This window comes from Phragmites australis, chromosome 4 (genome assembly GCF_958298935.1).
Source record: "Phragmites australis chromosome 4, lpPhrAust1.1, whole genome shotgun sequence".
NCBI lineage: Eukaryota > Viridiplantae > Streptophyta > Magnoliopsida > Poales > Poaceae > Phragmites > Phragmites australis.
The window spans coordinates 5,002,449-5,143,158 of NC_084924.1; the positions used below are offsets into that span (position 1 = coordinate 5,002,449).

General features: G+C 44.9%; 12 protein-coding genes, 2 non-coding genes and 1 pseudogene across 17 annotated transcripts; 7 read left to right on the top strand and 8 right to left on the bottom strand.

Annotated features, from left to right (window-relative positions):
* Positions 1 to 13,489: 13,489 nt before the first annotated feature.
* On the bottom strand, positions 13,490 to 17,625 carry LOC133915359 (malate dehydrogenase, glyoxysomal-like). Its single transcript, XM_062358494.1, has 9 exons — positions 17,374 to 17,625; positions 17,062 to 17,280; positions 15,438 to 15,752; positions 15,223 to 15,312; positions 15,045 to 15,128; positions 14,229 to 14,264; positions 14,063 to 14,152; positions 13,864 to 13,958; positions 13,490 to 13,733 (listed from the first exon to the last, which is right to left on the bottom strand). Exons 1-9 carry the CDS (start codon positions 17,446 to 17,448, stop codon positions 13,661 to 13,663), a joined length of 1,077 nt encoding a protein of 358 aa, XP_062214478.1. The 5' UTR covers positions 17,449 to 17,625; the 3' UTR covers positions 13,490 to 13,660.
* Positions 17,626 to 23,916: 6,291 nt separating this feature from the next.
* LOC133915360 (tubulin alpha-3 chain-like) lies at positions 23,917 to 26,521 on the top strand. The gene is made up of 4 exons (XM_062358495.1): positions 23,917 to 24,127; positions 24,794 to 25,028; positions 25,128 to 25,498; positions 25,587 to 26,521. Exons 1-4 carry the CDS (start codon positions 24,035 to 24,037, stop codon positions 26,241 to 26,243), a joined length of 1,356 nt encoding a protein of 451 aa, XP_062214479.1. The 5' UTR covers positions 23,917 to 24,034; the 3' UTR covers positions 26,244 to 26,521.
* A 1,257-nt stretch (positions 26,522 to 27,778) lies between these two features.
* On the bottom strand, positions 27,779 to 27,852 carry TRNAT-AGU (transfer RNA threonine (anticodon AGU)). The gene has a single exon. It is a non-coding gene; the product is annotated as a tRNA-Thr (tRNA).
* Positions 27,853 to 28,682: 830 nt separating this feature from the next.
* On the bottom strand, positions 28,683 to 31,339 carry LOC133915361 (uncharacterized). The gene is made up of 8 exons (XM_062358496.1): positions 31,179 to 31,339; positions 30,974 to 31,055; positions 30,418 to 30,471; positions 30,238 to 30,329; positions 30,038 to 30,151; positions 29,215 to 29,282; positions 29,015 to 29,126; positions 28,683 to 28,936 (listed from the first exon to the last, which is right to left on the bottom strand). The coding sequence occupies exons 1-8, from the start codon at positions 31,230 to 31,232 to the stop codon at positions 28,841 to 28,843; spliced, it is 672 nt and encodes a 223-aa protein (XP_062214480.1). The 5' UTR covers positions 31,233 to 31,339; the 3' UTR covers positions 28,683 to 28,840.
* A 1,825-nt stretch (positions 31,340 to 33,164) lies between these two features.
* Positions 33,165 to 42,514, bottom strand: LOC133915362 (uncharacterized). Of its 3 annotated transcripts, XM_062358498.1 has the most exons (18): positions 42,119 to 42,514; positions 41,847 to 42,004; positions 40,965 to 41,227; positions 40,138 to 40,215; positions 39,256 to 39,476; positions 37,624 to 37,716; positions 37,299 to 37,382; positions 36,986 to 37,102; positions 36,791 to 36,881; positions 36,640 to 36,696; positions 36,508 to 36,561; positions 36,098 to 36,155; positions 35,639 to 35,715; positions 34,731 to 34,801; positions 34,252 to 34,306; positions 33,840 to 33,899; positions 33,681 to 33,743; positions 33,165 to 33,578 (listed from the first exon to the last, which is right to left on the bottom strand). In XM_062358498.1, exons 2-18 carry the CDS (start codon positions 41,977 to 41,979, stop codon positions 33,462 to 33,464), a joined length of 1,692 nt encoding a protein of 563 aa, XP_062214482.1. In that variant the 5' UTR covers positions 41,980 to 42,004; positions 42,119 to 42,514; the 3' UTR covers positions 33,165 to 33,461. The 3 variants fall into 3 exon arrangements, with proteins under 3 accessions (XP_062214482.1, XP_062214483.1, XP_062214481.1); XM_062358499.1 differs by lacking the exon at positions 41,847 to 42,004; XM_062358497.1 differs by having other exon boundaries at positions 41,847 to 42,513.
* Positions 42,515 to 55,968: 13,454 nt separating this feature from the next.
* LOC133914034 (uncharacterized) lies at positions 55,969 to 66,384 on the top strand (annotated as a pseudogene).
* Positions 64,929 to 65,067, bottom strand: LOC133917173 (small nucleolar RNA Z247). The gene has a single exon (XR_009909583.1). It is a non-coding gene; the product is annotated as a small nucleolar RNA Z247 (small nucleolar RNA).
* A 529-nt stretch (positions 66,385 to 66,913) lies between the features above and the next one.
* Positions 66,914 to 70,987, bottom strand: LOC133915364 (uncharacterized). The gene is made up of 2 exons (XM_062358500.1): positions 70,307 to 70,987; positions 66,914 to 67,710 (listed from the first exon to the last, which is right to left on the bottom strand). Exons 1-2 carry the CDS (start codon positions 70,752 to 70,754, stop codon positions 67,061 to 67,063), a joined length of 1,098 nt encoding a protein of 365 aa, XP_062214484.1. The 5' UTR covers positions 70,755 to 70,987; the 3' UTR covers positions 66,914 to 67,060.
* Positions 70,988 to 71,772: 785 nt separating this feature from the next.
* Positions 71,773 to 73,497, top strand: LOC133914109 (S-adenosyl-L-methionine-dependent tRNA 4-demethylwyosine synthase). Its single transcript, XM_062357262.1, has 6 exons — positions 71,773 to 71,897; positions 72,302 to 72,492; positions 72,594 to 72,680; positions 72,774 to 72,931; positions 73,025 to 73,235; positions 73,318 to 73,497. The coding sequence occupies exons 1-6, from the start codon at positions 71,819 to 71,821 to the stop codon at positions 73,465 to 73,467; spliced, it is 876 nt and encodes a 291-aa protein (XP_062213246.1). The 5' UTR covers positions 71,773 to 71,818; the 3' UTR covers positions 73,468 to 73,497.
* Positions 73,498 to 80,558: 7,061 nt separating this feature from the next.
* On the top strand, positions 80,559 to 88,219 carry LOC133915365 (dolichol-phosphate mannose synthase subunit 3-like). Of its 2 annotated transcripts, none has more exons than XM_062358503.1 (4): positions 80,559 to 80,837; positions 87,418 to 87,539; positions 87,632 to 87,739; positions 87,911 to 88,219. In XM_062358503.1, the coding sequence occupies exons 2-4, from the start codon at positions 87,438 to 87,440 to the stop codon at positions 87,968 to 87,970; spliced, it is 270 nt and encodes an 89-aa protein (XP_062214487.1). In that variant the 5' UTR covers positions 80,559 to 80,837; positions 87,418 to 87,437; the 3' UTR covers positions 87,971 to 88,219. The 2 variants fall into 2 exon arrangements, with proteins under 2 accessions (XP_062214487.1, XP_062214486.1); XM_062358502.1 differs by having other exon boundaries at positions 80,705 to 80,837; positions 87,423 to 87,539.
* A 299-nt stretch (positions 88,220 to 88,518) lies between these two features.
* LOC133915366 (pentatricopeptide repeat-containing protein At2g22070-like) lies at positions 88,519 to 91,300 on the bottom strand. Its single transcript, XM_062358504.1, has one exon. The coding sequence runs from the start codon at positions 91,237 to 91,239 to the stop codon at positions 88,831 to 88,833; it is 2,409 nt and encodes an 802-aa protein (XP_062214488.1). The 5' UTR covers positions 91,240 to 91,300; the 3' UTR covers positions 88,519 to 88,830.
* A 127-nt stretch (positions 91,301 to 91,427) lies between these two features.
* On the top strand, positions 91,428 to 95,996 carry LOC133915367 (protein AE7-like 1). The gene is made up of 5 exons (XM_062358505.1): positions 91,428 to 91,567; positions 91,680 to 91,785; positions 92,758 to 92,857; positions 94,945 to 94,990; positions 95,609 to 95,996. The coding sequence occupies exons 1-5, from the start codon at positions 91,465 to 91,467 to the stop codon at positions 95,707 to 95,709; spliced, it is 456 nt and encodes a 151-aa protein (XP_062214489.1). The 5' UTR covers positions 91,428 to 91,464; the 3' UTR covers positions 95,710 to 95,996.
* A 2,234-nt stretch (positions 95,997 to 98,230) lies between these two features.
* Positions 98,231 to 101,703, top strand: LOC133915369 (uncharacterized protein At1g01500-like). Its single transcript, XM_062358507.1, has 3 exons — positions 98,231 to 98,559; positions 99,096 to 99,834; positions 101,141 to 101,703. The coding sequence occupies exons 2-3, from the start codon at positions 99,160 to 99,162 to the stop codon at positions 101,375 to 101,377; spliced, it is 912 nt and encodes a 303-aa protein (XP_062214491.1). The 5' UTR covers positions 98,231 to 98,559; positions 99,096 to 99,159; the 3' UTR covers positions 101,378 to 101,703.
* A 571-nt stretch (positions 101,704 to 102,274) lies between these two features.
* On the top strand, positions 102,275 to 106,599 carry LOC133915368 (uncharacterized). The gene is made up of 5 exons (XM_062358506.1): positions 102,275 to 102,987; positions 103,349 to 103,443; positions 103,534 to 105,393; positions 105,487 to 105,616; positions 105,755 to 106,599. The coding sequence occupies exons 1-5, from the start codon at positions 102,858 to 102,860 to the stop codon at positions 106,384 to 106,386; spliced, it is 2,847 nt and encodes a 948-aa protein (XP_062214490.1). The 5' UTR covers positions 102,275 to 102,857; the 3' UTR covers positions 106,387 to 106,599.
* A 10,600-nt stretch (positions 106,600 to 117,199) lies between these two features.
* On the bottom strand, positions 117,200 to 118,735 carry LOC133914110 (uncharacterized). Its single transcript, XM_062357263.1, has one exon. The coding sequence runs from the start codon at positions 118,611 to 118,613 to the stop codon at positions 117,312 to 117,314; it is 1,302 nt and encodes a 433-aa protein (XP_062213247.1). The 5' UTR covers positions 118,614 to 118,735; the 3' UTR covers positions 117,200 to 117,311.
* Between the last annotated feature and the right edge of the window lie 21,975 nt (positions 118,736 to 140,710).

Consider the following 140,710-nt stretch of genomic DNA (forward strand, 5'->3'; position numbering starts at 1 on the left):
TTTTTAATAATAGAAATATAACTTCAGATGCTCTACACCAACAAGACGTCTAGCGTTTACAGTATTGCCAGGAAAACACAGAAGTCAATACACACAAAAGTGTTCATGTGAAAACTGAAAGCTGGCTGGCCTGAAGGTTTCAGAGTCTCAGGATTTTTCATTTAGAGGCAGAGTCTCAGGAATTACCCTTTTTTTTAATGAAAGCAGGAGATTATTCATCAAACTCAATGTTTGCTGGTACAAAACAAATATCAGGGGGCTTAAAAATCAAAACATGACGGCCACAAGGAAGTGACGTCGCTGCTATGGCCAGATTGTGAGCTTCCCATTTGAGTTCCTGCTTTCAGGAATTGCTCTAGATGTGTGCTTTACACTTGGACCGAGTTACGCAATATCCTCTGCCACGGCCCTCAGTGGCCTGGGTATGTTTAGGCCTGTCAATCGGCCCAGAACGCTTCCACGAACCGCTTGGATTGGTGGACAAATGCAATTTGTTTCTTCAATATTTACAAAAGTACTTGTCTATTTTAAAATATGGCATATCTAGTTCATTTGTTGGTTGACAGCAAGGTGTCATATTTCAACAGACGATAGCTAAAAAAATAAAAAATATATTATGTTTTATTGCTCTCAAAATTCAAAGTACTATCAAAATAGTTATAAAAAAATCTAAAAAATATATATTGTAGAGCATGATATAATCTATCTCTCTGTCAACTCAAACCAATACTTTTACAATGAGAAATAAAAAAGACAAATTTTATTGTATACAAAACACCCCGGCATAGTTATGAAAAATTCTGAAAAAATATGCTGTAGAGAATATTATTATCCGTTTCTAAAAAAATTAGACAAAAATATAATTTATACAATAATAAAAAAGACTAGACTATGTACAGTAATATTTTTGTCACCAACCAATGATCTAGTTCTATTGTCTGAAAAAAGTTATATTGCTCTCAAAATTTAAAACACCCTCCAAATAGTTATGAAAAATTTTAAAATAATATATATGTTATACAGGATACTACGATCTATTTCCTAAAAAAACATGGTATTTTTTATTTTTTATTTTTTTAAAGATGTCACCAACCAATGGGTGATGATAATTAGTACAATATTTTGAAATGAGTAGATACTTTTGAAAATGTTAAAAAAATAAAAAAAAAATTTGAACAAATGCTGCCAACCCTTCCGCGATGGCCGCTTTGATATCGGCCTCGGGATCAACGAAACAGCAAACCCCAGCCCCTGGAGGAGGGAGCTAAGACCATCCCAACAATATTCCCTTTATTTCATTCTTTTTCTGATTTTCCTCCCTATTTTTATTCTCTATATTTTCTCTCATGTCCAACAATTTTTCTTATAAGGGATTCGTGAAAGAAAATGAGGAAAAAATCTTGTCCTAAAAAGAATAGTCTTGAGAATCACTTCATAACAGGAACAGTAAATATCATGCATCTAAATAGAAGATAGAGTTCTAGTCCAATATATTCCCACAAACGTATATAAATATGGATTAACTCATGTACTTATACCTTAAGCTATTGTAAATCGTAATACAGATTTATCTCTATGGTTTTTGTTAGGGGCGTAGCAGTGGAGGAAGATAGGGAGAGAAAGATAAGAGGAGAAGTAGTGGGCAGGAATGGATGAACTCGTTGGAACAAGATGAATTCAGAGGTTCAAAGGTATAGGGTTCCAGTCAACTCGGCATGTTGAAATGTCACCTAGAGAGGGGTGAATAGGCGAAGTCTAAAAATTCTGCAAACTTAAACAGCGGATTAAAAAGTTCGGACCTTCCGCACTTTTGTCCGGAACCTCCGCACTTGTCCAGAGGTTCCGAAGAAAAGTGCAGATACTCCAGACTTTTGAGAAAGTTTGAACTGGAGCAAAATCTGAGATAATGAGTGACAAGATTATGAGTTACCAAGCATCAGTAGATGTATAACACCCTATAAGACCAAATACCTGCAGCTCAAACTTTGCAACGAGATAGATCGGGTTTAAACCCTAGAATTCTATTCAAACGAAAGATTATAAACAAATGCTAGAAATTGAACAAAGTTGACACAAGAATTTGTTTACCGGAGTTCGGCCACTAAAAAAGAAGTGCCTACGTCTCTGTTGAGGAGCTCACAAAGAGCCGAGTCTTTTCTAACCCTATCCTCACCAAAACGACCACAAAGATCGAGCTTCGGGTTTCCTACTCAACTTATCGGGGTGATACAAACGTCCCGAGGCTCACCACAAACTTGGGAGCTCAACGGGCAACGCCTTGCCATCTAGGTGGACGAGCCACCAAGAGTAAAGAACTTGAAATCACTGGCTTGACGAAGAAACGAGTGCTCAAAAGGTGGCTTTGTACTTCACTAGCACTCTTACTTAAATTCACTCAACCCTAGCAAAGATCTCAACAAGAATCACAAAAGGGGAGTGGAAAGGAGCTTTTAATGTGCTAGAAGCCTTTTTGTCTCAAAGCTGGTCGAAAATAAAGGGCTCATGTGCTGTTGCATTGAAGGGTGTGGGGTTTTTATACGCCACACTCAAAAACTAGCCGTTATGCTCTGAAAAGTGCGGACCCTCCGCACAAGTCCGGAATCTCCGCACTTATGCGGACGCTCCACAGAAAAGTGCGGACCTTCCGCAGTTAGCCGTGAACACACTAAAGTGCGGACCCTCCGCACAAAAGTACGGACCTTCCGCACAAGTGCGGATACTCCGCAGAAAAGTGTGGACCTTCCGCAGTTAGCCGTGAACACAGTAAAGTGCGGACCCTCCGCACTGAAGTACGGACCTTCCGCACAAGTGCGGATACTCCGCAGAAAAATGCTGACCTTCCGCATTTTTCTGAAACAAAGGTTTTAGGGCTAATTTTCTAAGACTCTCATGGGTTTGTTTGGACTTTTGAGCATTGTCTCTGTACAACCAAGAGATTTCATGCCCCCCTTTATAGTACGGCATCCTAAACTCAAATATAAAGCATAAAAGAATTTAAAAAGCATAGGAGCCAAGCCGCTTTCCTTTATCCATTTTTGGGGTTCACAACGCGTCACATTTTTCACTTGATGGAACTAATACCTGTCCATAACTCATAAAACTCATTAGTTCTTTAATTGTTTTGTCATTATCACCAAAACCCACTTAGGGGCCTAGATGCACTTTCACATGTTCATCCTCCCTCGGTAAATTCTGATTGCCTACTTATACTCACTTCCTCTCTTACAATGGGCCAAACTCAGACGTGTTGGTGCCCATATCCATTCCAGCCCAGCGACTCGACTATTCGAACGGTGCTAACGCGAATTGCTTTGCTTCTTCCCACTAGCGATGTCCGTGTTGGTATCAGCATCCGGAGGCGATGTCGGAGTGCTTACAGTCCCCTCTCCTTGGGAACTTGCTTGTCCCAAAGTAGGCGCAAAGGGAAACTTTTGCTTGAGTGGGTCGGTGTCTTCCCAAGTGGTGAGGCTGGCATCCAGCCCGAACCAGCGAACTTGGAGTTGAGAGACCGATGTGCCGCCGCATGTGATCATCCAACACTGTAGTACCTATAAGGGAATATGCAGGGTAGGATCATCAGATGGTAAAGACGAAGATACCTGGTGCTTGTAGTCAATTGCCTACTTCAATTGGGAGACATGAAACACTGGATGGATGGTATTGGAGGCCGGCAAATCATGACGTTATGCAACGGTCCCAATCTGAGCTCAAATTTTGAAAGGGCTGAAGAACTTGAATGAGAGCTTTTAGTTGGAGTGAGTGGCGATGAACGACTGAACGTAGGGCTGAAGTTTCACGCAAACCCAATCGCCCACTGAGAAAACCCACTCAGAGCTCTTCTTGTTAGCTTGCAATTTCATCTGCTATTGGGCACGGAGGATGTGTTGGTGAATCAATTTGTTCATAAGCTCTCTTTCCTTCAACCAGCTTCCCAAAGCACTGACAATGCAAGAGTGAGAGAGGTCGATACCCAAATGTCTCGATGGATGTCCATAGAGAACTTCGAAAGGGGAACAACCTAGTGAAGAGTGAGCACTTGTAATGTACCAGAATTCTGCATGGGCGAGCCATCTCCTCCATTGCTTGGGACAAGCATGAACAAAACATCGCAAAAATGTCTCAAGGCATTGATTAACACGTTCATTTTGCCCGTCTGTAGCGAAAATGGTCCTATTAATCCATGATTGTGATTTTAGTGATTAATGATAACATAGTCAACGAGACTAACATGTTTGTCAAGAATATATATTAGTAGGTCTTATGGATGAAATATATGAAGAAGTCACTACAACCAGGATAATGTTTGGTTGAATTAGAGAAGTCCCAGGAGATATGTTCTCATCGGATGGTCCGCTATACTAAAAGTTATAATCACCAGAGTATTCTCAGCATAAGAGAAAGAAGACACCGGATAGTCCGGTGTTAAGACCCGTGTACTCACCGAAGTGTTTCTGCTCAGAAGGAAAAATGTAACGACCCACTGGATGGTCCGGTGATTAGCGAATGATATACACCGAAGCAATTCTTGTAGAGAGAGTTGCAAGTACTGAAGAGCAATGATTAGTTGACCAGATGGTATGGTGTTTGGCTTGTGCATACCGGATGATATCACCGGAGCATTTCTTCCAGAGAGGATACATGTGTTGAAGAAGAAGGATGAAGTCATCGGATAGTCTGGTGATCACAGAGATAGTTGCACCAGAACATAATTAGGGAAAAGAAGAGAATGTTTAACTCACCGGATGATCCGGTGTGAATGCAATGAACATCGGATGAATATACCAGAGCATTTTACACCGGATGAATGTACCAGAGCATTTTACACTGGATGAATGTACCAGAGCATTTTACATCGGCTGCAAAGGCGCGGTTTGGCTCAAAATAACTCACTGGAAGGTCTGGTGATTGATTTAAAGGTACGCCGAAGTGTCTGGTGTTCATAAAGAGTTGAGTGGGGGTTCCAACGGCTAGTTTATGAGGATATACTCATCGAATGATCCAGTGTTAGTACCACTGTTCTCACCGGATCATCCGATGTTAATAACTTTTCAGAGCCGTTGGGGCAACGGCGAGTTGGCGGGTTTAAGACTATAAATACCCCTCCACCCGGTCATTTTAAGTGGTGGTATGCTGCTGGAGTTCAGGGAACCCTATATACATTTGAGAAGACATCAAAGTCACCAAAGTGCTTAAAGTGTTCATCCAAGGCAATTTAGCACGCCATTAGAGAGTTATTAGTGCTATTATGCCTAGAGAGAAGTGTTGATAGGTGCTGCAACCTAGAGACTGGATCAAGGAGTGATCCAACTGTGTATCGAGAGGTATGCCGGTGTTGGGGGGAAAAAATCTCTGACAATGATTCCGGGGTGTATCGGACGACGGGTGCGTAATCTTTGTTTGGGGAGTGCATACTGAATTTGTTTGTGTATGTGCAACTCAAGAACACCGAGAATTATCCAGGTTCAAACCCCCCTTAGGGTAATAGCCCTACATCCTGTGTATTCTTTTAATGTGGTCTCAGTTGGTTACAGATGATGTTCTTGCTCGGTCTTCTTTTTTTTTTTTGCCTCTCTCTTTACAAGCATGGTACTCCTCCCTTTATATATTAGAGGGAGAGAGGATTTACACGTGAGTCAAGACATAGACCTAGGCTTAGCTAGAGCTTCCCACCTAGGCCCATCATTACTAAGAGCAGACGTATCTCACTTGCTCTATGGCGCTACAGAGTCTGTCCTATCGCTCCACCGCCTGCGTCATCCTGGTCGCCTGGACTACCCTGTCCCGTCCCCACGCGCCGCTTGTGCACCTGCAAAAAACCTCTTGACATGACTGTCAAGTCATCCCGTAGCGTTTAATGCTATGGGACAGGACATGGCAGCTCTACACCGACCACGCCTTGGTCGACCAGAAAAGAGGACCTGGGAAGGGAAATACTCAAGTAAAAAAATATTTACTGTGATTAGACTGTTTAGACACATACCTACCTCGTGACCAGAAGAGACTGGTCGCAGGGTTTGCTCCTGCGACCTGGTGACTGGTCGCGGAGCTTGGTCGAAGAGCCTGGTTGCGTGGTCGCTGGCTAGTTATGCGGTCGCTGACTGGTCGCGTGGGGTGACCATGGTTCCGGACAAACGTGGTATACATCACATGTTGATATTTTACCGGTGTGGGTCCACCTGCGAGGGGACTTCACTATTCTTTACACCGACAGTAGCCCCTAAGCTCCTTCGCCGATGCAGTAGACTGAGCAGTTTGTTAAATAGTCATGGTTGGACTCAGTTGAACCACTTGGACCTCATGTGCACATGAGTTCACCCGGGGAGTGGTCAGCGATACGGTCCACTTTCGTGGTTAGCTCAGAAAACCGCATCCCGAGGGGAGGTTAATCATCCATAGAAAAAGGATAGTAGGAGAGAGAAAATAGGGAAGCGTGCACAGGGGAGAGGATCGTGAGAGAGAGAATCCTTAATGGACGTTGAATTTCGAGGGAATTTTGGTTCTCCAAATGGATCCTCGGGAACTGGGGCGGCAGAACCGAGCCGATCCTATAAATGGGAGGACAGACGGTCCCAGAAATCTCTCTGCCATCCGAGCCCTTGCGCTAGAGACCATCGCCTCCAGTTCCCACCAAAGTCTTTCAAAGAACCACCATTGCATCCCCATGGCGCCGCGCACCAGAAAGGAGGCCGACTTCCTTAAGTCCAAATGCACCGCCACTAAGCTGAAGCAGATGTACGAGAATCGACTACTTCCGCATCGTCTGTCCTCCGGATACCACCTTGGGGGAGAAGTTCCTGCTCCCTGCCAGGGGGAGATTGTAATCTTCGCTTCGTTTTTCTTGGCGGGTCTCGTCCCCTCCTTCTCTGAGTTCTTCTGCACCGTCATTTCCTTCTATAACATCTTCCATCTTCATCTGAACCCCAACTCCATCATCATGCTGAGCGTCTTCGCTCACATGTGCTAGAACTTCATTGGGGTTTCCATGTGGCCCGGCTGCAGCCAAGGCCAGCCACTGGGAGCTGCAGTTTTCGTCTCCGAGACGGTGTCGCCAGCTCCTACTTGGAGATGAATCTTAAATCGTCGTGGTTAGGCTGGAGGGAGGAGTGGTTCTACCTCATGACCGACGACTCCTTTGACAACCTTTGCTTACCCGAAGCGCCGGCGTGCCTTGCAGAGAGTTAGGAAAGCTCTCCCATGCTGACCGTCGAGCTACTATCCCTTACCGACCGGGTCAGGGCGCTTGCAAAAGCTGGTCTGTCGGGGTCGGATGTCGTTTGTGACTTCATCAAGCGCCGGCTGTGCCCCTTACAGCGAAGGACGCGCCCGGCATACCTGTATACCGGAAGTGATGATGATACCCGGGAGAGCTCCGCAGGTAATATTACAGTCGTCCCCTTGCCTCGAGAGGCTTGATCGAGTGGTGTTTTACTATCATTATTTTAAAATCTTCTCGACGAGGTCATCGACCTACGGGTCAGATCACTGATGGCAGCGACGCCAGGAAAGAAGGCCCTCCGTGTGTCCCTCTATGTGAGCTTCCTCCAGCGGAGAGGGCTCGGGTTAGGCTGGTATGTTTAGTATTTTCCTAGAATTTTCTATTCCAAGTTTTTTCCTTGGTCAGAGTTTTATTTTTTGAGCTGTCTTTAGCATCTTCCTGAGGTCGATGCCCTGAGGCCTATAATCAACGAGGTCGATGAGGCCCTTCGGGAGATCGATCAGGAAGTGTCTGCCCCCGCCCAGGACGTCCCCCGTCCTAGTTGCGCTTCGTACCCGACTGGGCCGGGAGGTAGCCAACCTTCACAGGGTCAGGTGGTTGTCGAGGGTGACGGCCTCGTGAGTGATGTCGGTCAGCATGAGGCCGACCAAGCGCCCTGTGACGGTCCAGGACCAACCTAGCATCTCGGGACCAGACCGGGATCGACTAGGCGTCCCGCGACCAGTCTGAGACTGACCCAGTGCCCCGTGACTGGATTGGAACTGACCCGGTGCCCCGCGACCAGACCCACCCTGGCCAAGCGCGGTCCGACCCCACCATCGCGGGCCTAGTGTCCACACAGCATGGGAAGAGGGCGGCGGAAGGATCGTCGGATGTGGAGGCGTCAAAATGTCCCCGCGAGACCCCGAGCACCGGTGGCCTACTCGCGGGGTTGTCCTCTCTGACTGGTTGATCTGGAGGTTTCGTGAGGGCCAAGCTAGTGCTCCGTCCTGCGTCGCTGAGGTACGCTTTTCTGAGCAGGTGTAGATACTTTGAATTGCTCTTTTCTTCTTGATTCTGCAACTTTTCTCATTTGTCGCAGGCCCTCGGCGACCACCGTGACAACCCCTCCGACGGTGCCCCGGGCAAATACCCCGGCCCCTCTGCCAGCTTTGTCCTTGACCCTCGGAGCACCAACGGCGGCTCCAGGACCCACGGTCTCGGTCAAGGAGTCTGTTTCGACTCCTGACTTGCTCTCATGGGTCGGTCGTTTCCCAGCTGCCGTCCGCCAGCAGGTCGAAGAGAAGGAGACGACGACCAGCAGATGCGCCGAACTGGAGAAGCAGCTGGCCGAGGTGCTGTGAGCTCTCCCAAGAGAAGGCCGCGCTGGTCGCTGAGCACTCTCAGCTCAAGGAGGATGAACGCACTACCCTCAGCATCCTCCGGGAAGCCTTCGAAGCACTGGCGGATCCCCTGGGTAGCCTCGAGCTAGGGGTGATCAAGCCGAAAGATGACCGCACCGCCCGAGCCTGGGCCTACGCCCTCCGGGTCCTTGTGGAGCACTTCTCTGAGCTCTCAGCCACCCTGGTGTTGAGGGGCGCAGAAGACGTCTCGCAGGCGGTGAGGGCGACCACAGAGTATATCTTCCGGTGCTACCGCAGCCGTGACCCCAACTTTAACCTGGACTTGGTCTGGGAAGGGGCCGTGGTTACCAGACCCAAAGCCAAGGAGAGACTTCAGCGGGAGTGCCAGGGGGTGGTGGACTACGTGACGTCCATCTTCCGGGTGGAGGCCGCCGAGGAGTAAAAAACTCGATTGTAACTTTTGTTCTGTAACATTTTTTGAATGGAGCCCCCACGCTTTTGTTTCCTGACAAGTTTGTGTCGTTATGGTTGTAGAGTTCCCAGAGTGTCTGATCCTTCCGCCCGAACTGATTCCCTGTCTACGCTGATTGGCCCTCCAGCCCTCGTCGAATCCCCGACCATATTCATCGACCACCCTTCCGACCGAGATTTCTTGGAGGCGACGGCTAGATGTGGGTGGGGGTCTGTGGCCAAGCAGACGAGTACGTCGAGCGACCTTCAAGGTGTGTTGCACCGACCACCCGCATCACGTGATGGTCCTAGGTTACACATGTAGGATTTGACCGGTTGGCACCGGTGTGGCTTAAGATCTGTTTTTTGACTAGCCTACCGGGAGGAGTTACTCGGGACGTAGAGGGATCTAGAGCAGGTGACCAGGGAAAGTGCTCAGCAGAGATAGGAGTTCTATGACTGCCTTCGCTGCTGCTGGGAAGATCTGCATGCGGTGCGAAAAGAACTCGAATGGCTGACCAAGGAGAGCGACGAGCGGCGAGTGGCATTCTACGACCAACTTAGCCAAGCTTTTACCCCTTTTGACTCGTTTGCTTCGGTCCACTGGTGTTCGGGTTCGTCCGACCGCTGGGAACACCGTGACCGGTCATATCGAGTGGTTTCTGGCGGCCTCCGAGGAGGCAGGTGGCCTCGAGCAGAGGATTCGCGAGACCATCGGAGACCATCTTTTTTAGGTCGGAGTCTTTGGCGCCTGCCTTGCCCTTGCCTACGTTCGCGACCACTTCCCGGTCCTGGACCTCTTGCTGGCAGTTGGTGCCGGTTTTGAGGGTGCTCGAATGACCACGAAGGAACTCGACGATTACAAATTTGGGACATGAAACACTAGCATATGTTTCTATACATAATTGTTTGCTGAAGTTGGAAAGTGCAAGGACAGATGCTGAGACTAATGCTACTTTTAGTGCTGAGAAAGCTTGATCATGGTTAGCAGTCCACACAAACAAGGTATTTTTGCGAAGAAGATCAATCAATGGTCTACTAATAACACCAAAATGCTTCATAAATATACGATAGCATCCAACAAGACCAAGAAATGCTCTTAATTATTTGATATTAGCTGGAGTAGGCCATGTCTCAGATGAAGCAAATGATCATCCAAGGTAGCACTGTAATTTGAGTTTGAACAAAAGCACACTTGGAAAGTTTGATATACCATTGGTCTTGAGATAACAATTGCAAAACTTGTCTCAGATGAAGCAAATGATCATCCAAGGTAGCACTGTAAACAAGAATGTCATTAGAAAAAACTAACACACATTTCCTTAAAAGTGGGGGTAAACCAGAGGGTGCAGAGAAAACTGAAGCAAAATCCTTAAGGATAGGTTGAACAATGTCAGGTATAGATGCATGTGTATCAGACTCCTCTACCACAACACAAACTTGTACAATGGTACATTCAGGAAGAGTGGGTAATATACCTTGAAGAAGTGTAGTATGGCCATGGTAGGGAATGGCCAACCATTTGTTAGTCCAATCAACTCTCATATGACTGGAAAATTCTAGCCAGTCCATACCCACTATCATATCATAGCAGTTCAATGGCAATATCTTCAAGTCAGAATGAAATGTATAATGATTGATGCTCCATTCTCCATTTCGCAGCTCTGTACAACAATGAATGGCATAGCCATTGGCAACCTGCACTCTGATTGGTTGTGGCAAAAGGGTAATACCTGACAGACGCTGAGACAATTGTTCACTCATGAATGTGTGTGAACTTCCATAATCAATGAGGATAAGAATGTCATGATTTTGGATCAGCCCTTGGAACTTCAGAGTTTTCGGAGCTTCTAAGTCAGTTACTGCTTCCTTGGAGGGAGCAAAAAAATCTGGTCTGAACCTGGGGACTGGGAAGTATCATCAGGTGGATCGATTGATTCACATTGCAAGAGATCCCAAGATTCTTGAACAGCACGTAATTGAACTTGCGAGGCACGTTTGTGATCACGACTCCATTTCTCAGTATAGTGGTGGCATAGACCCCGAACCTTTCTATAGGCGCGAAGGGCAGATAATTTGTCATCAGCAGCCGGGCCACGAGTAGCATCGATACCGCGATGGTCATCAGATTTGGGAAACCTAGTGATATATCCCACCTGGGTGGCGGAGGCAATGGTAGAGCACCTTTCAAAGCCGATCAGTTGAATGTTGGTGGATCTATGTGACTGAATTCACAGCGTCGAGCCGGTTCCGCTGCTTCTTTCTGCAAGATAGCCAAAGCACAAGCAGAATCCAAATCCGAAGGGTGTTGTATCATAACAATCCATTTGATGTCGTCACGTAGGCCATCTATGAATCGCATAGTGAAATATAATGGATATGTGTTGGATTCGTAAGCTGCTAGCCGATCGACCAGTTCTGAAAATTTCTCAACATATTTAGAAATTGTGCTCGGTTGCCGGATGTGAAATAGTTGTCTGATTAACAACTTGTGCTGATCGTGGCCAAATCGATCATGAACCAAACGACAAAACTCATCCCAGTGAGCATGTTTAATGTGATGCTCCGCGGATTGTAGCCAACGTGCAGCTACCCTGATGCACTCGTGACCTTGATCCAAAGGGAAGGATCTACTACATACATATCAAAGTAACTCTCACAACGGGATTTCCAGAGTTGTGGACTGTCCCCATCAAATTGTGTAAAGTGAATTTTAGGCAATTTGCTTGTGGATCTGTGAGTGGATTTAGTGGAGTGGCTACGCGAACGAACAACATGATAATGATCTGGGTAAGAACCAAGCAAGTGATGAGATGTATGATCAGGCGTACCCTTAATCGGGAGGTAAGGAAGGGCGAAAACTAACCCTAACCCATGCTCCGAGATAGATGTGTCGACACGATGCCCATCAGGGCCGATGGTCGGTTTGCCGGTGGAGAGGATCTTCGAGGCCATCTTCAGATTCTCGAGCACGCCTGGAAAGGCCGACGAGTGCTCAAGAACGGCACGCTCGAGGTGTTTGTTGATCTTCCCCACCTCAAGCTTCAATCCGTTGATCGTGGCTTCCAACTTGGGCTTCCAGGCTTGGATCTTCACGCTAGAGAACTCCATGACGGTGAAGCGAGCCTCGTGCTTTTGATCGGCTTCCTGGAGACGCTTGTCCATCACATGTAGGAGATCCTACTGCTGCTGCATCAATCACGCCTCCATCTTCTTCATCTCATCGAGCAACATCTGGAAATTTGGGTTCATTACTCCATGCTTGCGCTGGAATCTTGTGAAATGGTCGTGGTGATCCAGGTTCGGTGAATCTGATACCAAATGTTAGGGGCATAGCAGTGGAGGAAGATAGGGAGAGAAAGATCAAAGAAGAAGCAGTGGGCAGGAATGGATGAACTCGTTAGAGCAAGAGAAATTCAGAGGTTCAAAGGTACAGGGTTCAAGCCGACTTGGCGTGTTCATCCTCCCCCTCGGTAGATTCTGATTGCCTACTTATACTCACTTCCTCTCTTACAATGGGCCAAGCTCAGACGCGCTGGGCCTACATCCATTCCAGCCCAGCGACTCGACTATTCCGATGGCGCTAGCGCGAACTGCTTTGCTTCTTCCCGCCAGCGATGTCCGTGTTGGCGTCAACATCTAGAGGCGATGTCGGAGTGCTGAAAGTTTTTTTACCTCCGTATTGGAGAAATTTTCTACGTTAAATCCGTCTTTCTTGTCCAAAATTATCACCGGCACAAGAACAACGGCTGTCAGTCGGTGAGAAGTGTTTTGATAACTTTTAGGTTGCGACATGAAAGCTGTTCCACCATCACGCGGAAAACGATTTCTAGTCATAGCTCGTCAGGTTGTGCATGCGGTTTGTTATTCAAACTGGATTCACGACGCTGAACCCCGAAATGGATGGAAAATTAGGGATAATTTGGGATCAGATAGCTAGGGTTCTCAAGGAGAAAAACCTACAGCTACAGAACAGCTAGATATGGGTAATACTTGCGTACCCTTTTCGATTCACGAGCTCCAGTTATATTCTACAGCACAGCTACATAACTGAATTTACAACTTGTTTAACTAAAAGCAAAACGTAAATGACGGAAATAGAAGGCGGAAACGGTAGATCACGCCAACAGTGAGTACTGGTTTACTGGATTTGATTCAGACCGTTGGATCCTGAATACACGATCCCTCCTTCAGGAATCAGGATGCCGCTTCCATTGAAAGTCGATGAGTTATGTTCCCTGCCGACTTCGTTTTGAAGATCCCACCTTCAGTTAACTGAATTTTTCTGAACTTTGTTGTCCTGACACAGACGACGGTACCGCCGTTGCATATAGGTGAAGGCAGCAGACATACCATGGCTTGGGAAGAAAGTATTACTAGCAACGGGGCTCGTCTGATATAACGTCATAAGACAGTTGTCACCGACATATGGACTTATGTGTGAGGAGCCCACATGTCAGTAACCATTCCGTATTACTAGTGGGCAGCAAGATTAAAGATTTATTCCGTGCTGAGAAAAATGTTACAGTAGCTAAAGGATAATTAGCCTTTTTACTATTGCTTTACAAAAGTGATCTTACAAGTATAGCAGCACTATATCACGACACGCTTACATCTACGTATGGGTCGGGGATGATCCCTTCGTGTCATTTCACTTGTTCATGAAGGCGATGCCCTTCTGAATGCTCTCGCTCAGTTCCTTCTTGGCCATCTCCAGGCCAATTCTGTCGCACCAAAGATTGTGAAAGAAGCATTACATCAAGCAAATAATTGTACTGATTGAAGAGAGACCATTATCTAATGATTCGGATGCGACCCAGTTATGAAGCGGCTAATTAAGTAGAGCCAAGTTACCTCTCAAAATCGTTCAACGGTCCAAGAGGGAGGATCTCTTCGGCTCCACCTCGGCCCAACCTCACTTTTGTTGCAAAGAATGGCAGTTCTGTCACCTAATACCAAGAGAAACGGAAATAAGCACAGCTCTGTGAAGTAATGAAAGATCTGATGTTTGGACGATGCAAAGGAGAAATAAACAGATTTCATGTGAGGATACCTCAGAAGCAACGTATGAACATTCCACAATGCCAGCATCACCCCGCATAGCTTGCAAGCACGCATCACCGAATTTCGCAGCAGCAAAAGCCTGAGGTGTTTGTTCTGTTAGTACAAGTATTTAATTCAGGTACTAATCATCTAAAGTAAGGAGTCATACAACCTACCATTGACAGAGTTGCAGAGCCTGATCCAGCCTTTGCCTGAATAATCAATTAAAATAGCATTACTCATATATTTGTCAACTAATTAGAACTCAAGAAACAGTCAAACTGGACTTGTGGCAGTTACAGAGATCTATAATGTTTCACAAACAAAAGGATATGTGCAATTACAGCAATGCAATGTTGATTGATGAATGACATCAGGAACTCCATTCGTGATTCTTTAAGGGCATTCTATTCCATTTTTATTGCTCATAAAAACTGCTGAAATATTCTTTCCTAAAAGTTCACAGTAAATTGGCCTATTAACTCTAAAATTATTGTAAATTGTTATAACTAATGCATAGAGGGCATGCAAAGGGACATGCCTTTGGCTTAAGAGTTTAGCATATATCAAGGTTGGAACCGCAGCTAATCGTCATGGTCACAAACTTGGTATTGCTGTCTGGACTCCCGGCATAAATAAATCAAGTGTGTTCAATTGAAATCAGTGATTTTGTTGACCTATTGGAGGACTAGATCCTGACATACAGACACTTCTTCAGCATTTATGCATAATAGAAGTGAAAGATGGCTTTGCACTTCATATTTCCCCACCAATAGCACGCACTCGTACACACAGTACATTACATCTTTCAGACAGACAGAAATGTATGGTCACCAAGTGTTTGAAGGAAACATGAGTTTTTTTAGCATGTAAAATCCATCTCCGTTTAAAGCAGAGAACATCAAATGAAGAGCTTAGCCTATAGTGCAGGGCAAAATTCATCATATAGGTCAAGCCTAAAATTAGGCTAATGAATGTAAACAGCATTGTACCTCAACAACTTCTGTGCCACCATTCTGTATGCGGTTAGTCAAATATTTGATTTCGTCAGGAGTGAATGAGCATGGAGGGGTGACCTGCACATAAATAGGTTTCGAATTAAGCTAGATAATGTTTTTAATGGGGAATACTATAATTTCCCGTGTGATGACATAGGTGCATGAGCAATACCTGTGACAGGAGGGGTAATATAGTTACCCCAGCATGCCCGCCAACAACAGGAACACTGACATCTCTTGGATCAACTCCAAGCACCTCAGCCTACAAAACACAATGTGAAGCAGAAATGTGAATGGCCAATAAAATAGTACGCTGATGATGCTAGAATATGTAAATATGTCAAGGCTCTTTATGAGATTATATGCCACGTTTGTCAGGCTTCATACCACAAAAGTGTTAGCCCTCACAACATCAAGTGTTGTCACTCCAAGGAGACGCTTGGGATTGTAAGTTCCAGCTTTCTTGAAAACCTCTGCGGCAATGGGGACGGTTGAGTTCACTGGGTTGCTGATCAAATTCACAATTGCATCAGGACAGCATCTGGCGACGCCTTCACAAAGCGTGCGAACAATTCCAGCATTTTTGTTGAATAAATCATCCCTTGTCATTCCTGGTTTTCTTGGGAGGCCAGCAGGTATGATAACAAGATCCATTCCTGTAAGTGCTGCATCAAGCTGCTGTGCCCCAAGGAAGCCACGAACCTGAAATGATGTTTTTCTGTAGTTATTTGCCACCTTAATATCTTCAGCCAAGGAAAAAACAAGTTTATAATCAAGTAGTAAAGAATTCATGAAAGGGGTGAACCGGGGGGGGGGGGGGGCATATGTCTTCTAGGTGTGGAAACAGGGGGCTGAGGTGTCTGAGGCATGACCCCCTACATAATCGCTACGGTACTTCTGTAAGCCTCCACATTTCTTGTGCCTAGGGTCTCTAAAATATTTGGAACAGCCCTGGTATATATGCACGTTCTGAATATGTGAGATAATTGTGCAAGTTCAGGGGCCTATAGTGCAATTTCTTCATTGAATTGATTTGCATCGTCTTATTCTTTTATCTCCGCACGACCTGGATTTGGCACAATCTTTCAAAGTTTATAGGGATCATGTCAGACATGATCGTGCAGATTTCATCGTAGGTTCACACAGTACAATAATGTGTGAGGATGAGGTCCACTGCTCAACTGCTTAGAGAGTACAGAATAACAAGGGCCGTTGGCTCAAATTTCTTTTGGAATTTTTTTTTGACATCTCGTAAGAATGGGACGGAATGAGAAGCAGGTCTGCCAGAAAGAATGTGAGGTTGGGTTACCATGCACGAGTCCGGCGCTTGGATCTGTTTGAGATATGTGCTTAAAAAAGTAGCTAAACATTTCTACAATCAATTTGAGCTCTGAGCTATGTGAAAAATACCGAGGTGCAATATTAAGAAAAGAAATCAGAGATAAATAGAAAGTGCAGTTCTTGTTTGCATTTCAATTGGCACAGATAAATAGAAAAGGAACTACTAAAGGTGGTTTTCTTTTTAGCACTACACAAAATGTTGTGAAGGGTGTTTTGGAAACTTGAGTAGCCTAATCACAACGATTAGCAAACATAAGGAATGAGATACCAATGATGTCAAGTGATTAGGTGAACTATCAGGGAGAAGGTGGTAGATATATCAAGGCCAGAATCACAAGTGATTGACAATAATCCGGTTGGCCACAGCTTAGGTAGGAATCGTGCAAGATGGATAAGATTCCGCTATCGGGTGACACATCATAATTCACAGGTTGGATAAAGGACGTAATAAGCTGGTGGCACCACCAAGAAAACTAGACAAGCCATCAAATCGATCTATTCGGTGCTAACTACGCTATCCTGACATCATTAGCGCACAATAACCAATTAACCATTGCTGCCTCGTTGATTGTGTAACAGCATCACAACGTTTGCAGCCATCACTCTGCAGAGTCCCACGCTGCAGAATAAGAGGCACCGGAAAAAACAGAAAGAAAGAACGACAGGTTACCACAGCGCTGGTGTCCATGTGGCTGACATCGGCGGTGACCCCCGGCGTGTTGACGACATCGTAGAGGTGCAGCACGGACACGAGCGGGTTCATCTTCATGAGCAGCGACAGCGGCTGGCCGATCCCACCCGCAGCGCCCAGGATCGCGACCTTGAACCCCGGCGCGCCACCCTTGGCGCGGCACGCCGCGGGCCTCAGCGCGGAACCGCCCTCCTCCATCTGTAATTGACCACACGCACAGCACTTGTCACGTTACAGAGCCACCGCTGGGCGAGTAGGCGTAGACAGTGAGGATTGAGGAACCGGGCGCACCTGCGGGCGCGTGGGGTTGAGGTGCGCGGCGATGCGGGCGATGCGGTGGGAGGGGGAGCTGGCGTCGGGCTGCATGGCGAGGGCGGGGTGCCGGTTGCCAAGTTGCTAGGGCGATTGCTGATTGGCGCGGAGACCCGGGGGGATTTGGGCGGGTTTTTTATGGGAAACAAGGAGTTTCCGCGTGTTTTTGGAGGGTCGCGCCGTGCGTTATCCGGTGGTCTGTGGCTGCGGCGTTTCGCGGGAATCGGGAGGCGGTGAGCGGCGCTGGCTCCCCGGAAAGCTCATCTCTTTTCTCCGCCACTACTTGCCGCTGCGGCGCTGCCTCCCCGGCTTCGGCGCGGTGCGTGCCGGGTGGGAACTGGGAAGGGGCTCGGCGGGTGGGGTGGGGTTGGAGTGTGGAGTGCGACGTTGGGCCGGGACGAAGCGGCGCGCACGGTTGGTTCGGTGCAGGTGGGAAGGGGCTCGGCGGCGCGCACCGTAGCAGCGTGGCACCGTAGCACCGTTCTGAGCTAGTAATATACAGCTCCAAGAGTTCGTGGATCACTAGATCTGAAGCTCAGTCAAGCAGGTACTCGGTTTCTAAGGGCGGATCCAACACGCAGTGGCGGATCTAGGATTTTGGGCGAGGGTGGTCCAGACGACCTGACCGAATGGCGCTGCAGCCCAGCCCCCTGACCGGCGGCGCGCGCTGCAGTCAAGCCCAGGCCGCCAGCGCTACAGGCTGAGCCGCTAAGGGACGGCCGAACGGACGGGAGTCGAGCGAGTCGATGCGTGGCACCCGTGCCACCCATCCGCAGGGAAAAGGAAAACATAGATTAGTGGCAACATCTCAAGGTCAAGCATATACAAATCGGGGCTGAGAAAACTGAAAGACTCTCAAAACACGGCTCATGATGCTTGAGCTGACAGGCAGAATACGTGTTAGCGTGTAAGCTCCTACAAAATTTTCATTTGGCAAATCTCTCTGCTTTGTTCTGCAGCAGAAGTAGCCTATGGCCACACGACCGTCGCCACGGTCAAACGACGGTACGCGCCCAAGAAGCAACAGCGGGAGCGGGCGAGCGGCAGGCCCTGTCAAGCTCGCGCAGCTCTGACTCATCGTGCCAGACCACCAGTCGCTCATCCGCAGCGTCCGACAAGCCACTAAGCCAGTGACGGACGACACTCTAAATTATAGGTGGGGCGAACACACATGACAAACTTCACTATTATTAAACATAGATCGGATGCGCATACCACAATTATATTAAAAATCACACGAATCATAATACAAACATGAAATAAACAATATTTTTAAACATTTAAGATGGTACCTTTCATAAGAAAAGTAAAGTAGCAGAATAAATAACTTTTGCACCATATAGGCATATAATTCAACGTACATCAAAAGCTAAAAGGAGCAACCTGTCAATTTGGAATTATGTTAGGCATATTTCTAATTGGGCCTTCTGATCCCGTGATCCCCACGTTCAGTAAAACTCACTAGCCCAGACGGCTAGGCCCAACAGAGCATACCTGATACCCCTTCATCTTCGTGCCTTTCTTCGTCTCCAGAACGAGTGAATGACGGACATGAGGACAGCCATGGCGGGTGCCGCCGCCCGGGTGCTCGACTTGAACGCCCTGCACTGCTCCTCCTCATCTGCAGCAAATTCTTAGGGTGGTCCATGGACCACCCGTGCCACCCACTGGATCCGCCCCTGCCAACACGGGTAGCTACTGCCTGCGGCCGCACCAAGACATATCTCATACCGGCTTTTATTTGTAAGAGATTTGTTAGTATATTGTGTAGTATTGTTCATGAACTTTTCCTAAGGTTTGGTCTCGTATATGTCACCCACAATCTCAACAAAAGATAGTTGTATGACAACAAGACTAAATTCAGACTTCCAACAACACATAAGAGAGTGCACGAGTAAGATGGATGGAAGATGTTCACGTTTTGGAGCCCGCTTGATTGAAAACCTAATGTGTGACCAGAGATCACCGGCTGAGGTAATAAATGATAGATGGTAGGGGTAGCGGTGGATTGGTGCCAGGTTAGTGGATTGCAGATAGCAAAAAATTATAATAGTAGAATTTAATAATTATTTATAACTTTAATTATACATCACAGATGTTGGCATTCTATCATGATAAGATAGCAAAGACGACATAGATTATTGCCAGGTCTTTACAGGAAAATATCATTTTATTCTCCAAAGTACACCGGAGTAATCCTCTAGATTCCTTAAACCAGATTACCGCTCACCTTTGGTTGCTAACTAAATTTGGTTTTGCCTATATGTGCTCAAGGTTGGGTGGTTTTGTTGACCAGGATGGCCAATTGTGCCATCTAACGTGGCAGAGGCGCCCCTGGTCTACAAATCCCAGTTCATGTCAGGTTGCAATGCGCTAATAAGGAATCACATTTGAACCAATCAATTCATTGAATACAACTGCAGGATTTCATTCATGATAACCGTTGTCAAACGCTCGACATCGTAAGAGTCGGTGTCAGTGTTGGAGCAGGCGACCTTGGCAGCAATTGTTGTATTTATTTTAGAATTTTTAATGTGATTTTGCTTTTCTGGGCCGAATCTCAACTGCCTCTGGGCCTTCATCTAGTTTGGCCCAAGCCCGAAATGGTGTGCCCTAAAAAGGATTCCGGCTGACCAGATGTGGGAGAAAAAAAGGAAAAATCCCCTTCGGGGGAGGCGGCGGCGGCGGCTGCAACAGCCTCTCCGGGCTTCTCGCGATGGAGCTTCGCTGAGCTTCTCCTGGGTGTTTTGGCCGTCTGATGGGACCAGATAAGGAGGTGCGCGCGTAGGGTTCGGAGACGGGCTCCTCTGCGCTGCGAGTTTGTCGCCGTCATCTCCCCTTTTTCTAGAGAGGTTGGACTTTTGATTCAGCACATGAGAAAATCGGGGCATCTCACAGTTTTCGGTTTTTCTCCTCTTTCTCTCTGTGATTTGAGCTTTGGTGTTGAGAGCTTGGACTCCAACTGAGGTTTTGGCCGAAGCTCTTGTAGCACTGGGAGGCATCTTGTTGGTGCTCGGAGCTGCGCTGCCGAGGTTCGCCCGCATTGCAGAGGTTGTGCGATTGAGGTATTATATCTCCGTCATCCCTCCATCCGGCGGCAACGTCAGTTGATTGGATTTCTGGGACTACGGCATCTGTGCCGTGCCTTGCCTCACTCTCCAGCTTATTCCAGCATATTCACTGTGAGCTCTCTCTATTCCCCTGATCTGAACTGTTGGATGCATGGTATAATTGCTCTGTGATGATAAATTTTATTGAAATTGAATTAGGATGTTGAGTACAATAGATACAACCTTGATTCTCTGTTTGCAATTTGGCATGAGCAGTGATATGATCTTTCAGTTTTGATTATAAGGATTCTGATCTCCTGTTAGCTGAATTTTGATTTAGTCATCTGTCACTGCCTGTTAGATTACATTCCTGGACTTGAGTAGCATATATTTCTGAATTCAGCACATTGTGAAGATTGCTCTGCAATCTGTAGCTTGGAATAGTTTCTGTATTCCTTTCTGTCTCTTGTGCAGAGAGGTTTTAGTGTTTTGTTTGTTTGTCCTATGAAGGCAAGATGCTGGCTATGTGCTGAATTCTGATTTCCAGTAAAAGATATCTTTGTTATTCTGTCCAGGAATCTGTAGAATTCAGAGAATTATATATCAAGGTTGTCATCTAGGTATGATCTTATGTCCTAGTTTAATTTGTGATATGATTTATAGTTCAGCTTGGGAGCAGATCTTTATTGATCTGGAGCTAGCTGATAAGAATACTCTGAGAGCCATTTGAATATATCATCTAGTTCAATTCAGATTTTTATATATGGTTTACTTTCTCAGTGCTCATGGTATGACAGACATGTATCTCATATTCTTGTCTTTGTTATATTTCATCTACTGCTTTTATTATCTATTTAGAGGAATATGTATATATATGCTATTTATATCGCACATATTTCAACAGCAGCCTCCTCGTCAGAGTTAGCATCGGACCTCGCACACCGCCAGATCCCGCACTTGGACACCGATTTGCCCTACCTTCTCTTCCTCCCCTTCTGCTTGAAACTTGAAATCTTAGCACAAACCCATTGTCTACAACCAAATATGGTCTGATTATAGCGCGAATGACCTGATTTGCTTGCCTCCAGTGCTAGTGCTAATTCGGTGAAGACATGTCTGAATTTTGTAGGGGAGGATGGGGGACGAGGAAGGAGGCGGACGGCTTCGTGCGAGTGGTGGTTGAACAATGAGAGAAAAGGGGCAACAAAACTGGTTTTTTTAGTGTAAGTTTACGATGGTTTCAGAATAATTTAGAGATCATATGATCCAGATCAGTTAAAATATTCACCATTGTACAGATATAGTATAGGAAGTATACGGAAGTAGTATAAGAATATTTTTAGGAAAAAAGAAAAGGTATGCCATCCACTGAAGAGGCATTGGGCGGAGCCTCTGCCACGTCAAGCTCTTGTTGCTTCCCTCCACTGTACGGAGGAGAATGGCAAGCGTGCACACCAATGTTGTCAAAGTATGTGTGCCACCGGTATGCGTCTTCACCATTGTGCCACGATGAGCCGGTCACCGCCGTGCCGATATCTAGACTCCCATGCGCTTTCCTTTCTATTCCTTTTGGTGATCAGTTTTCGTTGCCAGTTGATCTATTCACCATTGAGACGCTCCGGATGGCCATCATGTCGTTGCCATCGAGGTATTCCGACTGTTATGTGTGTGCGTATGTCTGTTACTACGTGGACCCGTTGAGCTTGGCATGTGCGTTTATCTGGCTGTGCGTGTCTCTGTTGTTGCTATGCCATCGCAGTTGAGTTTTGCCGACCTTTATGTCGTGCACGTTGAGTCTAGTTTGCCCTCCGACCGTGCGTGACCTCATCGCCATGTGTGCGCATTAAGTGTGGCTTGGTCTCCATCATTGGTGCATGACCGTTTTGCTATGCCGGTGTTGAGCTATCGTATGCATGTCTCCGACCGTCATGTCGTCGAGTGGTTTGTCATCATTGTGCCTGTGTCGTCTTTCTGTGACAATTACTAAAATACTCAATCATATAGACGATAGGATTAAGTATATACTAACTCATGTTTACAAGTAGTATGAAGTACCGTAAATATTCTCTCTTTTTTATTCAGCTGTAGTGCCACTAAAACGAATGCAATGCCAATATTTGATTGCTAACGAAGTTGACCTTAGCGTACAAAGCTAACCATACCCCCTTCTATCTCCTCCCACTGATCAGCTTGGAGAACACTGGAAGGTGAACAAAGTTCTTAGCAACCAAAAGTTGAACAGTGTCTTGATTTAAGGATGCAATGAGTTAAGGAAACCAAATAAACGTTAAAGGGTTAAGTGGATCCTATCATTATTTTCGAGAGTAAAATGAACTTCTTTCAAACTTAAAAATACAAATAGACATCTAAAACGCCCTTAAAGAGTTAAGGTTTAGGCTCAAAACTTAAATTTCGGCCGCAACAAACGCTATTTGTTGGTGACCACTGGCCATCATCTAATTTGGGCGTACGTATTCGTAGGAAAAGAGGTGCACGTGCGATATTTTGCTGAGCAAAGTTGGCCATGCCTCCGATATTTTGCTATTTAGGGCCGGGCCACTCCTCCGCGCCAGCTCGAGGCCTTCCGACAGTTCGATGCGAGTAGATCAGAGCCAGAGACCGCAGGTCCAACCGCCTCATCGCCCCAAAAGGGTAACCCCGTACTTTCCCGTGCACACAGATCGAGAATTCAAAATTCAAAATTCAAATGGGCGACCAACACAGCCGCTCCCTTCCATCCCGCAAATACTTCACTCCAAATCAATGACACACGGGGACCACAGCATTTTGTCCATCTGTCGGTCCCACATGTCCGTGGACACCTTCAACAACTGCGGGTGAACCACCGCAGAGGCAGAGAACGCCGGATCCGCGGGGCCCGGCGCCAGCTCACGCCCACCGCTGCCGGCCGCCGATCACAGAGTCCGTGACTCCAGCAACCAAACCAAACGGCCATTAACTCCCGTTGCTTCTGCCCCGTCGAACCAAGCAGGAGGTGGCGGTGGGCTGCTGACGTGTGTTTAGTGGCTTAAATTTATATTAGTTTGATTAAATGGATATCTATGTTTTTTTAAAAAATATGTTTATTTTTTCTATATCTATTATTTTTATCTGGTTTGATCGGTGAATGCAAATTTACATCTTCAACTTGACTCTGTAGCCTGACTCGATAGATATAAATTTTTATATAAATATCATAAAATTATATTTTTACAAATAATTTATCATAATCTTCACTATTATATTTTTAAATTTAAACAATCAAATAAAAACTAAACTTAATCTATCTAAATAGCTAAAACTAATTAAATACACTTATTTTCAACTAATATAATTTTACCCCGTTACTTTAGATCAACCAGACTAAAGGATACTCCCTAACGTGCCATCTAACCGCAACGAAACGGCCGTTAGGTCAGCCGACACCCTCGCAGGCCGGCCGCGGCCGCCTGCGCTGCCTATAAAAGAGGCGCGGCGGCCGGGCGGGTCGATCCCTTCGCCCCCGGCGTCTTCACAAACGCCGATCCCTCGACGCTCGATTAGTCGCTCCCCCGCTCTCTCCTCACCCCTGGTCGCTTGCTCCAAGGAAGATGAGGGAGTGCATCTCCGTCCACATCGGGCAGGCCGGAATCCAGGTCGGCAACGCGTGCTGGGAACTTTACTGCCTCGAGCACGGCATCCAGGTCCGATCGCATCCTCCTCCCCTCCCCTCCCCTCCAGTGTCTCCACATCCTCTTCGTTTGATTTATGGTTGTGTCCGAGGAGGCCTGCGATTTTCAAGGCGTTAGAGTTCGAATTGGTTTTGAAATGATTGTGGTTTATTCAGATCTGTTCGAGATATTAACTGTAGGATACAAAACTTGATATTTTTTTCTAGATCGATTTGTAGCGACCAGTTTGGATCTGGTTTGTGTTTGAATGGACTGTGTTATTTCTGAAGTTTATGTTGTCGCGGACTAGGTGTTGGTTGGATTAGAAACATTAATGTGCCTTATATTAATTCGTGATTCAGGCTCAAATTCTGTAATTTTTAGCCATGTCGTTTCCATTTTCTGGAAAAGATTTGAAATTGGATCTGAATCTGAAGAGCAATAATGTTTTAGTTTGTGTTGGATGCATATACCACTATGCAGCTTCATGCAAGCTCTATGGCTGTATACTGAATTATCCTGTTGCCCTTATGATTGGGAAGTCATATGAATGTTTGCGTTACTAGCCAGCATGCCTTACAAATCAACCAAATTACTGCGTTGCATTTTGTTAAGTCACTGGCATGCGAACCTGCGCGACCATGCTCGTTTAATCCTTTATTATCTGCATCTCATTAAATATATTTCTGTTCCACGCAGCCTGATGGCCAAATGCCCGGTGACAAGACTGCTGGACACCATGATGACGCCTTCAGCACCTTCTTCAGCGAGACTGGCGGAGGGAAGCACTCTCCCCGTGCCATCTTCCTTGATCTTGAGCCCACTGTGATCGACGAGGTGCGGACTGGTACCTACCGTCAGCTCTTCCACCCTGAGCAGCTCATCAGCGGCAAGGAGGATGCCGCCAACAACTTTGCCCGGGGCCATTACACAGGTAATTTGCCATTCAGGGAAACCTTTCTGTTCTGCAGGATGGGCTCATGCCACTTTGTTTGATTACTGATGGGTGGACAATTTGCTCTTATTGCGGCAGTTGGCAAGGAGATTGTTGACCTGTGCCTTGACCGCATCCGCAAGCTAGCGGACAACTGCACTGGCCTTCAGGGCTTCCTGGTCTTCCATGCCGTTGGTGGGGGCACTGGTTCTGGCCTTGGATCACTCCTCCTAGAGCGCCTGTCCGTGGACTATGGGAAGAAGTCCAAGCTTGGGTTCACCGTGTACCCGTCTCCCCAGGTTTCCACCTCTGTTGTTGAGCCCTACAACAGCGTGCTGTCCACCCACGCCCTCCTGGAGCACACTGATGTCTCCATCCTGCTCGACAACGAGGCCATCTACGACATCTGCAGGCGCTCCCTGGACATTGAGAGGCCCAACTACAGCAACCTTAATCGTCTTGTGTCTCAGGTACTACATCGATTTTGTCAACTGCGGATGCCCTCCGGTGTTATCCAGCCTTGAAACTGTGATGCTAATGTGTTGTTTGGGTGTGCAGGTGATCTCATCGCTGACCACCTCCCTGAGGTTTGATGGTGCCCTCAATGTGGATGTGACTGAGTTCCAGACCAACCTTGTCCCTTACCCGAGGATCCACTTCATGCTGTCCTCCTACGCACCGGTCATCTCTGTCGCGAAGGCCTACCACGAGCAGCTCTCGGTGGCGGAGATCACCAACAGTGCCTTTGAGCCGGCGTCCATGATGGCCAAGTGCGACCCGAGGCACGGCAAGTACATGGCGTGCTGCCTCATGTACCGCGGCGACGTGGTGCCCAAGGACGTGAACGCTGCGGTGGCCACCATCAAGACGAAGCGCACGATCCAGTTCGTGGACTGGTGCCCGACGGGGTTCAAGTGCGGCATCAACTACCAGGCGCCAACGGTGGTGCCCGGCGGTGACCTCGCCAAGGTGCAGCGGGCCATGAGCATGATCTCCAACTCCACCAGTGTCGTCGAGGTGTTCTCGCGCATCGACCACAAGTTCGACCTCATGTATGCCAAGCGTGCCTTCGTGCACTGGTACGTCGGGGAGGGCATGGAGGAGGGAGAGTTTTCCGAGGCCCGCGAGGACCTGGCGGCCCTGGAGAAGGACTATGAGGAGGTTGGCGCTGAGGGCGCCGGTGACGACGAGGGTGATGACGACGAAGACTACTGATCTGCTTGCAGGAATCGATTTCTGTGTCTATGAATGTGTTGCGGCGTGGAAAAACATTGTGGTTGCGTCTCCGGGTATGTTTGTGTTTGCTTCTTGTCGAATTGCTCTGGTACTACTGTCTTACTATTGGTTCACTCTGGTTCTGTTGACCTCCTGTTGCTAGTTTACTGTCTTGATTTGACGTTAAGTTCCGGCTGATTTCTACAACAGTTGTTTCAATGTGTTATATACCATGTCTATGTCGTTTGGAGAATGAATTATCTTGATTCTCATGGGAATTGAAGTGTCCAAAGCATAAACTTCGATTGTATCAAGTGGGTTTGGTGCCCCAATGGAAGAGAAGTTCTCCTCCAGTTGTTTGAAGCGGTCGCCATTCTTCATGTCGGTCTCCTGGATCTTGTTCTCGAGAGCTTGCTTCATGGATTTCATCTCTTCAATCAGGAGCTTGGTGTTGGAATCCATAGCGCCCAGGCTCTTTTGGAACCTCGTGAAATGGTCGTGAGGCTCCAGATCGAACGCCACAGGAACGGTGTCTCTGATACCAGGTGTTAGCAACCTCGAGCGATCAACCAAACTAGCAAGACCCAGCAATTTGGGAGAAGGATCAAGATAGATTAATCTGTCAGGTTCTGAGAGTAGCAGAGTTGGAGGAGGGGGAAGGAGATAGAGGCAGGAAACAGAGTTGGAGTAGCTATTCTGTTACATCTTGCCTTCTTCTCCAGGCAAGCGCCAGCTATATTGTGTAAGGTTCACTCACTCACGCCTCCTCACGCTCTCTCAGGCTTGCAACTCAGCACTCGATACAAGCCATTCTGGCCCACTCACTCGACAGTTGGGTCGTCGAGCCCGTTTTCCTCGAAAGCCAGTCCGTTCTTGATCCTCTCCTATTTTCTTGTGATATTGGTCTTCAGATGTTGGACGATACACAGCATCGCTGACAACTGCCCGACCTGCCCTGGTAATCAAACTTGTTATTTGTTGAGGGTGTACACATCTCCCCGGATTGGAGCTTTGGCACTTAAGCCTCAAGCTGCTGCCCTCATTTCCTTGTATTCAAGCCATAAATCTCTCTCAATCTTGCAAGGAAGGTAAGAAAACTCACGGGCTGGTTACCAAAACGAAGAGAAGTTTTGCGACGTGCTCCTTGTTGCTCGGCTGCATCTTGTGACAACCAACGTGACAGCTGCTCGGTGACGGTCTGACGGACGTGTAAAATGCGCAGTACGAAGCGAGCTGGCCCTGCGCCACGCCAAGTTTCTGGAAAAGAGAACGGATGGACAGTTGGACACGGTACACCGCACAGAAGCAGAGCGCAACTGGACACGAGATGTTTCGCCATGGTGACTGCTTGTCTCGCCATGTAGTGGCTTGGCGCTGAGAGACTGCAATTCTGCAAAAACAAGTTAAAAAAGTATTACTGTTGCTGCCTCTTCGGAGACATCCGATAAAAAGTATTACTGTTGCTAGCAATGGGCTTGTCGACGGGGAAGCAGTTCGACGGCAAAAACAAAAGAGAAACAAAAACAGAACAGAGATGCTTTCGTTGAGAGTCGAACTCAAGACCTCCCGCTTACTAAACGGGTGCTCTAACCAACTGAGCTACGAAAGCTTTTGTATTGAATTTGAGAAACACTATCCAATCTACCGATCATTTGATCTTCACGCCTTTTTAAAAGAAATTGATCTTCGTCTCACTTGTCACCTCACCGCGCGGTTCTGGGATTCGGTAGCATGCACGACAGCTACAATGGCCCTTCACTCGCCCACAACCTCTCGCTGTGCCGCCTGCCTCTCTGTCCAAAGCTCAACCGGGGACGCCCGCGGTGAAGGAGCTCACATCCTCTGCCAATGCCAAGTACCAACACCGACTTGGCTTCTGCCGACCCACACCTGGGCCGCAGGGCGCCCGTTTTGCACGAAACAGCCACAGCTCGTCGCCTGCTTCCTGGCCAGCTGCCTCGCAAGGTCTTGCGACCTTGCCGGGCTCCTGCTCTGTTTCTTTCCCCCGAGCCACTGCCGCGTCAACTTCTAAAAACCTGTCACACAGTGTCCGTACCTGAGATTTTGGAGGCTCTGTGCTACAAATTCTAGTTAGCAACATTAAGTATTGTCGATCGATGTTATCAACAAAGCTAGCTACCTCCTTAGTATTAATTGTCGATATGGCTTTATAAATTTATTATCAAATCAAAATTTTAGGAAACATAGTTGGAAATAAGAACACCAACCAGATACACAAGAACAAGAAATAACCGCAGCAAGCATGGTTGACGATTTGACATAAACAGCGCAGGCAAGAGCACAAATGTTCAGGATCCCTTCATGGTCATGCGACGTCCATGTGTAAGAAATGTAGCAACAACGAAATGGAACCCCATTGCGGCATTGAGGCTGAGCAGTGTTTTGTTCACAACATTGCCTGGGTTGAGAACAGTTCAATGGTAACAAAGAACATGCAGTGCACCTTCAGCCTGGCACAGAATACAACAGATGGTACCGAGGGTCTTTAGGTTAAGATACATAGTTTGCTTATTTATCGGCTAGTTGGCCAAAATAAGGGAAATGATGGATCCAGTTCATCACAAGAGAGGAGAAAATCAACGGTAAAGGCTCTCAGATCTCAAGTTCTCAGCAATCTCAGTCTCCCAACGATCGCCGTTCTCTAGCAGTTTCTCCTTGTCGTACAACAGTTCCTGCATTGACGCATGTCATGACTTTCCAGCAACAAATTGAAACTGAAAGAAACCCTGCAGTGGAACCAAGTGGTTTACCTCATGAGTTTCAGTAGCAAACTCAAAGTTAGGACCCTCAACAATAGCATCAACCGGGCAAGCCTCTTGGCAGAACCCACAGTAAATGCATTTGGTCATGTCAATGTCATATCTGCAAGAAAAAAAATCACCAGAAGTTCAGAACAAAGTAAGCATAGTTTCATAGACAAAAAATCACACGAAACCATCCGTTTGATTACCTTGTGGTTCGGCGACTACCATCTTCACGTTCTTCAGCCTCAATTGTAATTGCTTGAGCTGGGCATATCTGGATATTTTTATGCCAGGTGAGCAAATGATATTTCTCAGAAAATCACACAGTTATGCATCAATAACTGCCACCTTAATTAGTATGGGAACAATGCAATCATCTTAGGCCAAACACTACTGTTTTACACCAGTAAATTTGAGAACTTGCAAAAGCGTTTTTGAATAAAAAAAGAAGAAGCAGAGTTTCCCTACACTTAATTAGTCTGGTATAGCAAGCTACTTCATGACTATATATTAGTTTTTACCAAAGTGTTTGGTAAACCTAGTATGGAACCATTGGACCTAAGGAGCTTAACAAGTCTGACCACAATATCTTGAACTATTGGTATTTCACACTTAAAGATATGATTCTCCCTTTTCTTTGGCCACATTATATGAGCTAGTTCCATACACCATACTTGATAATAAGGAGCCCCTAAACAATTGAGCTACGGATATTTTTAATGAACAAATAGGACAGAAAGGTGCAATGATTTTGCTGCCAACTGATTAACAGTTCAAAGTTCTTCTCAAAACAAAATTGTTCAAAATTCTTACATCACAGTACTAATTCTTATGAACTCAAAATGTTCCACAGACCACAATTAGGTTTTCAAATTCTGGCTTAGCCAAAATATCTCATGCGCTAGTGGACAAATCCCAGTCGATAACTGGTATTTTTGCAAGAAGATTTTATCTGTACAATACTATTCATCATGTGAAATCAAATCTTTAGATTTAACCTTAAAGAAAACTTAACAAAGTATAACTTACAGCCTCGCATAGTTTACAAGCAATGCAACGCTCTTCCCCAGATTCATAACGCCTGAGAGCATGCTCTCCTCGGAAGCGGGGACTCAGAGGACCCTTCTCAAATGGATAGTTAATCTGTGAGGAGGTAAAATTAAAACAGTCAATGCAAGCATGCAATCGCAATACAAATAACAGCATATGTCAAATAATTCACCACTTACCGTAACATTCTTCTCGAAGAAGTACTTGAGCGTGAGCATCAAACCACGGACCATTTCAGTCAAAAACAATGTATTGATGCTCCTTTCAAACACTGAACAAGAAATTTTAAAATTAGTAGGAAAAATAGTCAAAGATTGTCACTTGTCATATGCACAGAATAACATCTTATAAAAACTCACCAGCATTCCAATCTTTCGCCATCTCTTTCGCAAGCTGTTCTTTCTCTTCATCCTCTGTTCATTAAAGAGGACTAAATACTTTCAGACCACAGTGGCATAGAGCAAATTGAAATCAAGCAGGCAGCTAGGCACAAACAACGACAACATTTAACTCAACTCCCAAAAATTAAAGTTCGTGTAGAACTCTGTGCAACCGTGCAGCATCTGCTTGTGATTAGAAGTACATCAGACTATCCTAAAGGGAAAACAAAATTAACCGAGGCAAAGAGGTACAACTTCATCTTTGAGCATTTCATGTTGGTTCAAGGTCAAAACTAATCGATAATCCAGGACTTCTCCCAATTCCCAAACAGTTTCACATCTACCCTTAATTCACTGCTCTCACGCATTACTGAAGGTACCACGATCCATCAAGAGATCGAGAGCAGTAACTACTTGCAACATACAGGATACCTAGTACTGACGCTAGCTAGAACCATTGTAACACCAATCAAGTTTTTTTAGTGGTAATTCTAATACTGCCACACAGACCAATACAAAGGGGGAGAGTGGCGACCTTTGAACCTCTTGGGTGTCCCTGCGTCCATGTAGGTCCGGAGGTGCCCTTGCATCGCCGTCGCGGCCGGCCCGAACCGCGCCTGCAAAAACACCAGCACCACGGAATCACACAAACATCACAACACCAGCACCACGGAACGACGAGGCTCGATCTGAGAATCCGTCAGCAGATAGGGATCTGGCAAGGGGATAGGGTTCCGTACTGTCTGCCTCGCGCGGAGCGCCTGCGCTGCCTGCCGGGCTAGGAGCGCCGCCATGGTGGAGCGACGTCGACGGCGATGGGCTCGGATCGAAAGGGAGATCGGGCTGCCGGGCTGCGGGTTAGTGGCTGCGGAGATGGCCGGGTGGAGGAGGAGGAGGAAGACGCGCTGTCGCTTGCGAGTGGAATGGGCTGGTGTGGGCTGCGTTGGGAAGGGTAGCAGAGGCCCAGACGGATCGAGGCGGTTGTTGGTCGGTTGGGTCGTGGCTGGTTGGGCCTGGTATAGACCGCTCCTCACCAGTTTGGCAGACCTCAGCTCTAAAAAGCTGGTCATCTATGACATCCAAAAAGTTCTAAAAAGCTGATCAAAAATTTTTAGAGCTGAAGCAATAGATAGTTAGAGAGTCTTTATTTAAGATATTTTATTTTTAATTTAAACTAAAAATAGATATTTAAACTATTTTATTTTAGAAAAAAATTTATTTTACTCTTCCAAACTATCACGTTTATTCGGATAATCTCTTAACTTTAAAATTATCTATTTAACCCCTTGGATTCATAAATCTAGATCGCTAGGCACCCTTAGCTGTTTAGAAAGCCGATTTTGTTGACGTGGACGACAGTTTTGCTGGCTAGGTTGTCTCTTTCGCTGGTTTATGCAGACGGCTCACAGAGGGAGAGGAACCGGAGGGGTGATGAGCGTGCAAGAGGCCTGGCGACGGGAGGAGACGGTCGATCGCGCCTCTCACACATGGGTACGCGGCGACCCGATCTCGTCGATGACGGCTCGTCCAGCCGACTGCGCCAAAAGCTCCAGCTTGATGAGACGAACTCGGCTAGAGGGCCCTCGATCAACGGCCTCGGCCGGAGCACGACCGACGGCGAGGAGGGCGACACAACAGCGCTTGGGAGCATGATGAGAAGCGCACCGACGATGGGCTAAGGCCAAATGAGGGCGCATGCGAGGATCTACAGGTGAAGGGGAAGCTCACCGTGGTGCTCGTTGGCTTAGAGGGGAGGTCGTGTGGCGTGGTGTCGGTGAGGCGCGGAGGCGGCGGGAAAGACGATGGGGCAAGGTCGATTCCTGAGTGATGGGCTCGGCCAGGGAATCGATGAAGGAGGTAGAGGAGAAGCTCCTCTGCGCTTTCCTTGGCTCGACTGCGGTGAAGAGGGCACGGCACGGGCTAGCGGCGACGCGGCCTTGGGTTGTCAAGACGGCGGAAGGGAGAGCAAAGAGGGGAAGCAGTGCCGGAGAGGAAGGAGGTCAGCCGGATCGGCTCGGCCATGGCACGACGTGGAGACGAGACCGACTGGCTAGGCTAGTTGAGCGACGTGGCGCTTCAGAGATCTTGTTATCTTCAATCTATTTCCTCGTATGTGTATGGGACACACATGCATATAGATGTGTGTAATGAGTGTAGTGTGTGCTTCTTTAAAAATATGAATGATAGGTAAGATACAAAATTAATATCGATTATTTGTCCCTGTTTCACACGATTTTTTATTATGCTTGAGTTTGTGATCTCTGGCTTATCTCCGTGCGATTTTGGTCGGAAAGACAACCTTTTTGCAGCCAACACTAACGCATACGCGTCTTGTTATTTTTTTCGAGGGGCGAAGCATCTTCTACTTAGCGAGTGCAAAACAAGCACATGACTAATCTTTTCCATGGACAAGATTAACAACACATGGCAAGGGGCATGTGAGTGTGATTGTGTGAATCCAAATGATACGAGGAAGAAGCTTGGTAATCTCTCCCTCCTCTCTCTACCGTCAATGACAGAACATTCTTGCAAAGAGAGGAACTCATTCAATGCTCCGCCGGTAAGATAAGCCAGAGAAGAAGCAGGAAGATCACTCCCCTGCTACCGCACCCGCTGCCCAACCACTATGTACTATACAATTACCAAAACACACTACTACTGCGCCTAGTTCGACTGCACTTACCAAAACGCTGCAATCACAAAATGCACAAAATGTACTCAGGACATGATCGACATTGCTTTCCTTTGCTTCTTATTAAACCATGTTATGTACAAAAAGATACATGCAAAGTTACTCTTCTTCTATGCGAAACTGTAGTTACTATAGATAAACCTCCACCCTTTCTCCTTTCTGTTAACATGACTAATGGGTGAAGCACCCGATAAACTTCACCGTTGTTTAGAGGTATAATACGGCGACTACACTATGTTTATTCAATGTCGCAACTAAAATCACACCCCTATCCAGCTGCGGGTCAATTACAACGGGGAACTTTGAGATGCAGCAGAGACTGCTCTTACAGCTAAAGCACATCGAACTCATGGGGCATGTAATCTTCGCTCGGACGATAGTACTTGTTGGGGGAATATAACCCGAAGTTTGTAACTTGGCTGCTGTACAGGCATGCAAATCTCTCGACCTGCGAAAACAAGCGAAAAACAAAACCTTGTGTCAACCACACATTGATGCCCATAACATTTTTCAGTGCGAAATGGCAAATGTGGGTCAGACATTACAGCACCTGATGAGCAAATCGAGAATTTTGGTACCCAGTCTTCATAAGCTGTCCCCACACCTTATGAAACTAAATTCAAATAGGAAAATAATCAATCAGATCGACACATTGTTTAATTTAAGGCGGGACACATATTCAAAGGTCATGTATAGTTTAGCAAATTACCTTCTGATGATGTTGCCTCTGAGCATCTTGATGAAGGTGGCGGACATGCTCTCGCTTTTGCTGCAATTAAAAATGGAAGAAAATGGTACCATTTAAAATTGTTTCTACCAATAAAATGAGTGGTATAGGAGTCGACACTGTTTCATAAAAAGTACGCAATGATGTGCATAAGCCCTACATACATACTCTGAAAATCTGATGTTATCTTCGACCAGCAGTGTGTAATGAAGTTAGTCCTTCAAAATCCTAGGGCACATCTTATTATTTAAGCGCTACCTAGTCTACAAGTTGTGCCTTTTCTTTTCACTCGTGAGGGTGACATTCTTTTCGTCAGTAGATTAATTTCTCTCATAGGCAATACCACAATAATGCGTACCAATTGACAACTAAGTAGATCAGAACAAGGACTGACCAGCAGATTGTCATGTTCAGAGAACAACTTCTGATTTTCTGTAAGATCTTCGAATCTGGACAGAAGGGAGGGGTTAGACATAGCTAGTAATAATGTAACACGTAAGGCAAATAAGGAAACTACAGACTGTCAGAAACAACACTTGTTTTATGCGCTGCATGGCAAATAGTAGTGAATGGAACATGAAAATAAAGCTTACAAACTGTAATTGATCAGAACAACTTTCTTGTTAACATATTGTAGGTATTTTACAGGACCACTGGAAGTGGACACATGAAAATGTCGCTGAGCAAAATTATTAGAAAAAAGGGTTCCTGGAAATTGGTTCATAGAAAGACACAAGGCTAATAGTTGCAGAGGTACAATTGTGGTAGGAAGATTATTGAAAGCTAAAGCAATAACTAGGTAATAATTGCAAAGAGATTCAAAATACAGAAAAGTAAAAATAGAGTTTAACTTAACAAACTTTCTCGACTTACTTGAGGGACCATTCAAGATGATGGATTCTGTCTTCAATTGAATCACGCTCCATCCTAAGACGTCTAAGCTCCTGAGAAAAATAACACATTAGGAAGGGCCATGAGCAAGTTGCTGACACATACTGTTCACATTGCAACTGAGCACCATGCTAGGATGTCTAAGCTCCTGAGAAGGATATCATACCAAAAAAAAGGGCCATGGACAAGTTGCTGACCCAGAGACTGATAACATGGCAGCTCGGCATGCAAAAATGATACAAGAAAATATGGGAAAAGAAAAAAAAAACAATGTACATAATTGCACACATGAGATACTTCTATGTAGGGAAATTTTTGCATTCATATATTGTACAGATTTTAGAGCCTTGATAAAAAGAAAACGATACCACCTGATCCTAGTTTTTGTGACATGCAAGGCACTTTGAGACTAAGTACTCATGTGAAGGGAGACTTGCAAAGTTTTCAGGCCAGACAAAACATCTCAATGTGTGTGTTTTTTTTTTCATTATTGGAGCCCCTTTTGCCCTTTCGCTATATGAAATATGCACCAATTCCCTTATTATTAGACCATGCAAACAGTTAGTCTCAGAGTTGAGTTGGGAAAATTGAACTATATTGGCAAGCTGCTTCTGGCACAAAACTGGTATGAAATGCAAATGCTTCTGAGAGGGGCTACCTTCCATGTGATTGGTTTTGGTTGAACAACTCTCAATAGCAAGCAACCATTTTTTTTCATTAAAGAAAAAAACCAATGAATATGGAAATTATAGATAGAATGAATATGGAAATCCATTTTTTACATATGATATGATGTTTAACTCAAGACTGTTATAGCCTGAGCCCAGTTGATATAAGATCGCATTGTTAGGAATCATTTTCTGGATGAGCAACTGAGTGTTAATTCATACCTTCCGAGTAGACTTTGATTCTGAAAGAAGTTTCACCTCTTGCTCCAGCTCTGGTATTACCAGCATAGTCCGCCAACCTTTCCAGGAATCACAACACGTACAGAAACACTTAGGAAATAAATAAAGTATAGTGGAGAACTGCAATATTAATTAGAACTCGTATAAAGCATAATACATGTACTATATTCATAGAGCGTCAATCAAAAAGACGGATAATGTTTCACTAAAGATTATGTGTGTTTTCCATACTAAAAATGTCATTTTTGGGGCAGCTAGAATTGAGAAGCATGCAAAGAGAGAAATAACATATCTATGCCTTATGGAAATATACTTCTACACATAGTTAACAAGAGGACAGCATTAAAGTCATCTGCACAATCAAAACTACCAAATTTAATCAAGTTCACAGATATATCAAATTCCAGCACGCATAAAAAGTAGAGGATGAATAAAATGTACCCAGAACTTTCTTGCTGCGCAGAATATCTCCATATATGTGATCACCAACATAGAGGATCTATGAAATGGATATACTAAGATCACATTCACAGTGCTGGTCCAATAGGAATCTCCGGGCAACCAAAATATGTATTAGAAACTATTTGGGACATTTGTGTGATGCCATTGGGAGTTTGCTGTTTTGCTCATGTGCCATCCCAAAATCACTATTTGTGTTTATGCCACTGGATAGTGGCGCGCGCGCGCACACACACACACAATATCCAGTGGCAGACACACACACAAATATCCAGTGGCATACACACAAATAGCAAGTTTGGGATGACACTCTAGCAAAGCAGCGAATCCTCATTGCCATACACGCAAATTTCCATTTATTTTAAATAGCATAATAAGTGTAGAATCGATACCTGCGAACTAGAAGCAACAGAAAGTAATCTATGAAGATGCCCGACATTGCCTCCCTGGAAGAAAATAGCAACAAATAAATATTACTCATTTACTAGAGCTAAGATATACAACACTATAATTGAAATAAGTACCTGGTAAACTTTGTGAACTGGTTTTGAATGCTGGTGACTTGATCTTGGGCTTCCAATCTTCATGAAGAATCAGATATATTCGAAAATAAAGTAATAAATAATAGAGAGTAATAAACAATAGAGATATATTGGACTTAATAATTTTACTAGCCTGAATATCAGCATTTAGAAGTTTTCCAGAATCAGGCTCAACTTCAAACAGTCCTGCACGGTTATCATCGTGGAAGAAACTTGGCTTTGAACTGAAAAGCTCAGAGAGGATTGGCTGAGTTGGGGAAGCTAATATTTTCGCTAAATAAATACCAGTGACAAAAGAAAGGGAAAACAGGGAACATAAGACACGAACCTGCCTGTTATTACAACATCAAAATATTCAAGCCATTTGTGGTTGAGACCAGAGCCTACATCTGAGGTGTATGATCCACAAAGGTAGTTCATGACAACATCGGTGTAGTCCCACAAACTGCATGAACAAGTGAATGCACAGATAGTAAACAAATCGTAACTAGGTTTGAAATGTGGAATGCAGCAAGATGAAAAACTTAATTTTACTAAATGGGTTCATTTTAGGATAAAGGAAACCATAAAGGTGACACCACATATAGAAGTTTGTCGGCACAGAAGTCTTAAGAAGCCTGAAATCATAAAGGACTACATACCTATTTGTCACCAAGAATGTTGAACGTCCAGATTTTCTGATCATTTCAAGCATTGGTACAATTGCTAAGTCCTCATTAATGTACCTGCCAAATTCAAACAACACAAATAAGCAGTGTCAACTAGAACATAATTATAAGTGCATAACAGTTTAAAAATTGGAAAGAATGCACGGATGCCAAATTGCTAATTGGCATGTGGACCAAAATAAAAGTCAAGGCGGCCTTATAGCGAAAAGAATCCTGTCTTTATGGATAATATCTAGCACTATGGTTATCTAAGGTGACTAGTATCAAACAATTAACCATAAGAAGGAAACTGAGTTACCTGCCAGGATCCTTTGCAACCATCCGCTTTAGAGTTCCATCACGATGACACAAGTCAACTGCAGACCTCACATCTCTATACATAAGTGAATAGCTGTACCAACACAGTAACACAAGTCAACACAGTTTATATAAGCTTAGATAGAAGGGCTGCAGGGGGACTACAGTTACAAATGAAGATGCAAAAGGAAATATACTTAGTTTATGCAAGTAGCAAAGATCTTTTAGAGTTTTTTTGAAGTAACAGTATTTTGGAAATTGTAGGTGATTTCAACATAACAACAAAATATGATTTTTCTTGAAATAATAAGGCTCTATTGTCCTATTAAATTAAATGATGCATGCTAAAAAAAGATAGTCCGCTCATTCACATGATTATGCTGCTGTTGTGTAACGGTGGAAGACATCGGTTATGGAAAAGACAAACTGTGCCATACCAATGCTAGGGCACAAGCAAAAGGCAGCAGGTTAGTTAAGACTTTAAAATAGTAACCACTGGAAGTTACAAAAAGGTCCAGAATCTTAACTGAAATTTTGGTAGGGTATATATGCATGGGGCACTGGGGCCTGTGAATTTACGAGAACACCCAACACAACAACCAGAAATCATACAAATTTTACGCAGCTCCCAAGTGCACAAAAAACTAAAATTTAGCAACGAGTGCCCACAAGATCCCAACCCAAATTACCCTGATTGGTGTCAAAACACAAGGAATAGTATGGTAAGGTACAGTACAGAGAGGGTATCGACAAGGCATGGCATGGTAAATATGGTATGACTCAATCATCCTAACATCTTCACGCCCTCAAACCTCATGAACCCATATGTAGTAGTAAGTAATGAAGACTGCCAATAGATCATATTAGGTTCTCAATGGCTAACAAGGGAATGAGAGCAACCTGGAATCGCCAATGTAGGCAAGGCTAGTACAGACATAACCTGAGTTGGTGTACAATGCACTCATACAATGATACTTGCACACGGATGTCAGAAATTTGACTTGGATCCGGATGTCCAATTAGGCTATTTTTTTGGGACTCAGGAAATGTTACTCGAACATGGACACGGGTGTCAAAATCCGGCTCTGATTTGAGAGTCCAATGTGGCAAAAAAAATGACATTGGTCCAAGTATGAATTGATCAATACAAACATAGCCCAGCAATCAAGGATGGAGAAAGACAACCGACATGGATCAAAGTGCATGACCATAATAGGAGATGTAATATTCATGATGAAAAACAAGCCATCATGAAATGAACAAAGGAGTGGAAAAAGAGATCTGATGGCTTAGGGATATTAGCAAGTCTCACATAGGGAAGTGAGAGATCATAGATTTAACTTTATGGATGAAGGGAAAAGGAAGAGATTTGGAGTATCACAAAGGGAAAAGAGGTGAGGTAGTTGATGTTTACAAATATTGTGGTGTTGGCTACATATTGGTTAATTCTTTCAAAAAACATATCTCTTTTAATAATTGCAATAAAAAAAGAATTAAGAAACATTCAACAGTGAATATGCTTGTCAAAATGTAAATACTCACTCCTACCATTTGGCTCCATCAATTAAATCATGTACTAAAAATTTTAAGTCCTTTCAGAATGGTAAATATGTACAGAAGGGAATAATCATACTCAGTGCCTGCAGGTACTTTTCCAGGATTATTGTCCATGAAATCAACGAGCTGAGCAAATAGATAGGCTTCACCCAATGAAAAAAGTGTATCTATAAGGGCATAATCAGGTTCATCAAATGAATCTCTTATCAATGTACTCCCGTAAGCAGCAACTTTTTCTTCCTTTGACAGTTCCCTAAATCCATGGTATGCAACTTTTACGTACTTGTGCCTATCCATCTGATAATGCACCATCCAAATAGTTAAAAACATTTAATTTCATTCATAAACAAAAAAGAAAAGTATTGAAAGTCCAGCACACAAATGCAGCGAAACAATTTGAGATATGAAAAACAAATTAACAACAGCAGCACATATTCATGTTAATTTACAACATAAATCACATCAAATTTATGCTAGAGTTCTAGACCTTTTTTTTGCTGTTCCCTCTAAACAGTTGGACTTTTTACATCCAGAGCATTTGACATTTACAAAATGATGGCATGTGCTCGGTGAAAAATTATATTTAGAAACAGCAAATGCTAGCTCAATGGTGATTATGGTTCAACTATAACCTCTGATATAAGTGAAAATTAAGTAGAACATTCAACATAAAAGGCATAGATTAGTTTTACAAGACACTTTTAATTCAAAATCATGCAACCGGCAACAGCAGGTTTCAAATATTAATATATGTGGAGCTCTGATTATTGTAAAAAGATATGGTTGACCCTTCGTTCATAACAAGAGACGGAATATTTTATGTTATGCACAATACTACATGGTTTTCCAGCATCTTGTTGTCATTCTCCTCGATTTAGAAATGTTGGTTCCCAAACTAACTGGCAGTGGTCATATTGTTTCCAAATAAGAGTAGCAAATTTAAGCAACTATAGCTGACCTTTAAGATATTTCCTCTCTTCTTATCAAGAACTAGTCCTCTGACCATATATTTCCAATCAAACTGCCATGTTAACAGCTGCATGATGACAACATAGTAAATCAAATTTTGAACAAAAGAATACTCTTTCATAAATCTCAGTGAAAAGGTGAATTCTGAACACAAGGCAAATGTACTTTTCAAAAAATAGTTCTGCTTAATAAGTGGATATTAAGCGTCATGCTCCAATGCTTTTGCTACTCTTAATCAGCGCAGCAGTCAATGACCCTCTCTAAGATAAACAGCAATAACTCCAATAAGTAAATTTAACCGAGAACAGCACTAACTTTATGCAGTCATAACTCCAATGCGAAACAAATACAAGTATAGAATGTACAAATACTTCTTCACTTTTTTCATAATCAGATGCTGATGTGCTTTCTCGAGACAGGTTAAGAAATACGGTCACAAGTTATCAGAATAATTCAATAGTCAATTGCATGCTAACTTCAATGACAAATTGTCAGGCCTCTACATGCACTAGTACAGTCTGGCAACTAGAACTACAAAATGATGCATAAGAACCACGTTAACTTCTGTGACTTCCAAATGATATAATTTAAGACGCAACAGCAGACAGTAAAAGTATCCTTATGGAATCTGGAACACAACAGAAACAGGACAAGTACCTATGTGCCATGAACTATCTTATAGTGAACGCATCGAAAGGCCCAATACAATTGCTCGTAAATTCTAAATCAAAACCAACAAATCTAGTATAAAAGCAATCAATCTGGTTACTTTGTCTTGATGTATCAAACAAATTTACATTTATCAGTGTAACTAACCTCCTCAGGGTAGTGCAGATGCTTCACAAGCTTCTCTATTGTACCATAGTAAGCAAGGGCCTCAAAGGTCACAGGCTTGTACTGCGCAAGAGTGTAGTCCATATCAAATCCCACTGCAGTGATGTTCCTCATATTTAGTGACCTATTGCAGAATATCTCCTTCCCAACGGAAATGCTTCTCGGTTCTGCAGAAGGTGTTGACCATACTGCCCCAGTGGATGCTGACTCTACCGCACCGCTGTCCATGCTTACAGCACTGCAACCTGATATGAGATAAATACATCAGTACAGTAAGAGCATGCCAAGCTACATTGAAAATGGTAACTGCAGAGTTAGTGAAATATATTAGATGACCAATCGTTAAAAAATACGGAGTAAAATTGTAGCTCTACCACGAGTTCATCGAATTCCCACTATCTCACGAGAAAAATGCACATTTGAACTACTAAAACGTTGAATAGCAAAACAATGCTACGAGGTGCAGAATCCATCAAATTCCAACAAAATCCACTATCTCCGCATGTTATCACCGATTCAGCAAAAGGCTCCTATCAACCCATATGAAATCCATCAAAAGGGCAATAACTGTACTTAAGCCATGAAATTACGTCAAAACAACCACGAAACCTAAGGAAAATCGGAAATATACAGACTAATCATATCATTCGTCCATACGAAAAAAAAAACACACCCCAGAAAATCGAGGCTAGGACACGCCTCAGATCAAAGCCTCCATTTCGTAACGAAACACCCCACCAAAATCAGAGAGGAATCGCTCGCACATCCACACAAAGGACCACCAGACAACCGCAAAATTCGCATGATACCGAGAAAATCCACCCGAAACAACGTTTTGATTCGCGAATGGGCAGAAGAGCGCACCTCTCGGGCCGGAGGCCGACGCAACGGCGGACGAACACGACGAGGACGCGGACGCGAAGAAGAGGAGCAGGGGAGGCGAGAGGGGAGCTAGGTGGAGAGCGGCGGCGAGCGGCCTCCTGGAGAAGAAGAGCATTGTCGCTGGCTCTCAGCCGGCGCGCCTTAAATAGGCGAGCAGCCGGATGCGACGAGACGGGACGGGACGACGGAAGCGTCAGCGTTGCCGTGGGGGAGGGAATAAACGTTGGGTGGGGCTTTGGGAGGGGAGGAGGTACCCGGACGGACGCGAGTGCTGGTGCGCGCGAGGGATGCGAGGCCCAGCACCGCCGCGCGGAGGCGTCATCTCATCTCATCGCGCGCCGGGCACTGGCCGACGAGCGGAGGCGCGGACTGCGGGGTTGGGGTGACGGGACAAGTGGCGCGGGGATCGTGTGCTGATTCGGATGCGGATGCGGATGCGGATGCGGGGCTCGCGTGCGTCGGAAGCAGCGCGGCAGCGCGCGACGGAGCCACGGAGGGGGTAAGGGTGGGGAGGGCTGGTGGGAACTGGGATGACGTTGCTCTTGCTCGGGTGGTAACGGATGGCGTGGCTCGGCTCGGCTTCCGCCCCGGGGCTTGCTCCGGCCACACGCCCGCTCACGCACAGATAGGCGAGATGGAATTGTAGCGTGGGTTCGATAGTTTTAGGATAGAGGCGGGGAACTCGTTTAAGATATATTAGATATATAAAATCTAGATTTAGTGTTAGGATAAGTATGTAGTGATGATGATTTTAGAGAGAGTGAGGGGCAAGGATAGTGATAGGTCGGTAGATGCTGTATGTTAGAAGAATACAGTAGTGACTTATATTAACATTATCGGATTAAGAAGAATATGATGGAAGACTTAAGTATAGAGAAGACGTGGGAGGGCAGAGTGACAAGATAACAAGTGAGAATGATGTCAAGAATTAACGTAGGAGGAGATACGTCAAGTGAGGTAGGTTTGAGAGCACAAAAGAGGGGGTGATGGTGAGGAAGAAGGGTGAAAGGAGTTGTCGTGAGAAAAAGAAAGTGAGGCACGTTATAAACCTTATGAACGGTTTCACCAATCTAAGAATGTGAATTTGTGATATTATTAAAATTAAGCTGCCATGCTCAGCACGTAGAATCTGCTAAATTGCGACTAACCATTACCGTTATTGGTGGGTTCTAGATCCACGTGAACTAATAGATATAGAGAAAGAAGATATGAGGAAGTAATAATGTCGCGATACATGATTTGGCCTATGATCATCTCACATTTGTCACATCCATTAATGGGCATGTAAGATCAGTACTATTGTTATCTCTAGTTACTATTGCGCGTGAATATACCATTGAGATGGATTAGTTGACAATAGACAACCAAGGGTGAAAGGAGTATGAATGGATTTTCTAGTGAAATAAAAAAGATTAATATATTTCAAGAATATGAATTTTGGTTGGGTATAAGTTTGCAAGCTAGATGGTTGGTGATACAAAGTAGCTTAAAGAAAGGTCTAATAAAATTATCATTACCACGATTGCACTAGATTTCCACTAGATACAATGCAACAACGCTTTTTATATATCTTTTTCGCTCTTAAAAAGAGAATAATTCCAACCAAATTAAGATTACATTGAATTAAGCTAATAGAATATTTGTTGATTGTTATTTTTTGCCATCACAAAGATCAAAGTCACATTGACCAAGTCACCAACGATCATATGCTTATGACCTCAGTACATGCGACACACCGGCTAAAATTGCTCGAACCAACATGAATAGAAAAAGGAATGTATAGACACATTGATTGGTTGGTGGCCATCGTAGTAGCGCACTAGCGCTACTCAAGGAAGAAATGGATTTATTATTCGAGTGGGGGTGAAAGGTGGGTTAGGACGCTCACACTTCAAAATTTTGTGTAGACATTCGATGGGCGAGTAGCAAAACTAGCTATAGTATGGGGGATAACTTGCGATAGTCTGGAACACATCCTGACCTTGGATATATCATCCCATGCAATCTTGGGCCCTGGATTCCACGTTGGCAAGGCAAGCGCTTTGGATGAACAAATCCTGGAGCAGAACACTCGTCATGGCATCACTTTTGTCCTCCTCTCTCTCCTTTTGGCCCCCACCACACAGTACACGAGGGCGTTTACACCCGTCGAGCACCGCGCCACAACACTCCACTGGTGCTCGTGTCATATCACTAAGAAGCGAAGAGTGGTTCGTGATACACACTACCCTTAATGATCTGTAAAGCGACCACTTTTTGTATTCTTATATGATGTCAAGCTTGCTTATATGTGACAACATGGCCTTTTGTTAACGGTTCACATTCCTCTCACTTATTTGTGGCTCGTTTACTTGTTAGAGCGAGAATAACAAGACGAAGCGAATCGGGAAAGCAAAGCCTAATGCTCAAAGATCTGATCTAGAAACAGCTGCAGTTGAAGCCTTTTTTTTTCATTTATTTATGATGAGATCATGAAAGCAAGATTAGAGTAATCCTATGGAAAGTCCGAATCTGATTCATGGTAAAATAGCAAACACACGTGGAATCCAGCATTACGACATGGCATCTGATGAAGATGCCAGTTGGAGAAACGTAATTCCATAGCTGATGCTGATAAAATAAGTTAAAATATGTCTGATTTGTATATGATAAGTTATTAATAATGTTGAATTTAAAATAATTTTAGTCGTATGAGCTTATTTGTATTTAATCTTGCTTATAGCTAACCAAAGTTTAAATTGAAGCAGATTGTTTCAAAGTTGAGAAAATTATACATCACCGGAACATCTGGCGTGTGGGTTTTTGACCATACCGATAGTCCGGTGTTACGGTGAAGTAAGCATCGGAGCATTTTCAGTGTTGAAGCAGAAATATAATGAAACATTGGATGGTCTGGTGATGAATTTAGAGAGCGTCGGAGTATTTTTTTTTTTTTTTACAGAGAGGAGACTTTCGGCGGCAAGTTTGATTATGTACGTTGGATAATCTGGTGCTGAGTTTGTGAACACCAAAAAATACATCGGATCTTTTGTTGCGGACAGATTGCAGAAGGGTGATTCGGTAGATTGACACACACCGGATTATCCGGTGATGGACATGAGATCACTAGAAGTTTTCACCAGACCTTTCTTGCAGTGAGCAAAATTTTCCTAGAACAGATAGTGCTACACTTACCGGATGGTCCGGTGTTCAGAGCAGAATACACCGGAACATCTGGTGTTCACGTTTTCTGCAGGATGAGATCTGAGTTGAAGTTTTTTATTTTGTGCTAACACGGAAATGTTTTGAAGTGTGAAAAAATATATTTGCTTGTTTTATGGTGTGCAGGTGATGGATGCAACTTGACGATTGACGACGGATGATCGGGGCTAAGCGTGTGCTTGATGCTGGACGATCAAGGAGGGCCGGGCGGAATCAAGAGTGATTCTAGCTGTACACATGAAGGTCAAGTAAAGTATGAAACGGAGGATGAAGACGACGTGTTGACAAAGTCAAGTGAAGGGGATGCCAGTGTAATTGACAAAGCGACCTGAGGGATCAGAAGCGGGAGAGACTTACCGACGGTCAAGATCATAAGACGAAAGACACACGTCATCATCAGAGCGCTTGCTTCAGGTGGAAGCAAGTGGCGGCTAGTCACGTTTTGAGAAGCATGCTAGGATTTCGTGGTTTGGCCTCAAAATCGTGGGAGGACTAGAGGAATACATGGGCATCATCGTAAAACTTGCGTCGAGGCGAAGCCATGTCGTGAAAGCACTGAAGCCGTCCGATAAATAGAGAAAAAAATTGACCAAAATATCACCGGTGGTAGGTAGAAATGTACTACAAGATAGGGGTATTTTGGAAAAAAGTTTGAAAATTTAGAGATCAAGTTTTCTAAATCTATAAATAGAGGGGTGGAGATATGAGAGAAGATGAACTAACTTTTTGAGCCACTTTTCATCCGTATGAGAGCAACGTGCTAGGGTTTTAGATGAGAAGAGGATGAGTGCTTAGCCTATTTAATATGTGAGAGTTTTGAGAGAAAATCTTTGTAATCTGCTTAAAATAGGACTGATCTCTTTGAGTAATGAAGTTTATTTTGTTTCATATGCTTGAATTCTCCTCATTCTAATTTCTCTCTCTTGGTTACCTTGTCCTGTGTGCAAGTTTTTCCTCTTCGGTGTTGATTTTTATTTTTCTTTTTAGCTAAAATTTTAATACCTCGAGAGGTTATTATTCTTGATGCTAAAAACATAAAATTCACATACATATATATATATATATATATATATATATATATATATATGATGTGGTCTTTAATTTTCTTTTCTTTAGACCATCATTGTGGAGATCATTTTCACCAAGTGTTCATCTCTTGATTCTTGAGTTATCTTTTCTCAAAATTCAACCTTTATATTGGGATGAGTCATAGATTGATTTGCTATGGAACCTAATGTTCGATTCTAACCATGAGATCCACTTTTGTTGAATCTTCTAGTTTAGTTTTTATCTTTCTTAGGGGTTTTCGAAATTTCTGGGTATATGTAGTTTTTCTGCTGCATATTTATATTGTGTTCTGTAATAAATCTCTTATAGAGTTGCTTTAATGTTGGAATAAGAAAATACCATCAATTTTATAAAATATTTGTTGAAACGTTTATTTATCTTTTTTTTATTCGCCACTCTCGATAAAAAACAGGCGTGCAAGAATTTTGGGCCTAGTTGATGTGTCGTGTCCCAGAGATGCTGGACAAAAGAATCCAAATGATGCGGTGTCTTCTACGCGTTTGGGCTGGTTGGCGCTGTGCATTTCTGTAACGCAACTTAGACTGGAACGGACACGGGCGATTCCATTTCCAACCAGGTCGTCCGGCTGAGGTTGACAGCATGATATGTTCATCCAATGCCCTAGCGTTCGGTTTTGCTCGCATATGGAAATTATACAAGGTTGCATGTATCATTATTTATTTGCTTTATCTATTTATACTTCTGTAAAATAGACAAGTTATAATAGATCTAAACAACCCTAATATACATTTTACATGACTAAAATATTCATAATTAAAGGTGTCACCCGTCTCATCTATCTCAATTATTTGAAAACTTCCCATCAATTTAGAAACATGCAATTAATATGTGCTATCAATATTAAAAAATATCGATACACTATTATTTCCTTTCATCTATATTCAATAGCTAGAATTAATCTATATCTTCTATAATAATTAGGTATAAAATACAAGAGTTATATATGAGCTTTTAATATCTACCGTCTATAAATCTTAATCACACAACTCAAATTCATATTTAGAGTCATGCCTCATGCCTTGCATATATGGCCGCATCCAACTTTGAGCTCGCTTCACCATATTGCGCATCGGAGGTTAGTTCAACATTTTGCCCTTTCCTTTTTTATATTTCCTTTCCCTGTATAAATATGGTATGTTTTTGCTATCTTATGTTGAGAGCTTTAGGGATGCATACTCAGTTTTTTGGTTTTTAATTATTTTTCTGTGATTTTTTGTCTCGTTATAATATTATTAATTTTACATATGTAACACGTGTGTGGTTGCTAGTTTAACAAATAGAGCAGTGGTGAGGGGCCAGCTGCATCGTTGCATGGGGGCACTGCTAGATTCCATTCTCAGTGTGTGCGGCGCTTAGGCTCCCTTTTATAGCTTAGGCTTGTGCATAAGCCAGCTTAAATTTAACTGTCCACATGAGCTCATGTTTGAGGAAGCTCCGAGAAACTCTTTTTCTTGTTCTAAACGTTTCTGAAATTTAAACTTATTATCTGTAGAATGGTGAAAAGTTTGTATTACCCCTACACTTATGTTGCAACTTAACTCATGTTCTTATATGAGACGGTTCCATATTCTTAAAAAACAATTATGTTTTACACGCACCCTGTGCTCAAGCATACAGATTATGTTCTAGGGACATATATGAATCTATGTTCTACATAAAATAATTCATGTTCTCGCTGTTTTTTACATATCCATGTTTCACTAAAGCATTGCACAAGTTGATATTTATTTCTTTTTTACATTCATACAATACAAACATCAGTAAGAATGTGAATACCATATCGAAGAATTAGCCTGATGACCTTTTCCACAAACAGCAGGAATCATTGGCACATGAGATGGACATCAGTTAGACCATTAGAGGAAGATATATCTTGAAGACATTTGAAGAGCCAATATGTAAACATAAAAGTTGTAGGCTATCAAATTTGTAGCTGTACAGTGAATTACAACTCTAATACCAAATCGATAAAATAAAGAACAATCGGACAACTATATAACACAATGAACAATCTGCAACAACATCATAGTGTGCATATTTGTCCAAGGAATAATTCACAATGAACAATGAAGCATTCTTAGTGCTGATGGCCGATGCTGATGTGTTCAGTTTGTAACATCATGAGTTTTAGCATGTCAGTTAATTGCAAATTTCACTCTAAATTATTATTTTTGATTGATTAAACCAAATAAAATCAATGAAATATGTATATAAATATATATATATATATATATTTAATACAATGAATATATGTATATATATACACACACACCAGTTTGTATACATTCATATGTATTAAATTGGCTAAGTACTCCGAATGCACTAGAATTATTTTCAAAATAATCCCTGCATTGAATTGGTGCATATGCAATTGATTTATTGATGTTATGGTTCTTTGTGTGGAGATTAGAATTTGAATGTCTCTCAAATTTGAATCTACTCTTAGTTTCCATTCAGCTCAAATCAAATTGAATTCAAATACCTTGAATTCAAATCCTCTTTCAAAAATCAATATCCAAGTCCAAATCACAGTTCAAATATTCCAAATTGAATTGATCATAATCCAAATTCAAATCCCTCATTTGAATTTATTCCAAAAATATTTTTTCATTTCCTTTTCTCTTTTTCATGCCGGGCCTAATTTCTTTCTCTTCTCAGGCCGATTTCTCCTCTCCTTCTCTCTTGCGCGGCCCAGCCAGCCCGGCTCCCTTCCCCCTTTCTCATCTCGCGCTCGGCCTAGCAAGCGCGCTGCTCCGGCCTGCTCTCCCGTGCGCCGGCCTGCCTTCCGTGCACGTCCACACGCGAGCTTGGCCGTACATGTGCCGCTCATCCCATGATCGCCCGCACCTCCATCTCCCTCTCCTCTGGCACGATGCGGCACCGCACCGCTCGCCACCGCAACAACCGTCCCTTCCCTCCTCAGGAAATATCGTCGTGACATCCCCCCGTTCTCTCGCTCTCTCTCTTCTCTCTCTCTCTACCCTCACAGCATGCTGCCCATGTGCCTGCAGCCGTGCAACTTTCGCACCCACGCACGCACATGGATGGCGCAGTGTGCCCATGCCATGGGAAATGAGGTGGGTGCCACTTTGCCACCTCACCGTCGCTTTGCTCACCAATGATCGCATGACGTCACGAGTCCGGCACCACCTCAAGTCGAGCCGTGGGGCTATAAAAGGCGCAACCCCAGCCCCTCTCCTCCCTTTTTTCCCATTTCACCACCACCGCTCCATCCATCACCGTTATTCCTCCACAAGCTATCGAGAAGCCCTAGAAGGATGCCACCGTCCCTGTGTCGCTCTCCGTTGACTAGAAGCCTGATGGGAGGCCATCCGAGCCGGAGATCGACCACTGTCGACGCCTCTTCAACACATCGTCGGTGGCCGCCGTGCCCGTCGTCGTTCTTGATCTCGATGAGCATCCTAGCCCCCTCACGAACCCTCCTAGTTAGCATGTAGTCATCCCCGTCCTTCCTTCTCGCGTGTAGCCACATGCAGCCGTGTTTTGCTCCACCGCCATGCTGTTACTCGCCGCCAGTGCGCCTTATGCCTATGTGTGTGGTCCAACCATTGCGCCGTGTAGTCCAAGGAGCTCTAGGCCCCTTTTTCCGTGCAGGTTGACCACACCGGTGCAGGAGATGTGCTACCTAATTTTCTTGCATTGCTGCTATCTGTTCCGGCCACAGTCTGGTATTGCTCTAGTTTTAGCCCGCCATCGATGAGCCCCTAGCCAAGTCCCCCGTAACGCATAGGTGGCTGGCGATGGTAACTCATCGTAGAACCCTGGCGGAAACCCAACTCCGGCGAGCTCACCCGTGCGGCTCCACCACAATTGCCACCACAATTTCTCACCGCCGATCATTTCCCCATCCTATGTCGCTGCACTCCACGCTGCATGCGCGCTCGAGTGGTTGGGCCTGCTCGCACTCCACACAGCCCAGCCGAGCAAGCCGCGGCTCGGCTCACGCACCGTTGGCCTGGTAGGCCATCCTAGCCGCCATGAGCCTCGCCCTAGTGGGTTGGCCCAGCTCCACATCCCGCAAAATCAACTGGCCCAAATGTAAGAAACCATCCAAACAATATTCTAATCAATCATTAAGTTGATTATTTACTTAATCATGACTTTAATGATTAACCAAAATACTATTTTGGTAGTCCCGACACATATTTTGTACCTAAGATCGGAACACATGCTTTTCCAGCATTTAACATCACAACACAGCTTAATAAAGAGCAAGTAATTAACATTAAGTTATAAGTTCTTAAGCATTTACCAAGTTATTATAATTTACAGCAAATGAGAGCTAGGAGGAGATAAAAACCGACTCAACTTCTAACCAACAAAAGAAACTACGCAGCGAAAGACTAAAGACTGCAAAGATAGGTGAAGTCATATGCCCTTAGACTTCATCCCAAAAGTGCGACCTCTGAGTAGTTGGCTACTCATGCCCGCCACCACCCTCGACAGGCGTAAAATAGCCAAAGACCAACTCCTTCTCTACGGTAGCACATGAAAAAGCAGCGTGAGTACGAAGGTACTCGCAAGACTTAATCCATAATAAACACTTATAAATAGCTCAACTCTAAGGATTATGCATTTGAATGTTAGTAAGAAAATGCCACATGGTTAAGTAAACTTCATATGCGAAAGCAAATTTAACATAAACATGTGTGAGCATCCATACTTGATCAACATGACTGTCTAACCCATAAGCCTCAACTGAACATATATATAAATGGAACCATATGAATAATATATGTAAAGCACTACCTCAACCCATCAACCACATCAATCCACACTCGTAACTCTACGACTGATACAAATGGACAAAAGCATGCTCATGACCGAGAGTGCGATATTTTGAAATATTTTTAAATCCTGCAGGGGTACTCCTTTACTTACACGACTTGAGGATCATACGGCTTGCATGACCACATAGGTCCATACAAGGGGTACTCATGTCAACTTTTTCCAATAAATCCCGACCGTTTGATCATGCGTCGATAAGTGCGGGGGTCATTCAGAACTACTCTTGAAGCAAAATGGATAACCTAACCAGCCTCATGCCCAACACCATCGACCCGCACGCCAAAAAACCACAACTACAAAGGTAATTGGCTTATCATTCTCATATGCGACATGTAGTAAGTACGAAAAGTACTAAAGTTAACTGCAATAATGATCGGTGCTTAAACGATGTAAGCGGTCTATGGTGTCCGGATCCCTCTCCTAACCTACCCAGCGAAACTCCACATCCGAGCAGGAAAAACACCCCTAACTCATTTAACCAACACCATCAATCCATCATTACGATCATTGTGCAAGTAATTAAAGCCTATGCTCGTGAACGATGAAACATTTCACCGCTTGACTTCTACCGAGGATCTAAGCACTTGCTAAGCATCACGAATGGTATTTTACCATATTAAACCCAGGCTACAAGGATACAGATCAACAATTATTCAAGATAGGAGAATTAGTGCATCAACATAGGTTCTACCAATCATAAACCCGACATCGACTCGAACTCATGTATAACATACATAAAGCGTTAATTATCACATTAGACACATATGATATAAAGTACTGGGAGAAATATACTTATATGCTTGCCTTGTTGCTCTGGTGACCGCCTAATGCTATCCGCGCAACACTCGCAGAACTTGAGAAGATTGGCGTCGCCTCAACCGCAGCCGGGCCACGTGCCAATTCTTCGCTCACTAGAGAAGAACGCATGCGATGGTGAGCATGAATGAAGTGCAACAAAGCATGCTACGGTATGTATAACAACACGCTAAAAGTGTAGGACATGCGAAAGAATATCAACTGTGCGATCTAAAGTACATCAGAAAACCAACAGGAGGACGGTGACTCCGGGAAAATCTCCAGACTCTCTGGATTTATCTGGACTCTCCAGGAAGTTTTTCGGACTCTTCGGGCTGCGGAGCATCCGAAAAATTCTTCGGACACTCCGGACTTCCAGTGGAAAACGTGTTTGCTGTTTCATCGATCAATTCGACTCGCATGACGAATCTATGCTACATAGACATTCATATATACTATGCAAAGGGTTCTAGACTCAAATTGCACCATAAACCCTAATGATCTTTGAGTACAATTCATTGGGATTTTTCTGGAATGTCCGAACTGTTTGAAGATTTGTTCGGAGTCTCCGGACATTGCGTAGAGAGTAATTTCGAGGGGAAACTTTGGTTTATTCGATTCCAAACCAAAGAGCAAGGTTTTGCAATGGCTCATGGGGTCTAGAACTTACTTACTAACCTATCAACTCGATTCCCTAGTTCAAATTCACTAAAATCTCATAATTGCTCAAAAACATCAAGAACTCGGACATTTTGCAACGAAGCTCCAAAACTCAGATTTCAACCAACCAAAACACGCATTCATGCCATGGGAGCATAGGAGACTCATCCAAGGTACTTTGTCGAACTTTGGGACCGTCAGTTGAAGGGGAAAAGCTTGGGAAGAGGAAGAACTCCGGTGCTTCTTGTGCTTCAACCATAAACACTGAAAGACATTAAAACCGGCTCAAATCCTTGGGGAAAACAAAAACTAATTGAATTGATGGATAGCTTAGGAGCTAGTAAACACGTGAGTAGCGCATGCATATCTTGATTCCTTCTCTTGAGGTGGGATTTTGGGCGAGAATGAGAGAGGGAGCTTGAGAGTGAAGGAGAGCTCTTGCTCTACTTGGCTTGGCTGGTTGAGGAGAGAGGGGGCACGAGAGTGGAGTGAGGGAGAGAGAGAGAGGGAGCAGGTGGGTGCTGCCCAAGTGAAGGGAGAGGTGGTGGGGCCAGCCAGGTGGGCCCACGTGCTAAAGAGAAGCCTGTTTTACTGCAAAATCGATTCTTTTCTCTCCCGAATTCATTTCTCTTATCCAATTGACTCAAATCGAAGTGCCCTGATGTGCAAAAATAAATTGCCTCGAAATTAATTATGACCCTAATGACGCATAATTAGACTTAATTGCGTGATTACAGTTTCGGGACGTGACACTAATCCCGAGTGGGCCAGACACTGTACAACCCAGTACTGTGTAGCCTGACTCGGCCCATCCAAGCCCAAACCAGGCTAGTTCGAGCCCATTATGGCCCAATCAAGTACTATTCATGTGGGCCTAGTTACTGTCAGTGGATCCCACCTATAAATAGTGCAATTTCATGTTTTTCTCATATAAGTTTAGATTAAATCTTCCGAAAGTCATAACTTCTACATTCTGGCTCCAATTTCAACGATTCTTTCGCCAAAATTCATCTAAATTAGAGATCTATCTATCCATCACAATGCTATGTCCATTAGGGATCATTTGACTTTCCATTTGATATTATTGGTTCTTCCCTAATATAGCCCGTTAATGATTGTAGTCATAATTGCCGAACCGTCAAAATTCTACGAGTGTTGCGCGGGAAGCGTCTGGAGCGAGAAGGATCCTAACTACAACCAAGACCTTGAAAAAAACTTCAGAGAAGGCAAGTCCTATTTCCTAGATCATATTAAACCCATGTTTTCATATAATTTACATGATCAATTAAAACTTGACTTATTATCGCATGTGCTATGTATTGCACTTTTACAAACTACTTATGATAGTTACTCCTATCAAACACTTGCCATGTCTTTAATATCATCATCCAGAATACATATCACTTTAGAATTTACCTGTTGTTATCTATATCAATGTTGGACGACACCTTGATATTTATCTTGCATAGGATGAATATGTCTCCTCGGAGACGTCACTTTTAAAATACATCTCTTTGGAGATAACAATTTACTATTATAAATGTTAACTCACGTACTATAAATCCTTGATGGTTTTGAATTCTATGATGATTATGAAATCCTTAATGTCGTGCGGTATATGGAGGGTGATGTGTAAAAATAGGTGAAAACTGTTTTAGCGCAGCAGGTAGAGTGGTTCTCTGGGGATAATGCTCTTGGGGGCTTGAGTTATCTGGTGGAATTCATTGCCAATGAAGATGACTGGCCCGACTACTTAAGGACCAAGTCATTATGCCGTCATGTTTAGCCATCCCTATGCAACTATGCATCTTGTATGGGTAGGATTTGACTTTCCTTTCATCGGACTAGGTTGGACATCATACTAGGAGGCTAGGGAGCAACGAGGAGTCAAGTGACCATCTGCCCCTCTGTTTGAATGTTTCGAGAACCGGCCAACGACTTAAAAAGGGAGCTGGTATTCAATACAAAACCTCTGGTACTTGGGGTATCTCATAGAAAAGCCCGACAGAAAAGGTGATTACAGTGTCTCGGTATGATTCTCTCCTCCGCTTGCAACGGTTTGGAGGCTGAACATATCGCGTGGGTACAGTGTACAACCTCTGCAAAGTGTAAAACTATTCGAATAACCATGTTCATGGTCATAGACATGCAACGACAATAACAATTTTGACTAGACTCCGGTTGCATGTGTCTTGATGAGCGAGTGCGTGGACTAAATGTCCGTGTGATGAGGTTACTGGCCCAATCTGCTAGGAGCTGTGTGGTACTAGAGGTATACCAAATGTGATGATAGGGACTACAGAGAGAGATGTATCCCATTCTCGGATCGAGAACTCCCTAAATATAGCTCGTTACCTTGTTTTTGAGCTATTTAAACTGTTTTAAGGTCAATAATAGATGATACAATGGAATACCTGCATAAAACTGCTTTGCGCTAACTAAACTGTAAAGCTGCATCCTTGAATCATCCTTTTATGCATCTATCAACACTTTGAAGTAGTATATGACTTATTGAGTAACTTCTATACTCAATCTTGCTATCATTCCGATGAGAAAGCTAATGTCGACTTCGCCGGAGGTGCATATGAGGATGAAAAGTAGTCGTAGAAGTCACGTTTGCACCCTAGCTGCTTGTGGATATGGGTCCTTATTTTCCGCTGTGTTTTTTTTTACCGTTCGGCTAGATTTGTAATATATTGTACGGTTTGTAAGCCTTTTGTACTCTAAATCTTAGTATTTATGTACGAAGTTTGACTGTGACACTATAACGGTTATATTGTGCGTATCATCTAATTGATTCAGGGAATGATACAAGATGCATAGGAGATCCTAGGTTCGAGATCTTACACGGTTCATACTTCGTCCCAGACCATCATGATCTGTTGTCGGTGGCACGGTCCACCAAATTGGCAAGGGAGACACCCAGCGCAGCCTCACGAAGTGTCGCGAGGAACTCCACGGGGCCATGTTGGCAACCCTAATGATGATACCATCAATCTCGAGCAGTGAAGGTGGGACACGGGCGCAGGTGAGCGCAACCCGTAGGACGCGATGGCGTGTGTGTGGGCCTCCTTATCAGCAGTGAGGAAGACAGTGGAGGAAGATGGATCTAAGTGGGGGGGGGGGGAGGTGCATTGCGGGCAGTTTCCTCACAAGACAAGGCCTGGCAACGCAGTGAGAGGAGGAGAGGGGAGGAGATTTTTCTGGTGTGTGTGTGTGTGTATATATATGAGTGACAATTTTTTTAAAATAAGATGAAGTTATAGGGACATTTTTTATTAGAAATAAGGTGGGGACGGTGAGAAACTTGAAAAGCCTCATTTTTACATGTTACTAGTACCAACGGGAATAAGTGGAGCTTCCAGCCACAAGTCCGCGACCAAACATAAGCTTTACCTTTTAGATAGCTTAGGGATTTAATAAGCTAGGTCATAATCTGGCTAGCAAGCGCCTTCGCTGTCGTCCAAGTGCAAGAGGCGTCGTGCTTAGTGGAGGCGTAAATGACATGTGAAGACGTATATACTAACAAATACATAACATTCCCTTTAAGATGGGACACATCGTAAAGTTCGGAGGCTCACTCACAAAGAACACATCCCAATATCCCGCACAACTAGCCATGAGCAGCCCAATGCGCGCCATCCACTGGCTCACCGTGCCACCGCGGCTGCCGGCACCGTCGACGGCGAGGCCACCTCTCCGGCGCAGGACAATGGTGGCCTCCCACCTCCCCCAGGATCCCCACAGCCGCAACCGCCGCCATCTATGCCTACGAACCTCACCTCTCACTGCGCCACGCTCCTCGCCCTCATCGTGGTGGCCTCGCCGCGCCGCACCGCGCCGCCCCGCCGCCACCGCCTTCTCCCTCGATGTCCGTACGAGCGACTTCCTCTCGTTACCTACCTTCTTTCTTCTTTGGTCAGTGACCGGACCTCTCACTCTTCTCTCCTCTTCCTATTTTGTTGGTACACGCGGCTGGGCTGAAGGAGCTACTGCGGGAGCAGAAGAAGAAGTCGGCTTCCTACCTCCTAGCGCCCATTGCTGCCTCTCGCGGCACCCTCCTCAAAGCCCAAGCTCTCCTCAGTAATTCAGTTTGCTTAGTTAACCTCACACAGTCACACTTAATTATTTTGGTCTGCTTTGTTTCGATTCTTGGCAATTGTGACTGCGCAATGCAGCTTCGCCGAATGCGTCTGCTGAGGACACCGAGGAGGTGAGGGGGCGGATCGGTGTTGCAGGGAGGGACTGCGTGCCGCGGCAGAGGAACTGTCACACCCGGTTTTTTAAAAGAATAACCAAGTGTATTCCACATGTATGCCAGGATCAGTTTCATCATACATGCGGTGACATATCAGTGATATACAGTTCTATATTGAACAAAAACAACTTTATTGAAACAATTACCAGAGTTTTGAATAGCAGCGGAAGAACTCGAGAAAACTCTAACGAAAGCTTTATGGCACACCACAGGCAATCGACTGGGGGCAACGCAACCTAAGACGCTTCGTCTTCCTTGTAGTCTTCAGCTTCTTTGATCTCCGTGTAGTCTTCTCCAACTGAGCAGTATTTATTTTTGGAAATAGCAAGTATGAGTACATATTGTACTATGCAAGTGTGGGAAAACATGATATGAGAGCTTAAGACAAGAAAGGTTTGACTCAGGTTTACTGCATCTATGCCAAAATAACTTAGGACTCAAGAAAACCTAGCAGTCCTATTTACTATATGCGACGACACCAACATTAAAGGAATAGCTCATCAGATTCCATCCGACTACCAGACTCACCAGATATTCTATATCCGACTACCAACTAATCGGGGTACCACTATCCGACTACCCAAAACTAACTATCTAAGATTCCCCACTAATCATGAAGAAGTCTAAGCCCGCTCTTAACCGTGAGCACGGCTGATCGATCAGTTTTATACTCTGCAAAGGTTGCACACTTTACCCACGAGTCATGATTCCTGTTTTGCTTCACACTTCCGGAGTGTAGAGCCGGGGTCTCACTACAAGGCCTTTACAAAGCGCCTCCAAATCCATATGCACCCACTAAGGTTTCACCGCTAATAGGGATTACATCCACTGCAGAGACCCCCTCTTATGCCACTTAACCGTTCACCAGTGCGTACAGAATATGGAGGACATCTAATTAATTGGCCAGGCCGTACCCATATAAGCCTCATGGTTGCGCTGTTTAGCTGGGTTACAGGCTTCAAGAACCGGTACTTAGGATCTAAAGCAGGTGCTTGCACATCATCCAATGCCCACACAACAGCCATACCAACCAAACCAACCTGCCTAGATCCCTATGATCCACGTTGCTACAAAAGATTACCCAAACTGATTTATGTTGCATAGACTATTAATCCAATTAACATTTATCCCACCCCGACTTGACAGCACAACTAAGCATTTCTAACCTCGATACCCAAACTACAACACAGGCGACAAAGATAATATGGAAAATACTAATAAACCCTAAACATGGGATTCATATTGACAAAGCATGCAATTAAAAAGTAAAAGACACACTACTCTATAATAGGCCCAATGTGATAAGGACACTTGCCTCCTCCAAAGTGCTGCTCAGTGTTGTCGAAATCTTGATCTTGATGTCACTCGAACTGTTCCAGAATGTCATCGACTAATCGTAGGAACTTCCGACAAACAGCACAAAGGAAACACTAAGAACAGTGTACCAAACAGAAGCAAGACGCTATAAAAAGCCTACTAACGGAAAGTACTGTTGGTACGATCGCGGGAGCGCGAGAATCACCTAAATCAGAGCTCGTATGAAAAAGTTATGCTAGTTTTACTCTACAGGGGCTTTTCTGAAAGATTATAGGGACTGATTTGTAAAATAGAAAATTCTAGGAGCTGATTTGTAAAATTCTAGGGACCTATTTGCAATTAACTAAAAGTTTAGGGGGCTAAAAGTAAAATAACAGGCATGTCAGGGTTATTTTGTGATATCATAAAAGTATAGGGACCTAATTGCAAAAGTACATATTTAAAAGAATTAACAAATTTATTTTTAATTAGAAAACCCTATTTATGACGTCAGCATGACATCATCACGCGGATGTGGACGCTGACCGGCTCGGCTCGGCTGACGTGGTTGACACGTGAGCAACACGTGGCGCTGACGTGGCTCTCATAAGTTGACTGGGTTAAAGAGGACACATGGCACGATCTAATTGGCTAGCGGAGGGGTATTTTGCAATCTACTCGTGGCCGTTGCTGTAAGATCGGACGGCTCACCTTGAGTCTTCCTCCTCTGGTCGATGCGACCAGCGGCGCAGGGATCGATGCGGCGGCGCTCGGCCGGAGAGTCGCCGGAGTTGAGCTCCGGTGGCCGGCCTTCGACCACTAGCGGCGGAACGCGGAGAGGAGGCGACGGCGAACCCGTTTGAGGGGCAAGTTCGCCTCGGGGTGGTCTCCAACGGCTCGGCGACGGCGGCGACCATCGGGGATGGTTCGGTGGCGGAGTGAAGGCGCTCTGGGGGAGGAAACTCGATGAGATTTGGGGCTTTGAGCGCGGTGTGGTGAGAGGAGGTCCGACCGGGGGTTTGATTTGGATTATAAAGACGGGAGGAGCGGTTACGGAGAGGGGCGCGGGGTGGAGATCGTGCGGCGGCAGTTGCGGCACAGCGTGGGCAGAGTGGAAGCGGGGGTTAAGGACGGCGATGGTTGCTGAGACGAGCATCATAGGAACTCACTTGTCGCTTTCCAGTCGCGGACTGGTGTTGAGGTCGGGTCGTTTACGTTAGACATAGCTGGTTTGTTTTTGGTACTCCAGGTGTTTGATGGAATTACCCTGTAGGTCTGCACATTCAGCTTGATACTAAAGAATGCCGCATCACTGCTTGCCGATAAGGATCTTCTTAAGGTTGAAGCCGATGCTAGGCTTGGGGAGCTCATACAGTATGTTTGTCGATGGCATTCCATGAACCTCACCAAATTGCTGTTTATTGTGTTGAGTAAACTCAAAGTTCATTGACTTTGTACAGTTCATTCTCTAAGCTGGGAACTGTGGTGGAGAATAGTAATTTTGAGCTCACAGACGATAGGTGGGTAACGTGGACACATTACATATCTTGCTTTATTCTAATCCTGGATTTGGAAACATGACTACATGAGTGAACTATTAATATGCTGCACTCTTATTAGTAACAACTTGATGTTTCGTATGGTAATAAATCCATGTGTATCTTTTTGTATTATGTAATATTGTTATTTTTTTGTATCTTCTGTTAGGATATTCAATAACTTGTCTATGGAGGACCAATTCAGTCTCTGTTGTTGACTTAGTAAACAAAGAAGATAAACCTTATGTGATGAACTTATCGTAGGAAGCTGCTAACAACAAACTGCTGCAATTCTTCAAAAGGAAAGGCCCTAATTGCTTGAAGACAGGTGTGTGCTCCTAAAAATAAAGGGGGTTTGGGACTAATCAATCTGACAATGCAAAATGAAGCACTCCTGGTCAAATATCTCCATAAATTCTACAATAAGTTAGATATCCCATGGGTCAACCTTATTTGGAACACACAGTATCATAATGGTCACATCCCACATACCTCCCCTGTTAAAGGTTCATTTTGGTGGAGGTACATCATGAGCTACAATGATCATTTCTGTGGGATAGCTTCAGGATGCCAGGGAGATGGACCCACAATTCTCCTATGGCATGATGTTTGGAATAGAAACTGTCTCAAAGAGCAACTTCCTCGATTGTACACGTTTGCCAAAGATAAAAAACGTCCCTATTGCCAGATACAAAGAGAATCCTACACCCCACGTAAACTTCCACACACCTTAGCCGTTGGAAACCTTTGAGGAATTTTAGAGCCTCCAACAGAAGTTAGCTCAGATTCAGAATCAGAACACCCATAAGGATACTTGGTTATACTGCTGGGATACTGGCAATTAGGAGTCTAGCAGATTCTATGCTCTGCCCTACAAGTCAATATCACCTCCAGCACCCATTACAGGAATTTGGAATTCGAAATGCTCAAAAAAAGATAAAAGTCTTCACATGGATACTCTTCACGGACAGACTCAATACCAGGAACATCCTCAAAAGGAAAAATTATCGAATTGAGGGTAATGATTATAATTGTGTTCTCTGCAATCTAAACATAGAGGAGACTGCTTTCCATCTGTTCTTTGAGTGTTCCTTCAGCTCTAGATGCTGGTCTTCCATCGGTATCACTTGGAACCAGACAATTGATTTCTTCGCAATGATAGAGGAGGCAGCAGGAGCTTTCCAGAACCCTTTCTTCATGGAGGTTTTTGCTATTGCTGCATGGGAGATCTGGAAACAAAGAAATGCAAAAATCTTCCAACGAGCCAACCCCACTTTTCATAAATGGATGAGCCGGTTCACTGACTCTGTGCACTTGCAGCTGCACAGAATGAAGGACACTTTGCAGTTTCTCCTTGTAAAAGATAGGGAAAACGTGGTTACCAAACTCGGTTCACCACGGGTACATGTTATATAGTGGCAAAAGCCGATAGGATTACACCAAGGCTGTTGTGTTTGGTTGGTTTGTTGTTCAACTTGGTTGAGAAGAAATCTATCTCTAACTCTATCTCTAGAACAATCCAACCGAACCACCAACAGCATTATCACATGTTACAAGGAGAATCTCAACTATTTCTAACAGCCCCTCTCAATCTAAACTTTTCTTGCCTTGAAGATTTAGATTGCCTCGAAAGTTTTCAAACTTGCGGACTGGTAATGCCTTTGTAAAACCGTCAGCTAGCTGATCTCCAGAAGGTATCAACCGTATCTGTAGTTGCTTGTTTGTGACTCTCTCACGAACAAAGTGGAAATCAATTTCTATATGCTTTGCTCTAGCATGAAACACTGGGTTGGCAGATAAATAAGTTGCTCCTAGATTATCACACCATAAACAAGGAGGCTGCTGCAAATATATTCCAAGTTCCTTCAACAAAGATTCTAGCCAAATTACCTCAGCTGTTGCATTTGCCATAGATTTATATTCTGCTTCGGTACTTGACCGAGACACCGTTGCTTGTTTCCTAGCACTCCAAGAGATAAGATTAGCACCAAAGAAAACAGCAAAGCCTCCAGTGGATCTTCTATCATCAATACTTCCAGCCCAGTCAGCGTCAGAGAAAGCACTAATCAACATTAAACTAGATTTCTGCAGCTTTAAGCCTATACCAATCGTGTGCTTCACATACCTCAATATTCTCTTAACAGCAGTCCAATGAACCGTGGTAGTAGAGTGTAAAAATTGACACACCTTGTTTACTGAATATGCCAGATCGGGTCTTGTGAGAGTAAGGTATTGGAGTGCACCAACTATACTCCTGTATCTCGTGTTGTCTTCAGAATCGAGCGCTGTTCCTTCATGACACGACAGCTTTTCTGTAGATGACAACGGTGTGGGAGATGGCTTACAGTTCTTCATGCCAACACGAGAAAGAATTTCCCTTGCATATTTTTCTTGTGACAACAATATGCCATCCTTTTCTTTGCGCACTTCAATACTTAGAAAGTAGTGTAACTCTCCAAGATCCTTCAAGGCAAAGTCCTTCTTGAGATCTCTAAGTAAAGCTGCAATTGCATCTTGAGAGGAGCTAGTAACAATTATATCATCAACATATATTAACATAAATATTGTCACATGTCCCTTTTGATATATAAAGAGTGATGTATCTGACTTTGAAGTCTTAAAACCAAGATCAATGAGTTTAGAGCTCAACCTAGAATACCAGGCCCTTGACGCTTGCTTCAATCCATATATGGCCTTGTCAAGCTTGCACACAAGAAGTGGTGCATCTGCACTCTCAAAACCTGGAGGTTGTCTCATATATACCTCTTCTTCCAGAACACCATGAAGGAACGCGTTCTGTACATCTAGTTGCCTAAGGCACCATCCTCTAGACACTGCAATAGACAAAACAAGCCTGACAGTAGCAATTTTCACTACAGGACTAAAGGTGTCCTCATAATCAATGCCATACCGTTGTTTAAAACCTTTCGCTACTAGCCGGGCTTTGTACCTGTCAATAGTCCCATCTGCCTTTCTTTTAATCTTAAATACCCATTTGCAATCAATGAGATTTTTACCTTCTTTCTCAGGAACAAGATGCCAAGTATGATTCTTTAACAAAGCTTGATATTCATCTTCCATGGCTTTCTTCCACTTTGGATCACCAAAAGCTTCTTGTATATTCTCCGGTTCTCCTGTCGCACAAAAGTTTCCATACCTAATTATCCCATCATGAAATTTTTTGGGCTTCACAATACCACCCTGCAGTCGTGTCCTCGGTCTCTGAATCTCAGGTGGAACCTGGACCTCAGCATCTGGATTGCTTGGACCAGGCGCTGGAGAAGACGGAGGAACAGGCGGAGTAGTCTGCGTGGCCGCACCCGATCCAGAACTCGGTGTAGAAGATCCGCCTGCCGCAGGAGACAATCGCCTGGCCGGCGCGCTGTGATTCGTCGAAGCAGGGCCAGGGGGCACTGGCCCGGTTGGGGGCGCAGGTCCATCCCCCCCACGCGTCGAGTCGGGGCTGGTTCCCGTACGCCCGACAGACGCCGAGTCCGTGCGACCGCCGTCAGGAGCCGTATCCTCCTGGGATCGCGCGCCTGACACCGCAGGGGAATCAGCAGGGCGATCTTCATCGGATCCACCACCGGGATTTGCTGCGGCCGGAGGGAAGAACATGCCGCTAGAGCTGTGTGAACCATTTGAGGCCGAATTTTCTTGTAAATTTTCCTGCACATCATCAATCTCAACAGCAGGATTAGTAAATATTGGATTAGTACTATCTACACCCCCTGTAGCGAGGAGATTTTGTGGAAGAAGAAGAATCTCCTTGCGATGAAGAGCTCCTGCATTAGGATGGAGTTGAGCGAAAGGAAAAATTGTTTCATCGAAAACAACATCACGAGAGATGTAGACTCGGCCTGTAGATGGTTCAAGACACTTGAAACCTTTGTGCATGGCGCTGTAGCCAAGAAAAACACATCGCGTGGATCTAAAAGCGAGCTTCCTATTGTTGTAGGGTCTCAAGTTTGGCCACACCGCACATCCAAACACTCTCAAGGAGTTATAATCTGGTTTCTCTTTGAGAAGGCGTTCAGCAGGAGTTTGATACTTGATCACACGGCTAGGGAGGAGATTAATAAGGTATGTTGCTGTGAGAAATGCCTCGTCCCAAAATTTTAGAGGCATGGAGGCATTTGCAAGGAGAGCCAAACCAACCTCCACTATATGGCGGTGTTTGCGCTCGGCTGCTCCATTTTGTTGGTGAGCATGAGGACAAGAGACTCTATGCGAGATGCCTATCTTTTGAAAGAAGGAATTTAACCCTTGATACTCAACCCCCCCCCCCCCCCAATCCGTTTGCATAGAGAGAATTTTTCTATTGAACTTTCTTTCAACAAGGTTTTGAAAGTTATGAAAAACTTGGAAGACCTCTGATTTCTTTTTCAGAAGATATATCCAGGTGTATTTACTGTAGTCGTCAATAAAACTAACATAGTAAGAGTGACGACCTACAGATAAAGGAGCCGGACCCCAAACATCCGAAAAAAATTAAATCAAGAGGACTTGTAGATATGCTGGTTGATATAGAATAAGGTAGCTGATGGCTCTTGGCCATTTGACAGGAATCACAAATAGACTCTTTATTCTCACTACTAATGAAAGAAAGTTTATTCTCTCTAAGAACACGATCTACGATAGGAGAGGCAGGGTGACCTAGACGGCTATGCCATCTTGAGGACGACGGTTTATTGACTCCATGGGCCTGCTTCCTTGCGTCCTCTTCTACTGGCCGGGACGTCAAGGGATACAAGCCACCTTTGCATCTACCCTGATGGAGGATTCTTCTCGTTTCCTGATCCTTGATAAGAAAGAAATTAGGATGGAATTCAAGAAACACGTTATTATCAGAGGTTACACGATGAACAGAAGCAAGATTTTTTGTTGCACTAGGAACATGAAGGACGTTATCAAGGTGCAAATTTCTAACAGGGGTATGTAAAATAGTACTACCAATATTACTAATTTTCATACCTGCACCGCTTGCGGTGTGCACTTGATCACGTCCATTGTAGCGGTCACGAACAGATAGCTTCTCTAGATCTCCAGTGATATTATCCGAAGCACCACTATCCATGTACCAATTTGTGTCTACTCCATAGCCCACGGTTGCTGCTCCTGCTGTCTTGTCATTTGGCTGCTCCTCATCTTCATCATATCTATACCAGCAGATTGACGCCTCATGACCGACCTTCTTGCAGATCTGACAAGTGGGCTTGGAATTGGACTTTTGGCCTCCTTGCTTGGAGGATCCTCCTCCACCAGAGTTGTTGCTGCGTTGTGGTCCGTCTCTACCACGACCGCGCCCCTGGTAACTGCCGTGACCGCGAGAGCCACCGCGCCCACGATTTGCAACATTAGCCGAGGAGTTGTACTGTCCTCCTCCTCCTTGATTATCCTGGTACAACTCCAAGCGCGCATCATATGCCAATAATTGGGCATAGAGCTCATCCAAGGAAGTCGGATCAGCTCGCCCAAGAACAGAAGACACAAAAGGGTTGTACTCGTAATCAAGGCCATTCAAGATCTGATTTACAACTTCCTCATCATCTATAATCTTACCAACTGCAGCAAGCTCATCCTTGATCCCGATCATCTTGGTGAAGTAAGCCGATGTAGACATGGATCCCTTCTTGAGGTTGGCGAGTTGCATGCGCAGATTGGACACCCGCGCCCTGGAGTGCGCAGAGAACATGTTCTCAAGCGCCTTCCAGAGATCGGCCGACGACTCCAGTGTGGTGACTTGCGCCAGGACGTCTTTGGCGACCGAGTTGATCAGGTAGCCTAGAAGCTGCTGATCTTTCGCCAGCCATCTGTCGTACTCCGGATTGGGTACGACGACTTTCTTCTTCGCAGCATCTTCCTCTTCGATGGTCTTGGGAGGTGCTGGATATTTTCCTTCAAGGATGCTCATGAATTGGGCTCCACGGATGGCTGGGAGCACTTGCGCCTTCCAGAGGCGAAAGTTGTCCCTGGTCAATTTTTCAGAGACCGGGGGACCAAGGGTTGGCGGGGTGTAGCTGGATGATGACGCCATTGGCGACTAGGGATGGAAGGTAGATGTATTAGGAAGAAGATGCTCTGATTACCATGTAAAAGATAGGGAAAACGTGGTTACCAAACTCGGTTCACCACGGGTACATGTTATATAGTGGCAAAAGCCGATAGGATTACACCAAGGCTGTTGTGTTTGGTTGGTTTGTTGTTCAACTTGGTTGAGAAGAAATCTATCTCTAACTCTATCTCTAGAACAATCCAACCGAACCACCAACAGCATTATCACATGTTACAAGGAGAATCTCAACTATTTCTAACACTCCTTTCTCTATATGGATTAGCTCTGGTTCACTGACTCTGTGCACTTGCAGCTGCACAGAATGAAGGGCACTTTGCACTCTCTGCTTTCTCTATGGATTAGCTCCTTTGTATAGTTTCTTTGCTTTCTCCTCTATTTTTCTGCTGAGCTTGCCTTGTACAGTTTGAACGTTTCCTGTTTCTTAATTTATATTATATCCAACAGTAGGGGATTCCCCTACTAGAGTCCTTAAAAAAATGCAGCAATTTGTCAGATCTCCCAGTTTGGAACGTCTTCTCATGAGGGGTGAACTGATTTTCACAATTTTGATTCTGAATACTTTGTAGGAGTTCAAATAAAATAAGCTCATTCTCTTAAATATCTAAAAAATTGTTGTTTAGTACGAAGATTACAAGCCTTGATTTTTTGTGGAATTGATTCAGAGTCTTTGAAGGTAGTAAGTGCTGGCATTTATCAATTTCTCTGTGCTGCAAAGAGCAGATGAAGAATGGCTTGCTGAGCACTATCGCTGCCCTTGACAAATTTGAACAGAGTGTTAAAGACTGTTTAGTTGTTTAGGACTTTTTTGGCTGAGTCCCGTCAAATTTTCTCAAGACTTTAGAATGTTTATTGTTTGTGTATTCCTTCTACCCCTGAGGTAAGGTTTCATTTGCCTTTGCATATCAGGGCCTTTTGTTGTGCAACACCCTTTGTATATTTGATCTGATATGTGCTATTTATGGTAAAATAATGCTCGCTTATATAAAGAAAGGTAAAATTAAATATCGGAACTTATTAAGGAGATATGTGCAAAGTGCGGTAGCCATCCAAGGAGGCACTAAATCAAATTTTCTTTTCAGCTAATATTTTCAAGGTTCTCTCTGTTTTGGTCCACAGCTTATCATCCTGTTTATCAACAGTATAATATTTACATTCGACTTCTAGTTTCTTTAAAATATCCTGCTGTTCACTAGAGTACATGGAACTAAAATTTTGTGGAGTATATTTCTTTCGTTTTGGTATTTATTTGCCATAATTTAATTGCATGCTTATATGTATTGATGGTTTTGGATAAACTGTAATAACTTGGAAAGTTGCAATAAATGTGTGAAGAGCAGGCACAATCTTGATAATACATTTTTCATGACAAGATTTTGTGTATTATCTCAGACAAAAAATATATTATACAAAATCACATCTGAATTTGAATGCTAATGAATTATGCACATCATCAGATGAAAAGAAAGATGTATAACTATCCCAAGTGGTGATCCAGTGGACATGTGGTCTGGTCATCTGGTGAAGCAGAGGCTTCCACAAAATACAGTCTGCAGCATGGCGTGCCATCCTCCGGATTTGTTTCCATTGATCTTGGCAGTCTCCTCAGTTTATCAAACAGGTTCTCTGGGTGACTTATCAGCCCAAAATGTGCTTGCGGGTCTCCAATTTGTGACAGTGTTACCTGAGAGAACCCAATAGAAGGCAGCAGGAGGTCAGGGCTGTCATGGTAGAAATGGTACATTGTCGGAGAGAGCGACGTTGCATTCTTGTTCATGAAGTCGGCCAGGAGCACTGTGCAGGCTGAGGTGCGGCTGGTTGCAATTGTTTCAAGGACTTGCATTGCATGCGCCTGGTGAAGGTAGTAGATAATGCCTTCAAGCACCCATATGGTGTTTCTTTCAGGAACATACCCACAGCTCTGCAGCTTCGTTATCCAGTCCGCGTCTTGTATGTTGGCAGGAACCCTAATCAATGATTTTGCCATCATGGTGAGTTTCTGGTGATTTGCAGAACTCATTGCTTCGTGCAGAAGATCAGATTTCATTTCTAGGAGCTCCGGGAAGTCAAGTTCAAATACCGTGCATTCCTTTAGGCAGCTCAATCGATAGGCTCTTGCATCCATCCCTGAAAGAACATTATATTTTGTTACCAGAATGAGCCTTATTTTCGAGGTAAACTTCTGTGCAAATGAAGATGTTTGTTGTGAAACCTATTTCAACTCAACACGCTTCATCTACTGCAAAATGTGGTGTTCTTGTTCCATCAATTTTGCGCAATTGTTTCAAAACATCAGAAGCTTTAATGCATGGTTCACCAGAATTGTTGAATTTAGAGGTTTTGATGAGTGCATTACGCCTAAATGAAAATGCTCAAATGTACTTCTGCCAACTCCAGTAATGCCTTGTTCTTGCAGTTTCGTGCAATTCCAGATAAGGCATCAGATTGTTCAAGGATATAGCTCACTGGCATTATCAAATTCAAAGTTTTGACGTGCTCGCCATTTTTCATGTATCCAAAGTTTTCTTCTGGGTTACCATTACTCCGTATAAGATCACCAAAAGCTGATGAATGGATCTACTTCTGAAATTTTTGTATGTATAGTGTTGGCACCCCTAGCTGCAAGCCAAAAGTATTTTTGAGGAATACAAGCCAAAAGGTTCCTGGCCTACATCGTGCTAACTGCCAACTGACTAGACACACTGAAGGGATCTAACAGCAGACACCAGTATCATCAGGGACATAAATATCAGAGTGTTGAAGTTGATGTGCTCTCGGCTGGAGTCTGGACAAAAATAGCGGTACTGGACATGCTTGCATCCCAATATCGCAGGATAGCTTTCTTCTCGCTGTAACGTTGCCGGGTGTCTTCATTGCGAGCCACAATTTTCTTTTGTTTATATTTTTCTTAAAAACATTTTGTAATAATATAGGAGCATATATTCATTTTCATTTGTGTCCAACAGTAGGCACTTGGGTTTCCTGCCACAGATAAAATGGACAGCGTGGAGGAAGAACAGTCAAGTTAATGTACATCTGAATGAACCGTGGCTGCGTGCATTTTTATGAAAAGGACAGGATAAATTCTTATGTGTTGTATCATCTTGATGTGATTATAAAAGTTAATAAAATTTCTCTTTTTAAAAAAATATCTGAATGAACTGTTGCCCATGAATTAATTAAGCTCCTATTTGCAAATATATTTTTTGGTGGTATTAGTAAGACTGTAAAAAAAAGTCAGAAAGACCAAATTGCCCTTGCAACGTTGCAGGGGTAACCTCATCATGTTTCCTAGAAAAGTACGGTTCTTCATTTTAAACCTAGATATAGTTGTACGGATTCAAAGCTGATCTTCTCAACTACTTATAAAATATGAGTTGTTTGCCATGTCATCTCTTCCTCCGACTCTCCAACAATCTAATATAAAAATCTCTAAATTTAAATAATTTATTTACTTTTGTTACCCATCTTATTTCTCTAGTCTCTCCGTCTTTTACCGGCTACAGATATATAATTTATTTTACTAATAAAAATAAATAAATAAATTAAAAAAATTAGTAAATAATCTGTTACTCATTTTTTAGATCCCATATGAAATAAAACTATAACATCGCTATCGAAGTATTTGTTTTACATCGCTCCTGTGGCACATTTACATTTATGTATCTTAGTTTGTGATTGATATTTTCGTGTCTAATATGTGTGTTTTTATTGTAGCATACGGGCACCTAGCTAATAAATATTTAAACTCTATGATGGTTTATTGATGTGTGCATTGCATTTTGAAAAAAAAATGAAAATATTAATGTGGCAGCTGACGTGAATGTTATGATATATAACAGGGCCATTCAGCCACCGTTCCGTCAAAACCGCTTAACGCCCAGCTGCAGCTTCCATGTCCATTCGCCTTAATTGATTGTGTCACTCGGTTATACTAAGCGTGAACAGTGGTGACATACAGGTGAACGGTTTGGCAGAAACCGTTGTGTACAGCCCTAATTATATGCTCTCCACTTCTTCAGCAAGTGTATGCAACTTCAACTATAGTATCTTCGTCTTGACAATTGTAAAAGCACAGACTTACGCTCAGGCAGAGCGCACATAATTATTGGAAATCTGACATGCCACACTTATGAAACAGTAAACCGTTGTGTCATTTTCATACTTCAGTGTTCTTCGTCCGCATATCTATCTAACGATATGGCAGTAAGATGCAATATGTATCGGCTAAGCTCACAACATCTTTTTTTCCGCACTGGTAACATGGTACACGTTAATAGCGTAGTTAGTCTCGCTAATTTTATCACGATCACCTTTAATTAAAAATTAGTCTCTTTTTATTATTAATTTTATTTTATATGACGTTTTTATTGAGATATTTTGCATCCCAAACAGTATGAAAATTAAATTGCTAATTTTTCATAATTTTAAATTTCGATTTTAACTATTTATTAATCATTTTTTATATAAACCTTTTTTTTAATCTAGACCGTTAAATGTAGTGATCTAGATTTTTTTTTCTAATCAACATGACAATTTCGTGACATTAAGAGTAAACATGTTGATTTCTTTTAACACTTAAATAATAATATAATAAATAGATAATGAATTACGTACTATGCATGAGTTCGTTCCATTCGGGGGTGTACACCAAGCGTGCATCGATCGATCATGCATATATGCATGCATGTAACGGTGCTGCAGCAAGAGTTTACGTACGAACCTGCGCCGAGGAGCACGACCTGCGCGTCCCCGCCGAGCGCGGCGACGGCGGCCTCGATGCGGCTGTCGAACCACAGCGTCCGCACGGCGATCATGACCCCGTGCACCTCCCGCGCGCCGGCGCGCTCGTCGCGCCGCATCTTCTCGTGCAATCCCCTGAGGTACCTCTCCCCCGCCAGCACCCCCGCCGCCGGGTCGCGCACCGCGCGGCCCCACAGCGCGCGCGCCGCCGCCGTCTGGCACGCGCTCTGCAGCACGGGCCCCCACTCGGACTCCACCCGCGCGTGCAGCGCCCGCACGCCCTCCGGCGCCAGCTGCGCCATCACCTCCTCGAACTCGCCCTCACGCTCGCCATCTCCCTCCTCGCCGCCGCCGCCGTCCTCCGCCGTCGTGTCACCATTGATGACGCACGGCGCCTCCACCTTCTCTTCCTCCTCCTTCGACGACATGGCCAGACTGGCCCTCTCCTCCTTGAACCAGAGCGCGCGCGCGCGGCCACACAATGTATACCAGGCAGCTATATATGCTCTTCTACACTAGCTAACCTGCTAGCTCACCATTTTTTCCATTGTACCAGCGTGTGTGATCTCTAACAAACCTAATAAGCTTCCTGTTGCTGTACACGGTTGGTTTGTATGGTGAGTGGGAAAGGCGCGCGCGGAGGGAAGAGATAAGAAAAGAGGACCACACGTACGCGACCCTGCTAGCTGGGTTCCGTCGGGGCGTGCTCGTGTGTGTACGTATGCGCCCGGAGCACTGGTGGCGCGTGATTTTCCGGTGGGCTCACGCTGCTTCGCTCGTACGCGCGCGCGCGCGTCGGCCTCTATACCTGCCTACGCGCGCGCCCGGCTGGACGATCGGACTGTAGCGCGACTGCGACGGCGAGGGGCGCGCGCGCAGGCGATGTGTTATTAATTAGTTGGCGCAGGGGAGGGAGGACCAGCAGAACAGGCTGGAGCTGTCGCGGCCGGGGAGAGCAGAGGAGAAGCACGTGCGCGCGCGGCCGTGACGAGGTGCCTGTTGGAACCTAATTTGATCGCTCAAAACTCACACTCGCTCCAATTCAGACTCTAGCGCCCGATTGTGCCTGTTGGAACCTAATTTGACCGGTCAAACTCACACTCGCTCGGATTCAGACTCTAGCGCCCGATTGAAGTCCTTCTGAAACTTTTCAGACAATGAACAGTAACTGAATGTTCAGAATTCTGAACTTCAGTGAGGCAGTGGATTTGGTGCCGCAAAACGCTGCGACTTTTTCCATTGATCTTGTAGCTATTTTAAAGGAATTCCCATTACAGATTCTTTAGCGATGTAAAGCCATCAGGCAGTAGACCGGCAAGGGAACGGCTGTCTCGGTATTCGTATAGGAGGGATAATGGACCACTACTACCGAGCAAATCGCGGCAAGAAAGGGAGATCATGTGCCATCCCACACAGCCTCTATTCCTAACTTGCCGCCACTGCTAGTGCAGAAGAGATTACGTCGCATTCTGGAAAGAGTTGGAAATGGAAGATGGATGATCCTCTTGACATTGTAAATGCCGCAATTGATCAGCACACTAAGATGTTTAAGCAAATGAAAGGTGTACCAGGTGTGTACGCTCAGCTCTTCCATATGTATTATACGAGTGGTCACTTGAGCATTGTATTGTGTATCCTACTGCCCAATCAAAAACTCCAGGGCAGATTGGACCATGGTCATTCCAAATGCCTGTAAATTTTCCTTGCCGGAACTGGAATCATCTTAAACAAAGTTTCCATCCATATTAATCCTGGTAAAAATGCTCACAGCTCACTTAAGAGATTGTATGAACCATCAAATGTGCAGTCTTCTTTTATTTATTTTTTAGCCTGACTATGCTTATGTTTTTCATCAAGCAACCTAGACATTGCTATTTCTGACATAGATATTTTTCAGTTCCAGAATTTTTTGCATTATCAAGCAACCTCACTACAGTCTTTATTGGCTAAGAATACCGCTTCTTGCATTTTTCAGGAGTAAAGCCAGAAAAACTAGAAGAGGGTCTATCACCTAGACATTGTGCATTATCTCTTGTTGGTGAACCAATAATGTACCCTGAGATAAATGCTCTGGTTGATGAGCTACACCGCAGACACATATCTACATTTCTGGTTACAAATGCTCAATTTCCTGAAAAGATTAAGACGTTGAAACCAATTACTCAGGTCATATTCTCAATAGATTCTAACTAAGTCCCAGATCTTTGTATTTGAATGCTCAATGAAACAAATTCTAAAGAATACTAACAAGATCAATATGTTTGCAGCTATATGTCAGTGTGGATGCAGCTACAAAGGAAAGTTTGAAGGCTGTTGACAGGCCACTGTTTTCAGACTTCTGGGAGCGTTTCCTGGTAAAGATGTAGAAAATTTCCAGATGCGCATCATGAATGTAAGGTCTACACTAACTGTTTTACTTTGTGTCATGCACTGTCGCACCTCACAAGGATTCGCTCAAGTCCCTGAATGAGAAAGATCAACGAACAGTTTACCGACTGACACTGGTTAAAGGCTGGAATGCAGAAGAGATTGATTCATATGCAAAATTGCTAAACCTCGGCCAACCTGATTTCATTGAAATCAAGGGTGTAACAAACTGTGACTCGTAAGTACCTTTTATATTTTTTACTTGCTGATTATGGCTTGGCCTTTTGGTTTGCTAGTGTTCTCATGTTACATATTATGATAATGCATACAGGTCAGCGACTTCAAAGTTGACAATGGAAAATGTACCCTGGCACTCTGATGTAAAAACAATTTCTGAGGTTTTGGCATCAAAAAGCGGCGGTGTGCACGAACTAGCATGTGAGCATGCTCATTCATGCTGTGTCCTACTCGCGAAGGTGGATAAGTTCAAGATAAACGGCAAATGGCATACATGGATAGATTGTGACCGATTCCATGAACTGGTAAGCCTTACTGAATAAATAGTATGTGGCACACCCAAGCAGATAATCCTATCTCTGAATTAACACTAATTCACCAATACAGGTGACATCTGGAAAGCCTTTCAAGAGCCAAGATTACATGGCCATGACGCCTTCATGGGCCATCTATGGTGCCGACGAAGGTGGCTTCGATCCAGATCAATCTCGTTACAAGAAGGAAAGGCGCCATGGAGCTGCAGCCCAGAAAAATTAATCTCCCAGCTATCTAGGTACTAGATCAATCTTCTTGCAAAATTTAAGTGGACAATGGAACTGCTGCTTAGCCTGCTTTCACTAACCTGCTTCCTACATTTTAGAAGGCAAAATTTTGGAGAGCAGGAAATCCGTACCATTTAATTTTTTGTGTTTGTGTACAACATATAATTTTTTTTGTGACGTGGTTTTTGTAAAACAGTAAAATTTCTGCACTATTGATGAAGGATTTTGTTCTGCCTGGTCATTGTGACATGATCAGCATCGTAGACCTTGCCGCATCAAGTCGCGGAAGCATACCCAGATAAATACGATATTACCATGTCGTGATATGTTGCAAAGTCGGAAATCATCTTAATCCTGCCCTTTAGAACACTTCAGCATCGTTTGTTATTAGAAAACTTCAGCATCGTCTTTTCTCTCCAGATTTTGTTATCTGTCAGGTTGTCAGCAATTTGGTTGTGCCGTTTAGTAATGGAAGTGATGTTTCCTATGAAAAAAAGGCGGGAAGCAAGTCTCTAAACTCCGGGGTCTACGTGGGAGCAGAGCAATCAGAAACTGTAAAATGCTGCTGAGAATCCATTTTGCTTTGCTACATACTGTTACTCCCTCGGATGGCAATTGTACTCGATTAACCGTCTACCCGCGGTAAATACCTTGCTGCGCTAGATCCGGTCTAGGGCAGTGCAGATCGGATGGGGGCTAGGGTGAATCAGACGACGGCCGCAACAAACTGAGTCAATAAAATAGTGATCATTTGAGTCAATGACTGCAAATCAAAGTGGTAAATAAGCGAAGCCACTTCTTAGCAGTGGCAAAAAATCAATTGGTTCTTGTTTTTTGTACGGGTGGCTATTCAATTTGATGGGCTGCTTTTGTCTGCCCCTACGAGCCTAACCACCCCTATCTTTGGAGCCAATCCAACTCATTGGAGAAGAAGGTAGTGAAGGTAGCAGTGCCAGAGGGGAGGAAGACGGTACAGGAGGACAACTGGTTTGATGCCGCCGAGTTTTTGACGGAGTAGTATAATGTAGCAAACACGGGAACTACATAGTGCTAAAACAGCAATCTAGGGGAGTAGAGTGGTATGTTTGCAAACTGGTTTAGAAATAGCTTAAGGTAGTTTTTGAAATATACCAATACACTTTCGGTATTTGGAAAGATGCTATTATGAGTCTTCTGAAATTGGATTCATATAATTACGAATCACTTAAAATTGGATCATACAATTATGAATATTTTGTAATTGGATCCATATCATTACAAATCTCCTGAAATTGGATCCATACCATTACAAATCTCCTAAAATTGGAGACTAAGTTAATGGCATGGATCTAATTTCAGGAGATTTCTAATGGCATCTTTCCAGATCCCGAAAGTATAGTGGCATATTTGAAAACTTGATATTTATAATAGCATAAATCTAAAAAACCTTTTTTATTGGGTTAATTAGATCCGTGCCATTATAAATTTGTAGGAATCGAAAAGTGCCATTATAAATTGACTTTAACCATGCCATTACAAATCTGGTTCCACCACACCAATACTATTTTGTATGTATGGATACATTTTGACGCCTTCCTATTTTCGTATGGTCCTAAATGCCCTCGATCCGAGCTGACTCATCTCACTCTTCTTCCCATTCTTCTCCTGCAACGAAGAAGAGCTTGAGCTAGGGGCTCCAGAGCTCCACAACAATAGCTCCCCCCTCCCTGGACAGGGTGGAGAGTGGGGACACGACATCCCTGTCGATAGCAAGTGTGGATGCGAATTGCGTTTGGAAGTTGCACGTCCAAAGCAGCGTAGCCGCGCGGGGGAGGACCCAGAGGCGAGGGGGGCGAACCCGCAGCGGAGCATGTGCTTCTGCGACGAGACGATGCCAAGGACTGCGTAGGCGCTCGTGAGGTGGGAGTGGGCCAGCGGCTTGAGTCGTGATGGCGTGACGGGAGCGATGAGAGGAGGGGGAGCGCATGCTCAAGGTGCACCTTGGTAGCGGTGGCGGTGCCGGCGCGTGGGCATCGGTGAGCGAGAGGAGAGCGACGGCGTGGGGAGGGTGCAACACGGACCCAAGGAAGGAGGAGGCAACCGAGAAGTCATGCCGGCACTCGACCTCCTCCGCCAATGCGAGGAGCCCGTCCATCGCTATCGACACACTTGCTCATGAGCGCAGGTGAAGGCTAGGGAGAAGAGTGAGATGATTCAGTTTGGACCGGGGACATTTAGGACCATACGGAAATATGGGGGCATCAAAACATGTTCCAGGCGTACAAAAATGACATTGATGTGGTAAAACTATATTTATAATGTCATAATTACAAATAAACCAATTTATGGTATTTTTTATTCCTACAAATTATAATGATATGGATCTAATTGTTAAGCGAACTCTATTTGGAGTCTTCACCTGGATTGACTAGCGCTAGGATAGAGATAGGTTGTTGCTGCACGTCAACTCATGTAATCACTATATATATGTGTACATTGTATCAATGCAAATCAGCGAGTTCAATCGCACACTCTTTCATGGTGTTAGAGCGGATTCAATTCGCCATTGATAGCCTACTCACACTTGCATCTTCCGCTGCCTCCTATGTTGCCATGGCCACACATTCGACAGCATCTTCTTCCCCTCCCTCCTCCCCTGGGCACACTGACAACAGACCTCATCCACATGTTCTCCCTTAGCCTATCCCTGCTTCTACGATTCAAATGGTGAACATACGTTCCCATGTCCTGATCACCCTTGATTTGTCCGAATCCAACTACAATCGGTGGCGCCTTTTCTTTGATACCGTGTTCAACAAATTCTCTCTCGGTGCTCATGTCCACACCGTGCCCCTTCAATCGCCCACTGGTCCTGAGTGGATCATGGTTGATTTTGCACTCGTGAATTCGTTGTACATGACTGTCTCTCGCGAGATTCTCGATCTGGTGATGAAGTCAAATGCCTCTGCCTTCGATGTTTGGCATGCCATCAAAAATATTTTCCTCAACAATCACCTCACTCGGGTTGTTTACCTTGAAGCCGAGTTTCGGAGCATTTGTCAAGGTGATCTTAGTGTTATGCAATAATGTTCGCGCTTCAAGACTCTCGCTGACACCTTACGCGACGTCGGATAGCCAATCCGCAAGGAGAATCAGGTGCTAAACTTGTTGCACGACCTCAACACCAAGTTCAGACATGTGATTCCAATCATCACCTCCAAAGACCCTCTGCCATCTCTTCTCTCGATGCACTCTTCTCTCTTGCTTGAGGAGCTCCAAACTGCCTAGGCCGATAAGCAAAGTGTTACTAAAGCCATGTTTACTGGACGCAACTCCAATCCGGCAACATGTGGTAACTCCTCCTCCTCCAAGAGTTCCAAGAAGAAGAAGAAGAAAGGTCTCTGGTCGTCCTCCACAACTAGGGGCCAACTGACGTAGCCCATCACCTCACCATGGGCGCCCGACATCAACCCCTAGACTGGCATGGTCCACGCTTGGCCATGCCCTGGCGTCCTCCAACCGCTAGCCTTCTTGGACCACATCCCAGTGCTCCTTTGACACACCAAGCTCTCACTGCGTCCACAATTTCATCGTCGGTCACCTCCAGCACTTGGGATCAGTTCGCACTCCTTCATGCTCTGAACAATGCTGGCATCCCTACCACGCTGGCCTCCCTACCACGCTGGCCTCCAGCACCTCTAACTGGTACCTGGACATCGACGCTTCTTCTCATTTGGCCTCCAATCCAGGTATCCTCCATTCTCTCTATTCTTCCAGTCATTTGTCTCCCATCATCGTTGGTAATGGCCAGTCCCTCCCTGTGACCCATACTGGTCAGGCCATGCTTCCTACATCCTCCGATAATTTGGTTCTTCGTAATGTTTATATTCACCTCAATTGATCAAAAACCTCATTTTTGTTTGTGCACTGACTCATGATAACCCTGTCAATGTTGAATTTGACTCTATTGGCTTTTGCATCAAGGATCGACAGACGGGACAGGAGCTCCTCTGATGTAACAGTAGCGGAGATCTTTATCCCCTTCGGGCACCAGCAAAATTTAATCTCTGTGCTATTGCTGCTTCTATTGAGCTCTGGCATCAATGATTGGGCCATCCCGGAAATTCCACCCTCAATAAGACTCCGCGTTCATTTGATTTCTCGTGTAATAAAAAGCTCAACCACACATGCCACGCATGTCAAATTGGCAAGCATGTGAGGCTACCCTTTTCTTCTTCTACCTCTGTAACTTATGTTCCTTTCTAGCTTGTTCATGCTGATATTTGAACCTCTCCAATTCAAAGCAACTAAGGCTACAAATATTATTTAGTCCGTCTCAATGATTTTACTCATTTTGTTTGGACTTTTCCTCTACGTCACAAATCTGAAACTTTGTTTGCATTTCTGCATTTTCATGCTTTTTTTCGCACACAATTCCATCTGCCCCTTCTGTCTCTCCAGATTGATAATGGACGCGAGTTCAATAATCATGCGTTCCAATCCTACCTCTCCACTCATGGTATTTCTCTGCGCCTTTCATGCCCATACACTTCACAACAAAACGGTAAAGTTGAGTGGATCTTGCGTGCTCTCAACGACAGTGTCCGCGCTTTACTATTCCATTCATTTATGCCTTATTCCTTATGGGTCGAGGCTCTAGCCACAACTACCTACCTGATAAATCGACGCCCGTGCCTCGCTACTAGAACACCATACGAGCTCCTCCTCAGCTACCCTCCTTCCTACGACCACTTCAGAGTATTCGGATGCCTCTGTTACCCAAACACCTCATCCACCAGTCCTCACAAATTAGCTCTACGGTCTGCCGCTTATGTTTTTTTGGGATATCCTATCGATCATCACGGGTATCGTTGTTATAATCTCGAGACTCGACGTGTCATCACCTCCCGCCTTGTTTTATTCTTTGAATCTGTCTTTCCTTTTCAGCGCACTCGTTGTAACCACCATCCGAGCTTCCTGCTTCCATGCCACCTCTCCCTGATGATCCGTTGTAGATTGTTCCCATCCTCGCACCATCGGTTGGTCATTCTGATTTATTCCCCAGCCATCAATCACGCATGCCCCCAATCCCTCTGACTCGAATCTTGCCTCGGCAACGAGCATGCTCCTTCCCGTCCGGCAACATGCCTCGCCATCACCTGTTGTTGCTGTATCGGGGGCTTTAGCTGGTTTCTCCTCCCTATATCATGCTACTGCATTAGGGGTCTCTTCTCTACCAACCTAAGCAGATCCTCTGGCCCTTCTTGCTCCTGCTCATCATATGGTGATTCGTGCACGCGCAGGCATCCTCAAACCCAATCCCAAATATGCCCATTTTTCCTCCACTATTGTAGCCATCTCTCCCCTTCATTCTTCTGTGAAGTCTGCACTCAAGGATCCGCATTGGCATGACTCTATGAAGGCTGAGTTCGATGCTCTACAATCCAACCAAGCATGGACCCTTGTTCCACCTCCTCCAGGAGCAAACATCGTTTCTAGAAAATGGGTTTACCATCACAAGTTTCATCCTGACGAAACTCTCGCCAGGTATAAAGCTTGATGGATTGTCAGAGGTTTTTCCTCGGTGTCGATTTCGATGCCACCTTTAGCCCCGTTGTAAAACCAGCCACAATTTGCATTGTTCCTTCCATCATTACCTCCAAGAACTGGCCTTGTCATCAACTAGACGTCTCTAACGCTTTCCTCCATGACAATCTGACTGAACAAGTCTATTGTTGACAACCTGCTGGATTCATCGATCCTACACGGCCTGATGACGTCTGTCTTCTCTCCCGTTCCCTATACGACCTCAAACAAGCTCTAAGAGCTTGGTAGACGGGATTCACTTCTTTTGTACCTTCAATTGGCTTCACCAAGGCTTGTTCAGACCCCTCTCTCTTCTTTTTTCACCGAGGGCCTGACACTGCCGTTCTACTGCTATATGTAGACGACATGATTTTGATTGTTTCATCTTAGACTCTTCTCAATCATGTCATCAACAAATTGCGGAGTGCATTTGCTATCAAGGATTTAGGTCCTCTTCACTATTTTCTCAGCATACACGTGACGTGGTCATCTTCTGGTTTCGTTTTGTGTCAAGCCAAATACGCTGAAGAAATTTTGGATCACACCGGTATGACCAATTACCGACCTATATCTACTCCTTTTGACACCAACTACAAACTATCCGCTTCTGCTGGTTCACCTTACCATGATCTCAGTTCATACCGAAGCCTAGTCGGCGCCTTGCAGTATCTCACGATGACACGTCTTGACATCGCATATGTTGTACAGTAAGCTTGCCTGTTTATGCAGGAACCACATGATGTTCACATGTCCCTCATCAAACGAATACTTCGCTACATTCGTGGAACAATTTCCTTTGGACTCACCATATCCAGTACCACCCTGACGAAGATCACAACATGCTCGGACGTTGACTGGGTTGGCTGCCCGGACACACGATGATCAACATCTGGGTATTGTGTTTTCTTCGGTAGCTCAATGGTTTCATGGTCGTCCAAACGGTAAACTGTGGTTTCTTGATCTAGCGCGGAATCTGAATATCGTGCTATCGTGAACGCGGTTTCAAAGTGTGTTTGGCTACGACAATTGCTTGGTGAACTGCATGTGCCAATTGCCAAAGCTACTGTTGTTTATTGTGACAATATTTATCGGTGTACATAGCCTCCGATCCGGTTCATCACAAATGCACAAAACACATTGAATTGGATATTCACTTCATTCGTGAAAATGTGGCCCTCGACGATTTCAAGGTTCTTCATATGCCCACAAGTCAGCAACTTGCAAATATCATGACCAAGGGTTTGTCTTCCTCGGTGTTCTAGGAACTAGATCTAGCCTCTACATCACCAGTAGCGACATTGAACCTGCAAGGGGTGTTAAGCACGGGAGTCTTTACCGTTAGACCACAACTGCACTGACCGTTTCTTCAGAATCGCTACTGCTTCTCTGAATTGACTAGCGCTAGGATAGAGATAGGTTGTTGCTGCACGTCGGCTCATATAATCATACACATTGTATCATGCAAATCAATAAGTTCAATGGCACACTCTTTCACTAATTAACCTAATTTTATTTGTGTGTCTGCTCTGCCTTTCGAGCTAGGGCCAGTGAACCAGACCAAGGGATCCAAGGACAGGGGAGGTACCAGCGCGAGTCACAGGAGGGACTTGGCGACGCGGGCGCATCACGGCAACGGCGTCCTCCCCAACGCCGCTTCCACCGACGTCCTCGATCCCCGCCATCGTCCCAACCTCCTCGCGCCCGCCGTCCCCCCACTGCCACGACGTCATCCTCGTCGCCGCAAGGACGCTATTGAGGACCCGTCCTGCCTCCGTGCGCCAGCTTTCTCAAAGATCCGAGGTAAGTAGGCTGTTTCTTGGCTCTCTAGATTGGTCTCGGGTATCAACTCCTAGTTGTGCAGCAGTATTTGGAGGATCGTGCTAGTTGTCTTGACAAAGTGATTGGCGATTGCTCTATGGCGGCGGTATCTGATTCTTCTTGGTCCTCTAGATACAAAGATTATTCGCAAGGCTCAACCGCTAAATTGATCTGAACAATGCCCGGCTGGTTATGCTTCAGTTCCGCCTTCAATTTCTTGTTGTAGATCGATTGATTTCATGTTCAGGTTGTGCTAATGTTTCTGTTTAGTGACCTCGTACTGCATTGTGCCCTTTGTTAGAAAACTACTACATCAGTTACCATTCATCTCAAAAGAAATGGGTAAATGATAAAATCTCTACTTGCGGTTAGATCCAGAACAATCTTTACTCAACTGCCCTATGCAACAAATTGCACAATGGAAATAGAGTATATAGGTGTACTATGCACTTTCCAGCACCGGCTGGTTATCTTCAGTTCAGCCTTCAATTTCTTGTTATATATCGATTGCTTTTCTGTTTAAGTGACCTCATACTGCCTTGTGCCCTTTGTTAGAAAACTATTACATCAGTTACCATTGTGCTTGTTCTTAAACAACAAGTACATGCATTCATCTCAAAAGAAATGGGTAAATGATAGAATCTCTAATTGTGGTGGTATGACTAGGGATGAGGTGTACTCGCCCTCTTGATCAGAGGCTCTGAGCAGCTATTAGATGGAACTAAACTTCATTCATTGCTTAACTGTTCTACATCACCATCCTTTAAATAGATCCCAAGCTAACAGATAATCTTATCTCTAATCTAAAATCCTATCTCCAACTAATGAATCCAACCAAATTAACTTAAACTAACAAACTCTATCTCTATCTATTTTATTTTCCTTCTGCCGAAGTATCTGCTGCGCCTTCCTACTGCGCTGATACTGCTCATTGCTGCCGCCTGTATTGTCGTTCGACAAAAGCATCTATAACATATCTGCCCTCCTGGCGAAACAACTCGGCCTTGAGCTGGAACTCCGGATACTGCTGAGTGAAGCCCTCCAAACTTTCACAGGTTGCATCAGTTGCACTGCGCCCCACCTATTGCACCAATATCTCCCAATTGCCGCGATTGAGCCTAGAGCGAACAATGCGCCGGCTCTGGAAGAACACGTCTGTGCTTAATGTGCGGCAATCGAGCAATGTCATTAGGTGGGTCACCATAGAATTTCTTTAGAAATACCACATGGAAAACATCATGAATCCGGGCTCGCGGAGGTAGAATTAGACGGTAGGCCACAGGACCACTTGTTCAGCAACTTGAAAAGGGCCGTAATACCTGGGAGCTAGTTTCCCGACTGACTTATCTGTGATTGCTGCTGCCATGCAGTGTTGCAGACGCAACCACACCCAATCGCTTACCAAGAACTGCACATTTCGATGACGATCATCATAGGTGAGCTTCATAGCATCATGAGCAAGGAGCAGACGTTCTCTAATCTCCTAAAGGAACATGTCACGGTCCTGGAGCTACTTGTCGACCGCCGCTACTCAAGCCATGTCGGGCTGATAGGCAATGAGCTCAGGCCGTGGCCGGCCATATACCGCTTGAAAGGGAACCCTTAAAGGAACTTTGGAAGGATGTATTGAAGCAATACTCGGCCCATGGTAACCAACAGAGCCAACTACGCGGTCGATCCCCCGCAAGACAGAATATAGACCCCCAAAATCCTATTTGCCACCTTCGATTGTCCGTTTGTTTGGGGATGAAATGTTGAGCTAAGATTGAGCTTAGTCCCGGTAAGCTTGAACAACTCGGTCCAAAAAGAACTTGTGAACACCGGATCGCGATCACTCACAATTGAACACGGGACCCCATGTAGTCTAATAATGTGATCGAAGAATGCTTGAGCCACTGTCATAGCCGTGTAAGGGTGCCCTAGTGCGATGAAATGGGGTATTTAGAAAACCGATCTACTACTGTCAGAACCACAGACTTGCCTGAAACTTTCGGAAATCCTTTGACAAAATCCATTGCAATGTCTACCCGCACTGTGCGAGGTATGTCCAACGGTTGCAGCAGCCCTACCGGATGAAGGTGCTCGGTGTTATTGCGTTGGCAGACAGCGAACCCTTGCACGAAATCGCGGACTAACTTGGTGGCATGCGGGTTGAAGAAAGATGCACGCAGACGATGCAATGTCTTCTGACCCCCTTCATGTCCTATCCCGTGCGCTGCCATCAAAATCTGAGGCCACAATGTCGACGACAATGGCATAAATATGCAACCTTTATGAAGGACAAAGCCATCCACCACGCTCCAAGCACGCCCAGTCGTTCTTGCCGCGATCTCCTCTCTTGGCTAGCACCTCCGGAAGGGAGGATGCCTCCTGTTGCACTTCCTGGAAGAGCGGGAACTCGGGCGTGGACAAGGAACGAATGTGGCATTCTCTTCGTCATGGCGTGAGAGTGCATTGGCTGCCGCATTCTGTCGCCCCAGTCGAAACTTGACCACAAAATCGTAGCCGAAGAGCTTTCTTACCCGCGTATGTTGCGGGATACTCAAAAGGTGTTGATCCAAAATGTACTTCAAGCTGTAATGGCCAGTCCGAACCACGAATGGCCGTGCCCACAGATAAGGACGCTAGTCTCACACTGCCTTGACAAGGCCTATGAGCTCGCGCTCGTATGTAGCCAATTTGGCATGGTGAGGAGCTACGACACGGCTGAAGAATGCAATCGACCCGCCTCCTTTGTGCAGCACCGTGCCAAACTCGGAGCCCAAAGCATCACAATCCATGACAAATCCAGCAATTGCAATACCGATCCTTCCGTCAGTGCTTGTTTGAGTGTCGTGAAGGCACAGTCAGCGTCTGACGTCCATACAAACGCTTCTTTCTTCAATAGCTGAGTGAGAGGCCAGGCCACCGTGCCATAGTCCTTGATGAACTTGCAGTAGTACCCAGTGAGCCCGAGGAAACCTCTCAGCGCACACTCTGACTCTGGCGTCGGCCATACCTGAACAACCTCAATCTTTGTTGGGTCCATTGCCACGCCTTGGTTGGAGACGATATGTTCCAGATAGACCACCCTCTGTGCTCCGAATAGGCACTTGGACTTCTTAATGGCAAGTTGGTATTCTCTCATTAGAAGAAAGACTGCCCAGACATGCTGCAAATGCTCCGACCAAGATGTACTATACATGAGAATTTCATCGAAGAACACTAGCACAAACCAACGAATGAAAGCTTTTAGAACATCATTCATGAGTGCTTGGAATGTGGAGGGAGCATTTGTAAGGTAGAACGAAATGACCAAGAATTCATAATGCCCATGGTGCGTGCGAAATGCCGTCTTCTCAGTATCCCTAGAATGCATTAAGACCTGGTGATAGCCGCTACGAAGATCAAGTTTAGTAAAAAAACCAAGCACCTTTCAATTCGTCGAGAAGCTCGTCGATGATCGGGATTGGGAATTTGTCTTTCACTGTTTTGGCGTTCAGAGCGCAATAGTCGACACAAAAATGCCACGAGTTGTCTTGCTTGCGCACGAGGAGAACAAGCAACGAGAAGGCCAACATGCTCTCCCTGATAATCTCTTGATGCAACATCTCCGCACATTGGCCCTCTATCTCATCTTTCAATAGTTGTGGGTGTCGGTAAGGGCATACCGCAATGGGGACAGTCCTAGGTAAAAGATGGATGCAGTGGTTGAATCACCGGCGAGGAGGGAGACCCTGTGGGGCTTCAAAATGTTTGCAAATTCAACTAGAAGCAAACTGAGCAGGTCGTCTTCCCGCAGCGTGTGAAGACGAGCCGCCGGTGAAACATCCATGCTTCCAACGAACCCAATGATCATCATGCCAAAAAGACATTTATAAACGCTCAAAATCCCACAAGATTGGTCTCAATGTACGCAGCCACTGCACGCTGAGGACAAGCTCATAACCTTCGAGAGGCAACATATAGGGAGAGACGGTGAAGGACTCGTCGCTGATCTGAATTGGGGCTGCTCGACAAATGCCAATGCAAGGGATACAAACCCTGTTTGGGACGCCGACCTTGAGGCCTGGCTGAGGAATTGATGTCAAGCTGAGGCGTCGTGCCACCTGATCAGCCACAAAGGAGTGGGTGGATCCCGTGTCGACCAAAGCTCGCAAGGTGTGGCCAGCCACTTCCACCGCCAAATGCATCGTTTGGCTAGAGGAAATTCCGGCGATAGCATACATCGGTACGGAGTGGATTCCGAAGGCTAATTGTAAATATGTTCACCTGCTGCAGCTTTGTAATGTCATCGCACCGAGAGAGCAACGTCAAGAATTGCTCCTGATACTCCTTGACGGTGCCCGTGCGACACAGATGCATGAGCTCACCGAACGGATTGCTATGCATCGGCAGACCAAAACAACCATTAACGAAGTCGACAAACTGTGGCCAAGTTGCGACGCCACGGTTGCGATCCAGACGATAGTACCACTGGCTGGCTGATCCCGTCATGTGGAAGGATGCCAACCAAACCTTCTCATCCTCCGGAGTTCACTGTGCTAGAAAGAACTGCTCAATGGTGAATCCACACGATTGGATCATCCTTGCCGTTGTAATTTGGAAACCTGAGTTTATGGATGTGTTTCGTTGGACGGGCGATGTGCATGCCAACATTCCCAATCGGCCTTCGATCGTCGTCATCATGGCCGGGGCTACCAGCGTCGCCCACCATAGAGTCGCCGGCATCATGCACAAGCTGTTTGCTTTGCAGGTGGTTGATAGTGACGTGGAGAGATGAGAACTGGGTTTGGATGTGGGAAATTTCATCGTTGTGGCGATCGACGGCGAGCAAGATCTGATCAAGCTTGGATGAGATGTCGGCCACAGTCGCAGGATGACCCATGTCTGATACCAAAGATGGTATGGCCAGGGATGAGGCGTACTCGCCCTCTTGATCAGAGGCTCTGAGCAGCTATTAGATGGAATTAAATTTCATTCATTGCTTAACTGTTCGGTACATCACCATCCTTTAAATTGATCCCAAGCTAACAGATAATATTATCTCTAATCTAAACCGACTAACAAATCCTATCTCCAACTAATGAATCCAACCAAACTAACTTAAACTAACAAACTCTATCTCTATCTATTTTATTCTCCTTCTGCCAAAGTATCTGCTGCACCTTCCTTCTGTGCTGATGATGCCCGTTGTCGCCTCCTGTATTGTCGTCCGACAAAAGCATCTATAACATGTGGTTAGATTGAGAGCAATCTTTATTCAACTGACCTATGCAACAAATTGCACAATGGAAATAAGAGTATATAGGTGCACTTTCCAGCAATAAATTCTGTTATTTATCATTGAATTTTAAAAAGAATATTGATACATAGTCGAGTTGATCTTTTGCGTATCTTTTGCAGTCGAGTAGCTCTTAGTAGTAGTTCCTGCTTACATAGACTATCAGGTGTGTGGATCACTCCGAGAGATTGTAGGAATATTTTTTTTTGCATCGATTTTGGTTCAGTTTATTTTCTGTACAAGAACCTCTACTTTCTCTGGTTTCGATAATCGAAATGGGGGGGGGGGGGGGGCATCCCCATATCAAAAAAAAAAAATGTAGTTCTTCCGATAGCTTTGTCACTACTTATTCTTGATTAGTATTTATCCCTATGGCAAAAAGAAAATTCTCAGGGAGCACCATTCCATGAGTTCTCCCTGAATCAATTTATCGTTCCATGAACCTGACTCGAGTGCTGATAAGCATGCGCAAAGTCACATTTTCAGTTGATGCTCCAGAGTGAGCTCGATCTATTGATGAAATCACAGACTCCAACAACAATTCACATGCTTAGGTGCCGTTCAACCAAAAGGTGCATCCGATCGCCACTCAAAATGTAGTGCTAGTGCATGCAGAACATCCTTTTTTGTGCACAATATTTGTTTTTAGCATAAACAAGTGGCACGAAGCATTTGAAGAAAGCTTACTGGTTAGCTGATACTTGACTATATCTGCATATTCTATGGTTACGAATTGTACCAGATATGTCTTTTTAATTCCGTCGAAAATTGATTTTACCCTTCAAATTCTTTTTGAAAATTAAACTAAGCATGCTATTCTAAATCGAACTAAAGTCAAACTTTCTAGTGCTTATAAATTATTATGACTTCATCCTTTTCATAGAAAGGAGATAAAACAAGAAATCTTTGCTATTCAATCTTATTAGAATATCACAAAGTTTAAGTGTCAGATTTTTTTCTAGGACTGTTTTATCAATTCATTTTCATTCCATGATCCAGTCTAGATGTATTTGAGCCTTCTTGATACCTATTCCTTAGCCCGTTCTAGGTACAGTTCCCTCTTCCGCTTCGCCTAGAATGGTCAACCTGGCTAGCTTGGATTTCTTCAAGGTTTATACTTTATGCCGGACTTAAATCCAACTAGAGTAACCATGAGGGACTAAATCCACCACTACCAGCATGAACATGGGTAAAATTGAGCTGTTTTGCAACAGTTTGGGTGTTAGGAAAACTAATCAATTGTCCATAGCATTCAGTTATGTTTTGTTTTGTCATCCTACTTTTTTTCTTTTATGGCAGTAAAGCACTACATTTCCCAAATGAAGCACATATTCAAGATTGTTGCAATGCTGGTAGCAATCTCAGCCATCTGGATTGCTCTCCTTGAAACCTCTACTGTTCCTCGAAGTTATACTTGGTTGGTCAGTGTCATCGAATTTCACTTGTTAATTTATTAAAAATAGAGTGCAAGGTGATTAGTAGTTTTTCATGACTTTTGCTGTTGTTGTTTTAGCTTCCGATCTACTTGGTAGTGGCTCTTGGATGCTACGGCCTTTTTATGGTTGGATTTGGACTTATGTTCTTCCCAACTTGTCCTCAAGAAGCTGTACTACTACAACAGGTTAGCTGTTTTACTCCTAGGGACTAAAAAATTTAATCTATGCATGACTATACTGAGGAACCTTGGAAACTCGTTGAGCCCAGTTTGCAATGTCACGTGGATCTTCATACTGATGACAAAAATTCATGCCAACTGATTTTCTCACTTCTTAGAGCTTGACTTACTATGCAGGATATTGTGGAGGCAAAGGAGTTCTTAGCAAAGAAGGGTGTTGATGTGGTTTCTGAGTGAGGTCAATTTCAATGATCAATATTCATGACCGCTTTGAAGGATCACCTTTCTGTTCCTTGGAATAGGTTACTTTTTGGATAGTGTAGCTAGCATTCACTGCGTCGAAAACTATTACTGACACAGTTTTGGTGAGTTGACATGTTACAAAATTCTGCTTTTGTCAAAGATTGGAGATAAGTTGACATGTCAGTGTTTTAACAAGTGCATTGCTTTTCTGGGGATATTTGCTTCCTATATCGATTTCCCATCGCTGGACGTGTATCAATTGTGTTGTGCAATACCAGTATTTCACCTTACGCGTTATGATGTCGCTTGGACCTGCGAGTTCGTTTGAGGATTCAATTTTTGAAATCTTGTGCCGAACTGCCAAAGTTTCCTTCGTTTGATATGACTATGATCCTCTGAAATGGTTTCTGTAACCGATAAATCCAAAACGTCGGCACCATGAACAGCAGTGGCCATATCCTTCATGGAAAGCATGTTGGCATGGACGAAGAATAATGTACATTTCCTCAAATCTTAATGCATCAACTATTTCACTCAAAAGCTGAAACCGACGAGGAAAGGAGAGCAATATATTTACATCCGCAATACCATTGTTACTCTTCGTTTACAAAACAATGAATGAATGAATCAGGATGCACATGTACTCCGTGTTTTATGTACCTTTATTTCTCATATCTGACAATGAAAAGATCTCACTCAAGGTTAGCATGAAAGAACACTGAACTACATTGTTATCTAACCTGAATGGTTTACAAATATCAATCATGGATTGCAGAGACGGTTGTTCTTGCACACTGGCCACAGCTACATGAGCAGGAAAACATTTGTCCCATTCAACTTAGGACAAAGGTTTCCTACCAATAATCTTTACAGGAGCAGAACCCATCTCTGAAATGATGAAACCTCGTCGCATCTCGCACTATGATCTCCCTGTCCACGACCTTGGAGATGAATTTGATCGCAGTGTGGCAGTCATTGCACACCCGCAGGTTCTTCATGATCCGCAGCGTCGTCTTCTCAGGCGTGCTGATGAGGCCGAACGCGATGGCAAGCTTCTCGCTGTGGCGGCTCAGTATCTCCTCCTTCAGTTCGTCGTCGACATCATGCAGAACAGAGTTGAGGTTGGGGACGAAGCCGGCCTTCTTGATCTCCTCCCACATTCCCGCGGCCTTCTTGTAGATTGCATCCCTCTGTGGATGAAGTATATCGTCTGCTCCAAAGACGTGGACTTTGTTGTGTATATGAATCCAGCTGAAACCCGTCTCCTTCTTCACTGCTTTGTCCTTCCTCAGCTTCCAGATCCTTGCCGCATCATTCCACCTCCCACAGGCAGAATAGACGTTGGCAATGGCGGAGTAGGCACCGCTATTGCCAGGATCAATTGACAGCAGCTTCTCTGCCGCGAGTTCTGCTACGTCTGCATTTTTGTGCACCCTGCAAGCTGAAAGGAGTGATCCCCAGGCTATTGCATCTGGTTCGACAGGCATCCGTTGGATGAATTCCTGAGCTTCTGTGAGCAGGCCGGCACGGGCAAGGAGGTCGACCATGCATGCGTAATGGCTCATTTCTAGTAGAATGTCATGCTCCTTTTGCATCTGTTCGTAGTACCTCTTTCCTTCATCTACAAAACCGGCATGTGTACACGCAGAAAGCACGCCAACATAAGTTATGCGATCTGGTTTCACACCAACATGAAGCATTTCTTCAAAGAGGCCAACAGCTTCTTCTCCCAAGCCATGCTGTGCCAGCGCCACGATCATCGATGTCCATGTGACCGTCTCCTTGCGCCAGCAAATGTGATCAAACACCCTCCTCGCCCATGGCACACTGCCAGACCTCGCATACATTGTGATGATGGCGTTGCTGACGGAAACAGATTGCTCTTGCAATGATCTGATAGCCTTGCAGTGGATCTGCTTGCCGTAATCAAGACATGCCAGGCTTGCGCAGACACTAAGAACAGCAGCAAGCGTATAGCTGTTTGGTTCTGGGCCACTTTTGATCATTGACCTGAAGAGGTCCATGGCTTCATCATTTTGACCATTCTGCTCATAGCCGACAATCGTTGCAGTCCAGGCAACAACATCTCTGTTATTCATAACATTGAAGATTTCCCTTGCCCGCTTCATGTCCCCGAGCTTGACATAGCCTTCCAGGAGAGCAGTGAAGGAGATCACATTCAGATCGGCCACCACTGCTTGGTCCATGATACTCCGGGCGTTCTCAACACTGCCAGACTTTGCATACATTGAGATGAGAGCATTTGTGACCTGACCACTGTATGGAATCCCAGTTATCAAGATATAGGAGTGCATCTGCTTCCCCATCTTCAGCATACGGAGGTTAGCGCAAGCTGATAGGACACTGGTGATTGTGAATTCATCAGGCTCCATTGAAGAATCGCTAAGCATTCGCGAGAAGAACTTCAATGCCATGGGATCAAGCCCATTCTGGTTGTAGCCTGCAATGATGGCGTTCCATGAAACGATGCTACGTTCTGGCATGTTCTCAAACATGGACACAGCAAGGTCCATCCTCCCCTGGCGCGCGTACAGCGATACCATGGCATTCCAGCTTGACACGCTCCGCACCCGCATCCTTTCAAACACAGCTCTCGCTGTCTCAGCATCTCCACACTTGCCATACATGTTGAGCACCGAGTTGGCGACGGTCACGAAGCCACTCAGCCCGAGCTTGACGACGAAGGAGTGAACCTTCCTCCCAACTCCGCCAGCCTCCGTGGCGGCGCACGAGGAGAGCACGTTCGTGAGCGTGAACTGCGTCGGCGCCAGCCCTTCGCCGACCATGTCCAAGAACGTCCTGACGGCCTCGCCGAAGCGACCGGCGCGGTTGAGCCCGACGACCATGACGGTCCAGGAGACGGCGTCCCGCTCGGGCATTTCGGCGAACACGGTGCTGGCGTCGGCGAGTCGGCCGGACTTGGCGTACAACGACAGGAGCGAGTTCCAGGTAAACACGTTCCGCCGCGCCGCTGGGATCTCGTCGAACAGGCGGCGCGCGTCCCGGAAGGATCCACCCCCGGCGCCAGCGCCGGCGTAGTAGGAGAGGAGGTTGTTGCAGAGGTAGGCGCTGAGTAGGAGGCCGGCCTTGACGGCGTGCGCGTGGACGGCGCGGCCTGCCGACGGGTTCACGGCGGTCTGGCAGAGCTGCAGGATCCGCGCGTAGCGGTCGCTGGCGGCGGTCGCTGCCATCGCCGGCCGCGGCACGGCGGCGGCCACCCCCACCAAGGCGGCATTTTGCATGTCGCCGAAGAGGCAGCTGCTTCGGTGTGGATCCGATTCCGAGCACCAACCTGACGGTCCGAGTCACTTGGGATGATGCACATGGCCGAGTGATCAACACGGGCCGGCCCACTTGACAACCAAAAAAATTCCTTTTTTCTTCTTCTCGTCGACTTCTCTTCTCTTCCATTCTGCTCTCCCAAATCAATTCGCACCGTCGCATCCAAGAAGAGGAGGGGGAGGAAGATGACGGTGGGCATGATCAACGCGAACCCGGTGGTGCACGAGCGGCCGGAGCGCACCGCGCACCCCCACGCCGCCGACACGCTCGACGCACTTGACGTCTTCGGTACGGTCCTCCCCAGCTCCCCTCTCTCTTTTCCTTCCTTCCGTTCTTGCTTAGTTAAGCTTCGCCGGCTGGAGCTGATGGATGGGTGTGCTGCCATGGTGTGTTGTGTCAGATACGGTGCGGGACATCAAGGACCCGGAGCACCCGTACTCGCTGGAGCAGCTGAGCGTGCTCTCGCAGGAGTCCGTCTCCGTCGACGAAAAGCTCGGACGCATCCAGTACGTATACTGTATATTGTGTGCATATCCTCGCACTCCATTGTTAACCCTGTACTCCCGACCGCGTCGTGGAATGAGCTCTCGAATCTTGTGACTAGGGTATGGCATTAAGGGTTGGGGATAAGAGGTCGAGCTTCTTGATGAGACATCTTCATTAGGGGTTGGGGATAAGAGGTCGAGCTTCTTGATGTGACTAGGTTATGGCATTAGGGGTTGGGGATAAGAGGTCGAGCTTCTTGATGTGACTAGGGTATGGCATTAAGGGTTGAGGATAAGAGGTCGAGCTTCTTGATGAGACATCTTCATTAGAGGTTGGGGATAAGAGGTCGAGCTTCTTGATGTGACTAGGGTATGGCATTAGGGGTTGGGGATAAGAGGTCGAGCTTCTTAATGTCTTTGATTCTGTGTGGCGAATGAGACGCCTTCTTGATGTCCTGCGTTGTTGTGCCTCTTAGATTTCTCTGTAATCTAAGAATCCTTGTAGGTTCATGGTTGAATTGTAGGACACATGCACGGTTCACACAATCCGGCTTGCTGGATCTGAAATTGCTTTCTTGACAAGTGAATTAAGACAACATGGAGCCAGATGTAGGCTTTCTCTACTATGTCCTGGTTGATATCGGAGTACGATCTTTCGAGCGGGTTATGTGGGAATTGCCTATACTTGCTAGTGAATCTGTGAGAATGTATCCTGAGCTGATTTGGCTGTTTTTTTTTCTTTTTTGGCACCTTCTGAGTCGGATCCACCTTAGGATATGCACATGCTTTAGCCAGTTGCCCGGATCTTGCCAATCATATCCTTTCATGATACGCGGTTTTTGGGTGTGAGGATGCATGTGCTTTTATGGAAACCTCCTCTGTTACCTTCATCCTGACCTGGAGGAAATATGATATGCTTGATTGTAGAAATAAGGTTAACCTCATCTAGCTTTGCTTTTCGAGCTATTGCTTAAATCTTACAATTTCCTGCAGGATAACCTTCACTCCAACTGTGCAGCACTGTAGTATGGCCACAGTCATTGGTCTGTGCCTCCGACTTAAGTTGATGCAGAACTTCCCTCCGCATTTTAAGGTGCTTACTATGTTTCTACATTTCTGGAGTTCGTATTACAATGATCAGCTGAGATGCATGCCACCAGCCATGTATCCAACACTATAGACCTATGCTTATGTTAGGCGATTACTTCAGTTTGCTTTTGATATTGTGTGCTATGAAATATGAGATAGATGGAATTGCATGATTTGAGCTATCATTTGATACTGTTAATTTCATTTCATTGGTCAAGAACATAACATGTGCATATTTGAAATTCCATTAACGTGATGTGGACCAAGAGTCCAAGAGTACCAAAGAAGCCAAACCCTGCTAGGCTTTAATATAACATTTTTTTTCGAAAATTGAAGCTTTATTGACTCTCATCGTTACATGAAGACGATACAGCTGCATAAGAGTTCATTTCCAGCTTCTGCATAACAAAGATGCACACAGCCCAAAAATAGCCAAAAGGCAACAGTACCACAACTACCACAATAAAATAGTGCCGAACAAGAGGAAAAAGACCAAATGCTAAGTGTAAGTTGAGGAGCGTCTATCTGGAGTCTAGACTGCCATCCAAACCAGGTAAAAAGCTCCCTGGCCACCCGTTCCACTTGCGCACATGTCACTACCGCCAGCTCTCAATGTTCCTGCCACTGCAACATAGACCATGTACGGAGCTAGTGTTTACAAGTATAGATAACTTGCAAAGGAGAAGAAATTTTCTCTTATTAAAGACAATGGCATTTCTGCATAGCCATAGCGACCAACAAAAAGTCGTCGCCGCTAGTACTTCAGCTTTCCATTTTTTACTAAGACCGCAGAGCAAATTTCCAAACATGTTTGGTGTACTACGAGGTGGGTAAAGGTTTGAAACCACTTGGACGATAAACCACGTAGATAAAGCAAAACGGCAGTAAAAAAAGAGGTGCTTAATTGTCTCATTTTTATGACAGAAGCAATACTTCTGACTTCCTTGCCATTGTCTTTTAATTAAATTATATTTGGTTAGTACCACCGTAAGTACCATAAGAAAATTTTAATTTTAATGGGTATTTTTAGTTTCCACAGTTGCATGTTCATTATGGATGCATCGCTATACATTATTGCCTGGTAAAGAGAATTCACAGAGAATTTTACTGACTAGTTCAAATTCCAACGAGGCAGCGAAACTCATATGGCTCTTGTTATAAATTGATGTCGATAAGGCGTGGAAGCAGCTCATTCCACGCTATCAACTTTGTGCCGATTAGATCCCACCGGAATGAGACATTCAGTGGGTAGGATTGTAACACATTTGCAACTGTGTCTTGCTTATTTCGTACAATGTTGTACAAACATGGATATTGGTCTCACAGTGGTGAATTTCCCAACCAAGGATCCTCCCATAACCTGATTTGTGAGCCGTCTTTGATATTGAAGATCCCAAAGCAAAACAAATGTGGCTTCACCTTCATCAATCCAGCCTAGAAATGGGAGTCACCTAGAAGCTCGTATATGGATGCATTTTTTAATATGTTCATAAACCCACCTACCATCAGGACGCCCTAAATCTGTACCTTTGAGCATCAAATTTTTAGGACACCTGTCACTCTTAACAATAAAGACAATTTGTTTTGACCTGACATAGGATGATGGTTTGCAAGATTGGTATTATACGATATTTACACCTTACATTGGCCTTGCCTATCCCATGAAACTCCATTGGCTGATCAGCCTTCGGTACAGTGGTTTTCATGGATCTATGTTTCTTATCTATTTGACAAGCCATTCTTTGGTTACTTGTCTTAAATACATTGTTAATATACGAAGGTAGCTATGTTGCAAGTTGCAACTAAGCTTCAAGTTGTTCTTTTTTATTTTAATCAGATTCTTAGTTGATCCTGTAATCAGATATACTAGATAGCTCTACTACGGATTTATCTTAAGAGTTAAGAGCGTTGGTCATTGCAAAATATTGCAGACTCCACCTTATAATCTTCATGACACTGGTTTACTGGAATGTGTTCTATCACCACTAATTCAACGTAGGACAGGACCCCTTGCACATGATTGTTGCTAATATATGTTGAATCCAGCTATCAAGCATTTCTGTAATCCTTTACTGTTGGACTAATTTGCAGGTTGACATCAAAGTTGCTCCAGGATCTCTTGCTAATGAAGAATCAGGTGTGTGCAACGACAAGTTTCTAACTGATGCATGGAAAAATATTATGTGACTAATATCTATTACTCGAATATTATGTGACTCAGTCACTCTTCGCAAGCCATGAAGCCAACATAATTACGTTCATATAAACATTAGTTTTGTCCATAAATCTGGATCATGCATCAATGCCAACCTGCGCCTTATTTGGTAAACATATTTGAAAGAATAATAAGGGAACCTTTGAAGGTTGACAATACATGCTATGTTGCAGCCTATCAACAGAGATGCCATTCTGTCCAGACTAACATGTAATTAGTAGTTCTTTTTAATTAATGTTTCCTTTTTTTCAATCATCTTTGTTTCCATCAACTGCCCCGTACTTTTTCTTATACTAGCTTATCAAAGTACCAGACTGATTTGTGTTATATTATAGGAGTATCATTTATTTTCATATCTTTCTTTGTTGCCTATACCAGAATATATTGCTGAATATTTTTAAAACATATCACATTCTGTCATAGTAGGCCAACCTTACCAGGCACTTTTCTATCAGCATAATAGCAACAGCATATAATAGAATTGCAGCTGTGGTACTTTAGTATCTGTGATACTAACACGTGATGGGTTTCAAATGGCAGTAAACAAACAACTGAATGACAAGGAGAGAGTTGCAGCAGCATTGGAGAACCCCAACCTACGCCAGTTGGTTGACGAGTGCCTATGCTCCAATGATCATTGATCCATGCTGCGTCGCAACCTGCCTGCTGTACAGTATTAATCATGCATGTTATATTTTGCCCTCTATACTGACATTACGTTGTATATGGCCGTGTATAATCAACTGCCCCGAGCCCTTCTTTTTGCCTTTTAAGATGTATGCAACAGAATGCCACCATAGTTCGTGCGTGCCTGCTTATGTAATATTATTATCCGAAACAAGAGACAGTAGTATGTTGTACAATCCTGATCTACTGGATCTCTGTTGATTATTTGTGCCAGAAATAAAATCTGTTCTCGTTATGTTCAGTTCTGATGTACTGGATCTCTGTCAATTATAGCCGAAGTGGAATCTATTCTTGTTATGGCGTGTCGTGTCTTCCTTTTGATGAACTGCTCCATTATTTGCTATCATCTTTGAGAATACTCACAAGAAGAGGAACCGTGTGATGCTCTCTGTAGCCTCCATGGTAATGTCACTATAAGAAAATTTGTTTTCTGATGTTTGGATTTACCATGCTTACCTCTGTTCCAATATATTGTCTGTCCTGAGTCAAAACATTACTGGAACTCATCGATCAAGAACTTGCTCCATGGACCAATGCGACGACTTGCTGGTCGTCTCTTCCTTGTCAGATGAAAATTTTGCATCACATACACATGTTTTTATTTTGTTTTCTCTGTTGCATGATAGAATCGAGAAACAACTCGTAATTGCGGCAAATAATTGAGGGCTAGAGTAGCCATCATATGTAATGTACCTTTTCCTAACAGATAAGATACATAGTAGCATCTCTTTTTCTGGGAGAAATCTGGTCGAAGGGGAGTACAATTGAGCATGCAATGAAAATGATGTAACAAAGCATGGTGGTAGTGGGTGCATACATTGACTAGAATAATTCAATTATTTTATCCGCCCATGATTCACATCCAAGGTGATCATGTGATTCATGTCTCCAAAGGGATAAAAAGAGAGAATAATCGGTGTATGTTCAACCATATACGTACCTGAGAAGAGAAATTCGATGTTTTTTCTTCTTCACAAAACTGAGAGAAGATATCTTTGCCTCTAATGATTAATGACTTACTCCCTCCATTCAGAAATAATAGACGTATTTTTGTTTGAAAAAGTTAAACTTTATATACTTTGGTTAATATTTAATCAAATTATAAAAATATCTAGTGTATAAAAATTATACAACTAGTTTCACAATTCAAAATAATTTCACACTATATATGTTTTGTACCTATAAATGATATATTTTATGAGAAAATCTTAGTCAAAATTTAATTTCGAAGACCAAACTTAAAAGAAATACGCTTACTATTTCTGAACAGAGAGAGTAAAAATTAAGATCCCAATCCGAACTTTTTTGCACACTAAAAGCAAAAACATCTCCAACATTCATAAAAAAAATAAATATTTCCTATACGTCATTTTGGATAAGACATGATCTTCAATACATAGTTTTGACCATTATTTTTTATTAGAATATATTAAAATCTGTTGAATTTGAGATATTATGAAAATATTTTTCAACACAAATTTACACATATGATTTAAAAACTTTCAAATTAAATATTTTAAAAGCTATTATTAATCAAAATTTTAAAATTTTGATCCAATTTTTTCGAAACGACGTTCGTGTATCACCGGATGAGTACCGCTCTATGCCTCTATCCCTGGTTGCGTCACGTGGCGAATGAATCCAAGCAGGCAAACCTTGTAGACGTGAGCACCGGGAGAGAGAGAGAGAAAAAGAAAACCTCAAATAAATCCCTGCCTCGATTAATTAAAAGGGATCTTGGCCGGATGGTGAACGAGATATTTTCGAGGATGGAGACGGTGAGTTGAAGCGTTGAACCAGGAGCTTGTGGTCGAAGCCGCATCCCCCACCCACGTGTGGGCACGGGTGTCGGCAAATATCTGGTACGTTGGATCCATGGGTGCGGGTGGCGAAAGCCGTTGATCTTCTGCAGTTGTTAATCTACCGTGTAAATAATCAATCTCAATTCTCAACTGAGAAAATACACGTGGAGCGCAAGTTTTATGCAGACGCCATCGATCCTATTTTTTTTATCCGGCGAATTTTTTTTGAACTGGAGAACATTTCTATAGAAATAAAATATAAAATAAAGGTGGATGTTAAAAAATATATATCTATTTTTTTTTAAAAAAAGTTAGATGACGGTTGTGCAACCTTAGTCTCTCACCCACATTCACTCATCTCTAATGACGCTCTCGTCGTTGATCTGTCCCTATCCCAGCACAACCCATCGATCGTCCACTGCCGTCGCAACCAGCGATGTTCCCACCGCCTCGCAACTTCATCCTGCTCTTACGCCCACCTCCTCTGCCGAGTCAACTTGTCAACATCGGCTTTCCTAAACAAAACTTCCTGTAAACATACTGACCGTTAATAATAAACATACCACCCGTTGAGAAGACAAACCATCACTAATCCATCTTCTGATCATGTCTCCTAAGGATGTGTTGAAAATAAATGGCCTCAAGTGCTAAATGGAGCCCGAGAAAAAGAGGAAACTAAACTTTCTATGGGAATAAAGTGAACCAAGAAAAAAAACTGATTTTCTATTAAAATCTATCAGCATCATCCATTGTCTTCGCCCGACCTTGTTCTTCTCCTCGTCCGCGTGCTCCTTCCTGCCTTCTTCCCATCCCGAATTCACCTCGCCGGCGGCCGGGTCGTCGCACCCTCCTCCCGGCTCCCGCCATCATCGAGAAGCCTCCTTCCACCGACGCGCGTCGCTACGAATTCTGCTCTCCTAGGCGTCGCCCGCCTGCTCCTCCCCTCTACTAGTGCCGGATGTGCCGATCCATCCGGGCTTGGATCGATCCCTTCTTTTGTTGGTAAGGAAGCCTATCTTGCCTGGATGGATAGTTCGAGGAGTTAGTTTGGTCCTGGCCTTCCTTTTATTTGCTGCGAACAATCAAATCCAAATAATCCATTGCGGGATGGGGTGATCTGTTTGTTGCGTGGTGGAGTGCCAATAGCAGTTTATTTTCTAAAAATATTTGGAGGTTCAGCTAAACCACATCCCCGCGTCAAGTCCGCCCCTTCTAGGGATTCGATTTGATGTCTGTTTCGACCGCCAGAAATTTTTTGGTTGTGTCCTTTCTGAAAAGAATTGATCTTCGTTGTTTGTTTTATGTCTTGCGCTGATTGATTGAAGCAGTCAATTATAGCTCCACCTGTTATATGTGTTGAATCGATTGGTGTATTTGTGCTAAATGGGGCTTTCAGATTAAGTCAAGCAAAAAATAGCATCCAGGGTATCTGGGTAGTTAAATTTATATCATGATTTGAGATTGTGTGGCTTGAATCTAACAGTAGACTCTTTCGCTGACATCCCTTGTACTAAACGTTTGTTCTGATTATTTTGCAGATATTTGAACATATTGACGTCCGTGTCAATGCGATAAGGATTTGTGTTGATTTGGTATCCAAAGATGGGAGACGGGGTGGCTTTTGAGGCTGCTAGGAAGATCATCATGCACCCGCTTTATGCGCCAAGGTCTTCACCTTGGCTTGACTTGAAGGTGTTCTATGTAAGGGTGAGCAATTGCATGGCTGATGAGTCGGCACCAGAGCATCTCATGCTCAACCACATCCCTTTGTCACCTGATACTGTTATCGAGGTGAATGGTCAGCGGAGCAGCATGCACACTGAGTTCATCTCATCGTCACTTAGGAGGGACAGGGTTGACAAAAGGACCGAAGAAGCTACATTTGTGAGCACGGATAATATAAGGATGACAGGGAGCGTGAGGTTCCAGGTGTTTGACAAGAATGATCTCTTGCTCACAGGGGACCTAGATTTATGCAATGTAAATGGAGTAGTTGGGGGATCGAAGAACAACAGCAAGAAATGGAATATGAAGTGTCAATCAACAACATCATGTAATGGCTTCTTGAAGGGAAGGCTGTCCACAGGTTCAGAATATGTACATCCTGTGATAGAGGTTTATGTTGCCGGCACTTTCTGTGGCACACCTATTATATTAACAAAGGCGATCCAGCTTATATCACGGAGGAAGTCTGAAATGAAACTAAAGCTTGATTCCATCCCTGAGAATGAAGCAACTGAACAACAGAAAGAAGATTCAGCTGAAGACTATTTGAAGGTACTTACCATATGTACAGCAACCATTCTCAACTGTTTTTGTCCAACTACAGTTATGAAAAAAAACTCTGGAATGTTTCACTGTAAGAAGCAAAAACGAAATGTAACTTGTTTGCTGTTAATTTCTTGTTGGTCTAGTCGATTTGACCATGCTCAACCTACATGCAGACAAAAGAATCATTCCTGCAAATATATACAATTAAATTTCACTTTAAAAGCATAGAACTACTATTTTTCCTATGTATATATGTGTAGTTACATTTCTATTATTTAAATATAATGACATATCACTGCATTTGCATCATTTCTCATGTTGATGCCCACGCAACCAGCTTATACATAGCTTTCATATGAAAACTATTGCAAACTTATTCTCATTTTTAGAAGCTGAAAGAAAGTGTACCTGATATTGTATCATGGTTGATTGGTGGTATCGTGTATTTGCTCCTAGAACTAATACTATTTTTTATTAAAAAAATAAAATCTAAATGTTGTTGTTGGCTTGCTGCATGGTTACTCTTTTACAAGGATGACTTGGAGATAGTAATGAACCTGATAACGACCATTACATAACCTCAATACCTATCTCGCAATGAGAGCTTTTGTTGAGGACACATGGACAAGCAGGTCCTTCCATCAATTTTTCTCTGGGCAGATTCATATGCTTCTGATTGTTGTTGTACATGCCCATCTGATAAAATGGACTGTAGAAGCAGCTGAGTATTCATTGCACATGTCTCTGCCGGGCTCATAGATATATATATGCTCATTGAAACTGGGATATTAGGTAGCTGATTTGTGTTGTAGGACAAGACACAGTGTCCTATCTCCAATGAGAAGACCCAGTGCTCAGAGTTTGAAAACTCCATCAGTTTTGATCGTTAAAAATAGAATCTCATTTGCAAGTTTTCAGAGATGCTATTGTTGTCTGCTGCAACTCGGCTAGTGAGATTCACAGTAAATCCATCAGGATAGAAGGTGTGAAGGAAGGTTGTTAGTTCTTCTGAGAAGTTGTTTCATTACTAGAATCACCAGCTTAACTGCTATGAGTATGATGGGAACATGATTGCTCAATGGAAATTCTCCAGTGAATATGGCCGTAACACTCAGGACATTAATCTCCAGTGAAGATTGTTAACTCTTCTTTACAGCATGGAGAAGACATTCAGTATATTCATGGATTTAACACTCAGTACATGTGACGTATTTTTAAAGCCAATATCCTATATATCCTACGTATAGCATGATGTTCACATTTATGGCACATATGTATGATCATATCCTTTCTTTCCTATTACTCATTTCAGGTATCAGAATTCCAGGATTCCAAAGCTGAGACGGATGTGGATGTTGACTATAACAGTTTGTACTCAAGGCAAGACTTTCTAGAGGGCGAGGATGGTGAGCTTTCATGGTTTAATGCTGGTGTCCGTGTTGGTGTCGGAATCGGCCTTGGTGTTTGTGTGGGTATCGGATTGGGTGTCGGCCTGCTGGTTCGTACATACCAAAGCACCAGTAGGAACTTCAGGAGGCGACTGCCCTGATGGCCAAATGTTCCCATGGACATAGATGTGTATTTTACCTTGCCCATTTAGGAAGCTAACTGTCCAGTCCACCTTTCCTGTCCATGCTAGTCATAGATGAGTGCGCCTTTTTGTTCTTCCATTTCTGCAGTCACTCTTGGTATCTGATGCTTTCTTGTTTGTAGTGCCAATCATTTTTGCCCCTTGAGATGTAAATACGAGTCTGTATATCAAAATAAGAGTGGAGTCACTTGTTGTTACTGTGAGCATAAAGTTGTTCTCTCTGGATTCTGGGGTCCGGAATTAAATGAGTTTTTTAAGGGGACGGAATTAAATGTGTTGATGAAGGAACTTAAGTGACCGACATTTGTTGTGTGGTGTGAGGGTGATGTTACACCTAAGAATTGTTGAAAGTCATGTGTCATCTTGTACATAGAACTTGGTTAGGTGACCAGTTATTTGTATCATATGTTTTTTGGAGCTTTTTCCAGATTTTGCGCAATGCATCTCTTTGTGGATGCACCTGTAGTGTGATCACCTTTTAGGTTTGTCCTCAGAATAGGTCTTGTGCTGTCTTTTTCTTCTAGAGCTTTGATATGCAACTTGGTAATAATTGTATGCCCTATTTGTAGACCTGGAGTTCATGACTCACTTCTTTTTGGTTGTTTTGCATCTATAATTTATACCAATGGCCACCCAGAACCGTGCATGAAGAATTTGGAGATTTTCGTTTTTAAGTGATCCTTGTAGGCCCCTTGGCACTGAAGCTGGTATAACTACTTCGTTTTTAAAAAAAAACAAAAGAAGTTTGGCATAACTGCTTTTGATCATGCTGTTAGACCAAAACCTCAAGGGGGGAAACACTGTACTACCAAAACGTAAGTATCTTGCCAAGTTTTTTTTTTTTTTTTTTTTTTTTTGCAGTACTGGGAATGCTTGTTTAACTACAAGTCACTCTTCATTTAGCCTATCTTCTCTCAATATTTTTTTGAAAACATTTTCATTGAAGGTGGAAAAAACAAAAATCATGACCTACACTTGCCACCGCTAAACCACAGCAAGGTCCTTTACGTTTTCCACAAATCCACATCATGGTCAAAAGATCATCACCTAACCTAAAGCTAGAGAGAATCCAAATGCAAACGCCATGTCTCTGTTTCTGCTTTGCTTGTGAAGGGGTGAACTGGTGATGCAAGTGCATCCAGATCATGCCGTGGATGTGTGACTTCCAAGGCATTCTTCGCACTCAATAATCCAACCGAAAGCATCTAGTGCGAGAGATTGACATGGCTGCTCTCCCCAGATGAGACACCTCACCCTACCTGCAGGCCTCGTTGAAGCAGAAGAAAGAGGTTGAAAGAAAACGAAAGCCTGAACACGCACCAACTTGAGGAGAACAAAGGAAACGCTGCATTTTTCACGCACCTAACTGACTAACTGACGAAAGTTTCATGGTGCAGCGGAGGAGGGAGCTCAGTCGCTCTTCTTCCTCTGCTGAGAAATGGCCAAGCTGCCTGATCTCGGCTCCGACTTCGCCCAGAAGCTGCTGAAGGACCTCCGGCAGCGCCGGGAGCGGCTCGGGTTCGAGTCTGCGGCGGCGCAGCGCGGCATGGCGAACGCCGCGCCTCGGGGTAAATTTGCTTGCTCGCCGGCGTTTGGCACTTGGTGTTTGCTCTGCACTGGCAATGTGTTGTTCATCTTTTTCTTTTGCTAAAACGAAATTGGCAATGTGCTCTTGCTTTTGTGAGTTTCTGTCGCTCTGAAAGTAAGGTTGTGCACTGTGCATATGCTCTTTTTTTGGGCCTATTTGGACACATCATACTAATCTGAATGTGCTGGTAGTATTGTAAACTGGTCAAAAGAGCATTTAGGATTTCATTTTTGGATGTGTCTCGTCAAGATAAATTTATCATACGTTGCATCTGGTCCTGAAAAAACAGTAAGTTCAGATGAAAATGCGTAGATTATTCAGTAATCTGTCATGTTTTGCAGATGCTTATTCGAATGCTCAGAAACCACTTCAAGTTCATAAGCCACAACAAGCAGCTCCTCGGGTAGGAAGATCAGAAGCAACAACAAATAGATTAGTAAGAGCAAAGCCCTAAATGATCATACATTTCTGTGCTCAAATTCACCTCTCATTTCACAATATTCACTTGTTTCCTCTGCACTTGCAGTACCGGCAAGGCAACAACTCCATTGCCGAACTCAGGAAGCCGCGCCACCATGACACGCTGGCCGTTGCCCACTCGCACGCTATCGTGCCGTTCCAAGGAGGAGGAGGAGGCATCAAGCCGAAGCCGGCGGTCAAAGTCGACGTCGACGTGCAGATGGCGCTGGCCCTCGCGCTCAGCAACAGCGGCAAACTTCAGAACATCCAGCTCGTGGCCCGCAATGGAGAAAACTACCTGCTGCCTCCCAATGCGCACGTCGGCAAGGTGGCCATTGGAGTACAGAAGCTGAATGACATACTCATGGCGTACTCTTCAGGTGCCGGCTCGAGGGACTTCGGCAGGAGGGGCTCGGTGGAGATGGGGAAGCAGCTGCTCAGAGGTGCCATGGACCTGGAGGAGTCCTTGAGCATGCTTATGATGTTACAAGAAGCCTCGGACTACATGGAGACCTCAGGGAACGGCAAGGTGCTGCTGCTGGAAGGCACGAAGAGTCGGAGGAGCTCGGCATGCTCCTCGAGTTCCGCAAGGCTGGTGGAGATCGTTGATGAAGATTCAGAGGCCGATCAAGGCAACGATGCAAAGAGCTCATCAGATGCCTCTATGCAGATTGTTCCTCACAGAAAGCCTGAGAGTTCCAGTCCAAACCACAGCTCAACCTTGCAGCTTACTACTGTGACAAACAGTTCCAAGAGCCATGCTTCTAGAGGTGAAAAGGAAGATTCAAAGGTGAGGATGCCCAGTCTGATTGCCAAGCTGATGGGGCTGGATAATCTTCCATCTGCGAAGGCGGCTGCGGAGCGCAAGGGGACAGAGAAGTTTGTAAAACCTGAAGCAGTGCCAAGAAAGGTAGCGGCGACAAATGTGATGGTTGGCACATTACCGATACGGATTGTAGCTTCAGAAAGGGTGCCATCCAAAGGGCAAATCAAGAATTTGCTGGCAAGAGAGTGGAATATTAGCCTGACAAAGTCTGAAGAATCTGAAAGTGCTACCGTACAGTCAAACAGAAATTCACATTTTACAGCTGACAGGCAAACAAGGCAAACCATGAGTCAGGTGTTAAATAAACAGGAAAGTACAGAGAGAAGAGTTAGTCAAAGCCAAGTAGTTGATGAGAAAATCATCCATAAGAACATGAAGCTGACCAAAGAAAGCAAGCTGCAAAATCCCGTCAGCGTTGGATGCCGCAATGATGCAGGAAAAAGGATGGGCTTTCTTCAAAGGTTTAGGAAAAATGCAAACAACAAATCAGTCGTGGAAGAGAGAGATGTTATTCAAGAAAATAATAGAACACTTGGAAAGAAGCAAACCGCAAGCATGAAACTGTTGCTGGGCAGAGACAGTGAGGCGAAGCCAAGGAGGACGAAAGAGAAGTTCAACAAGGAAAACCTTGGCTCTACTGAAGTCAAGGCTGAAGGAAAGAATGGCAAGACAAATCAAAAGAGAAAGCAAGCACAAATTAAGCAAACAAATAAACGCATCATGGCGAAAAAGGTGCAGAATTATCGGCAAACGCAGAGTGAAACGGCCAGTCAGAACCCAGAAGACAAGAGGTCGCTGAAATCAGAAGCAATGCGTACGAAACAGAAGCTTGAATATACTGCACTGATACAACAGAATAATGGCAGGCATGAAAAAGTAGATGGCATTTGGAGTAGCAAACCATCAGATGACACACCTGATGATGGTGGTATTTTCGAACAATCAACAGGAGAAATGAAAGATAACAGCACAACTAGAGGGGCTTCATCAGACCAATCTGAAAGGCAAACAACTGAAGAAATCGACGATCCAACCTCTGCTGTTTCACTGACAAGTGAAGACTCAAACGTCTTAGATCAGGGTGCAATTGCTGAGACAAATGTAAGTTCAACGAATAACGGCATTCTGCTTAAATTTTTCATGCAAATATTACATCGGTCTGATGAAGTTTGTTTTGCTGGTCCAAACATGCAGGCTGACAGAATTAATCACAAAGCCAGTGAGACTACTCAGATACCGGAAACGTTTTCTGAAGGAGAACAGCAGCAGCTGCTGCAACAGCAACCACAACAAGTGAAAGAAGTGAAGGGTCAACCAAGGGATGGTACGCATACTCTTGATTCATTTCTAGGCCTCTGTTCACATAACCAGTCGTTTACTGATCTTAAATCCGTTGTAAATAGAAGGAATGCAATTTTTCAGAAGCTACCTCAAATAGATAACCCCTATGCTTCTATTGCAGGTTTGGATCATACTACAGAGTCCGGTAGTCCAACAGATTTGAGAAACCACAAGATGCAAGTTATTTCATGTGATTCATTCACAGAGAATCAACTCCTTCTCACAGAAATGTTGCTAAAGGATCACTACTTGCTTGAAACTGCAAAGGCGATTACCGGAATCCATGTTCCAGTCAGTGTTGTCGATGTCAACACAGGGAAGTGGTTAGACAAAAGCAATCAGGTTCTTTCAGACATAGGGCGAGAAGTGATCCGAAGAAAATGTAAACGAACCGAGGCGATGGTAAATGTTAGCATGACACGCACTGCTACCCCGAGATTGCAAACTCTGGATGATCTTATCAGAGAATTGGACAGCGATATTCAGTCTCTGAACATCCCCAAGAAACCTCACCAGCAGAGTTGGGATAGCACAGCTGAAAAGTTGAAAATGATACTTCTCAGGGACATTCAGAACACACATTCAGACGCCAACTCGATGTGGGATTTTGGTTGGAGCCGCATGTCGGATCTCCCAATCGAACAGAATGAAGTTATCAAGGACTTGGTGAAGAACATATTGGGTGGCATCATCACAGATGTAGCAAGGGAGCTCATTGAAGTGTCTATACACCAAGGCGTGCTGTGCCTGTGAAGCCTGACTAGTTGTGACATGATGTAACCATGGCCTAGTTTGGGGTCTGCAAGGTTTTCCAGTGGAAACAGTTCCTATAAGTTTTTGTGCATAAAGGGGTGTGTGCACGCTAGTGTTTTTTGGTGGCATTCAAATAAAAATGCGTTGTAAGAATTTACAGCTATTAGGATTTGAAAATTTTAGTCTTACTTGGGCACCAGTATTTCTGCCTTACTGACTGTAACTTCTCTCTTTTTGTGCCGAGATTACTGACTGTAATTTCGCATCCATGTGGTGCTCAGTAGGCTTCTAGTAATGGCCGCTTTTCGCCGACTGGAGGCTGCGAACGCGAACCTACTCGTCGAAGAACCAAAGGTGGGGCCGCGTCGTCGACACCCACCTCCCACCGGGCTTCCCAGACACCTCTCCGAGTCCGAGCAGCGACGTCTCTCATGCCGTGGTCATTGGAAGCACCGCCGTCCATTGGCTGTGCAGTCACCTGCACATCATCGCACTCGACGTCGGCACAGCGCGGGCCACGCTGATAGAGCTGCCGCCGAAATGCCTCGAATATGTCAGGCTCTCTTTCTCCCAGAGCCGCCGTAAGGCGCTCCAGCTGGCAGCGTCCGCGGACGGAAGGCTGGGCCTTGTCGTGGCGGGGGCCTTCGCGATAACGATGTGGACGCTGTCGGCCGCGTCGGAGGAGGAGACGGGCTCGAGCACGGCGTCGGCGACGGCGAGGTGGACCAGGCAGATGGCGATCCCGAGGCACGAGGTCGGCACGGCAGGTCCGAGCTACTTGGCCCAGTTCTTGGGGTTCGGGGAGATGAGCGGCTCTGTGATATTGCAGCTGGATGAAGCGGGCCTTGTCCAGATCAATCTGCGATCAAAAGAGGCGCTCGTCCTGAGCAGGAGTTCCAGCAAACGGACGGCGCCAGGTTCTTACGGCTGTGCTTGTACGAGGCAGATTTGCTCTCCTTGCTCCAAGCCATGAAACCGTTCTGATCATGAACTTCTATAGCCACATGCTTCGTCATCTTAAACGACCGTCTCAATTCCATTGTTGTTTGCGTAACTCTGCTATGTTTGTTCCAATTACGTACCGTACCATACTGAAACGAGATTACCCGACCAAAAAAAAACTTCACGACAAAGTGTGACAAGAAAACGGAGTGTAGAATCCTGTTCCGCGTGTGACCACTGGCACCAAGTTGCGGACGACCGTAGCGCATCCAGGTAAATTATTTCTGAATTTTTTTAAAAAAAAATATTTGAGCAAAAATTTTCTTGTTAATCTTTTCTCAATATTTTTGAGAAAAGACTCTTCTCATTAAATTTTCCTCAAAAATAATAAGTAAAATTTTTCTCGTGTAAACTTTTCTTAAATCTTTTTTAAGTCAAACTTTTCTCGTACCAACATTTCCAAAAATAGAAAAATGCGAGAGGGAATTTTTTTTCCGAAAATGGAAAGAGCAGAAGCTGTCGGGTGATACGCGCGTGGGCTTCTTGGCACGCGCAAAATAGCGGGCTCCAAGATAGCATCTACATTTGCAACTTGCTTTGTAATTTCCTCTGCAAGGGTAACATGGGACCATAATGTAGTGGATCCACGACGAATTTGAAGCCCGAGCAAGTCGATCTATCGTTGTGAAAGACAAGGGCCCCTGAATTGAATTGGTTGAGCTTGAGCCGAGCCGGTTCGGTTCGGCCAGTTAAGCCCCACGCAGAGCTGGGCCGATGAGGAAAGCACGGTAGCCCCTCCGGTCACAGACGAAGGCCGCGTGCACGAGCGAGCGTGTGCTTACAACCGGAGCCGGAGCACGTCGGTGCGCGCCCAGCCCCAGAGCGGGACTAGGGTTAGCAATGGGTATATTTTATCCGTGTGCCTGTGAGTAAAAATTCTAACCGGTGAGGGTCTGTGATGTAATGTTTATCCGTAGATATAGATGTAAGTTTGAAGTTGAACCTATAAGTACAGAGAAACGTGTATGAAATAGATTTACCCGTACCCGCTTCGCCATTACCCACTCCACCCAACGGGTTTGAAGTTGAATAATATTCATTTGTGTTGCACTAAGCACTGTTAAATTATGAAACAATATGTTATATATGTGAACTGTGGCATCCTGAATTTAGCATATTAATTAAATAGCAAAATTCAATGTAAATTTAAAATTTTATAGTAAATTAAACCAAATAAAATCAAGGAAATATGTATATGAACATATATACTAGTATTAATTGGTCAATTATTTCAAAATGCGCTAAATTTATTTTAAGGTAATCTCTGCCTTAAGTTGATTCATACACAATTGGTTTATGGTTTTTATGCTTCTTTGAGTGGAGATTTGAATTGAATGTCTCTCAATTCAAATATTTTTTTAGATTCTTTTCAACTCAGATCCAAATCGAAATTATTATTTTTTTATTCAAATCATATTCCCAAATCAAGGAGCTTTACCTCTATCTCATAATTCAAATATTTCCATTTAAATTGATCCTAATCGAAGTCAAATTCAAATTGAAATTCAAATATCTCTTTTCAATTTAATCCCACATCCATTTTTTTTCTTTTTTTTTCCTTCTCCCCGGGCCGAATCTCTCTTTTCCCTCTCTGTTCAGCCCACCAGTCAGCCCGTTTTTTCCCTCCCTCCCCTCACTTTTCTCCCGCGATCGGCCCACCAGCGCACTGAGCCGGCCCAGTCGTTCAGCCACGCGTGCGCCAGTGCTCGCCCACGCCCCACCCTTGTTGCGCCGTCCACGTGTCGCTCGTCCACCCAGCCTGCGCCCGCGCGATCTCCTTCCTCCTCCAGCGCAACGCCGCGCCTCGCTGGCGCTCGTCACCGCGACACCGGCGAGCCATTCGCTCTCTCCCCCATACCACCATCCTCTCTGCTCTTTCTCTCCCTCTTTGCTCTCTCTCCCCCCGCAACCCGAGGGCCTGGCACCGTGTGACTTTCGCACCCCGCCTGCGCATGGACGGCGCAGAGCGCCCACACCGTGGGAAAAATAGTGGGCGCTGCTCCGCCACCTCACCGTCGCGTTGTCGCAGACATCCGCCCGACGTCACACGCGCACCGCCCCTCTTTTCTCCCTCTCCCGCTATAAATAGCGCCGCCCCGACCTCCCTTCTTCCCCTTCCCCCCCCATTCCACCAGCTATCGTCGCCATTACACGCCACCATATCTCTCCGCCGTCGATCCTCTAACCACGTGCTACCGAGGAGCTCCAGGACCTTGCCGCCACCTCTGTGCCGTTGCCCGTTCACCAGAAGCCCGACAGGAGCCCGTCCGCACCAATAGCCAAGCAGCACCGCTGCCGCCTCTTCGACGAATCACCGGCCACCGTCCTGCTTCTCGTCGTCCTTGAGCACGGTGAGCACCCCAAGCCTCTAGCACCACCTCCTAGATAGCGCATAGACACCCCCATGCTCTCTCTTGGCCAGTTGCCATGCGCAGCCGTGTGCTTGACTTCCGCCGCCGTGCTTTGGCTCAACGCCGGCGTGCTAGTACTCCGTGTGCGTGGCCGACCATCGTGCTGTAATGCCTAGAGGCCTTAGGCCCCTTTTTCTATGCGGGTTGGCGCCTCCCAGTACAGGGGAGGTGCTGCCTGATTTTTGGCCGCGCCAATGCCCCTCTTCGGCCGCCGTCGATGAGCTCCTCGCCGCATTCACCGTTCCATGAAGAAGCCTGGTGTTGATTTCCCGTTGTGAAACCCCGTCGGAATCCCACGTCGGTGAGCTTCCCCGTGCGCGCAGCCGTGGATTTCTCGCCGCCGGCCACTTTTTCCCCTCCTCTTCGCTGCTCGCGCTGGTCCAGCGCTCTCCCGCGCGCCCACACACTCGCGTGGACTGGCCAAAGGCCGTGACTCGACCTGGCCAAGTGGGCCACGGCTCGGCCCAAGCGCTGCTAGCCTGCTAGGCTGGCCCAGCCGTTCAAAGGCCATGCCCTAGTGAGTCGGCCCAGCTCCCGTAGCCCACTAAGCCATCCAGCCCAAACCCAAGCGGATATGGGTCCCACCGATCACTATTCATGTGGGCCTGGGTTACTGTTCAGTAGGCCGCACCTGTGGGTCCCACGCATAAATAGTTCCATTTGGTTTTTTTATTTAATTTAGATTAAATCTTTCGGGGGCCGTAACTTCTCCGTTCTGGCTTCGATTTTGGTGATTCTTTTGCCTAAATTCATCTAAAATCGAGATCTACTCATCTGTCACATTGTGATATCCATTATGGCTCATTTGGTTTTCTATTTGGTTTTATTTGATTATTCTCTAGTATAGCTGTTATTGATCATAGTCGTAATTGCAGAGCAACCAGAGTTCTGCGAGTGCTGCGCTGGAAGCATCAGGAGCGAGGAGGATCTTGACTACAACCAAGACTTTAAAGAGAACTTTGGAGAAGGCAAATCCTATCTCCTTGATCATACTGAACCTATGGTTTTCAAATAATATACATAATCAACTAAAACCGAACTTATTATTGCATGTGCTATGTATTGCACTTTTGCAAACTACTTGTAATAGATAATCCTAGCAAACACATGCTATGCCTTGAATATTATCATCCAGAATATATATCACCCTAGGATTACCTGTTGTTATCTATATCAAACAATAGACGATGCCTTGATACCTAGCATGCTTAGGATTGAATACACCTCCTCAGATACGTCGCTTTTAAAATTCACCTCTTCGGAGATAACGATTTTCTGTTATCAATGTTAACTCATATACCATGAATCTTTGATGGTTATGAATTTTGTGATAGTTATGAAATCCTTGGTATCGTGTGGGATATGGTGGGAGATATGTAAAAATAGATGAAAACTGTTTTAGCGGGGGCAGGTGGAGTAGTACTCTGGACAAGGATGCTCCTGGGGGCTTGAGTCACCTTTGTGTTGTTCATTGCTAGAAGATATCTGCTCTGGCCGGTTAAGGACCGAGTCATGCTTAGCCACCCCCGTACAACCATGCGTTTTGAATGGGCAGGTCTTGCCTTTTCTTTCACCGGATTGGGTTGGACATCATATTAGGTGGCTGGGGAGCAGCGAGAAGCCAAGTGTCTATCTGGCCCTCTGTTAAATATTTTGAGAGACAGTATAGTCAATTTGATATTCTGAACATTGTTTCTGGTACTTAGGGTGTCTCGTAGAAAAGTCCAGCAGGAAAGGTGTTTGAAGGGTCTCGGTATGATTCGCTGCTCCGTTTGCAATGGTTAGAGGCTGAGTATATCGTGCAGGTAAAGTTGTACAACCTATACAGAGTGTAAACCTATTCGAATAACCGTATCCATGACCTTCTAAGCTCTATTTCCCGTAAACACCATGCGGATAGTGCAGGACCTGGAATCACTGGAAGCTTTGGGGGGCATGAACGCCGAGATAAAGCGGGAGAATAGAGGTAAGAAGAAAGTGAAGAAAGGGGAAAAGGTGAGCTTCCTCGTTAGTTTTTCGGTTGAAGGTTCTGAGCAACCGTATCATGATGGGTGAGATCCTGCGTGCAGATGACTAGATGGAGCAAGTCACCGTTGAACATCAGCATCACTATCACACACTTTTCCAGCTTAAGGGATGATATTTGAGATTATGGACCTGACAACAGATTTGGTCTTCAATAGACTTGGTTGTAACTTAAAAAGCGCGTTGTAACTTTTGTTGCTGTGCTGGTTCTGTAAAACCTGTTCTGGAGCTTGGATCTCCCAGAATCACTGGAAACCATCAGGTTTCATTTTACAGCATGGGATGCTGCAGCGCCGAGTTTCGACCACTCTGAAAGCAGGTTTTGGTACTCTCGGCAAAGCTGAACTTTTCTTGAAATTTCTGACTGAATTGTTGTTCAGTTGCATAATAGTGAGATTACACTACCAAACCATAAATATAGCATAGTATGACCGAATCAGATGCGCAATCAAAAGTACAAAGAAATTAGTAAAGAACATTGCAACTGTTTGGGTCCCTATCGTCGATTGACTAGTAGAAGAAAGAAGCAAGAAGAAGAATACCAAGGACCAGGCACGCGTCGAGGAACAGAAAGGCTATCGCTGAGTGTAAGCAGTCCGTCGCCTCCGAGCCACAGCGTGGTTCGGGAGGCACTTCGGCTCGCGCCCGCGCAGCTGGCCCCGCACCGCGAGCGCCCACTTGGCTGGCACGGGCAGTGGCACTGGGCGCGGTCATGACACGGCGCATGACGGCGTTGCCCTGTGACGCCATGGCAGATGCTTGGGCCTCCTGCGACTGCGCCTCGGCTCCAATGTCTGCCCTTGGCTCTTCCATGCCGGCCTGCATGGCGCCAGTGGACAAGGCCACGGCCCGCCGCTGCCCAACGGTGCACGTGTTGTGCAACGCCGCCTCGGATGCTTTGGCTGCCTTTGCCGTCCTTGCAACGGCGGAAGAGTTCGACTCCTCGGTGTCGCGTGCCGTGACATTCAGCTCGGCGTTGTTCCGTAAACATTGCCGTCCTCACGACCGGTCTCGTTCGGCCGCGTCAGAGCTCTCGGTGTCGTCGCACTTGCCGCTACCGAACTCCAGGACCGGGGGCTCCTCCTCGGCGTCGCTGGCAATGGCCTTCAGCTCGGCATTGCAGTTGTGGCCGTCACCCTTGCCACCATAGCTTGGAACGAGCCCTCGCTTGCCCACGCCGATGTATGCGACGAAGCCGGTGGCATCACCTCCGCCGACCTGCACCGTCATGAAGCTGCCCGCCTTCCATGTCAATGGAGGCAGTGTCGCTGCCGTCGAGGATGCGCACCGTGTGGCCATCGTCGTCGCTGTCGCCGACGAGGACCCACTCGTCCATGAGTTGGCCGTCCTCCAGGGCTAATACCCTCCCCAGCGAGGAATTAATCTTTACTTTCTGATTTGCGGTTTAGATAGAGTAACTCCTTGTGCAGTTTGTTAATGATTAGTTGGTTTGTACTGAATTCGCCAATTTTTTTAGGCTTGAATATAAATCATGAAATTTACGAGTAAACCAATAATTGCCTAACTGGCATTGAGTGGAATTAATCAACCATAGCTTGATCGACTTTAACAATACCTAGCATCGAGTTACATCATAATTGATGAGATAACACTACTGTACGTGAAATCGGCCTCTTTCTCAGTCGACGACTACAGTCGCACAATTTTCATCCAACAGTTATCCTTTTTCTTATTTCTCCCGATACTTTCTTCTTTCTCCCACCCGTCTCACCCCGTTCCCCGCCTCCTGTCCACTTATAGCCGTCTCCGACGGTGTTCCCACCACCGGATCTGCGCCACCACTCCTCCACGCTAACCACTTCATTTTCGCACTTCCCCGCCACCAACCCTACTTGTTGCCCACGGCACCACCAACCTGCAGCCCACCAAACCACCCACCACGAAAACCCTCTTCCTTACTCTGACGGCGACGTGTTCACACGGGTACTTAAAAAATCTCTCGAAGATTTTAGACGTCTGAAATGTAGAAAACATGCCAAAATAAAACTCATAATATAGCATCACCGATTGACATAAACTAGCATCACAGTGAAGAAGATCATTAATTGACTATTTCGAACTCTAATGACTAGAAAAACAAATACAAAACCATACGAAATACAAGCACATAAACGATGACGAAGAGGGTGATGTGGATGGTGAATAGCTCTGAGTCGTAGGCCGTGGAGTCAGACACCGGCAAGACACGGCGTCGCCCGCAATACTCCTGGATGTGTGCTAGTGTTACTGGCGGCGTGTCGCTCAGGGCTGTCATGATGTCAAAAATTTCATCATAGTCACTCTTTTCCATGCGAGAACTATCTTCTTCTGACTCAGAATTATCATCCTCATCATAGTCGCTCTCTTCTGTGTCGAAAGTATCAGAGTCATCTTTCTCATCATAATAGCTATCTTCCATGTCAGAATTGTCATCGTCATTATCATAGTCACTCTCTTCTGTGTCAGAACTATCTTCCATCTTAGAACCATTGCTCTCATCATAATTGCTCTCTTCTGTGTCGGAGGTATCAATGTCATCTTCCTCATCACAGTCACTATCTTCCATGTTAGAATTGTCATCGTCGTTATCATAACCACTCTCTTCCATGTCAGAACTATCTTCCGCCTTAGAACCATTGCCCTCATCGCAATCGCTCTCTTCCGTATCATAAGTATCAGTGTCATCTTCCTCATCACAGTCGCTATCTTCCATGTCGGAACTGTCATCGTCATTATCATAGTCACTTTCTTCCATATCAGAACTATCTTCAGCCTCAGAATCATTGCCCTCGTCGCAATCGTTCTCTTCTATATCGGAACTACCAATGTTATCTTCTTCATCATAGTCGCTCTCTTCCGTGTCAAAACTGCCATCGTCGTCATCACAGCCACTCTCTTCCGTGTCAGTACTATCTTCCGTCTTAGAACCATTGCCCCGGTCGTAGTCGCGCTCTTCCGTGTCGGAAGTATCGATGTGTTCGGACGCGCACACCTCTTCGTCATCACAAGCAATGCACGCTATCTTGCCAATGTTGATTGTCTCAGCACGCCCCGGGGAGGGCAGGATGTCGATGTAGCCGTGCTTGCTCTCCTCCTCATCAGAGACGTCGATGCCATCGTACTTGCCGCCACGGAACTCCGGTGGCTTGCTCTCGTCCTCATCTGAGACCACCTTGGAGAGCCCTGGCGGAGTCGGTTGCGGCACAGCTGCCGCCGCGGCCACCCGCGCCGACGCGTCGCTGACGACGCTGTCGACCAGGGAGATCAGTCCGGCGGACCGATCATCGCCTCTGCCAACCCGCACGATCGCGAAGCCGCTCTCGCTGCCGTCCTCGGAGGCGGTGTCGCTGCCGCCATCACCAAGAAAAACCCACTCCTCCATGGCTGGTCTTCGTCGACTAGTGCTCGTTGCCTCGATCGTATGATATATGGAACTGGATCGAGGCAAGTAATTATCGAGACCACGATGGGAGCTTGGTGTAGATCGTGCACATGTATATGGTAGAGTAACCTGCATGGGGATATTACTCGGACTCAGCAGCAGGAGCAGTCTTCCGTTTCGGTTACATGCACATGCGAACCGATTACAATCCGGATCGATATTGCTGTTCATGCTGATCGGTACTTGGGTTGCAGAGTTTGTACAATTTCCCGTGCACGGCAAGATCACCGGGAGACGGGAAAGGCGAGGCTAATTCGGCCCGGGGCCATACACCTCAGTTCATCAAATTACTCGACCGTCGTTGCGCGGATCCAGCCCCAGGGCTGCTAGGCTTGAGGCCTGGGATTTAGACCTACAAAAGCTCGTTAATTCTCTGTTTTTTTTGGCACATTAAACTCTGTTCAGTCCCCTAAAAATTCATAGAGTCAGTAAAAGAAAAGTTGTAAAAAAATCATAAATGCAGTGAAAAAGCACTATGTTCCATACCTTAAATTTTATTTTTACCCACACATGACAGGAGTCACCCTAACACTGGTAGATGCAGCTGGTGCCAATTAGTGGTTTCGTGTTAGCAACAACTACCGGCGATTATCAGCGCCAATGCACCATCATGGTGCCAGATCGCTTTATGCCCTTTCTCACTTTCTTTGCACGGCTAGTGTTACCAGGATCGGTGCAGATAAACGCCAGCATGACTCGGATGAAGGTAAAGATGTTTAGATGGATCGTGTTTATTGGATTGGTTCGAGACATGATACTGTAGGTACGGTTTAGACACGGCACGGTCCGAGTCAAGATGGGTCTGACCGGCACGATACGAGGCTACGTGTTATGTCTGAGCCGAGCACGTAGCACGGCGTGCCAGCACGACACGACCTGGCTGAGCCAGGCCGGCATGAGCACGGCCCAGCTAGACACGATCCGGTTCGGTACGTATGGGCTCGACTATTTTATATTTTATATATTTATTTTTAATTTTGTAACTATTTTTAATATATTTTTCTATATTTTTTTTTATCTATTATATATATATATATTTAATTTTATAGCTATTTTTTATTTTATCGGACCGACTGTGTCGACAGGCCACCCGTGTGCCGTTGGGCCACCCATGCCTGTCGTGCCCGCTGTGCCTGTCGGACCGGCTGTGCCGCTGGGCTGTAATCGTGCTCAGGCTGGCTCGGCACGGCACGGTGATCGACGGGCCGTGTCGTGGGCCGAGAGGAGACACGCGGGCCGGCATGGCACGGCCCGTGTCGAACCAGGTCCGTGTGGAGCCAGCCCGAGTGGCCCATTTGGAAGAAGGAGTCTTCTTTCACGGCACAATGGACTTTTGTGATCTCTCCATCGGTCATATCGATCTGTCACCTAGTGAGGCTATGAATAGTACTTGTTGCTATATTTCAACCATCTTTTTTTTTGACGTATCTAACAGCTCATAGCCGTCTTTGACCTCCCAAAGCCCCTACATCTTGACACCGGCTACACTCCTTTGTCTCCCGCCAGCCTCAACCTATCTCCGGCGGCGTTTCTATCGTCAGATCCGCCGCCGTCGCACTGACCCGACTTCCCTAGGTCGTTTCCGCTCACCCCGACCCTGGCACCATAAACCGGCCATCCTCCACTACCTGTGGCGAGGCGACAGGGCCGACGACATCCCCCCGCTGAGCTGCTCTGCCCCGCACCCGCCTCCTCCGACGGACCAGCCTACCCACTAAACTTACTTTAAGCCTGTCGCTCACCGGAAGCTGCCGCCGCCAACCCCGAAACCCTAAATCCGCCACCACCAACCCTGTCACCTAATTGCACCTCCTAATTTCAGGCATATGAAATTTAGGAGGTATGATGAATAATTGTTATTTGTACATCGATTAATTGTTCACGTGTGTCATGGACTCACATGGCAAGTGTATAATTTAACCTGTATATGAAGAATTTGCCCAAAAGTGTATAACCAAAACATGCAGAAGCACAAGCTTTATTATTCTCACGATCGAAGCAACAAAGCAAGCATCTGTGTACGAGCGCGGTCCACTAAAATTTGCTCATGAAAATGGGGCCTTGTCCCGATCGTCCAGCGGATCCGTCACCGGTGCCGGCTCGCCGGTGAGCACCAAGGGCGCGACCAGCGCGAGCGTGTTGGTGTGCGCGGCGTACACCGCGTCGCTCCGTTCCATGCCCGGCTGATCCGGCAGGGCGGCCTCGCGCCGCCGCCGCGTCACCGTGTCGAATGCCACCACGCGCCTGCCGGCCAGCACCACCACCTCTACCTGCGCGCCCTGGAACGGCAGCATCTGCACGTCGTCGTCCGGCACATGTACTCTGTTTGCCACGGCAACAATAGCCCGCGCGTGCTCCTCCTCTGTCTCCTCCGCCTCGTCGCCAGCCTCGGCCTCGGTCTGCTCGTGCGCGGGCTCCGGCTGCCGATATTCCAGTATATCCGCGACGGCCACCCTTGCGGCCTCCTCCCACCCACCGTGCCCATCTAGCCGAAACACCACGACGTCACCGTCGTCGCGCACTGCGCAGTGGAGCCTGCCCGCAGCCGAGCCGATCTCCCACTGGCCGCTGTCGCTCGGGCACATCACGAGCTCGACGCGGCCCGTGACCGGGTTGTACCCAACCGCCGTTCCGATGCTCGTCCGCCACCACGCCGTCCCGCCGGCCGCCACACCTGACGCGGGGACGAGCCCCTCTGCGGGCGCTACCGCGTCGGCGACCCACCACGCACCGGTCCCGGACGTGAACACCGCGAAGCAGTATGTGCCGGAGCCCGGCGCCGACTCGAAGGCGCAGACGAGCGTGTAGTCGCCGCGGAAGTTGCATACGCTCGCGTCGAAGACGACGACGATCGCGGGTCGCGGCAAGGTCCGGTGCGGCGGGGACGGGACGCCCGCCCAGGACGCTGTGGCTGGGTTGCACACGAAGTAGGCGTCGTCGGCAAGGGAGAAGCAGCACGCGAGCCCGTGCGACGAGGACAGCACTGTGAGGCCCGACGACGTGGGCAGGAAGGCGAGCGACGGGGACGGCACCGTGTCCGCGCCGTCGAAGGGGAGGAGCCCCGTGGAGGGCGCGAAGAGCCCCGAGATCCGGCGCGTGGCGGCGGCGTGCGCGACGGCGAAGAGCGGGGACGCGAGCGAGTGCGCCCAGGACGGGTGCACGAGGCGGAGGCGCGCGGCGGCGGCGGGCGGGAGGTGCACTAGCGCGTGCTCCCGGAGCACGTCAGCCAGAGGCGCTCGGATGGCGCGCACGATCGTCCCCACGTGCTCGCGCAGCAGCCGCCGCCGCGCCGCCTCCCGGCACGCCCGCAGCTGGTCGGTGTCGTCGCTCGACACGTCGCCGGACATGGCCGGTGGCGATGGCTGGCTCCTGTTCGGTCCTGGACGGCAGCGGGGCGCGGGCGCTGCAACCGGCTTGTAACTAACTCGATCAGGTCGACGGGGAGTGAACGTGAGCTGTGGAGTTTTCACGGGCGTTTCGTTTTCGTTGCGGCGAAGGTATCGGCTTATCGCGCGGGTGGGGCGGCTAGGGTTTCGTCGTTCACGCGGGCCCGCGTTGACGCTCGCCGAGGGGTCAATGAGGTTGCTTGCTTTCGTCGTGGACTGCTGCTCGTCTCGGTCTTGACGGTGCAGCAGCGAGCGGGAGAGACCGATGCTGTGGTGCGGCAACGAACCTGGGAAGTACCGCGCCGCCAGGGGGAATTTGCCGGCTGCGTTCCGTGGGGAGCTCTCGGCTAGTCGGCTGTGAATGTGTGGGATGAGGCGCCGTGGCCCGTGGGGAGCTGGGATATGGGCCTTGACTTCAGCCGGATGGCACCGGGCTTGTGTTGGGGCAGTTGGGCAGCCTCTCCGCTCTGCATTTGCACCTGTCGTGGCAGTGACGGACCCAGCGTCCAAATACAGGGGCTTTCTTCTTCCTTCATCTCCTCCCCCACCCTATCTACCTCTTCTTCTTCATCTTCTCCCCTCTCCTCCGCCTCCTTTACCCCTACTTTCCTATAGAGGTGCAGCTATTAGGGGGGCTCTAGCACCCCCCCCCCCCCCCGCGGAAAGGCAACTTCATTTGTTATCTCATCCGTTTATCCCTCCTACCTAATATCTATCCATCGGAATGAAAGAGTGACATACAACAAGAGAAAAAACTTAATTAAAGTAATACATTCCCTTTGGTCAAAATCTTTTCTCACTAAACAATCATGGGCCGATGCAGAGACAGTGTAACCCGTCCCGTAGCATTTAATGCTACGGGACGATGTGGTAGGTGCGCGTGACAGCCTATCAGACGGTGTGACGAGTACGCAGTGGGCATGATGGTGGTTGGCGGATGGAACAAGACGTGCAGAATGACCAGGCTGGGCCGGGCCGGGCGTGCCCACACTCCATAATGATGACCTAGGAGTAGCTATCTTTATCAGGTATAGGGCAACCATCGTATTTTGACACAGTTTGCTTATATATACACTTCGTCTCTTACTATATAACGGGGGAAGGACCTGGCTTGTAACGAAGGACTCTCAAAAAATTGATCATCCAACTCATAAAAAAATACACGGGATATAGGGCTATTATCCTGAGGGAGGTCTGAACCTGGATAAACCTTATTTTCTTGAGCTTCTTCGACACACACACACACATACTCATCAACAACCATTAGAAACGTTGATCACACACCCATCGTCCGGCATACCTCGGATATATATTTCAGGGACTAATCCACGACACTTAACCTAACTACTTTGAAAATTAAATTAACTATTTCGAAAGCTTAACCTAACTACTGTCATGAAAGTAACATACCGCTAATGACCATGCCTAGTCCCTGTGAACTTGGTACGTCTCTTGCACGATTGTTGTATGCCTCTACACCTCAGGCGGTGTGAAAGTCACTCATGTCCATGTTTGAGGCAAGTACCAAGCCAGGTACTCCACGAAGGCCTTGGTAGAGTGCGACCGATCCTCCTAAATGACGTCCTCTAGAGCATTGTCCCAGATTTCTGTCCACTACACCAAGCATGGTGCCTATAGGGCATTTTGCGGTATACCCTATTGTGACATCCTACAAGCCGTTACGGCCTATTAGCTGAATAATGGTATAGCAATGAAGATTGTAAATAGCAATTCATAACACTTACCTGTGAACGTGAGCAGGCAATGTGTGGATGACGGGTAGGGGGGAGTGGTCCATCATCGGCTGTCCACTTGGTGCTCTACTGAATCATGTTGTAGATTAAGGCTCGCCTGCAGAATCCCTGCATGTTAGTCGTGTATAAGACAAACATTTAGTCGATCTTTCACAAATAAATGCCTTAGACACTTTAGGAACCAATAAAAGCCATTTGTGTTCTCACTCTCAACAAAGGCGAACGCCACGGGTAGTACTTGGTTATTTCCATCAATTACAATTGTAGTGAGTATCTGATCCTTGTACTTGCTGATAAGGAACATGCTGTCAATGCAAAGGATAGGACGGCAATGCATGAAAGCTTCTATACAAGTTCCGAAGGCAAAGAATGTGCATTGTAGGACCAACATTCTATGCCCCTTTACTACCAGGGTTCCTCTGACAAATGGTTCAAAGGAGACGTAAGAGATTATAGTACGATGATTCGTATGTCCCGAACCTCATCTCAATTGCCTTTCGCTTTACCCTTCAAGCCTTGGCGTAGCTAATGGTGTAACAATATTACTCCTCAATTGCCTAAATTATTGATCTGGGCTCAAAATTCAAGTTAGCTACAATCTAGACGTACAAGACATTAGCAACAAAACTAGAGGAGATGCCACAATCTAGGCTCAAAATTCTTGCTGGACTTGACAACCATAAACTGCCTTCAAAGAGATGCCACCCATTGAACCATAAAGGGGACGGTTTTGACCCCGAACCGTCGTCTTTTGGACTGTTGGTAGAATTTTTACCATATATATATATATATATATATATATATATATATATATATATATATATATATATATATATATAAAACTAACCCCGTGGGTCACTTTCACTGTACCATGTTCATACCTTTGTGTGCAACTTTTCATGCTTTGTACGAAGGCATTCTTAGCCATCCAGAACCAAGACTAGGCAACTTAAACCAATTTACACCCTTCCAATTTCCTTTGTCTAGTCTTGGTTCTGGAAGTGAAAGGTAGATGAAGGAGCCTTGGCCGATTTATGCAGAGAAGGCCTGATAAGCGACATATCCAAGGTCAGGTTGCCTAAGGACTAGGAGACTTCGGAGCCAGCGGATGATGAGGTGATTGTTTTCACAGACTATTTCAGAGCTGGACTACGCCTAGCGTGCGATGTGATGGTGGTGAAGGTCCTAAAAATCTTTGAGGTTTATCTCCATTAGCTGGCTCCAAACGCCATCGTTCGGCTCAGCCTCTTCACTTGGGAAGAAAAATCAGAGGGCGCGAAGGCATCGGCAAGGGCCTTTGTTGTCGCCCATCAAATAAGAGGGTTGCGTTAACATTACCTACCGAGGCAGCCTGACCACACATGTTGTAGCATATAAGAACAAGTGGTTGAAGGGTTGGACGCAATGGTGGTTCTACCACAAGGTAGAGAACAAGGAGTACCTTGTGTCCAAGTGCCACAAGCTTAAGGTAAATCGCACCCTCGATATTGTCATGAAAAGTGCTCAACGGGAGGCCTTCAAAGCGTTCAAAAGGTGTGCGAAGCATCTGAGCACCCGTGATCTTGTCAAGGAATTCCTAGCCACAGGTAGATGGCCGCTCAATGAAGGGTGGGCCGTCTTGGCGTTTGGGCTGAAATGACCCAAGGGACTAAGTTGTCCCCAGTTCGATTTCAAAGGAAAATCTGGTGTGTACCTTGCCCTATTTTTCAATGGCCTTCGAGTTTTTACTTTTTCTTACTCGTTTGTGCCCTTTGACAGGCGTAACAGTTGCCAGGGTGGAAGCTGAAGCTTGTCTTCTTCTAAGGAAACTCACCATGAGCGAAGTCAAACCTTGCGCTGAGCTGGCCCTCGACCGCCAGCTCAACCAGATTTTTGAGCTTTGAGGCCTTAGCTACGGAGGCAGACCAGAAATCTACGGCCCATCGACCGGATGCACTAAAGAGGTTGGTGATGCCATAGGTAAAGGAAAATGGAAGGATGCAAATCCTTCGGCCTGTGGGGCTAAAAGGCTTAAGACCGGTGCTCTGAAGAGGTTCGCTAGTCCTGAGAGTCTTATTGGCGACGCCGGAGGTGATGAAGACCTCGAAGGTCCTGATGCCATCTTTGAAAAACCCCTTCAGGAGGCGCCTCCAAAGGACTCCATGGAGCTGGTAACTGATTCTGCAGGACACATCATAGAAATTGAGCCTATTACCTTGCCTCCTCTCTTCTCTCTAAGCGACGACGACGAAGATGTTGACACCTTATTAGAAACACGTGTTGCCGCTGAAGTTGTCGTAGATGAAGCCATTAGGTGTGATAAGGGGGGCGAAGAGTATGGATCTGATGATACCGACTTCGATGCAGCTAGCTCTAGCTTGGACTCCTCCTCAAACCACTCTGCAGAAAGTGAGAGCAAAGGGAATGAATCGTCACATCTACACCTGGGTGGTTGCAAAGATTTAATGTCACTTGGCACCTCACGCGACACCAAAGTCATAGGCTCAGAAGCATTGCAATTGTCTTTGTTTGAACCAAGGATTGGAGAGGTGAAGGACGTGAAGAATATTTATGGCAGCTTCGTCCTCCCTGAGCTTGAAATTCCACTTGCGTGGAAAAGTACCATCGAACTTATCGACGCCTTCGACGTGACAACCACAAAGGTATTATTTGTTTTTATCAAACTTCCCTTCACATTGCTATCCTCTTACTATTTTGTGGTTGCTATAGAGCGCGCTTCTCTCACGCACCCTTCAATGAAACGTTGAACAATCAGAAGCTTGCGCCAAAGGATGGAGGAACTGAGGGCCCTACTGTAGCAGAGAGCGGAAAAGGCAAAAGCCAGGTAGAGAGAACTGCTACTGCAGGAGAAGCATGTCGAGTAAAATCTCGTGATTTATAAAAAGAGATTGTATCTCTTCGCTCGAGCACTAACAACTTAGAGCAAGACGTTCTTCACTTGGACACTGAAAAATTGGTATTATAAGTGGCCACCCTTCACCGTTGCGTTGAGGCATCTGAAGCTAATGTGCTAGAACTCCAGACAAAGAACCGACACCTAACTGAAGTGTTGCGCGAAGCTAAACAACTTTCTCAGAATACCATTAATGAACGAGTAAGCACTATGGAGCCGAAGGCTGTTATGGCCAATGAAGCTATCGGGCAAACTCTTGAAGAGCTGGGTGCTAGCTGTACCTCTGACGCTTAACCAGGTTGATTTGAATGGACTTCTTGGTTGGGTTGTCGAGTCTTTCAGAGCCCTTCGCCAAGCAGCGCATCTGTGTGGTGACTTCTGTGCCATGATCTCGAGTTGAAGCGTTATTCAATTGCTGGAGATGACATGCTACGACCACCATAAAGCACTTCAAAGCCCTTCGTTCCGCTACCCCCTAGACTTGGCCACCGACCCGGTGATGAAGGTGCCAAAAACCTCAGCGAGAGCCTTCACCAGTAACTTCTGGTGTTAGCATGGGCACACCCTCACCCTTCGAGAGGCGGAAGTTAACTGGCAAAAAGTAAGTGACACTTTGCTTCTTGTGAGCATTATTTTATCTTACCATTTAATTCTTATATGTTTTTATTGTAGGCCAACATGAAGGCTACGGTTGCTTCGCTCACGGCTAGGACCTCAGCCCAACCTACTCCGGCGCATGTCCCTTCACCTACGTCTGAAGGAGCACAACATAGGTCTGAAGTAGTTGTGAGCGAAGGGTTACTTAGCTTAACCCAACACACTTCGATGTTGCTCAAAACATTTGTAATATAACTTTTCTTAGAGATATTTTAACATTCTCCGCTTCCTGCGCAAGTCCTCCCATCGGACTCTGCGCAGGTTGTCGAAGATGTCGCTCCCTTGACTATAATGTGGGATAACTTTTATATGTCCTAGGCATGCTGGGAATCGATTCATCACCGTCGTCCTGACATTCCATTCGACTGGTACTGGCAAGCGAAGGTCCGAGCTTATAACGTCGGCAATGCTAACTCAAAAGCATTTTGGGAAATATTTTGCCCTTTGGACTAACAAGTCCGAAGGGCCGAGAGGATAGCACGTAGGATAAATCGCCGGGATATTTCTCCTCTTACGGAGCTCATAGAGCCAAAAGCTGAGCTAGTTGACGGAGAGTATGACCTCACTTCGCATCGGCAATTTTGTTATCGGTTGCGGCCGCAGTCATCACAAATAATTACATCTACCGAAGGTGATATTGACCAGTCGTCATCTTCGGTCAAAACTTCTTCGGATAGTTATGTCGGGTCTCCACTGGACCCAACAAAGCCTTTTCCCACTAGGAGGGGCATTGCTTTTCAACTTGGCCATAGTCACGTGTATAAAGACTTTGTATCCTGACATTGATGAATTTGCCAAAAAAAAAAACATGTTATCCTTTGTTGTATTCTTGATATGTCACTGGCCCCAAAACATTGTGGCGCAAGGACCTTCGGTAACAATTCGTGTGAAGCATTGATAAAAAAACACCCCCTCCCCCCGACTTTTAAGCTATAGGAACCTTCGGCAGCAGCGTGTGCGAAGCATCTATTAGAAAACGCCAGCCCCCCCCCCCCCCGACTTTCAAGCCACAGGGACCTTCAGCAGCAACATGCATGAAGCGTTTATCAAAAAACACCGTCCCCCCCCCCCCCTCGACTTTCAAGCCGTAGGGACCTTCGGCAACAGTGTGCATGAAGCGACTATCAAAAAACGCTATCTCCTGACTTTCAAGCTACAGGGACCTTCGCCAGCAATGTGCACGGAGTGTCTATCGAAAAATGTCATCCCCTGACTTTCAAGCCGTAGGGACCTTCGGCAGCAACGTGTGGGAAGCATCACTCCAAGTTCTATCCGAGCATCGCTTCGATGTTCACATCACATTTTCTTATATACTTTTATTTAGATGCCGCATGCACATTGACGAAATTGTGTTTTTTACATTTCTATGCAACTTTAATGTTACTTTAACTTTGTTAGTATCGGAGTGTGTAGCCCCCCACTTGGGTTTGTGGGGCGACATGTTTGTTTTGTGTTGCCTTAAATCCTAGACTAAGTCATACGTTGCAACAGTTTGATAATTCCCCTCTAATTGTCTGCTTTGACTTTGGCATGAATCTAGTACATTTAGCCCCTAGATTTTTATCGTACCCATCTTTAAATTGACGGGCAAGGTGTCAGGCACAGTAACATTCATTTCTTGTTTTTTCCTAGCAGGTTGTGGCCAGCTGTGCCTCGTCGATTGGTGTGCAACCTTTAATCGAAGGCATGCACCACTTCGATGATGAATTATGCAGCAATTCAATATCAGCATATGCTTTCTTGGGGGTTACTTTTGATAATCATAAGGGTGTACAAAGGTGTCTGCCTCGTTATAAATCTCACACCTAAGCGAAGGGTTCACCCTGTGAGGAAAAGAGTACAACACATGTACATGAATTAAAATGCTTAATATAAAACGCATGAAAGTAATGGACTTCGCTTACTACTACGAAGGTCTCTCTTGATATCTTCATTTACATATGGTACTTGTGAAGGCTACCAGCATTCCAAGTTTGTAGAATCTCTTGTCCTTCGAGAGTAGCCAAGTGATAAGACCTCGGCCTCTTCGAAATCTTGACCAGGAAAGGTCCATCCCACTTGCTTTGGAGTTTTCCAACGATCGAAGCATTTGGAAGCCTTCGAAGCACTAGGTCCCCAGGGATGAAATCCTTTGGAGATATGCTCTTGTTCCTCCATCTTCTTGTTTCCTCTTGGTACTTCAATAGGTTTTCCATGGCCTGCATTCTCATTTCCTCTAGTGCATCTTTGGTTATCATATCTTTGTTTTGATCCATCTCAGTTGTGATACGAAATGATTTATTTTTACATTCCTCTAAAGTCATAGCTTCCTCATCGATGAGAAGCGAAACAGCATGGAACTCGTTGCTCTTGTTGTTGTCGTCGTCCAGATTCACCATGATACCTCTGGTAACTCTTCAACTCATTTTCCCTTTGGCAAACCTTACAAACGCCTTGCCACTCCTATTAAGATGATGCCATTCGCTCTCTCCACAGCTCCATTCGACTGAGGATGGTATACCGAAGCAAAGTGGATTTTAATCCCCATGTCTTTACAAAATTGCTTGAAACCTTACCTATCAAATTGTGTCCTATTATCAATTGTTACTTCCCAATGAACACCAAAACAACAGATGATATTTTGCCACAAGAATTTTTGCACATTCCTTGATGTTATCCTCGCTAACGGAGTTGCCTCCACCCATTTGGAAAAGTACTCAATAGCCACTATAGCGTAGCAAAGGTTTCCCAAAGCAGTTGACAACTATCCAATGATGACAATTCCTCTAGTGAGATAAAGGACAAACCGGTGGGATAAGCTGTATCATTGACGAATGTATGCTTGAACCCTTGGCCATGTATTGGCACTTCACACAACTTCGCACCTTATTCTCTGCATCGGAGATGGCCTTCGGCCAATAGAATCACTATCTGAATGCCTTTCCAACTAGTGCCCGAGTGCTAACGTGCGAGCCACACAATCCTTCGTGTATTTCTTTGAGCAAATTCAATCCTTTACCTTGGGATATGCACCAAAGCATTGGTGCACAAACTCCCATCTAATACAAGTTTGCTCCCACAATTTTGGAGTTTTAGCTCTTTGCATCATGCGCTTTGCCTCCATGTGACTTTCAGGCTTGTTATGCCTCCGAAGGTAAGCCATTATGGCAGAGCACCAATCTTCGTTGTCAATGATGGTTACACTACGTGCCATCTCCTGAGGGGATCTAAAGGATTTTGTTCTTAAAACCTGATAAAAGACATCCGGAGGGAGTGGCAGACTTTGTGTCGCAGCCTTGGCAAGGTCATCGGCCTCATGATTATCATTTCTAGATATGTTATTGATGGTGAACCCCAGGAAATGTTTCTCTATGCCTTGAACGACTGCCTTATACTTAGCCTACTCTGGCTCTTTCGCCTGAAATGTTTTGTCTAATTGGCCTGCTACCACTTAGGAGTATGTCTTGATCAGCACCCTCCGGGCGCCCAGTGACCGTGCCTTACGAAGGCCAAGGAGAACTGCTTCGTATTATGCGACGTTGTTCATCGACTGAAAATCAAGAATGGCTACATACCACAGCTTTACGCCCGAAGAAGAAGACATGACTACTACTGCACCAGCTCCCGAAGCCCCCCAAGATCCATCACAATATATGACCCATATCGGGTCTAATGTTGTTTCTTTCGAGCCTTTGTTTTGTGGTGTCCAATATGCCAAAAACTCCTCAAGGGCTTGTGATTTTATCACCACCCTTGTGATGAAGGTTAGCGCGAATGGTGTATGCTCCACAATCCATTTTTTATTCTTCTAGTGGCTTCTCGGTTTCCAAACATATCGTGAAGGGGTGTAGAAGTTGGCACTACTATCTTGTGCACAGTGAAGTAGTGTCGAAGCTTTCACGAAGCCATCACCACAACGTATGCCAATTTTTTCATTTCATAATAGAACTTCTTTAGCCCTATCAATGCCTCCGACATATAGTATACTGGAATTTGTTTCAACTTGTTGTTGAGTTGCTTTTCTTGCACAAGTACAACACTTATCGCTGGAGGGGAAGCCGCTATGTAAAGTAATAACTCAGCCTTTGGATCTAGGCAAATCAAGGTTGTAAGCTTCTCCAAGTATTCTTTTATTTTGTTAAAAGCATTTTGTTGCTCCGCACTCCAAAGGGTCATAGCCCTTGAGGGTTTTGAAGAAAGGTAGGTTTCGCTCAACAAACCTGGTTATAAACTGGCTTAGAGCTGTAATCTTCCCACCAACCTTTGTGCCTCTCTTCTATTTTGCGGATGCCTCTTGTCAAGTAACCCCTGGATTTTTTTAGGATTTACCTCGAGGCCTCTCTTCAACACCCAAAATCCCAATAATTTCCCCGAGCGCACACCAAATGCACATTTCTTTGGATTCAATTTTAATCCCACACTTCGCAAATTGGCGAATGTTTCCCAAAGGTCATCCAAATGATCCTTCTCCTTGTTGCTCGTCATGACTATGTCATCATTGTATGCAAATACATTTCTACCTAACTGCGTACTCAGCACACTTTGGACCAATTTGGCGAATGTTGCCCTGACGTTCCTAAGGCCGAAAGCCATTCTTACATAGTAATATATTCTAAAGAAGATTCTAAAACTTGTTTTTGCTTTGTCCCCCTTTGCCATCCAGACTTGATGGTATCCAAAATATGCATCTAAAAATCTTAGCATCTCACAGCCAGCTGTGGAGTCAACAAGTTGATCGATGCGTGGCAAAGGAAAATAATCCTTCGGGCAGGCTCTGTTTAAGTCTATGAAACCAATGCACATTCTTCAGCTGCCATTATTTTTCTTGACTAACATCGGGTTTGCTAACCACTTTGAATGCAGTGCTTCACACACGACCCCGACGTCGAGTAGCTTCTGCACTTCAGCCTTCGCTGCTTCTTCTCTCTCTTTGGAAGTTTTCCGAAGCCTTTTCTTGTTTGGCTTCGCATTCGAGTCAACATTCAGAGTATGCTCAATGATATTCCTACTGACCCCTTGTATATCCTTTAACGTCCAAGCGAAGACATCCTTGTTGTTGCGGAGGAATTCTACCATCCTTCGTTCGACTTTCTCTGTCGTTTGGCTCCGATGGCCACTGATCTTCCCGGTCTGTTTTGACAAGGCATCACTTTCTTAGTTTGGCCCTCGGGCTTGGCCCTCAGCATTTTTTGTACATGCAGCAAAACTTCGACTTCTTGGGGCTTCGACAGCAATTATGTTACGACATGAACGTTACGACGACCTTGAGTGTATCCCACTTCAATTATGCGGGCCATCTGTTGATCTCCCAACACTAATATTACGCCTCTGTGGCCATACATTTTCATGCATAGATAATTATGGTGTGGTACTATGCCAAACTTGTTCAGCACTCCTCTTCCAAAGATGGCATTGTATGGATAGCTCATATTGACCACATCGAAGGTAATATCTTATGCCCAAAAGTTGGACCCTTCGCCAAAAAAGACTGGTATATGTACCTTTCCCAAAGCATTGATTTATTTCCCCCCAAAGCCTATCAATGGTGATCCAGCCTGCTGTAAGACACTTTGCTCTAGTCCCATCCTATCAAAGGCATCGGTGAAGATAATATCTACCGACCTTCCACCATACACCAAGATCCTATGGACCTCGCTTCTTGAGATGTTGGCAGTTATGACAAAAGCATCCGTATGTGGGTAATCCAAGATCCTTATGAGAATGTGATGGAGACATCGAACCACTTCAAGCAGATGTAGGGAGGGTTTACACCGACATGGTTAACCCTTCACACATACTCTTTACGTTGTCTCTTGGACTCTGTTTCCTGATTTGAATCACAAGTGATTGCCAAAACCATGTTCAACCCGTGGGTTACTGTGTTCACCGATCTGCTAGTTTCTGATGGGGCTTTGATTGCAGGCCTTGGCGGAGGGGGTGGGAGTGGTGCTTGCCAAGCCGTTGACTGACCATAGGATCGGTCTGGTGGAGCCAAAGGTGCCAGAACATATGGCTCAGTCGAAGCCATTGATCACCATTGAGAGGCATACACTGAAGGGTTCGACCCGTGAGCTTGAGCTTGAGCTTGTTGAAACTGCCACACACCGCCTGGCCTATATGGTGTGGTGTGATGCACTACTCTGCATGGTCGAAGGGCTGCTTCCCTAGGTTTTTCTTCATGGCTACAACATGTGGACACTGCTTTGTCGTATGGTCAGCACCCTTGTCGTGTAACTCACAGTACACCATTTTTGGATCACGCGAAGCTCGTCCTCCTCGACCACCTCAACCTTCAAGGCCTCTACCGCTTCAGCCTTCGCGGGTACCACCTCTATGGGACACAACGACCTCTACAAAGGCATCCTCTGAACTGGTTTCTATCTGGCTAACTTCTTTTTGGTTGGAGCTATTCCCTAATGCCTCGTTCTTGTTTGAGTGCCTCGGCTTGTCCTTTGGCTGGCTGGCATTTGTTTCCTTGCTTGAGGGGTATGTCTTTGATGTTTTCTACATTATCATTTCGCTTTTCCTTGAATGATGGTCGACCTCAGACCTTGCATAGTCCTCCATTTTGTTGAAGAGTTCATGAACACTCTGCGACATCTTGCGCATCAACTTTCCTGCTAGCAGCTCTCCTCTAATGCCTTGGATAGCGACATCAATAATTGTGTCCTCACTCAGGGTCTTCGCCTGACAACACACATGTACAAAGCGACGCATATAATCTTTCAATGACTCTACTGGCTGTTATTTTACTGCAAAGAGGTCTCTAGCCGTGATCTTCTCGGCTCGATTGGCTTGGAAGTTATAGAAAAGGGCATCGCAAAATTGCTCCCATGAGTATATGAACCCTGGAGAACTGTGTATTGTAATTAATATCTCCTGTCTTTTCGGTTACAATACTGCTCTATTTATAGACCATACCCAACCACTCTCTGTTACTAAGTACAATAATACCCCTGTAACTGCCACATACCTGGCATATTCGATGGCAATGAGGTATTATCCATAGCACGTTTGTGCTATTTATAGTTATGCACTTCTGGGTCCTTGGTTTCCAACTTTGGTTTCTCCTTCGCCGTGTTCCCGAAGGCCTACAGCCGATGGCACCTTCGGAGCACCCTCGGTCGTCTTCCTCAGTGCCTCGTTCGATGGTCTTTGCCATGCCTCCGAAGGCTAGCCGAATGCTTCACCCACGATGACGCCTCAGGCATCCCTTTGGTCGACTCCCTTGTGAAGCCCAATGGAGATCTTTGGTCAACTTCCAAAGGCCCATTGATGGCTTCGCAAAATCGCATCCAAACGTGCTTCGGTGGCGCCGAGCGCTCGTAAAGTCTCTTCGGCATGTTCGAAGGGTTCCTACAATATGTGAGACCCATAATGATTGTAGATTGTTAGTAAACAGTGGTAGGAGAGGCCTTTGACCCTACTTGAAAAGGGGGCATGTGAGATCATCCTCCAACATGGCTCCTGGAGGAGTCCTACTCGTTCTAGTCCAAGAAGCAGCTGCTCATCGTGTACGACTATGAGAGCGAGACCACGGGGGCCATGGCCGGCGCGGACGTGACATCCGCAAGCTTCGCATGGCCGAGCATGAGAAACCACGTTGCCGACCTCTGCAAGAAACTATCCAAGGGCCGACGCCGCAGGGGGCTCGAGTTGTTCGTGTTCCCGCTGGCATCTCGCATGACGAGCGTGAGCCTGTGGTTGAGCGTGGTGCACGAGCAGGGGTGGCATGTGGCACTGGACGTGTGCGCTCTCAGCACCAATGACCTCGACACATTCGGGCTCTCTCTCATCCGCCCTGACTTCATCATGTGCAACTTCTTGGAGGTGTTCCACGAGACCCCTCTGGCTTTGCGGTGCTCTTCGTCAAGAAGTACAACCTTGCCGCGCCTGAGCGCTCCGTGATCGCGTACAACATCGGCATCTTCAGCATCGTCCCTACCCGCTGTTGGTCGCTCCACGACACCTACTCCACTGAGAAGTTGTTTGGCAAAGCTTTAGGCGTTGTTTGTTTCCTGCTTCTGGTTCTGCTTCTGCTGCTGTCAGAAGTTAGAAATCAGAACAAACGAGGTTCTAAAAAAGTGGCTGCTTCTGAGGAAAATAAATTAAAGTTGAGAAGCTCGCTGAGAGACGCTTTTCTAAGAAGCTATGTGCTGAGAAGCCAAAAATTTATTGTATAAGCCAACAACATAATTCCAAAAGTAACTTTTCAGACAAACCAAAAGCGTAATTTTTTATAAAAGCCCAAAAGCAGAAGCTCAAACAAACATGCCCTTAGTTCCGACATTCATACATGATTTAGATTTTGTATGATAAAATAAAGTTATTTGAGTATCTATTTTCAATATAAAATAAAAACAAAATGCTTAAACCAAAGACTCTCGATTCTGGTTTGAAGCTCAAAAACTGTTGACATTTGCGTTATCGCAATTTGTTAAAATAATCTTACAAATGTCGAACATAATTTTTCAAAAGTTGAGTTTAGTATTTACAACTGTTGGGTGTGTATGAAGGATAAAGGTTTCTATAAATCTAAATCTCACAGATTAAGTTATACATGCAATAAAAAAGAATTTCAAAAGAAAATTAGCAAATACAAAATGGAAAATGTTGCTTTATGAGCCGAATGGGCTGACCGATATCATGCTATGAGTCGGCCAAGTGGCCTTCAGGAGCCCCGTTTAATCCACCTCGTTTCTTCACAAACGGCCCATGGGATCCACTAGTCACGGGATCCGAACCTTCTATGGTTTCCTTGGGGCGTTTTTATACTCACCAATCCCTTGGTCTCGATCCCATGCCCCCCAGTTTGATGGTGATTTGTGTAGTTCCTTCTCTCTTCTTCTTTCTTGCCCCCTATTCAGATTCAGATCCCGTGCACTCCGATGGAACCATCTTCGTCAGCATTGGGAGGTTCGACCCTGCCGCCACCTTCAGCTTTCACGTGGTAGAGAACATGGATAAGAGGAGCTTTGTGTGGAAACGACACGGCAACTGGATGCTGCCTTCCCAGAAACGCGCGCACTTTGACCGCGAGCACTTTGACCGCGAGCTGAACGCCTGGCCTGGGTCGGGGTTTGCAGATATCCTGACGCCATTGGGCTACGAGTTTTTTTATATATATATTTTCATTAAAATTTTAAATAAATAAATTTCTCATAAAAAAAATTATAAAATTAAACACCTACCGTCCTCTCGTAGAGCGGTTAAACCTTAGAAGGCGGTAAATAGCCCACAGACTCTTACCGTCTTTTCATGGAATGGGTAGGTTTACGGCGCTCTGACAGTAAGCTGCAGTATATGAACAGTAAATCTCGGTGAACAGTATTTCGAAGTTCAATTTCTCTCCTACCTTTTTTTCATGGAACAGGTAGGTTTACGGCGCTCTGACGGTAAGCTGCAGTATATAAACAGTAAATCTCGATGAACAGTATTTCGAAGTTCAATTTTTCTCCTATCTTCTCTATTCAGAACAGTGATGTTCTGTTATTTCAAAAATCTTAAAACTTTTTATACGTGTTACATAATCTATGTGCAATCCATTTTAATTGAATTCATCCAAAAATCTTATGTAGAATTTAAACTAAAACTTTTTAAAAAAGATTATTTTATAACTTCTAGTAATTGTTAGGGCCTCAAATAAATTTCTAAAAATCTGGTAAAATTCACTAATATTTTTCTTATGTGATGTGATAATTTCTAAAATTATTTTTAGCATTAGGTTTATATATGTTTGAATTCAAATTAAGTTAAAAGAAGAATATCACATGAAATTATAAAAATATATATAAATATTGCATTACAAAGGAATCCACTTTTTACCATATAATCTATGGCTAAAAATAATTTTAGAAATTATAACATCACATAAGAAGAATATTAGTGAATTTTACCAGATTTTTAGAAATTTATTTGAGGCACTAATAATTGCTAGAAGTTATAAAAGTAGTTTTTTTTAGAATTTTAGTTTAAATTATACATATGTTTTTTGGGTGAATTCAATTAAAATGGGTTGCACATGTATTATGTAACACGTACAAAAAGTTTTAGAATTTTTGGAGCAACAGAATATCACTATTCTAAATAGAGAAGATAGGAGAGAAATTGAACTTTTGTTCACCGAGATTTACTAGCGTAGGTGCCACCCTCGTGTACATGGACGCAAAAGCAAATTCTGCCTCGTGGAGTGCAGATCCCCAGACACATCACTCTCTGTTTCGATTGACGACGTTTTCTCTGTAGTGTGATTAACGACTGGCAACACCCGTCAGCTTCGGTACTACAGCGTGCCAGAAGCAGCTACATGGTTAGTCTTGGGGCGTCCCGTGGCGCTCTGGTTGTAAACAAACCGTGATATGTGCACGGTATCCTGATAATGTGTTGTAAACCAGCGGTTGCCTTAGCGCGCGTGCTTTTATGGTCTGTGTGACTCGCATCATAAGAAATATATCGATATTCCTACCAAAATTATTGGGTAAATTTTACAAAACTGTACTAATTTTTAAAGTATATTTTTGCGATAGTTTTTTCTAATCTTAGGCAATGTTTATTTTTTATTTTGATTATAGATTTTAGCTTCAAAAGCAAAAACAAACTGCTACAATATAAAAATTGATTATCGTAATCCAAAAGTTAAGTTGTAATTTAATATCTCACAATCTATAGTTTAGTGGGAAAAAACTTTCACAAATTTTATAGATTAGACTGAATTCTCACACTCTAAAACTAAAACAAACAGATCCTTAATAAATTTTTTGAAATTTAGTGCTTGTTTTAGTAGGGTTTTGTATTCTCACATAAACATTTCGGATTTAGGTTTTTTTTAAAATATTTCTTTGATGAATCAAAATTAATTTGTATAATTGTTTCGCTAGTTCAGTTGATTTAGATTTTTTTTAAGATTGTAGGGGAGGTGATTCTCCTTCCTACGCAGGCAAAAGTTGTGAAACATTTTTCTCCCTCGGATGGATCCCAGGCAGGGGTACGTTTTGACACGGATTCGAGTGATTCTCGTGAGAAACGTCGCATCCAAACGGGGCCTTGCTCAAAATTATTTTGTATTGCATCTTACTGTAGCACTGTTCTCGGACTGGAATGATCAATCTTCAATTGACTTAACCAATCTCGGTCTCAATCTTGAATGTACTGAAACATTGTTCATGGGAAATGCATAAGTATCAAGTATCTGGATTAGGAAGTTGATTGTTCATGTGTGAGGCTTGCGTTATGTGCGTGCGCAAGCGTTCATCTGCGTGATGAACTTGGCTGCACAACATCAATTCGTGTGTTCTTTCTTCAAAAAAATGATGTAAAGCTGGTCCTATTTTCAACATCAATTGGCCCTTCTTTTTGTTTGCACAAGACAACGGTGCAGATCTAGTGTAGCGCAGCAATTTTTGTGTAATCTTTCTTCTGTTCGTGTTCAAGCATGGTGAATGGTGATGCTCTTTTGTTTACGGTAGGACTTTGAAGTTCAGTTCTGCCGAGAATGTTCATGTGGGATGTATTTACTTGCAATAATCTGCAGGTTTTTAGGGCAAAAATGCTGTACATGTAATCCTTTGTTCATGTCTTGTGATTGGTTCTCTTATCAGTTCTCACAGGCAAGGTTGAGGTTACCGAGCTCCAGCGGTAATCAAAAATTCGCGATAACCACGGTTACTGGTTAAAAATTTAAAAAAAATTGGAGAAAATTCATTGGTAAATTTAAAAATTGGAAAAAAAAAATTACGATTTTAGCCGTTCGGTAACCGGTCAGTTTGGACCGGTTACCGAGCGGTTTTTGCGATTTATCGAGCGGTTTTCTCGAATTTTCCGCATCATCGGTAACCGCTCGGTTTTCTCGGTAACCATTCGGTTTTCTCGATTTATCGAGCGGTTTTCTTAATTTTCAGTCAAGTTCAACAAAAAATCTAAAAATTATCTCAATCTTGTAAAATCAATAACTAATTCATCTGAGCTTTAAATCAAGTGAAATAAATTTTTTTGGTTTCCTTGTAACATGATCTACATGATAAAAGTATTTATACTCATAAAAAAGTTCAAAATTTTCTGTGAGAAATTGTATTTGTTAAACCAAGTTAAATTCATAGTTTACTCTTTGCTAATCTAAAAATCATGAAACTAATTTTGTTAGTCTTCTTATATGATCCTATGTCTTTTAAAAATACATGAACTCATGAATTAGTTATTGTAACATGCATGATTGTGTAAATGTGTTGCGACTAGATTAATTCATAACTGACCCATCACACCTCAAAAAATAGTGAAATCATTTTCATTAGCTTATTTATACTATGATTTACATAGAAAAAATAATAGTAGACATGAAAAAGTTAATTACAGTGTTGTTTCTTAACATATTCACTTTATGCTTGTGAACTTTGTAAAAATCATAGAGAAATTAATAAAACTCTAAATAAAATGAAATCAATTTTAAAGATTCTCTTAAAATACTTTCTACACAAGAAAAATATGTGTTTGCATGCTACACTTTTCCTTAACATGAGTTAATAACTGAGCCGCACGTTTCAATTTTTTTCAAACTTCCTCCCTATAGAATATGACGCAAATGACATTATTTTTGAAAAAAAATTTCACAGAAGGTCTTAGAATTGTGTCTAGTTTTTTTTTAAGATTTTGTTTGAATTTTTTATTTATTTTTTTCGAATTTTTTAATTCAAATTCGGTTACCGGTAGGTTTCTGAAATCGGACCGGATCGAGAAGATCGGTAACAGTGATTTTTGGGTGGTTACCGTCGCATTTGTGAACCATAAGTCACAGGTGGACGACAGAGATCTGCTGTCTAATATTTTCTTTCGTTTTTTCATGCTAATGTTCTTGTATATACATCAAAGACTGTTCTGCAGTGAACGTTCATCTCTTGTGATAATCTGCAATTTTCACGTGCTAGTACAGAGTCGTTTGATGAAGTGTGCGCATTGTGCAATTTTCACGTGCTAGTACAGAGTAAAGAAAGTTTGGATAAACATTCGAAATCCCGTTCCACTGCACGCCGTGGAACATAATCCAATTTGAAATTTTGTTCCAATGTACATGGAGCCCAAAAAGTCTGAGACCTACTTAGTAGCCTGCAGATCAGTACACCACAATTTCATCTCTCCACCGAAAATGTATAAATGAAATTCCTTTCAAATTCAATAATTGCAAGCACGAATCCCAAAGTACAGTTGAATGGATGTGAGCTCACATGGGCTGGAGAAAATCCACGTTCCTGGACTCTGACTTCAACTCGCTAGATCAACCTCTCAAAAAAAAAAAATGACTCGCTAAATCAAAGGGTGAACGGGAATTCGTTGAATGGGGCTGTTGGAACTTTATGTATTGCGCTAATGCCTACTTATTTAGGACCTCTTTCATGTTTGAGTTATATTGTCGATTATTTTGTTGAGCTTTTAGTTCAAATTTGTGCTATTTTAAATTAGGATGTTCGGGCTATTTAGAACATGTCTTTGTGTTGTTTTCAGTTGTGTCGGGCTCGCGAGCTTAACGAGCCGAGTCAATCTTTTAGCTCGCTTTGTTAACAAGACGGCTCGGCTCGATATTTAGGCTCGACTACCGACCACCAGCATAGCGCAAACGAGGTAACAGATGAAGAATAGAGATCTAATGTTGTGGCACAAGGCAGGCAATCTCCGGTCAACTTCTAGTTCCTGCTAACTTACTCTAACTGGCCACTAGGTGGGTGATTGAGTTGAGCATGGGTCGCCGCTCCGAGCCTTGGCATCTACGACGCGCACATGGATGCTGTTAATGTTAAGCGTGGACACCTTAACTCGGCATACACACTGTCACAACTCGTGAGGCATAGATGACCCTCCGATAAATTCATTAGATACCGAACGTTTAGTTCTCCATCTCACTTGCACTAATTTAGGGTTTCTTATCTTCCCTTGAAAACCCCTCTCCTCCTTGAAAGTCCTTGATGTCGACTAGAGGGGGGTGAATAGCCCTTTCTGAAATTTAAAATTCTGCAGCAGATCAGACAGTGTCCGGAGACTCCAGCTCAATCCGGATACTCCGGGTTCCGGAGTATCCAAGTTCACCCGGATTATTCGGACTATACAGAAACTCGAAATCAAAGTAAATTTAAGTAAGTCTAATATAGTCTATGAGTTACCACTGTCTCTATAAGATGAATAAGCTCCTTTCAACAATAACCTGCCCTCAAACACTCGCAAGCAACAATATTAGGGTAAATCCTCAAATAAAAATTTGAACGAGTAAATTGCAAAAAATTAAATGGAGAAAAGATTTATTCTCGAAGTTCGGTCACCTCACAAAGAAGTGCTTACATCTCCGTTGAGGAGCTCATAAAGAGCCGGATCTTTTCAACCCTATTCTCACCCAAGCGACCACAAAGATCGAGCTAGGAATCTTACTCAATTCGCAGGTAATAAAAACTTCACGTGGCACTCCACAATGATTGGGTGCTCTACGAGTGACCTCTTGCCGTCTAGAAGCACAAAGCTTCAACAGAAAAGAACGCAAATCGCAGCTTGGCAAGAACTCAAAATGCTCAAAAATTTTCTTGTTGTTCTCTTGCTCCAAATCTCACTCCCCAACCCTAACTCTCAAATATTTGCAAAGATCAAGCACTAAAGGGGTTTGAGAGGGCTATTGAATGCTCTAGAGAGAGTTTGTTTACTGGTAATTCAGCAGTAATAAATGGAGGGGGTGAAGAGATATTTATACCCTTTTTCCAAAAACTAGTCGTTACTGTGCTATTCAGACAGACTCAGAGTATCCGGGTTTACCCTGAGTCTCCGGGTAGCACATAAACTCATGTATCTAACCTGTCAGAACTAGCCGTTACACTAACTCGGAGTATCCCGGAGACTCCGGGTAACACTTGAGAAAAAAAAACAGCTAGAACACTAGTTCGGAGGATACCCAGAAGGTCTGAAAGTATCAGGACCCAGAGATTCTTGACCAACTCGGATAGTCAAGCTAAAGCACCCATGGCAAACCGAGACTCTTTCTCGGAGTCTCACTCGGAGACTCCAGGACACTAACAGCATCCGAAGTATCCGGGCTCAGGCTTTGAAGCGAGACTGAGACTCTCTCTCGGAGTTTCACTCGGAGACTCCGGAATACTTACACAGTCCGGAGTATCCAGGCTAACCCGAAGACTCCGGGCTCAGAATTAAATCTAACCGAGACCTTTTCTCGGAGTCTCACTCAGAGACTCCGGGGCACCTAACAGAGTCTGGAGTTTCCGGACTAACCCAGAGACTCTGGGCTCAGACAACTCTGCCCTTTTTTCGGTGTCCGTGAGTGATGGTGTCTCTCAAAATTTGGTTTTCACAAGATACTTTGAGCACTGAGACACTAGCAAGACTAAAAAAGCATCCCTCTTTATAGTACGGCATTCCTAAACTCAAATTCAAAATTAAAATGAATTGAACTCTATGAGTTTCTTCATGCCGCTTCTCTTTTCTTTTTAAAGGACATCAATTTCTTTTAACCTTTTTCAATGGGACTAAAACCTGTTCATAAACTTGATAAACCTATTAATCCCTTAATCGTTTATCATCAATTAGCCAAAACCCACAAAGGGCCTAGATGCATTTTCACTCCTTCCTTACCCCGACGAAACTTCAATCCTAGAATGTCATTGTCTTCCTCATCCTCTTCATCCATCCATATCATAGCACCACCACCGTCACCATCTCTGAAGGTCATCGTGATCTCCTCAAAGGAGGTGATGGAAGAGGCCGACCCACTAGAGGACACAACTAGCACTGAGCAGTCCTTTGTAGACATGTTAGATGGGCTTGTGTACGAGGCAGGCTCGGAGAATGACGCCATCGATTCTGATGACTGGGACTTATGGCCGGTCGATGCCAACATTGACGAAGAAGCAACGATGGAAGAGATAGAGGAAGGCCAAGGTGATAAAAGTGGTCACACCAAGGCACCTTCCTTGCCCTCTTTCTCCTCCAGTGATGACGACAAGGACGACGATGAGGCTATGAGTGACCAAGTGGCCACCAGCCACAATGTCGTCGCAAGAGAAAGGAACCATAAGCGTACATTGTTTTAGGACAATTAGGTCTTCCCGAGTCATTGTGATAACTTGGAGTATTTTGAAAGATGCCAAAGACATCCATCATGCAACAACCGCTCTGATCTGCATTGATCATCTATCAACCAGATCGTGAATTAAAGTCGCCATACTCATCTGCAACTTCTTCCATTCACACCAGTGACCCTAGCTGTCATGCCTGACAAACCCCTATCAAACATCAGACTCCTGTTGCCATCAACTTGATCTCCACATCTAGATAGAACCCTTTTTATGTAGCTCATCGAATGGTTTGAGCCGCCATGCTCGAAGTGTCTAAATCCACCGATCGAGTCATCGATCGCCGTCATGCTCCACCTTGTGCCATGTCCCTCCCCGGACCGTGCGAGCTTTGCGCGGTGTGGAACATCTCCTCGTGCCTTCACGTGATCTTTGTCCATGTATCTTGCCATAATACCACTTGTTAGAGCACAATTAGACTGCATACCAAAGCAGATCTACTAAACATACGAATACGGAAGCAAAACCAAGAACGCAAGGCCAAACCACAAGATCACAAAAAGAATGACATCAAGACACAATGTTTTAACGAGGTTCGGTCATCTTCCTACATCCTTGAGATATGGCTATAGGCGCTCCTCCCTAATATTCATACATAGTACACTGACATTAGGGACACCACCCCGCATGACCTTCACCCATTGGGTGCACACTGCCTATCCT

Bases quoted from the DNA above. Each gene is read 5' to 3' on its own strand.
- LOC133915369 (XM_062358507.1), top strand. From the start codon at position 99,160: ATGGGAGACGGGGTGGCTTTTGAGGCTGCTAGGAAGATCATCATGCAC. The intron at 99,835-101,140 runs GTACTTACCATA...TACTCATTTCAG, and splicing joins CAGCTGAAGACTATTTGAAG to GTATCAGAATTCCAGGATTC.
- LOC133915365 (XM_062358503.1), top strand. From the start codon at position 87,438: ATGAAGCACATATTCAAGATTGTTGCAATGCTGGTAGCAATCTCAGCC. The intron at 87,540-87,631 runs GTCAGTGTCATC...TTGTTGTTTTAG, and splicing joins CTCGAAGTTATACTTGGTTG to CTTCCGATCTACTTGGTAGT. The intron at 87,740-87,910 runs GTTAGCTGTTTT...CTTACTATGCAG, and splicing joins AAGCTGTACTACTACAACAG to GATATTGTGGAGGCAAAGGA.
- LOC133915360 (XM_062358495.1), top strand. From the start codon at position 24,035: ATGAGGGAGTGCATCTCCGTCCACATCGGGCAGGCCGGAATCCAGGTC. The intron at 24,128-24,793 runs GTCCGATCGCAT...TGTTCCACGCAG, and splicing joins GCCTCGAGCACGGCATCCAG to CCTGATGGCCAAATGCCCGG. The intron at 25,029-25,127 runs GTAATTTGCCAT...TTATTGCGGCAG, and splicing joins TGCCCGGGGCCATTACACAG to TTGGCAAGGAGATTGTTGAC.
- LOC133915361 (XM_062358496.1), bottom strand. From the start codon at position 31,232: ATGGCGGCGCTCCTAGCCCGGCAGGCAGCGCAGGCGCTCCGCGCGAGG. The intron at 30,472-30,973 runs GTCGCCACTCTC...TTTAATGAACAG, and splicing joins GACACCCAAGAGGTTCAAAG to AGGATGAAGAGAAAGAACAG. The intron at 30,152-30,237 runs GTAAGTGGTGAA...ACCTCCTCACAG, and splicing joins TCTTCGAGAAGAATGTTACG to ATTAACTATCCATTTGAGAA.
- LOC133915359 (XM_062358494.1), bottom strand. From the start codon at position 17,448: ATGCAGCCCGACGCCAGCTCCCCCTCCCACCGCATCGCCCGCATCGCC. The intron at 17,281-17,373 runs GTGCGCCCGGTT...GGTCAATTACAG, and splicing joins TCAACCCCACGCGCCCGCAG to ATGGAGGAGGGCGGTTCCGC. The intron at 15,129-15,222 runs GTATTGCTCATG...ATTTATGTGCAG, and splicing joins TATTACCCCTCCTGTCACAG to GTCACCCCTCCATGCTCATT.
- LOC133915364 (XM_062358500.1), bottom strand. From the start codon at position 70,754: ATGTCGTCGAAGGAGGAGGAAGAGAAGGTGGAGGCGCCGTGCGTCATC. The intron at 67,711-70,306 runs GTTCGTACGTAA...ATGTTCTTTCAG, and splicing joins GGTCGTGCTCCTCGGCGCAG to GGATGGATGCAAGAGCCTAT.
- LOC133914110 (XM_062357263.1), bottom strand. From the start codon at position 118,613: ATGTCCGGCGACGTGTCGAGCGACGACACCGACCAGCTGCGGGCGTGC.
- LOC133915368 (XM_062358506.1), top strand. From the start codon at position 102,858: ATGGCCAAGCTGCCTGATCTCGGCTCCGACTTCGCCCAGAAGCTGCTG. The intron at 102,988-103,348 runs GTAAATTTGCTT...CATGTTTTGCAG, and splicing joins GGCGAACGCCGCGCCTCGGG to ATGCTTATTCGAATGCTCAG. The intron at 105,394-105,486 runs GTAAGTTCAACG...CCAAACATGCAG, and splicing joins GTGCAATTGCTGAGACAAAT to GCTGACAGAATTAATCACAA.
- LOC133915362 (XM_062358498.1), bottom strand. From the start codon at position 41,979: ATGCTCTTCTTCTCCAGGAGGCCGCTCGCCGCCGCTCTCCACCTAGCT. The intron at 34,802-35,638 runs GTATGAATTAAC...TATTTTTCTCAG, and splicing joins AATCAAAGTCTACTCGGAAG to GAGCTTAGACGTCTTAGGAT. The intron at 33,744-33,839 runs GTAATTTGCTAA...ATTTGAATTTAG, and splicing joins AGAGGCAACATCATCAGAAG to TTTCATAAGGTGTGGGGACA.
- LOC133914109 (XM_062357262.1), top strand. From the start codon at position 71,819: ATGGATGATCCTCTTGACATTGTAAATGCCGCAATTGATCAGCACACT. The intron at 71,898-72,301 runs GTGTGTACGCTC...TGCATTTTTCAG, and splicing joins GCAAATGAAAGGTGTACCAG to GAGTAAAGCCAGAAAAACTA. The intron at 73,236-73,317 runs GTAAGCCTTACT...TCACCAATACAG, and splicing joins GTGACCGATTCCATGAACTG to GTGACATCTGGAAAGCCTTT.
- LOC133915367 (XM_062358505.1), top strand. From the start codon at position 91,465: ATGACGGTGGGCATGATCAACGCGAACCCGGTGGTGCACGAGCGGCCG. The intron at 91,568-91,679 runs GTACGGTCCTCC...GTGTTGTGTCAG, and splicing joins CGACGCACTTGACGTCTTCG to ATACGGTGCGGGACATCAAG. The intron at 94,991-95,608 runs GTGTGTGCAACG...TTCAAATGGCAG, and splicing joins TCTTGCTAATGAAGAATCAG to TAAACAAACAACTGAATGAC.
- LOC133915366 (XM_062358504.1), bottom strand. From the start codon at position 91,239: ATGCAAAATGCCGCCTTGGTGGGGGTGGCCGCCGCCGTGCCGCGGCCG.